Source organism: Mesocricetus auratus, unplaced genomic scaffold (assembly GCF_017639785.1).
Source record: "Mesocricetus auratus isolate SY011 unplaced genomic scaffold, BCM_Maur_2.0 Super-Scaffold_100025, whole genome shotgun sequence".
NCBI lineage: Eukaryota > Metazoa > Chordata > Mammalia > Rodentia > Cricetidae > Mesocricetus > Mesocricetus auratus.
The window spans coordinates 1435827-1566733 of NW_024429206.1; the positions used below are offsets into that span (position 1 = coordinate 1435827).

Genomic DNA, 130907 nt, shown 5'->3' on the forward strand with positions numbered 1-130907 from the left:
AAGAATTCCTGTCAAAGGAACAGAAATGTGTGTTATATTCTTTCACTTAGAAGAACTAGAGAAGGTTGTATTGCACCACTGGGGTGGCCCTTGTGTCGTCTTGTGGAGCTCAACTATATATGTTTCTCCCTCCCATTCCCTTGGCCTCTTAGAAGGACATGAATGGTCACAGAGCTCCCACTTCCGTCCTGCTCTGATTCTCTGTGATTCCCATACTCACATGCTTTCCTTTCTGAGAGATGTTAATACTTCATCAGTGTGAACAGAAACACTCAGGAACACATCACATTATACTCTCTTTGTCATGGGATTTTGGTGATATCCTCAGAAATCTAATTTGCAGGTACATGGCTGTTCCCATTCATGGAAAAGAACTTGTAGACTCAGAATGCAATGCATTAGGGATGACTGGAGATGGAGGGTGGTCAAAGTACTCCACAAACACTGCATTCAAAAGAGAACAAAGCCCGCACCAGGTCCCTGTCCTTGGCCTTGGCCTTACTCTTGCTACTTAGTGAAATTTGGCTTTACTAAAAGTATGAATAATGTCTGCCATCATGGATATTGTCTTCTAGCTTTTTGTTCATATGTATTTCCTCAAAGGGGCATTACAGCTTCTCATGCACACCTACAAACACGGCATGAGAAGTGGCTTTGTGTATTGATTTGTCTATTCAAATATCCTATGTTTTTTTCAGTACTGAAAATAGACTGTGGTCCTAAACCCAGAATGTTCCTTGCTACTGTATTTGGTAATGAACATTTGTTGTTGTACAGTGTTCATAATATGAACATTATCATTAAGTTGGTAAATGAAAGTATAGTATGGAATACTGTATTTATTTTTTGAATACTATTTTAAATTGTTTCTCAAGTCATATCTCTTAACTATTTTCTCTTCTAAATGGTAATAGCTAATAGCCCGAAGAACAGTAAAAACGTCATAGGTTAAAATAATCATATTCTTTCAGTGAAGAATTTTAAAAATTTAGCCTCAATGAAAAGTAGTTGTGACCTTTATTATTTGGTCACTATTTGTCATGGCAAAGTATACAGTCACAGTGAAAATGTCATCCCTGCTGGGTATGTTACTCCGTTGATAGACTGCTGGCCTATCATATACAAGGCCTGAGGTTCAGTTACCGGTATAGCACAACTTAAGCAATATAGTAATATATCCCCATAATCTTAGTGCCCCAAGAAGTATAAACCTGAGAATCTGAAGTTCAAGGTCATGCTTGGGTACAACCTGAGATTAGGCCACTTGGTCTACATGAAACATTGACTCTTAAAAACAAAACATTGACAAAAAGACTGCATACTGTCGTGCCCCTGCCATGAGCAAGTTTAATATATCAGGCGAAAGCCTGGAGATTGAGCTGAAAACCAAGATGTCTGGTCATTTTGCTTTGTAGAGAGGGAGCAGCCTTATGTATAGGCTTACAGCATAGTGGAAAACCCCAGGTGGAAGAGATAATGTTTTCCTCCTGCTAGATGTTGATGTCAGTGGGGCAAGGCCAGGGCAGGAAGCGAGGTTGGAAAACAGGATGCACTTGGACTGGAAAAAAGATGCACCTGTGGGCTGACCAGCAACTCACAGAGACCCTGAGGGGGCTGGGGCCCAACATCTCCCATATATATATACATATATATACATACATATGCCTGTCTCAGGTGACTAGGATGTTAATGCCAACATTACACATCAATGGAGAAATCACCCAGACTGCATGACCCTCCTAACTTAGGTTGGCTGATGTCCCATTAGTCTCACCTGTCATTGGCTGCCTAAATTTTCTGTAGGCTAAACCATAGTCAAGATGAGGGATTCTCAGTCGTTCTTAAGTAACAAATCAAGCCTTGGCTTGTCTAATGACGAGGTTCCTTAGCCAAATGAAGCATATGATAATAAATCCTATGGCTAAAAGGCCCAGAGATGAGGACCTGGCCCATACTTTGATCAAACGGCCTGCCATATGTGACTCCCCAAGGAACCTAATAATTTGATTGGACAATTAATAAGTATTAAGTTTGGCAGGGGTAACACAAATGTGTGCCAAGGTAGGCAAACAAGAATAAGGATGCATTTAAAATTTCTAACTGGACAAACTCATTTAAGGAGCTCTAAGTGCTGAGAGCCTCTGTTACTTCCGCTGTTGTTTTATCCACTGTGCTGGCTGTAGTTACAGACTGTGAGATGGCAGTCCCAGGTACAATGGCTGCTGTAGCAGCAACAGCAAAGCAACAATCACCCCAGCAGTGATGCCAAAGTCTCCTTTTTGCTCTACTAGGGCAAGTTACATTTCTCCAGAGAAATACACTGGCGTAGCACAATTCCAGGAACATGAACCACAAAGGCTGATATTTCACAACTCCAACAGATTTTTAAGAGACCGTGTCCTGTTCGAATACTGAAAAGGGACTTTTGTCACTCATCACAGTCCATAGCAGCATCCAATTGTTTTAAATGGGTCCTTTTTTTCCCCAAAAGGAAAAACTGGCAAAAGGAATTCTGTGTTTCAAGGTGTGTCCAGGGCAAACTACTAGTCACCCAGTTGTTTGTGGGCTCTGGGATGAAAACTCACAGGTCCAGGAGTTGATGCAGCAGGCCTATTGAGAAACTGGGAATGTCAAACCACTGTTTCCTTTCTTTCTCTGGCTGTAGATTCGATGACATCTAGGGTCAGGAACACTGCAGTGTTCAGGGGATCTCTCTTGAACTGGCTTGGGGAGGCTCCCATGGTCTCAGGACCGGTTTTTCTCAGTTCTATACATCTCACCAAATGTTCTGGCAGCCAAAGAGCTTTATTATTTTCCTGAAAGAAAACACAAACACTCCCTCGACACCAAATTAGGGCAGAATCAGATCTTCTCCACTGTCTAGTGTATGGTTGTCTCCATGTGACCTGAACAAAAGTCGCTCAAGTTCCTTTATGCCAGAATCTGTCTGCAGCAGATTGTTCACTGGCATCTACATTTAAAAAATTAAGATGAGTGCATGATTTAATGCACCGTGTGGAGACTGGGGACATTACATCCCCCACCCCGTTTTTTATCTTTTGACACAAGTATATTGGCCTTTCCCTTTTGTGTAGTGGCCGTCAAGAAACATGAATACCTATCAACTGCCATGTGTACATATTTTAACTTGCCAAATTCTGTAATATGAGTAACAACTATTTGTCATCATTTTTAAATTAGTTACAGATATATATTTTGGGTACAACTCATTGTCTGACAATTTTGATGAGCAGTCTCTCTAGTTAAACCAAATTGTTTTCTTAGACTCCTGCTATTCTGATAATAAAAGTTAGGAGACTGCAGAGCTCTCTCTACCTGAGATAAAGTAACAAATTTTGTTAATCTATCTGTTGACTTGTCCCTTTATCCAGTGGGCTGGGAAGCTTTGAATGAGCCCTCGTGTCACCCAGAAGACATGGTAATTTTCTTAGATGAATTGTATTCTGAATTTGCTCAAACAATATTCTAACCAGATCATTGCCACTTTCTATGCATTGAACGTCTCTATTACTTGAAGACCTTTGAAAACTTACACAAATTAAATGAATCATTTACTAGAAGTTGGAAAACCATTGTGACAGCTTGTAATTCAACTATCTGAGCTGAGGCCAGAGTTATTTGCCCCATGTATTTTTTTCTCATCTATAACATAAGCTGCTCTTCCATTAGCAGAACCATCAAGTAAAACCTAACATAGCATTTTTTATAGGACTGCCCTTTACGATTTGGGGAATACAAAAGGGTGTGTTAGTGTGAACTGTCACAGTCTATGAACTGGAAACTGATTATCAATTCTCCTTGGAAATTGAGCAAGACATTTTCCCATGAATCACTGTTCTGAAACAACCAATCAACTTGTTGCTTGGTATAAGGAACATGTATCATAATTGGTTCTCTGCCAAAATATCTCCTAGATTCCATATGGCATTTTTGTATTATTTGCCTCAAAATAAGGATTTAACACTTTGACTGGGGAGACAGAATAAGCTTCTCATGGTTTTGTAACATCTGTTGATGCTGGACTACACTCTAACAGTAGAAGAACGTGTCTACCCTCCCTAATTAACTGTCTTGGGGAATTGGGACTACTATCTCCTTTTAGAATCTCATTTAGAGGTTTTAAATCACCAGTACATGCCCTTAAAAAGGACATAACCATTGAATATTTCCCAAAAACTTCTGAAAATCACTCATAGATTGCAAACCTTTTTTATTTTTGAGGCTTAAATTTTTAGGCTATAACATATGTCCCAAATAACTTTTGAAAATTACTTGAAGTTTGTGAGTACTCCTTTTTTAATCCAATCGGCATAGCTCTCGCTACCTGACAAGGCCTCATTTGTATCTTAGCTGATATGCTCTAATTTGTATCTACACTGACTCCTCTGTAGGTGGGGTCTAACAGGGAAGCAGTTTTTCGGAGGCTTCTTCTCCAAAACTTCTTTTTTGTCTAGATTTCTTTTTACAACCATAAAAATTTAGGAAAATTCCTCCTCTGGTAAACTCTCTAGAATCATCCATACAGATTTCTTTGTCTCTCAGGCCATGCTGTAGGCTTCTGTTATTTTTCCACTGACAGGTTCTGAGGACTCAAATAGTCAACCTTTCCTGTCAAGACATTGACTGGCTGGATGCTCTTTTTGGCTATATCCAAAGAAATTTAGGTAGCTTCTTAACTATATCTAAAGCAAGTTAAATATCCTTTTAATCATATCCAAGGCAATTTAAGCAGTTCTTTTTGTCAACATTCACACATTCACAATCGCATTTCACGTGTACCAGTGTGGCCCGAAACCTACACACAGAACATACATGCATCTTTTTGTCATCTTTTTTCCCTAGGTCATGATTAGTTTGTTGAAATAAAACTTCCTTAATTGAAATCTCTTGTGACAGAACAGCTCCAGCCAAACCTTGACTTAAAACAAAAGGTTGAAAAAGGGCCTCATGGCCTTCACCATCTTTCCATTTCCAATTGTAACTATTCTGTTGTAGTTAGGCAATTTGAGAGGAGTTGTAAGGGGTAACAATAACATAAGGACCTTCGTCAAAAGTTTGCAAACTTATCTTATATGCTCTATGAATAAGTTGTATAACTGCCTTGGAAGGAGAGGAATGATTATGTCTCCAAAGACTTGGTCCAGTCTACCAAAAGACTCCAGTGGGAGCATGGCTGGAGGAAAAGACCAAAAAGGATTTGTCTAGCCTTAAAGTAACTTTTTGAGGATTAACACCAGTTTTTAATCAATGACAAAAAAAACCCTACCAGAGTGGGCAAACCTCGTTGTGCAGTACCCATGACTGTCATACTTTCGTTGACCTCTCCCAAATCCTGCAGCAGGTGCCATTTTCCTGATTTTTTTCTTTATAAGAAAAATAGGTGTATTCCAAGGGGAGGTGGAAGGATCAATATCTCCATCCTCCAATTGCTCTTGCACCAGCTGATGAGCAGCTTCCAATTTTATTTTAGACAGGGGCCATTGGTCTACCCACATGGGTTGCTTTGGTTTCAATGTGATTGAAATAGGCTGTATGGGTGCAAGTTTAGTCACAACAGCCCCAGCTAAAAATGTCCCAGTCCTGTCCAATCTTCCGACTTACTAGTAACAGAATTTCTTGAGGCACTGGCTGAGTGGTAATAACTGGTTGAGTGGTTAAAAAGTCCTGTGTGTCCTTCATCATCTCTCCATTTGAGAAGTTCTGAGCTGCACTCAGGAGCTGCAGCCATACCCACTCCTTGCAATGTGGCCCGGAGCAATGGTAGCCAATCACTAAGAGTACAGTTTAAGGCTAAACATGTGAAGTTCTTTACTAACTGTTCCTCCTGGGCATTTTAAAATGCTTTTTCAAGGTTAGCCATCTGTCCTTTATTTTAGCACTATCACTCAATTAGGGCAACCTTCACTAATCTCCAAAAGAGAAAGGCGGCAATAGAAAACTTTCTGGTCCCTCTTTCAGAAGAGCCTTTTGGAGCTTGTTTTTAACTTGTTCCCAGCCAGGGATATTAAGCCCTCTCAAGTGTAAAGACCATGGACTTGTCTTTTCCAAAGTTAAAAGAAAATATTTAACTGTCTCTTGCTCAATGCTGGTACCTTGTCTCTTTAACAATTCTACAAACTGTTCTATCAATACAGTCTTAGAAGCTGAGGTACCCATTTTCCAATACACACTCACAAATCCTTACCTGCTGGCCAGCCTCCAAGGACAATCTCTTGGGTTCTCCTTTCTTTCCTGACCTTGGTGTCAGATGAAAGCCTGGAGATTTAACTTGGTACCCCTTTCAATTCACCTTCATTAACCTTTGAGGGTGATCTCTCGGGGTTTTCTTTCTTTCTGGATCTCGGTGGGACCTCCACTTGTGGTGCCTGAGCCATGGCCGAGTCTAATATATCAGGCGAGATCCTGGAGATGTAACTGAAAGAAAGATAAGACATCCAGTCATTTGTGCTAAGAGTTCTCTCCTCTGTAGAGAGGGAACAGTCTTATATACAGACTTACAGCACAGTGGGAAAACCCCAGGTGGAAGGGACCATGTTTTCACAACTAGATGGTGATGTCAGGGCAGCAAGGCCGGGGCAGTAAGTCAGGACTAGAAAACAGGATGTACCTGTTGGCTGACCAGCAACTCAGAGATACCCTGAGGGGGCTGGGGCCCAACACAGGATGTTAAAAAATAAATTCAAAATAAAAAGCTTCCATCATTTCCACTCATAGATCAGTGTCTTACTTTGCTATCACTGGAGAAACTTGTCCTGCAACAGATGGGAATAAAAACAGAGAGCCAGAATTGAAAACTGTAAAGAATATCAGAGACCTTGGAAAACTCAGTCCTAAATGTGATGTCCAAACACTCATGCGCAGGGAGCCCTGTAGAAGAGGAGGCTGAAATATAGTAAGAGTCAGTCAGGATGGAGGACAACAAGGAAACACTGCCTCCCGAATACTTCAGGAAGACTGGACACATGAACTCACAGACACTGGCAACACACAGAGGCCAGCTTAGGACGAAGCCAGATGGGGTCCCAACTAGAGATGGAAAGTGGATTCAAAACCAGCCCTAAACTAACAGCTATGTTCAAGGGATAAATAACCATGCACACAGGAAAAATTCTCCAAAAGAGTATCACTGGGTATATGGTTCACTTTTTTTTCTTTTTCAAGACACAGGGTTCCTAGGCATCCTGGAACTATCTCTGTAGACCAGGCTTCCTATTTGATGTGATGCAACATAATCAAGGTTAACTTGACCAGAGACCAAATTTATAGGCTACTCTTTAAATATTCTAAAAGACTAGACTTTAGCATGGTAAGCAATCACAAGTACTCTAGTATATGTAATTATCACAGAACTCTAGGGCTTGGAGTTACAGAGATTACTTTTGATTGAATGAATAGAAATATTTCTATTGTGAAGGTTTGTGTAGTCATAGTATCTCCATTAAGCCCTAAAACTGTTTTTAATCTAAAAATATATATCTTGATAAAAACAGATGAGCACAAAGCACATGTCATTTTGTCAGTTATGTCATGAGCCTCAGAACTCTGACATCACAGAGTCAGTCACTTTGACTACTACAGACTCCTCAGACTTCAGTAGTTGGTCTGCCAACTGCTGTATCTGTGTTTGGTGTTTAGTGCCAGGAAGAAAAGAGAATTTCAGGCCATTGAAAGACTCTCCCTTCCAGGCCCTGCTGAAAAGGTATTTTCCTACTCTCCACTTTTGATCCTTAGGATGGACTGGTGATATCAGATGTCCTCTCTTAATTCCTCCAGATGCTGTGAACTAATTCTTACACTTCAGCTCTAGTTTTATGAAAAACTATTTAGGAAATCATGTTCAGTGCTGTTCCCTAAATAGGAAAGACATTTTATCTCAGGGGAGGAATGTTCTGAACTACATGGGAAGAAAATGTTCCTCGATCTCCTAAAATGGCTGTTGGAGTTATGGGGAGATTTATGTTTGGCTAAGTCTAGTTTTCTTAACTATTTTGACCACAGAGTATTGCTGGATAGTGGTCACATTCATCCAAAGTTCTACAAACTATCTTGTTTTCAGGAATCATTTGATCTATCCAAAATTATTCGCCATGCTTCAGCAACTATTTTCCAAAATTTGAGCAATACTATGTTAGGAATGACTTTACAAGCATCTTAATTCACTTGAATTTTTATGTAACAAAATTGAAGCTACTTGTTTACACCATTTCCGAAATTATTCTGTGAGGGGGACAGCCATTGTTTTTTATCCCTCTTTTTCCCTTTTGCTTCAGTACTTGCTCTGTATATGTAGTATATTTATGTGAGTTTTTCTTGAGGAATGGAAAATAGAAAATTAGCTAAATATGTAAGTACATTCTCCAAACATATGATGGTGTGTATACAAACGTAAGCATGTAGCATGAATCATAACTGATCTTAATAACAAAATTCTAAAGTCAAATATTGGGTTAAATGCTGAAAGATCAGAGAGACAAAGGAGCAAGCCACAGTCACCTCTTACCTCATCTGAGGATGGTGATTTCCTCACTGAAGATGTAGTTCTTCCCATTCTTTCCATTCCACTTGAGTCAACAATCACAGGTTGACTACATATGATTCTTCAAATCTAACATCCCTATAATGACAGCTGTGTGACTTTAACTGGATAGATCACTATGATTTATAGTATCTTTGTGATGAGAACGGAGCTGATGGGTTTCAGAATCATAATGTCAGTGACATATACATGATATCTTTCACAACTGACATATTCATAGTTTAGAAGAATTAGGGATTTGGGATCCTTGATGAAAATTCTGCATTTCATGGTTTTTGACACCAGTATTTTTATCAATCTACAGATATTGTAGTCTTTGCCTTCATTTTCTCAGTGGCTTGTATTTTGCTACTCCATTGGCCAATTCTAAAGAGTTAAATATCTTTGATTTGCTGTAGTTTTAGACACAATTACTGTACACTACTTGTAATATGGCCGTTTCTCTTCTCTCAATGTGTTTGTTCATTCTTTTCCCTCCAAGCTATATTATTCTGTTCTTATAAATGTCCTCATCCATTCTATATCTTTAAAAACTGCTACTCAGTGGAGTCCTTCTATAAGAAGTGAGACTTCATGATTAATTTCATGTAACTCCTCAACTTTTGTGTTGGGTTATTTTGTTGACTATTGACTATCTGTTTGCTTAGAGTTTGGCCTGTGCCAGGAAAAGTTTCTCCAGTGCAATGGAGACTCTCAGTGAAAAAGTTGCACATGGGGAGGAGAATATTCAATATCTGGTGTTCAATGGACCAGTGGAACTCAGAAGAGGTTGTAGCAGTAGGAAGTGTCATCTCCATTTGTACAGAGACTTCTTGGTTGTGACTAATAGTCGGTAAGTATTCTCATGTTTTACTGATTATCAAAGATTATATTATGTCTATCCATTCCTGTGAAACAAAACAAAAGGGGTTTACCTTTCTGTGCTTAAAAATGGCTTTGCTCCTTATCCATCCAACAATCTCTTGAGGACCTATACTGTGCTGTGCTCCTGTAGAGAAACCAGTCAAGACTCTGCCACAGCATCAGTGATTAGGAGAAAATGTCAGTAATCCCATTACTTTAGAAAGTTATGATCATAGTCAAGTAAATCTGTTATTAAGAGGAAGACACCAGTAGGCATCCTATGAGCAGGGGTTTCCTAAAATGCCATATCCCTTTTATATCTTTCCAATGTAGTTGTACTTATTGGTAACAAGTTTATGTAATTTATACCCTCAATCCTAATATAACCATACAGTACCAACAAAAAGGGTGATTGTCCAAAAAAGAGAAGGCTACACACATGAGATTTACTTTTCTGAGTGGTGTACCCAAACAGAAACTTCACAAGGCAGATGGCAAGGCAGAGAGACCCCACAGTTCTGAGCTATACTTGAGTATTAGATTGCCAGGCTCCAAAAAGTGTCTATGTTACCTTGGGCTATTAACCATTATGACATTTCTTGATCTACAAAGTGGGGCAGATAGAGGTCACATGATATTATTTAGATATTAAATATTTTCAAAGGTACTTCAGAAGAGGCAAGTGTCCAATAAGTACTTAAGAACAGAGTGTGTGTCCTTTGCAATAACACAGTTTACTTAGTATATTTTAAGAAATATTTTATTAAAATAAGTGTTTTTAATGAGGTTTTCCTATGAAAAATTCCCAAGCACTGTTTCAACTACACAGTATAATTTATATGTAGCACTCGACATCCTGAATATACAGGCCATGAATGTTTGTAAGCATGGAGAAGATGCATTCAGAACCTACCCTAGGAAGGCTTTTATCAGCCTATGCTTTGTTAAGGTGCATTTGTCCATTTGCTGAGCTGTGTTTGCAGTAACAGAGATGGGAGAGTCCTACTTTGTCTGGAGAAGGAAGATTTAGGTCTTTCTGTTAACCCCACAGTTCCTTTGCTTCAGAAGCAAACTAATAAATCTTCTTTAATTCTCTTTTAGGTGTAAGATAAACTTTAAGATAAAATACATCATCCCGCTGAGTGCCCTGTGGATGGGGGAGTGTGTGGTCACTGACTTTGTAGGCCCCAGTCGGGCCAGGAAATCCATTCTCCTGGGATGGCCCATGGAGAATTTCGTGGCCACCTTTCGGTAAGACCCATAGCTTGGTCTTCTGCTGGCATGAGCTGACTGTGGAATGACACTGTCGACTTCATATTGTCCAACATAAATGGAAAATGTCAACGGAAATTCTTTTTACTAAAACCTTTAAGGACAGAAATCAGTTTTATCTGGTTACAAACACACTGTCAGGTCTTTCTAACCTGATGCTTTGGCACTCACTTACCTACTATTTACTCCCGAGAATTACCACCATAAAAAAGTCTAAATGGATCAATAGTTGGTAATGCTAGTGTCAATCGTATGATACGTATCCAAGGTTCGTCAGTCATGATCTCAAGCTCCTCTGTATCAGTGATGAGAGGGGTCTAAGGTATTGTGGAAAGAATTCGCGTGAGCAGGTAATTCTCCTCTTTGCCATCTTCTTATTCCAATCATAATCTGATTTTATCTGGGTATTAAAACTACCTAAATATGTGTTTTAATACTATCGAGTAGGCAAGCAGTTTTGAAAATTTCCTTTTATACCCCAAAATGAACATTGATTTGTTATATAAGAAGATAATTACAATATAAAATCTGTCATCCCTAAGTGTCTGTATAGCAGGTCTTCTGTCTTAGTGTCTACAGACAGCTTGGGAGTGCAGGTGTCATTACACCATCAGGGTCAGAGGTGACTTGTCTGACATACGTTGTTACCTAGTTCACACTCTCAGGTTGGCATTAAATATGGAAGATCTCCGTGTATTGAGAAGCTCTCCAGGAGAACCGTTGCAATCAATCGGATTCTGTGACCAAACCTGCTGCTTGGACAATGACACAGCAGCGCTTGCTCTCATTTCCACAAGAGAAGTTCATCCTATGCATTCGATACCCACCCTTTCTCATTCTCTCTTCTGCTCAGACCTCAGCCCTCATCTGAGTTCAGTCACCTAGCACACATGTCTCCATGTTTTGTAACCTTATGAAATGCTGCTTCAGTTGTTTACCTGAAGAAAGTATTTACAGAGCTTTTTAGTGAGATGTTCATAAATGTGATGTAACCTGCATCTTTTTCATATCATAATCATCTACTAGCTATTTAATTTCTGATTCTTTTTTAGTTTTGACAATTCATAAAGCAGTTTACATTAAAAGAGTTTGAAGTGTCTGAGAGAGAGTTTAAGAACTTTTCTTAAATTGTGAACATCATCTTTCTATATGCTACGTTGGGTTCTATAAAATTATAACTGAGTTTTTGGCATTGTAACCATACCTGTCATCCATTGCATTTCATATTGCTATTATTTCACTTGCAACACTTGGTATAGTTAGATGTAGTAGCCATGTACATGTACATGTACATTTTGGGAGTTAAAGGGATGGTCTAACACATCAGATGAACTAGGTCTACTCTATAACACTGGTGGAAATTGGGGAAACAGCTGGTAATTTAAGCAAAAAATTGTGATAGCCTTGGGAAAAAAGAAGCCTGGGGGTTACTTAGAAAATTAAACAAACTTCCTGCATGACTTGACAGCTCCACCTCCATGTAACCCTTTGAAAATGACTTTTCACTGCCACACAAAAGTACGTTAATTAACTCACAGCTCCGGACATTGGTGGGCACACACCTTCAGTCCAAGCACTCAAGAAGCAGAGGCAGGTGGATCTTGTGAGTTCGATGCCAGCCTGGTCTGCAGAGTGAGTTTCAGGACAGCCTCCAAAACAATACAGAGAAACCCTGTCTGGAAAAAAAATTAACTCACATCATGAATCACAACTTCCAAAACGAGGCAAGAAATTAAATATTCAGTCACTGAATGCATAAAGGAAATGTGGAGTGGAGTGTAGGAGAAGAATGGGAGTTGTGAACTAATTTAGAGATAATTTATGACAAGGAAGGTGTTCCTAGCATAATCCTGTTAGCTACCACTATTGGAAGTGAACATAGATGGTCACTTTTTTTTGTTTGTTTTTGTTTTTACGAGACATTGTTTCTCTGTATTGTTTTGGAGGCTATCGGTCCAGCCAGGCCTCGAACTCACAGAGATCCGCCTGCCTCTACCTCCGAGTGCTGAGATTAAAGGTGTGCGCCACCACCGCCTGGCCATAGATTGTTACTCTTAATCAATTATATTCTGTATGGAATTTAACTCACTTGTAAGAAAGTTAGGTACAAGTTTATTCTCAAAATACTTCATTATTATGGGAACTTAGAGAGTAGATCAGTATTTATTCATGGCATACAAATGGACTCTGGGAGCCCATTCTACATGGAGGGATGCTCTCTCAGCCTGGACACAAGGGGGAGGACCTAGGCCCTGCCCGGGATTATATGACAGTCTCTGAAAATCCCTCATGGAAGGCCTTACCCTCCGCTCCCTGGGGAGCTGAAGGGAGATGGAATGGGATGGTGGGTTGGGAGGAAAGGAGGAACCAGGGCAAGAGGGGAGGGAAAGGGAACTTACAGTAATATGTGTAAAAAGTTAAATAAATAATAAATAAATACATTTTATGACCAGTACTAAGATCCGTAATAAAGTAGCCTACAGGTGATCAGGAATACAGCATACAGCATGTAAATTGATCTTGGTGTGAGTATCAGTATGTGAAGAATGAATATACCATAAATTATTTAACATAATGTTTCTGCAATTTGCCTAACGAAGTAAAATAATGTGTCTGGTGTTTTTCTAAAATATATTATTTTTAAGTCAAGTCCTCCATCCATATTTAAAGTTCCTGTAGTATGATGTAACTTAATACAAACAATATGTTTTTGTATTTGAAAAACTACTCCACCAGTGAGACTGCTTTGAGACAGTCACCCCTTTAACTGTGGGAACCTGAAACATAGAGAATCTGCCTTACTGCCTGGGGTTACATAGCTTTAATCACACTGTGGCTTGCCATCACTGCAAGGTCACCAATAAAGGACAAGTTCTAACAGAAGCCCTAACATGAGGAGACTTCTTATGTCTTTGTCCATACTGGTAACTTAGGGACACTAATATTTTGGTCATGATACATAACCTTAAAATCTAACAATTAATACTTCACTTACATTAAGTTCTTACTTTTTATATTACAGTTCCTCAGCCAAAAAGAGAGAGTGGTGGACTGTGCTTCAGAGGTAACTTGTAACTACAGCTTTTACATCTTACTTCGTGATGAAAGAATGAGTTTCACTGGTGTCCAACACCTAGGCTCTTCACTGTTTTCTTTTTATATCATTAAGAATTTCAAGATTTTTAGTGTATGATTGAAAATTTTACCTCCCTACCTCTTCCCAGATCCAGCCTTTTCTCTATTGATCAAACATTGTGTCCTATTTCATAATAATACATTTTGGTCATGTTTTCTCCTCCATTTTCTCCCAGATTCTCCCTAGATACTCAGCTTAATGTCCTTTTTCTCCCCATCTCTCTTTCAAAACTGTATGGTTTGTTTAACCAAAAACCAAGAAACAATCACTTTAGCCAAAATAGATACTCACACCCTACTACATCAACAAAATCAAAACAAACAAATGGCAATTAAGGCAAATTTGACAAAACGAAGTAAAATGAAACAAAATCCACAAAATTACTGTTGAGTGTGTTTTGTATTGGCCAATTATTCCCTGCCATGGGGCCTGCCAGGTTTATATGAAAGAATAGTATAGTTATATCATGTGGTAGGTTTATTTCATTCTTTTTGAGCTACTTGCACACCAATTTCCATAGTAGGCAAATAGATTTGCATTCCCATCAGGAGTGAATGAGTGTCCCCACTTTCCAACATTTGCATCCGCAATTGCCATCATTTGAAGTTATTATATAAGCTCTCTTGATTGAAGTAAAATGGAACTTAAAATATATTTAATTTTATTTTTTTAGTTGGCTAATGATGTTAAAATTTAAAAAGTGCTTTTCTTTGTATGACATCTTTTGAGAGCTCTTTTTGTCTTATACCCCAATTTTTGTTTGGTCATTTCCTTTTGTTTATTTTATCTTATATTTTAGTTCTTTATAGTCTAGACACTGGCCATGTGACAACTGATGAAGACATTTCCCACTCTGTAGGCTGCCTCTTTGCCCAAATCATCCTGACTTTCACTGTGCAGAAACTTCTCGGTTTCATGAGTCTCAATTATGAGTCTCTGGTTTTTATGTCTGCGCTATTGGCACTCTGTTCAGAAAGTGCTTTCCTGTGTCAATGAGTTTGCATGTATTTCCTAATTTTCTCACATATAAGATGCAGGCTGTTGGGGAATTTTGTGTAGGCTGAGAGATAAGGACCAAATTTCATTTGTCTACATATAGCAACTCAGTTCAACTGCACTATTTATTAAAGATGGTGTATCTTCTCCAATGTGTATGTATGGCTGGCTTCTTTGTCAAAAATCACCTCACTGGAGACCTTGGCAATCTTTGGGACCTCATGTACTAGATCAGTATTTATCCCTGGCATCCAAATGGACTTCAGGTATCCATTCCACATGGAGGGATGCTCTCTTAACCTGGACACATCGGGGAGGGCCTAGGCCCTGCCCTGTTCAATATGACAGACTTTGGAGATCCCCCATGACGGGCCTCACCCTCCCTGGAGAGTAGTGTGGGGATTGGATGGGAAGTTGGGGGAGTTGTCAGGGGGCAGAGGAGGAGGGGAGGGAGAAGGAGCTGGTATTGACAAGTGAAGCAAGCTTATTTCTAATTTAAAGAAGAAAATCACCTCACTATAGGACTGTGGGGTCACATGAAGACATCAGTTCTATTCATTTAATGAGTGACTGTTTTTATGACAGTATGATATTGTATGTATAATTGCACTGCAGCATAACTTGGGATCTGTTGTGATGATACCATCAGTATGTTTGTTGTTGGTTTTGATGATGCTTAATATTTGGTTTTGTTCTGGATATCCTCAGTGATTTGTATTCCACATGAAATTCAAGAATGACTTTTAATTTCTGTGAAATTTTTTTCTTGGCATTTTGAAGGCAAATGCATTGCAAACATGATGCATAGCCATTTTTACAATGTAATCCTTCCAATCCATTAATATGGGAGGTCGTTCTTTATGCCAATATTCTCATTTATTTTTTTCAGTGTTTTTAAGTTTACATTCACAAATGTATGAGTTCTTTGGCCAGGTCTATTCAAAGTTTAGTTTAATTTTATGTGATTATTGATAATGCAATTGTGTTCTTCATTTATTTTCTTGTGTTTGTCATTTGTATATAAAAAGGATATTGACTGTTGTGTTTGGTGCCCTGCTACTTTTCTGAATATTTATCAGCTTTAGGAATATTTGTGTGCTCTAGGTTTTTCTGCGTAGAATTGTATCATCTGGAAATAAATATGTCTTGATTTCTTCCTTTCTTGTTTGCATCTCCCTCACTTCCTTCACTGGTTTTATTACCCTAACTAATACTGTAAAAAATATATTGAGGAAAAGTGAGACGACTGAACTTGTCTTGATCCCAATTTTAGCACAAACGTGGGGAGTTTCTTCTCTTTCTAGAATTACTTTGACTGTGGTTTCCGTGTATATTGACTTTATTATGTTGAAATATATTCCATCAATCCCTGTTCGCTCTAAGACATTTATCATGAATAGATGCTGTATATTATCAAAGGTGTTTTATGAATCAAATGGGGTGATCATTTGCTGTCCTTTAGTCCATGTATGTATTGGATTATGTTTTTAACTTACATATGTGACTCTTTCTTCCATCTCTGGGATGATATTGGCTTGAACATAATGCAAAATCTGTCTGTGTTGTTGAATTTGGTTTGCAATTATTTTATTAATAACTTTAGCAAGTATGTTCATCAGAGACATTGGTCTTCATTTTCTTTGTTATTATTTCATTTTGCATCAGGATTAGACCATCTCTAAATATCTTCTTACTAATGTTTTCTGGATGTTTTGGGAGTTTGTCAATTTTCCAATTTGGAGGAACTGCTGGCTACCACTTTCATGCAATCATTCTCCAAATTTTCTGTTGGATAAAGCTGTATTCTGGAACAAAATATTAATTCATTATCAATACAAGTTACTTAACTATGCACACTCAAAGGAAATACTGCTTTTTGGTTTTGAACCCTGAATGTTCTTGAGCCCTCTAATTGTGGAACTAATGTTTTCAGAGCAAAACCTGATACTAAATTGTCACATATTGTCACAGTTTAGAGCAACCCAGTATCTCCTAGAACATGCCCTATTTTGCAAAAATTCCTACTGAGTCTAACTTTAAAATTAAAATTTTGATACTATATCCTTTATTGCCATGAAAATAAGCAACAAGACAAATTCACTTTTTTGTGTGTTTTTTATTGATTTGACCAGATCCATTGATGAACATAAGCAGAAAGACAGTGGAAAGAGTATCACACTTGAGATACTCACAGAGGACATCCCAAGCTGGAACACTGTATGTTCACAAAAGACCAATATTTTCATTGCGCGAAGCTGACTGGGGGAGTGAAAGGGCAAGGGAGGGGAAACAGGAGGAAATTTAAAGATAAGGTTGATAACTGACAACAGGATGGCATCAAAGACAGAGATTGAACATTTATGTAGCACTGCCTGAAAAAATATTTCATGCATACAATTATGTCTTTGCCTATGTAAAAGAGTACTAGTTACTATCAAGCAGGATTGATCCATATTAGCTACAGTAACTACACTATGCTTAATAAATAATGTGCCTGGTGACTTCAATAGAGAGAAGTGTAGTTATAAAATACTTTTGCAGATATTTCTCATTGTAATTATGTGTTTATCTCAACTGCCATCACTTCTAAAGACACCGATTATTTATTTCTTCCATCTTTTAAATAGTTATTTAAAAATTCATGTGAGCATAGTTATAAACATATATAGAAGTTTAAAAAAACTACAATGAATGACAAACACTCCACCTTACTCACCTGTTTGTTAATACTAGTGTGTGTGTGTGTGTGTGTGTGTGTGCGTCTGTGCATGTGTGTGATATGTTAAGTGCACAGTGGCTCTCTTATCTTACATGCTAATGCATCTCTCAAGGGTAAGAAAATTAGTTTTATAGATATAGTTCATCTGTGTTGTGAATTTTTGTGTGTGCCTGTATGTTTGTGTGTGTAGTATGTGAGCAGTTTTGAAAATAAACACAGGCTTTCACATATGCTAGAATGTGGCCCATCTACTGAGGTACACCTCTATTATGAAATTCAATTTCCCATATAAATTCCTTTGCCATCCACTGCTTCAGGACTATTCTATTTCCAGAGAAAAGTCTGCTGGTGGGTGAGGTATTGCACTTATCTGTTATGTAAGAGTCGGTAATCTGGAGGTCTTCGTTTCTATGAGGCCATCAGGAGTTATTGAGTTAGAGGGATAATTACCGTAAAGGGACTCATTACTTCTAGATTTTTGTATGAAAATACATGGAATTGAGGTTGTAAATTTTAACAGCATTATGTAGTAACTAATAAATCCATGGTGAACAATATATGGTAAATACTCTATGCACTTAGTTCTGTACAAACTCTAAACTGGACAAATAGCAATGAAGGAGACAATGGGGGAATTAAAAGAATATCCTGTCCAATAGTGAGGAGAATGTTCTCACCTGAGTTTGTACCAGAAAGCTGGGGAGGCAGGGGTGTGCAGACCTTCCTGAAGGAAAACACTTTCCTTCCTGCTTGATTTCAATTGTGACTAATCTTTTATGCTTGTCATATATGTGTGTGTGCATGCGTGTGTACAGAAAACCACCTTGTTATCTTATAAAGACAATTTTATTTAGATGTGGTTGCACCAGTACCCTATCTTGCCAGGATAGTCATTATTGTGGATTACAGGGTTCACAGTGTGGTTAAACTGAAGATTGATATTGTCTTCCAGTATCAGGTATCCCAAACTCAAGTAGTATTAGATTTAGACAATAAGTATGAATTTCCAAGTCAATGCCAGCATCAATTCCCTTTCACTCTATGTCTGAAATATGCGGTATCTTCAGCCATAGGTATTTGCCTTTCATTTCTGAATAATCACCAAAAACATTGACAATAGCCTAATATTTCAGTGTGTCTGGGACCCCACTGTACAACGACTAAAATTGAAGTCGATTCTTTGGCGTAGGAGTTTATTTTTAGCCTGTTGTGTACAGCATGTTCATTGTCACCAAATTAATATCAGACAGCTACATTCTGAAAGGATTTCCCTTCAGCACTGTTCACTCTTTATAGAGAGGGTCATTACTGCTGTTTTCTTCTCTATGTGCTGTTTTCCAGAGGTTATGCCTGCAAATGCAGATCTGCCTGCTTTCAAAAACCTGTAAGCATAGTTAGCTTTCTTGTCCACTGAGTGTTGTGTGTAATAGCAATGTTCTGGACATATCTTTCTCTTTCTGTGGACAGTTTCTAATTATAAAGTGTAGTAGATATCGCCTACCATAGAACTTTAATGACAAACTTTCGCTCTGTATTCATACATTCATACATTCATCACCTCAATAGATTCCAAGCCAACCAAACTAAGTATGAAGCCAGGCGCACAGAAATCATCACCGCATACTGTTATTGTCTTAAATTCTGTGGTAGTTCATATGAGTTTATGAGAACTGAATACATGATATACAATGAAATAAATCAGTTTTATAAACACATTGTGTGAAAACAAGGAAATGTTTCCCCATCTCTTCAAATGAACCCTCCCATTGTGAAAGCTGACTCAGCTGAGCATCTGAGGCTGTGTCACTTCTGAATATATAATTCCATTGTTAAGTATTTATATATGTGTGTGCACGGATGTATGCATGCATGCTTGTGTATGTGTGTGTGTGTGTGTGGTGTATAATTCAGAAGACAGCCACAATTGGTGCCCTCTTTCTACCATGTATAATCTGGGATTCTATTTTGTGTTATGGGGCTTGAGGGAAAGCACTTTTGTTTTACCATCCCCCATATTCCAGTTCACCAGTGAACATCTTATTATATTTTGACTGATCTGAATCCCTAAAGAGACACATATTAGACTAAAATCCCTATTACTGCCTATAGGTTATATCAAGGAAAGGAAAACCATACTCATGTTTCTGTCATTCTATGTGTATCACTTTGCCATTAACTGAACTCAACTTGGTTACACGATGGATGTAGAAAATGTTTGGATAAATATATATCAAATAGATGTTTCATGAGTATTATTAATCAGTACAATTTTTCTCTGTTTTCTATAGTCATTCACTGTAACAGCAGCACGACTGGACACAGTGAATGATATCATCAAAAAGTTACGACCAATGCTGGGAATACCTGTAAGAGACTTGAAATGCCTTATTTATTCAACATCATTTTATGATCCATTAATATTTAAATAAGTGTAAAATCATTGCTGCCAGATACATGATTACTCTACGTATGAAAAAGTTCATCTTCCTCCAACTTTCAGAAGTAAAGTCAGTCGACATGTTACATTAGTCTAAATATGGTCATTGCTCTTGTATTCTCCAGTGAATTTGGTATCAAAAATCAGCATGTGATGTTCATTTGTACCATTATACCACAAAAAACAGTGTGTGTATTAAAATGAAAATGCATACACACACATTTATATATATATATATATGTTGCACATGAAAATGCATATGTAATGAATTATTTGTAAATGTGTGTATACACCCAGTGAACAATGAACGTGATATAAAGTAGCTATTACAAACCACTAAATATATTTTGGTGCCATTTTCCCATATTTTCTTTGTCATGTAGACATTTTTGATACTGATTTATTCCTTAAGGCACAGTCTCAAATTAATAATTAGAGCATGGCATGTTTGTTATACAATTTCAACCAGAATTTGTCTCTAGACTATATCCTCTGAATACTTGTACCAAGAATCTAAGAGATGAAACCTGAAATAACTGGAAAATAGAGAAACATACTTGGAAAATAATCCTGAATATAGGTCATGCATTCATTCCATTTTAGTGTGTGTGTTTGTATGTGAGTACATATACAAGTGTAAGACTGCACTTATTATATCATGAATAATATCATGAATATTATCATAATATCATGAAAGGTCATTATTTTCAATTTCGAATCAAAAGTAAACAAGTTATTAATAAGCCATAACTCTACTTAATGCATTTGTCTTTGGTATCTCATGTAGACTCTAACATAATTCAATAGATGATACATAATTTATATTTGCTTGCATCAAATGGATCCCAGAGCTGTAAGTTGTAAATCTGTTGTGGATCTTGTTTTCTGCTTCTGGGTCATTATCAAGGTTAGACACTTGTCCTTTCTGTCTGTAGAGTGGGAATTTTCTGAATGAAGGTCAAAAGCTGACTTATTGTTCTAGTGTTCTCCAGGCTTTGACTCCTGTACCTTGGTGGTTGATGTTCCCAGGCTTCTAAGTGTAGCGTTGCTCAGTCATCATAGACAGGTGGGCATGTGGCACTGGAGTAATTAGTTGTCCGGAGAAGAACATGTTATGACACACTCAACATTCTCCAAAGCCTATAGGGACGTAGATGACAGAGACACTTTTGTTGCTTGGAGACAGGGCATGCAGTGGCTTCTTATTCTCAATGTCACAAAAATGTGGCAGAAAGAATGCAAGTTGCATTGACAATTCTGTTCTACCAGAAAAAAGAAGGCAGCTCTACAGATTCTCGGAGGGAGCAAGGACCATGGGACGCACCACTGTTAATTTCCACCATCAGGCTCCTATTACATAGACCAGAATTCTTGCCTTCCTCAATATATTTCAGTTTTAGAGATGAAGAAGAAAGAAAGCATGACCTTCAACTGTGAACTGGGAAAACTACAGTATGACTTTTGGTTCTTCTGCTTTCCAGAATTCTGAGGAAGATTATCAACTGTGGTTCTCTTCTAGCCAGGAAGAAACACCAAGCCCACTCCTGGGTAAGCATCTCAGGGACCTAAGGAGACTTGACTGAGTTAAAACTTTGTAACCCTGGATTGTTAAAGTTTTCATTGATTTTCTTATGATTAAATACTCATAAAAAACATAATACTAAATGTTCTTTCATACATCTAAACGATGTTTACAATTCTTAGTGAGTTTTTCCCTCATCCAAGCATATGATGATATCTGTTTAAATTTATATCCATTTGAGAACCTCATACATGAACAGTATATTTACATCATTTCCATCCCTTCATCTGGACCCTTCATCTCTTCCTGCATCCTCCACACTACCCTTAAATTAAAATTGACTTTGGTTTTGTGTTTGTGCACACGTGTGTGTGTGTGTGTGTGTGTGTGTGTGTGTGTGTGTAGGACTGGGAGAAAAAAGTAAATTTAGCATATGGCTGTGTGTTTCACAGGAACCATCTTTTGCTTGGTTCATCCAAGGGAAAGTCTGATTCTCCCTCTGAGTAGTCATTGACCATCTTTAGCTCTCCGTCTAAGGGCAGGTGCTTGTGAGATTTACCCCATCTACAGTGGCAGTCAATTGGTGCTGCCACTCTTTAAGACTCATTTAGGCAGTTATATTGTTGAGATCCATGTGTGCAGCTTTCCTCTCATACACTGAAGACAGGATCTCCTAGAACAGCCCCTGGTTCTCTGGCTCTCACAAGCTTTCTTCCTACTCTCCCAGAAAGAGACCTGACCTTAGGTATAGAAATTGTATTGTAGACATACCAATTGGAGGTGTGGACCCTACAAACACTTAGTCTTTGACTGACTGGCAATGTATTGATGCATACTGTGAGAGCTCTGCATACAGCAATAGCTGGTCAATCTAAAAGTACAAGTTGTACCCAAGACAAGAACAGCAAAGAGCAGACAGAAACTGGAATTATATTTATTTTAATATGTTTATTAACTTTATAAAATGTCATCTTGACATCAAGACACAGAACATCATTGTGAACCATGTCTGGCTTGAGGTTTCCTCATAACCTGTCAACCATGGTGACTCTGGTTTAGTTAGGATATATATTGCTGTGATAAAACACCTTGACCAAAATCAACTTGGAGAAGAAAGGGTCTTTCATTTTCCTCTTTACTGTCCAGTGCTGAGAAGTCAGTGCAAGAACTCAAACAAGGTGTGGCCCTGGCACAGAAGCTGAGGCAGAGGCCATGGCGGGTTATTGTTCACTTTGTTTGGTCTACATTGCTTTACTCGGTCTTCTTGTTATAGCATGACAACATCAAGGACTATCAGCACAAGGGAGGCACCATCCATATTGGATGGGCCCTCCTACAACAATCTTGTGGGGAGCAGAGGAATCACTGAATGAGGGAAGTCCTGAGTGTGCATCTGGATAAGGCCATGACCATGTTGGGGATTCCAAAGACTTGGACACATGGGATATTCAGCAAAGCTGTATCTTCCTATGGATAGGATCAAGGGAAATGGTACAGATTTTCTTGAGTGTCTGATAGGAGTGTTTATGAAAGATTGGCCAGGGTGTGCAAGACCAGCAACTGCAGCTTCCTCCTGCAATGTGTTTACAGCTTCTTGAAAGTGGTCACCTACAGAGGCCTCCTGGGAGAATAGCTAACCCCCACCCCTGTGATGTACCTAATAAACATCCTGAGAGTCTGAGTTATGCAGGGTTAGAAACTTCCCTAATGTTACTGTATGTGTCTCTGTGTCAGTCTTTACTACATTCCCTCACAGCCCCTATTGAATGTTCCAGGAGCCAAACCATGCAGCTCACAGATAATCGCCATTTAGAAATTGAACCACAGATTTGCCTTTGGCATGACATATTAAGACTGTTTGTCAATTGAAATTCCTTCTTCCCAAATGACTCCAGCTTGTGTAAAGTAGACACAGCACCAATAATCACAGGCTTCTTCTGAAGGAAAACACAGTTCTCTTGTTTTCTTTAACCGTTATCCTGCCACACGTGTGCATGTTACTGCATCTGTCTCTAGAAGTTTCCTGGACTCTGATCATTGCTGCTGAAAAACATTATTGGTGTAGTTGTTGTCTAAAATGCATTGCATCTGTGTTATGAGGAAGGGAAAATCAAGAGATTCCAAGTTTCATCAGGGAGTAACAAGGAAGGAAGAAGGGAGACTTCCTGTAAAAAGTAAAAGCCATCTGTCATATAGGACATTTGAGAATATTTTTACAGGAAGTAATTAAAAGCATGAAATGATAAAGAAAGGATTATACATGGAAATTGTGACAAGACAGTGCATGGTCTTTTGTCTTGACAATGTGGCCTCTTGGGGCTTCTGTGTTTCTTGATTCCTGTTATTTTTCCCTGGTTGTTGTCTGGTGGAAACAATAGAAGGAAAGCATAAGGAAAATCACTCCACTGCACTAGAGAAGGCAGCTTCAGAACTTACCAAGGGAACTGAGCTGTCTCTGTGAATCTGTCAGGAATCATGGTGGAGAAAATATTGATCAGAGCTACTCTATTATTGAAGAGATAGGAACCAACAAGAAATTCATATTATCCTCTTTCAATATAACTCTTGACAACAGGAAACACATGACTAAATGTTTAATCTAGAGCTAGAAGGCTCTAGCAGATCTCCAGTGTTCATGTGTAGCAAGGCAAAGTGTTGGATTTTTATCCACTAAACCCTAAAAGGCCATGTTTGGACACCTGCTTCTCTAGAGTCCCTTCCCTGACGACTCCAGGGGCCAGAGGAGACCTGCAGCTCTTTTCCCTGTGTGCTTATGTCCTCCAAAAGGTCTGTTGATCCATCATCACTGTTAGCATTAATCTATATTTAGCATTTTCTCTACACAGGGCATGAGAACCCATATGCCATCAGAATGAGTGATCTTCGAAATTCTACCTATGTGGCAGTGGGGCCAAGAGATTACACTGATTATCTTGATATCAACAAGGCCATCCAGGAGCTGCAGTCCCCACATAAGCCAGGACTGTTCATCCTGAAGCCCAAGGACCCACCCAAAGACCAGAGCCGTGAGTCTCTTGCCTTCCTTCAAGGTTTTAACTTTACAGGATCTTTAGTTCTTCTGTTCCCATTTTCCACCAACAATGTGAATGTCAGGGAAAACAAAAGACCCCAGCAAGAGAAATCTCTTTCCCCAACAAATGTAAAGCCATCTGATCACATTTTTTAAAAAGGGAGTTAGAATAGCCTGCTTCCTAATGATACAATGTTGCATTTCTCCAGACAGATTTGGAAGGTGAAACTGGATTCCTACTAATTTGTGTGTTCCTTTTGATATATAGTGTCTCTGAATTTCTTTATTTCTTTTGTTTTGTTTGTTTGGTTTGATTTCCTGACCAGGTTTTCTCTTTCTAATGGAGATCCACCTGCCTCTGTCTCCTGAGTCCTAAGCCTAAAAATGTGTCAACAGTGTCCTAATATCTCCTGAATTGGGGTTTGGAGGTCATCTTCAATCTTTTTGAGGTCCCTGTCCTCAGCCTGCCCCAATGTGTAAAACTGATTGGTAAGTAACTGAGAAGGCAGTACCATAGCCCCTGCTGGAGAGGCCAGGTCAAGGCAGGTATACTGAGTCATGGCCTCATGAATTCAGTTAAGAAAAAGTGCTGTGTTCTCATCAATTTGCTGAGTAATCTCATGGAGTCTGTCAAAGTTAACTACATTATTAGAAAATGTCCCCATGCCTTCCAGGAAGCAGTGAATCATAATGTCCCTTCTGGTAGTCCCAGGCAGGGTTCTGGGAAGGGACAGCATCTAATCACCAGGGTCCTAGTATCTGCCAATTGAGTTAAGTCTGCATGCTGTGTGGCCACTGCCTGACTCTCTCAAGCTCCCATTTGTAAGAGTGGAGGACACAACGATGCAAATTTCGTGCCAGGATAATCCACTGATTTGAGTGAATTGGCGGAGCTCTCGTATGTGGGCAAAAGGGATGAAAGGAGAAATAGCCCAACCATTGTTTCCTGTTAGCAAGACACTGGAGGGAGTAATGAACGTGATCCTGGAGGACACTTTCGACTCTAGCACCCTGCCAGAGGGGGCAGAGGCAAGCAGAGTTCTTTTTGGGACCATATGTGGGAAGTCACTGGAGGGGCAAATCACTGTGTCACCTGCAACTAGGGAGAGGAAGTCCAGTGTAGAAGCAGGAAGAGGTGATAAAGGGATGGGGGCTGCAGGTTTGGGTGTTGAGGACAGAGTAGGAGGAAGTTGGAGGTGTAGAGGACAGGGCTGGCAGGGGTCCCTGAGGAGCAGGAACTTCAGGGGACTCAGGGCTGAAGGCTCAGGGACAGTATCTCCATGGGGAAGCACATCTGAGGGCTCTTTGAATCTGAGCAGCAGAACCTGAGCCATGGAGCACCGACTACAGAGGAAGGGAGGAGCAAGAACCCCATAATTCCTGTATGTAAGGGAGCTCAGCCCTCATTGTGCCTGGGACATATTTGCAAGAATTTTCTAAACTACAAAGGAGGTTGAAGTCAAGGGTGCCCTCTGTTGACCACTTTGAATTCATGGTCCATTGTATATTGTGGCACAATCACAAAACAAAAAGGAAACGATCTAGACAAATTTCACAGCAGACACCCGGGTGTGGTTGTGAATCGGACTTGCCCATCACCAACGCTACAGCTTAAACCAGAGGTTAAGTCAGCCCATCCTCTGCAGTAGCTGAGTTCAGATTGCTGGGTTAGGGATGACAAATTTAAAAATCCGACTTCCAGAAACCTGCCGCAGGTGATGCAATAAGGCAATCAGACGGAGTTAATAAACCCAGGTTTAATCTGAGCAATGCGTTCCTGGGTGGCCCCAGGGGAGCAGAAAACCAGGAAGCATGAGGTGAATCCAGACATGGAGGCTTTTAATGTCCTCTGGGGGTGGAGCCACAAATGGCAGGTTTTGAGGGGCAGAGTCTGGACTAAGGAGACTCCAGGGGAGGGGCCCCTGCTTGGCAGCCTGAGGACAGAGTTTGGGACTTGGATTCCCTACTGTGTGCTTTTTCAGGCAGGGATGTGACTCTGGTCAGAAAGAAAACCAAATAGGCACCGGTGTCTGTATAGCCACATCTAGACAGAAAGGAAAGCTTACAGGTCGATCAGATCAGTCTGAAGGGCGGGATAGAAGAGAGGACAGGAGGGTCTCCCAGCTCCATGTCTCTTTGGCACCAAATGAAGGGCTTCTCTGCCCTGCCACTGCAATCAACCCAGTTGAGCCGAACTGAAAAGTAAAAGGCAGGTTTATTTTACAGATTTGTCCCTCCTGGGGAGTTCAAGGCCTCCTGGTAGTAGATCCATAAAGTTGAGGGCTTTTGTAGGAGTGGTGTGAGGCCATGAAGTGCTTGTTAAGTTATTGGGGTATTGGCTTGGTCTGGGGTGCCATACCTGTGTCTTGGTTCCACTGGTCACTTTGGAATCCAGAATTAAGTGCCTCCTTTTTATCCATTGCTTTGTGTGGTCTTTTGTGAGTGCTCTGGTTTTTGTGAGCACAACGTTCTTGCTGGCAGGGTTCTCTGTAGAGAGAAGCCTTTTCCTTGCCAGCACCTTTGGTTTTTCCCCAGCCAGTCACCTGGGTTCTGCCACGTTGTAGTACCCAAATAACCAACAAGAAGCTGTATTAATTATGAAGCTGTTGGCCTTGCTTGTTTCTTACTGGCTAGCTCTGACTTAAGTATTTAATGCATCTAAGTATTTCTCTTACCGGACAGACATCTTACTTCTCTGGCAGGCTACATGATGACCCCCTGTGTTTCTCCTACCCAGAGAACTCCTGAACTCCTAGTCCCACCTATCTTGCTTCCCTATTGGCCAACAGTGCTTTATTGACATATACACAAGACTTCCCCATCAGATCTCTTTCTCCTTTTGCAGACTGCAAGCTCCAGCCAGCTTCAGGCTGGAAGGGGGAGGCAGAGGATTCTTCTTGTGCCTATTGACATGTAGAACCATTCTCTGGGATGTAATGACGTCTGTGCTTTCTCCCTTCTATCCTTTTTAAGATGATGGGATATTAACTGCAGAAATGGGGCTTGAATGTGTTTTGCACATGCAGTCACAACTATTGAGAGATCATATTTGCAACAGCTGTGCTGTGTGTAGAAAACATTGTTTCATTGCGGTCAGCTACTTCCTTTGTCTCTTACAGACTATCTGCTCTCCTATGTGCTCCAGGAGGGAGGACTATGTTACTAACATGCCACGTAGGACTATGCACTCCACAGACTTTTATTCTCCTCACATTGATTACATTGTAGATTGTATGTTAAATAATTCTCTACTGCCAAAGGAGAAACTGATGAGAACTGGGAATTGCACTAATCTCTTGTACAAATCATTTTAGGCATTGGCTTAATAAGATGTATACATACTAGGAAAAATGTGATAGTTTTTTTTTGCCAAAAGCCTCAAACTACCTAGTTATAGGTTATTGTCCCTGAAAATGGTGCCAGATATGTGTTCTATCTTGGGGCCTGAACCTTGATACTCTCAGAATATGGTTGGTAACCCATGGCATTTGGGCCTCTATTGCCTGCCTGGGGAAATCTTGTAGGACATTTATTATTGGAGCTCACAGGGTTACACTGATGTGAGACTGATAATTGCTCATAACCTCCTGTAGTGTACTTAGCAAAGGTGGAAGGAAACTTTCAGTCCATCACCAGGTTGACTTCTCCATTTCTGTGAGTCAAGCCTAAGTTATCTCCAATAATAGTGGTGTCAACTTCTGGAGCATAACCAATATCAATATCAATAGTCTGAGAGTATACGGAATTCACTGGCCAACAGTTCACAGAGAATATCCCATTTCTAGGACTATACTTGTATTTGTTAGTCTATGCAGTTGTGTCAGTATCTCCTGTTAATAGACAAATTTCACTTCTACTCTTTTTACATGTGTATATGTATATGTATATATTTAGGCAGCTTCTACAAGAGTTGGCTTCCAGATGGTTTTTTCAAAACAACAATTAATGTTAGTTATCCTCCCAGTATTCATGCCTTCTCATTCCCTCATCATTTAATATCTTTTCCCATGATTCCTCTTTCCTCCTTTATCACACTGTATTCTATTTCCTCTGCCTTGAAATTTCTCCCTATCACCCATTACTAATTTTCTGACTTCTAAGTCCATTCCAAGGGAAACACACTTATTTGGAGCTTTGAGTAACTGACTTAGTATTGGTTCCCAGAGTCAGGACTCTGCTGCCTAGTACCTTGAACAGTGAGCTGAGTTCATGTAAAGGGTAAATACAGAAAAGACAAGTGACCAGCAGTAGGATATTCTGTAAAATTTCACACATCTTCTATGCCATATCTCTTCTGTTCGCTTTAAAATTATTTGATATATGAAGCTTATTTAAGTAAGCATTATAGACCCATGTTGGGACATCAACAAAGTACTACAAATAATGACCTTCGTTCCTTTTAGATTCAGAGAAAACAGTTAGAAGAAGATGTTCTTTGATCAACTGGATTTTTCGGCGAGGCCCTGACTATGTTCGTCTGGACACACCAGGACCAAACACTGGATGTTTTGGAAGGACCCTCATGGACACTGGTGAAGATGGTGAACTGTCTGCTACAGTTCTGGTAAGCATCGTTTTGGGTTTTTTCTTCTGTGGCCAGATTGTTTTCAGAGAATACAACACCTTCAAATCCTGTCTCTAAGTGGAAGAACCAGTAGACACCCCATGACTAGGGAAGAGAATTCTGGGAAGATTTCTCTTTTAGTGAAAATAATACCCCATTTAGGTTTTATTGATAGATACAAGGCAAGCCTGAGAGGAAAACACATTCTTGTCTTTTCCACTGGTTGAAGCAAAGACACTGCCTTCTGGATGAAGACAGGGGCACAATGGACTTGACCTGTGAACTCTGCCTCACATCACCTGTCAGGTTCTCCCTTCAACTCCACACGAGTCTGAGCTCTCCTTCCTGACCAACTATTGCATTTAGAGTGTTTATTCTTTTAATATGAAATATTTGTCATGTTTTCAATTCCGTTTTCAGTAATTCAACATGAAAAATTTTCATGTGGTATTAATCCTTTTATCCTAGCAAAATGTATGAAAAACATGTCCCATATTTTGGTTTGATTTATTTCAAATAAGTTGCTATATATCACTGAAAATATTTATTGAGCATCTAGTATTTCTCCAACCACTGTACTCCATGTAGGGAAGATTATGCTACATGGGAACACATTTATCATATTAAGTAGAAGATTGTACTTCAGTAACTCTTAAATGTTTTATAAAATCTAGCAATAACCACAACTGCCATAATCCTACCTCTGAAAATTAAGAACAACTTTGTAAGGTTTTGTGCAGCACCCAAGATTTCTGAGTAAATCAGTGGCAGAATAAATTGCAGTCGCTGTGGGTTTGTGACTCTGACAGCATCTTTCTACATTGAGAGCCATAAATACTAAGACAGAAGAGAAGGACATGAAAGACTGGCATGAAGTACATGTCTTCACTAAAACATCCATAAACCCAGGTAGCTGCTAATCCAATGGAATCATGAGAACATACCATATTATGACTAAACTTTTTTAATCAAAACTGAAAATGGAGTCTAACCATGTGCATAATCCATACGTCCAGTGAGGTGGTCACTACACTTATGTGCTATCTTTTAACCGCCTGGTGGTCCATGGGACTACACAAGACACAGTTCTTTGAAATGAATGAAAGAACTAGGATATTAGAGAGATAAATTACTTGATCAAAATATCAAACATTATAAAGAACAAAGCCCTGAGCCACTATTTGCTGTGTTGTTACTTTGAAAATATTCAGTGACCCTACTTGCTTCTCACAAATACAAATCAAATGTCAAAAAAACCTTGCTACATGATTTAAATAAGACACATTACACAATAAATTTCTAAAATCATACACTGAATGTAGTAAATTTCTTTGAAGTCAGCAGGTAGCATCATGTATACTCAGGGGTCTACAGCAAGCTACTAGTTAATAATTCACTATCTAGAATGGAGATAAGATTCACATCTTGAAGTCATACATATGTAGTTCTTTCATCTTCATATTCCTGACATTTCTTTGCTCGATGGTGTTTGTCTGGTTGTTTTAGAAATTATTAGAATCTATTTCAATAAAAACTGAGGTAAGTCTAGTGTCTGAGAGGGTATTTGTACTAAAATAACATATTTTTCGTTCAACAGTGACTATGAAACAACCTCTTGATGCAAGACCATTGAACGCCACACTGTCCTGCACAAGGGACAACTGCAGCAGGCTGTCTGAGGCCCCATCTGGACCAACTCGTTTAGCTAGCTGTCCATAATTTTTTCCCTCATTAGAGACTAGAATCCCTGTAACCACATATAACCTCTTTCTTCATTTATTGTCACAGTATTCTTCTGACAACTGTTTTTCAAAATAGTGACAGGATTTGTTACGACTTTGTTTGCATCCTGTCCGTACGGAAATAGCAGAATTCTTCAACAAAGGAATCAAAACACCGAGCATAAACTAAAAGAAGCATCTGAGTTGACACCTCCTTCAATCTATTCACAGCTGAGAAAAATCTGTCTCCCAAATATCTCCTCTGTTTTACTATTTTATATTATTTGAGTTCTATTTAGTATACTATATGAATTAGATTCATTTGCTTATGTTGTATTACATGTATTCTTTATTGTAATAATAAATGTTCCATAATTTGATTTTGAAAAGGTCGTGTTTTGTTCATGACTCACATGCTTCTTTGTTGGATGCTCAGCAGGGAATTTTAACCAGTCTTAGCTGTAGAAGTCATCAATGTGCAGTCATCTACCACCAACATTAGGATTCAGTAACATGTCTGCCACCCGAAGCGTCTAGGTATTTGTTCTCTGTGTATGGTAATTTACTCTTGCTTTCTTCACATGGTAGAAGAGTTTTCAGTAACAAGAGCAGTCGATGTTTACTAATGGCTCATTTGTCGAAGATTGCTATGCCAGGTTCCAATCTAAAGTTAATTTAGGAGTTACCTTGAAAAACCTCAATACACCCCTACTTTTTTGAGAAGGTCTCCTCAGTGGAAAATCCCCCAAGGTCCCTTCCCCTGGACAAGGAACAAGGTCTAATTAAAAAGAACATCTGGTTCAGAGAGCTAATGAAGGAAACCGGCAGGCTGTAGAGATAAGTGTAAATCTGACCTTGTGGTTTCTCGAGGGAGGATGAGTTATGCCCGCACTTCTGACAATCCCCTATTGCTTGCCCAGATCTGCACCTGCAGTAGCTCCACTCCTTACAATACCCCTATTACTTTGCTTGCCAAAATTATGTATATAAAAAGAAAGCTGTCCTAGGGCCTGGGCACGTTCAGTTAGCAGAGCTGCTGAATCGCCCACAGACGCCTGTGTAAAAAAAATAAAAAATAAAAACATCTTGCAGTTGCATCCAACTGTCTGGTTATTGAGCTCGGGATATCACCGGGGTATTCAGCCTGAAGCCCGCTTACTTCAGGTCTTTCAACCTATGAGATGCAATACATTAAGAACTACAAAAGGAGCAGCTGCCCCCTTCTACTCCATCACGTTGAGCCACGTCCGGCCCTGGCCTTGGGCTTCCTCTGCTGCCCCTGGCCTCCAGCCTCCTGCCTCCGACCATGGGTCCAACGCAAAGTGAGCGAGCTACGGGCCTTCCTGAAGATGTGTACGCAGGATCTGAGCGTCCTGCACACCTAGGAAGTGCGTTTTTTGAGAGTGGGTGGAGGGCATAGTGGGTAAAGTACAACCTGCTTCTCATAAAGTTAATTCAGAAGACAAAGTCAAGGAAGAAAAAAGAGAGGATAAGACACAGGAAAACATAAAGACAGATGAACCATCAAGTGAGGAGAGTGGTGTAGAAATTGACAATGATGGTGTTATTGAGCCAGACGCTGGTGCCCCTCAAGAAATGGGAGACGAAATGCAGAGATAACTGAGGAGATGATGGATCAGACAAATGAAAAGAATGGGCCTGCCATTGACGCCCTAAATGATGGTGAGCTGCAGAAAGCCATTGACTTGTTCACTGACGCCGTCAAGCTAAATCCTCGATTGGCTATTCTGTATGCCAAGAGAGCCAGTGTTTTCGTCAGATTACAGAAGCCAAATGCTGACATTCGAGACTGTGACAGAGCCATTGAAGTAAACCCAGACTCAGCTCAGCCATACAAGGGGCGAGGGAAAACACACAGACTCCTGGGTCACTGGGAAGAAGCAGCTCGTGATCTTGCCCTTGCCGGTAAACCGGATTATGACGAGGATGCCAGTGCAATGCAGAAAGAAGTTCAGCCTCGGGCACAAAAAATTGCTGATCATCGGAGAAAGTATGAGCGTAAACGTGAAGAGCGAGAGATAAAAGAAATAGAAAGGGTGAGGAAGGCTCGAGAGGAGCAAGAGAGAGCCCAAAGGGAAGAAGAAGCCAGAAGCCAGTTTGGAATTCAGTATGGCTCTTTTCCAGGTGGTTTTCCTGGGGGAATGCCTGGCATGGGAGGAGGCATACCTTGAATGGCAGGAATGCCTGGACTCAATGAAATCCTCAGTGACCGAGAGGTTCTTGCAGCCATGTAGGATCCAAAAGTCATGGTGGCTTTCCAGGATGTGGCCCAGAACCCAGCAAATATGTCAAAATATCAGAGCAACCCAAAGGTTATGAATCTCATCAGTAAATTGTCAGCCAAGTTTGGTGGTCAAGCATAATATCATAACAATGCTGAATGAAGAGCAGCTTAGCTCACTTACTGGAAGTTGCAATAATACTAACCAGTGTACCTCTGATCTCATCTGGAGAGCTGGGGTGCTTCGAAGAGAATCCCTTTCTGCATCAAATGCGGCTGAAGCATTTTACCCTGGCTTGCTATTAGGGTCTTCATTCAGATAATATTTTCCTATTAGGAATTACAAACTTAAAACACTTTTCAACCTTAAACATATTTTTTTAAATATAGGGGGTGTTAATTCCTACATTTTCCTTACTAATCTTTTTGGAGTTTTCCTTTGATTTACTGGGCAAGGAAGGTGAATATGGTCGACTTACTGTTTTCATGAATGGAAATAAAGATTTGTTAGTGGGAAGCAAATAAAACCCATTTAAGTTGATTGAGTTGGATATATAGTTACTGAAGCATCTTGGTTTGTCTTTTCTTAGCATTTTATTTCAAAATTATCTATTTCAGTGATTTTATTGGGACCACCAGTATTAGGATCTGACCCATGGGACTGAAGTGTTGGACAGAGCAGCAGCAAGTCCAAGGTTTTGTTTGACCTTGTGCAAGCTGCATTTAAATCTTACACTGTGCTACAGGGGCGATTTTTATTATTTTTTAAAGCATTACAGTGCTTAGTTCTGCAATTGTTTACTGTTTGAAGTAAATGTTCCATGTCATTCCTGTATAGAGGAAAAATGCTTTCTATGTTTATGAAATATTACCTTTCCTATTAGAAATATCTGTCTGCCTGTCCTCCTCTTAATCTTCTTGAACTAAAGATAGTGACTTTTCCCTAACATCCTCATTTCTATCATTCACAACATAATTGTGGAAGCATATTTATTGCCAGTTTAATTTCATATGGAGCACATAGAGTAATTGTAGGGCCATACCTGTAATAGCTGTGGTGTCTTACTTGGCTATGGGGTTGCTTGATTAAATATTAAACTTTTACACTTGTGAACTCCTATTATATCAGAAGTCATCGGAAAAAAGAATTCCCTTTGGTTTTAGGTACGCTTATGGAATTGAGAAACAATTTAGATTTTAGAGTTCATGTTGAAGTATACATATTTTTATTTTGAAGAATTTGTTTACATATGATGAAAGATTCATTTGTCCTATTTAGCTCTTAAACACTTCGATGTAGTTAATGCTGGTTTTCTCTCATTCCTTCTGCTGCAAGAATAAAGAAAACGATAAATCCCGAGTGCATATTTAAATCAGCATATATCTGAAATCATATGCTCATGTGGATGTAGCTGCTTCATACAGCAGACACTGATGCATCTTGTTACATGTTAGAAAGAGCTGTATTGGAGCAGAGCACGCGTGTAAGTCTTTGACAAACATCACATATTCTTAAATTTGAACTTCGCACAGTGTTCTTTTTATCCAAGTGTGTTCTCCTTTGGTAGTTTCCATGGTGTGCTTCTCTTGGACTCTAGCTATATATGCCCTAATTATATTCTAATATCGCAAATATTACCATAAATGGGTGAAATTGCTCTTCTGAAAAATGTCCTTTGCTTTTAGACTTCTGAGTTCCACAGGGAAAAAACAAATACAGTCTTCTTTTTTTTTCATAAAGACTCAGTATCATTTCTACACCAGAAATTATGGTTTTTTTGTCTTCACTAAAGAAACTATAAGGAAAATACTATAATAAGGTAAAAGGGTTTTCTGCTTAAAGATATGTGGTTAATATCCTAAAATGATAAAATAAAATATGGTTTCAAACTGAAAAAAACTACAAGAGATAAGGGGAGAAGACCTTTATGCAGGGTTGGTTGTTATACACACCTTCAATCCCAGAATTTAGCAGGCAGAGGCATGAGGAGCATTGTCCCGCGCTACCGTCTCGCCAGCAAGAACGACGCAGAACACTCGGATCCTTCTGCAGTAAAGCTTTAATGCATCTTGAGAGATAGATGATCAGCTTCTTAGAGGGAGACCCCAAGCTAAGAAACCCAGCCCCTTATATAAGCCTAGGAGCTCCGAGTGAGACGTGTAGAGCCGGGATTGGTGGTTTGCACATCACCCCAGATGACGCCACGGGAGAGGCACAGCTTAAACGGTTAACTCCAACTGACAGCAGATGTCAGCGCCATCTTCTAACGGTTAACTCCAACTGACAGCAGATGAGAGCGCCATCTTCTAACGGCAATAGCGATAGCGAGGGCGGCTCCTCACAGAGCATGAGTTGAAGGTCAGCCTAGTCTACAAAGCAAGTTCCAGGACAACCAAGACTACACAGAGAAATCCTGACTTGACTACAATACATAACTGAATGAATGAATAAATGTATAAATAAATAAATAAACTTTAATTATGGAAGGCTCCTATTTGTTATGTGTGATACTGTTACCCAAACCTGAGCAAGCACATCATTTCTTCAGCTTTAGATACTATTTGAATGCATTGAAAACATAGTCTGAAAGAACTAAACAAGACAGAAGATTGGGGGGGATAATTTAATTATTGGAAATGGGTCAACAAGACCAACCATGAAAAAGGTTATTCAGAGTTGATACACTGTACAATTCTGTGTTAAAGAAATAAAATCCTTCAAATTCTGTAGAATTCTGGGCCTTGGGTGTGTTAGGAGTCAGAGGATCCTAGAGACATTGCCATATATAAACTTAAATATTCAGAAAGTTTTGTTAAAAATACTATATGAAATGTAAGATAATAAAACACACTTCTCATTAGTGCATCTAAGCATCATATTTCTCCTTATACCATCTGAAGTAGTAAAGTAAGTACAATATTGGCAACTTATGGATAAGGGTGGATTATTCTTTAGGATAAACATTACAATCCACCTGAAATTCCAAACTTATAAATGCTGAGAAAAAATGCACATTGCAGTACCAAAGAAAAAATAATACAGCACTTTTAAATTGATGCTTAAATAACTTATTTCCACATGATTGGTTGAATTTACTTTGGTCTTCTCCATAAAACATGGTGGTGGTGGATATAATGGGTCACTTCTCCATGAGTCAGTGATGTTCACATAACGTCATCATATCCCAGAGGAAAGGATTCCGCCTTTGTTTTAGCATATTTTATGAAAATTTCATGTATGCATTTCACAGTCATGTAAAGTTATGCAATTTTAATCAAGTTTATTAAAGTACCTTTACAGTATCCTTCATACATAATCTGTAAGTGTTTCAGTAAATTTGAAGTTTCTATAGATTATTTGATAACAATTACAAACTCTGATTTCTTTTTTAGTATTTGTGCAGTTAAGTATTAAACATCATAGAACAATCTCTACACCTTCATTTTTGTCTTACTAGGCTTCTACTGTTGTGATAAAACACTATGACCAAAACCAACTTGGGGATTAAAAGCTTTATTGTGGCTTAGAGTTGCAGTCCAGCAGGAAGAGAATTTAAGGCAGGAACTCAAAGGCACATGAACACTTCTACACACACACACACACACACACACACACACACACACACACACACACACACGGAAGGCATCAGATGTGTTGGGCACAATCTAAAAAGGAAACACTGTTTCTTAGTGGAGATAAAGTAGAAACATAGAGGGTAGAAATGTGCCTCCAGGAGATTCCAAGAATTACTCGCTTTCAGGAATTCTCATTTCATTTGTTTGTTTGTTTTTCGAGACAGAGTTTCTCTGTGTAGCTATGGAGCCTATTGTGGGACTCTTTCTGTAGACCAGACTGACCACAAACTCACAGAGATCCACCTGTCTCTCCCTCCCGAGTGCCAACACCTGGCAGGAATTTTCATTTCTGATATGTCCTCCAACTCATTCCATTTATCTGACAGCTTATTGGATGGCAGATGCTTTCTTAGTGTTAGTGTTACTAGTTTTATTATTATTTGATTACATCAGTAGATACAAATGAAAAAATAGGAGATATTTCATTTTTCAGAAAATGTTACCTTTACTCCACTTATGTAAAATTTTCTATTCTAAATCTTATTCTTTAAAAATATGGCCACATCCCAGGCAGTGGTGGAGCACATCTTTAATCCCAGAACTTGGGAGACAGAGGCAGGAAGATCTCTGTGAGTTTGAAGCCAGCATACTCTACAGATCAAGTTCCAGTACAACCAGGGTTTTCACACAGAAAAACACCATCTCAAAAAAAAAACAAAAACAAAAACAGCCGGGCGGTGGTGGCACACGCCTTTAATCCCAGCACTCGGGAGGCAGAGGTAGGCGGATCTCTGTGAGTTCGAGGCTGGGCTGGACCGATAGCCTCCAAAACAATACAGAGAAACCCTGTCTCAAAAAACAAAAACAAAAAATCCATACCCTAAAACCAAAATGTAGCAATATACAGAATTTTTTTCTTTATGTCTGTCTAGATATATAGTTTATATATTGACTTATCAAACATCTTTCCCATCAATCATGATCAACAAGGAGAATACAAATCATCAATCCTGTTGGTTAACATTTTCACCAGTGGAGAGTGAATTCATATAATAATTTAATAATTAAGTATAAAATAGATGTCTTTTATGTGTTTACTAGTATCACCCAAATAACCAGACTCTGTTGCAAAGTTCCTTTTAAACACATTGCTATTTTAATTCTTTTTCTCTGATCGTACTCAGTAGGATGTATATTAAAAGTTGCATGCACCTTTTCTGCACCATTTACAATATCACCCAATTTCCTCAATATCAAACAAAGTGATGATTTTTCTACAAAATACACTAGGTAGGACAAGATGTTTCAATTTTCTGAGACAGGGTTTCTCTGTATAGTTTTGGAGCCTGACCTAGAACTCACTTTGTAGACCAGGCTGGCCTCAAACACACAGAGAACCATCTGCCTCTGCCTCCAGAGGGCTGGGATTGAAGGTGTGTACCACCCCTTCCAGCTGCAATTTTTAATACTTAGCTGTTTCTATTCGTATTTTAGAGATAGGAGTCCAACTAATGTAATTTTCAAGCCAAATGCAATGTGTAATATGTACTAAAGTTTATCTTTCCAAGAATATGATAGTAAAAGAGTGTTCTCTAAGATTAGTCATAAAAGTAACCCAAAATTATTCCTCCTAAATGACATAGTAACAGCACAGCTGCAGAACATATGAACTCAGAACAAGAGGAACTAATAATCTTGGCTATAGTCTCGTATGTTTGAGGAGTCGGTGTCTATAGGAACTTTGGAGGTTATAATTGTTGTGATTCCCGAATTCTCAGCCTCATTGGACAAATATGCTCTTTACAAAGGATTAGAAAGTTATTTTTCTTTGCCTTGCATGTTAATAGTTCATAGATTTTATGTAAATCTGTAAATAGTCGTATGACAATACTTCTAGTAAGAAAAAACACAGTCTACCAATTCCAGAGAGGGAGCCCATAACAGACAAAAGTATCTGTATCACACAAGTCTATGTGATGAAGAAATGAGTTGTATTGGAGTTTTACCTCTGCAGTATTACAGGAACACTGTGGGGGGTGGTGTTACTCGCAGGCACAGAAATGACTCAAGAACGCTCATATCACCAAAGCCCACTCTAGCACTGGCAACAGCTCACATATTCATTCTTAGCTCTGTGAACATATAGACAGATGCAAACACTACATTAATAAAAATAATAAATGACAATTTTAAAGATGACACTGTTCTCCATAGACCTATGTGTATGAATATATTGTACCTAGTAGGCATAGTGGTGACAATTGTGAGCACAAAGTCAAGAGTCTGGGGCAGGAGGACTGTGAGTTTGAGGTGAGCCCAGACTACACAGTGAGACCCTATCTCAACATACAAACAAATAATAAACCAAGAATTCTAAGCACATTGTATCCCTAACTATGTGCACACACATTGAATACTTGAGTTTGTGTGTATGGTATGTATGTTGTATGCAAAAAGTATGTGGATAGTTATGTGCATGCTTTTATGAGTATCCATATTGTATACATAATTTACACAAACATATCTAGCTGATATACATGCATATATATAAGTAGAATTATGAACTGTAATCCCAGCTCTCAGACACCAGGCAAGGAAGAAGCAGAGCTTTCCAAGGAGAGTGGCCAGCTTGCTGTGTCCGCTCTTGTCTGCTTGCCATGCTGAGTTCCTCTTATGTTTCATTGAAAGGCATCAGTTATTCACAACAGAGACATTATACTTGCCTTATTAGAAACTATGTAAAATCTAACTATCAAGTAGAAGAAACAAGAGAAATAAGATTTGCTTAATCATATAGAGATAAATATCAAAACCACTTTCTAGGCTTTTTTTCTCTTAGGGTTTTTGAGACAAGGTTTCTCTGTGTAACAGCCTGGCTGCCCTTGCACTCGCTTTGTAGACCAGGCTATCCTCGAACTCAGAGATCTACCTGCCTCTGCCTCTCAGGATTAAAGGCATGCACCACCGCTGCTCAGTCAAGGTTTTTTACTATGCCTACATATTATTCCACTATTTTAATATTAATCCTATTTTTAAAACCTTTTTATTACCTAAATAATACAGTCTTAAATATATTTAGGTCATGAGGAATCATTCTCCATAACTGTTATGGCCACTACCATCCCTATTTAAGACAGCTTCTGATTGACTACAAGTAGAGTTGTTAATTTCTAAATCTACTAGTTTATGTTTCTGTGTAGGCTTTGAGGGCACAGAGGTCACAAGAGTGAGCAGCATAGGAAGAAGATGGCTTGGGTTGACTGACTGCATGTGTCCTAAAAGCTCTAGCTAAATGGGTGAAAAGTCATGTCCAAGGAAACAGGAGGCAAAAAGGCAGAACACAAAGAGAAAGGTGTTCCAGACTGCATGCTGCTACTCATTGCTAAGCAAAAGATCAGCTCTCATCCACCGCATGACACACAGCTGTCGAATATTTCCACTTAGCAAGGTGAATTCATGGACCTCGGGCAGCAGTGACATCTGTGGAGATGACACAGATCTGAAAGTATTTGCAGCAAATACAGCTCAGTTTATACCTGAAACCCCTACAAGGCATTCTGCATCTGAGCTTTTTTATACAGAGACCTATGACAAAGGGTGTTCCAAAAATGCAATTCATTTTGAGTCCATTGTTCTCTGTAATTATTTTGGATAACTCCAAAGTATCCTTAGAAGGAAGACTAAAACACTTTTACAGTGACTCTAATAGGTGGTTTTGAAGAGGATAGCACTCTTTAAAAGGAACACATTTTATTATCATTTGGTCCACAGATAAGTTTTACAAGAAAAGTAGTAAATAGGGAGGAAAATACGTTTTCCTTCTACCTATCTTAGGTTCCTTGTTGGGGACTCCAGAGCACATGGAGATTAACAAAAGACAGGCATGAAGACTTACCTAGAATGAACTTTCACAGCACCACACCCTTCCAAAGGAAGGGAAGCCCCCAGCAAGTGCTCAGACCTGAGGATTTGTGCTAGAGTTGATGGAAAGTGGAACATTATGGGTTGTGTGACAAAATTTATGAGCCGAGCAGATGAATGGCAAATAGTGCTTGGGCTCCTGTCCCATGTGTGCCTTCATCAGTCTTCAGATTTGAGGTTGCTCCTCCCTCCATGGAGGGACACCTGGTGCTTCTGACCTACCTTTCCTCTTTAGCTGCTTGCTCTGACCTTGCTAACAAGTCCTTTCCTTCACTGGCACTGGAGCTGTATTGGGATTCCAGACTCTACTAAAGACTGCTGAGACATCCAGGCTCATGGACTGAGCAACTCCTGGGTTCTTGCACTTCACAATCACAGTCAGAAATACCATTTATGTACACAGAGAAATTCATTCTGTGATTCATTCTGTAAATTCTTTTACCTTATAGAGCCCTGACCAATACACCAAACATGCACAGAAGAACAGGGTATGCTGGTCTTCTCAATAACCTCATCTCCATTATAAATTGTAAGCATTTCCACAGATCTGATGGCATGGATAGGGATGGATTATGGCACTTGGGAGCCAAAGAATACGAGTGTTACAGCTCGGATGGAAAGGTATTCTGTCACTAAGGAGTCAAGGAATACCACAGGTCACAGTAAGCTTAGCAGCTTACAGCCTTGCTTTAGGGAAAGGCTTCTCTACTGTATCAGCTCTGCTCCCACAGGAGAGGGCTTTCCTGGCAAAGTTGTGACAGTTCAGCTCCAGTCCCATGGAGAGCCGAGTGTAACAACTTTGCTTGGCCAGGGAAGCTTTCCCCCAGCAAAAAGTGTTACCGCTCTGTCTTCTCTGCTCCCCCCAAAGAAGGTCTCACCCAAACCTCATAATCTATTGGAAGGGAAGAATCCAGGAGAGTGACTGCCCTCTTAGATACCAGGTGAATGTGAGTAACCTGGAAAACTCTATGCCTGCCCTCTAGTGGAGCCTACAAAACACTGCAGAGAAGGTTCTGTTTATTCCTACAGCTCAGACCCTGCATGGGAGTAATTTGTCAACTCCTAATCTGTTTATTACCAGAGAAATCTTCTCACAGGAAACTGATGAACACCACAGTAGTGTGCTGTGCTGCATGCTGATGTGCTGAAGGGTAGGAACTTATCTCTAAAGCTGATGTTCCTGAAGGAAAGTAAAGTGGTGGAGGACACACTGTCCTTCACAATTGACCTCCCCCTTCAAGGTTTGGGGATACCATGGGAGTATTTGTGGGGCGAACTAACCTAAGTAATGAGATACCCAGACCATTCTAGAGATCTCGGAAGGGAAGAAGGGGACATGATGCCCATAGGAGTAAGTATCAAGCATGTTGTTTTCTAGAGAGAAGTTCCTGTTGACTTAGCCAGAATGATAACTCTGAGTTATTATTTCCCTGGCTGTGCCTAGGGCCAAATGAACAGTAACCCAAAGAGGACAGAGATCCAGGTACAGGGGACCCTCTTGACTCCACCTGCTTCTTCGAGTCTGGGCTACTACCTCATCTGGGACACAGTGAAGTGATGTTGCATCTTTATTGCAAAGTCCTTTTGCTGGGTAACGAGTTCCTTCTGCTTCAGCAGGGACTGAAGATTTTCCTCCAGTCTTTGAGGTTCCTGTTCATTTCAAGATTGTATTCTTAGGACAGGGTTTTCTGCACCCATGTACACATGTGTGCATGCATTTGCCCACACATTTACAAACACACACACACACCTGAACACACACAGGTGTATGGATTCACACATACAAACACACTGCATTGTATCTGCACGTTTAGTTTCTAAATACACTAATATAAGAAGAGATCCCATGAGATACTATGGAGAAGAGAGTTAGCTCTCATCAGCCCTCATGCTCTACCCATATTCCAACCCAGAGGCAGGAAAACACAGGATGCTCTGAGCACAGGGGTGAGGTGATGTAGAGAGGCTTGTGTGCTTTTTGTAGGAAAAGGTGACCAGTCAAAGAAACATACCCTGAGCAGAACCAGAGAAGCACACTTTGGCCCTGCAACCAGAACCAAAGAAATGTACCCTGACCCTGAAACCAGTGCCAAAGGAACACACTTTGTCCCTGGAATCTGAGTCAATGAAAGAACTGCACCCTGGCCCTAAAATTGGAGCCAAAAGGCTAAAAGGGACCAGAGAAAGAAACACACTTTGGCTCTGAAACCAGAGTCAAATCTGACCCTAATCCTTTGCAGAAAGCTAACCAATCTATGAGCAGAGCTCTAGCCAATCTGAGCTCAGCACTAAAGTCTGAACAATCCCCACCCTGGAAGCCCTGTATAACCCCCGTGTCTGTTCAGCTTTTGTCTGGAGAAGGCCATGGTGAGGGACTCTGTCCCTTGAAGGGGTGGATCAGAAATGGAGTCATAAGCAGGTTTGTGGCCTTAGGCTCCTATGCCCTGAGCCTTTGGATGTGTGGTGTGTTCTTCCCTTCACCATTCCAGGTTTCCTGAGGGCTGGAGTAGGGACACTGCATTACCCACAGTGTCTGAGACCTGTAAGGCAGGCAGGGCACAGACTGACTACTGCACTCAAGGAGTTGAAACCCCAGCTTCATCTGGGAAGCTTCCCAGGCAAGTTCTGTGTCAATGACAGAGCCCTCTGGCCAGCAGAGGACACAACAGTGCTAGGCAACCCCAAGAGCGCCATTGGCCAATAGAGGGAAGGCTTCAATTTGTGCACATCTGGCCAGAGGGCTCTGTTCAGCAACCTGATTTTCCACAGCCACCCTGGCCTTGCCTCTCACTCTGCAACAACTGCCTTTGAAGTTGCCTGGTATCTGTCACGTGCTGTGTGACAATGATGTGCTTGGACAACCAGACCTCCCAGTGCCAACTGGATGTCACCTGCCTGGCCTACCTGAGCTGCATTTTGTTACTGCTGGACATGGCCTATGCTATGAAGCCACCGTGCACACTGGCAGCCAGTGGTTGACTCTGAGGCCATGCACTCAGAGTGATGCCCTGGTACCGGCTTCAGAGATGGCCTCTTTCCTAACCAGCAATGTGCTGTTGCTGTTGCTACTGTTGTTGCTGCTGCTGCTGATGCAGCACTATTTGAGTTCAAGCCCCTATGTGCTCATCCTGGTGGTTAGCACCCCCAACAGCTGTCCCTGCACAACACACAGTGTCTTCAGAACTTCTCTGCTAGAACTTTGACACCTTACTCTGTGTGACAATCCCAGGGGTGCTCAGTCACTGCCCACATCCTCCTGGTCTCTGTCTCCACAAAATGTCCCGTCCTGCCAAATGTGTGGCCAGTGGCAATGCCTGGGTGTCCCTGTGGCCTCTGTGACCCTCACTGCGGAATGGGCACTTCAGAAATGCCCACACAGCTGCCCTGGCAACCTGAGGCAGGGCTCCCCAGAGAGCTCAATGTCACAGGAATATATTGTCCTGACTTTTCAGTTGAGATTTGCATATTGAGAGTGATTTTGTAGAGGTGGAAACCTGAGATTGTCACCTCTGGGGACCTGGGAGCTGATGGACAGGACCCACAGAGTCATTCTTTTCTCTGAGATCATCAAACATCTGCCTGCAAGAAACATCCCCGCCACTGTAAGGCTAGGATGGCTGAGGCCACACAGTAAGCAGCTGCAGGGAGGCCTGGCAGTCCCTGACCTCGATGCTCAAAGGCTCCACAGGCTCCTTTGCAGCAGGAAGGCTCATGAGTCAATTGCATCAATCCAAACCTAGGGGAGCACCACAGTTGCTAAGAATCATTCCTACCCCATGTTGTTGTGACCTTTCCAATTCCATTCCCCTGCACTGCATCCCTGCCTCAGACGGTGTCTCACTATGTTGGTCTCATGACTCCCGGGCTCAGGACCCTCCAGCCTCAGCCTCCTCTATTGGACACTGTGGCTCAGTAGTCAAGCTGTCTCCACCTCCGTGTGCTGGAGTTACAGCTGGGAACCACTTTGAGCTGGGCATGGAACTCAAACATTTGTGCCTGCCAGGCAAGAACACTAACAGCTGAGCTACATGGCTATCCCATTTTAACTTCTCAAGACAGGGCCTTATGTAGTCCAGGGTAGCTTCAAGCTTCCCAGGACACTAAGGATTACCCAGAACTCTAGGTTTGAGACAAGGTCTCACTGTGCAGGGCTGGCTGACCTGCGAATCTATATGTAGACCGGGCTGCCCTGACTCTGTCGTGTCTATACTAAGATTAAAGACATGTGCCACTACCACTGGCTCAGTGTGGTTTCTTTAAAATTTTCTATTTATTGTGTGTGTAGAGGTCAGAGGTCAACTTGCTGGAGTTGGGTCTTTCCTATGTGTCCCAGAGATGAAACTGTGGCTACCAGGCTTGGCAATAGGCACCTTTGCGTCTTCCAGTGCCCTAATTGGATATTGAGAGTCGCCACAAAAGCTCACCTATTAACAACAAGTACCACAGTGGATGGGAAGAAGTTGAAGGCTGTTCTGAGACCACAATCATTCTCTTTTTATTGGCTCCCACAAGATGGTCAATCCCAGTACAGCTTGGAAAGGGACAGAGCCATGGCCTTAGACTGAAGCCTCTGGAATCTTGAGACAGAGTCAGCCCCAGGCTATAATGCCACCATGTAAGGGTGAGAGTCTGGGTTTAGACCCCAGAAACCAGGTGAAGAACCCAGCATGGCATTCCGTGCTCATGCTCCCAGCACTGTGGAGTTAGAGACCAGAGGATCCTGGGGCTCAGTGGCCTGGCAGGCTAGGAGGTCGGTGTAGTCATGGTCTTTTCAGAGGATCAGTATAGAGGGATGAATATTTGAAAATGAATCAATCAGAATTTCTTAAGGCTGATTTAAAGCTACAAGGACAATGGCTGGGGACCCCTTAGTTACTAGGCTCCAAGAAAGCCAGGGCTCTATAGAAAGAACCTGTGCAAAACATACAAAAAAACAAAACAGAAGAGCTGATGATGTCCAAAGTGGAAGGTATAGAAAAAGAAAGTACATCAAATTATCTCAAATACTGCCTCACCTGCACTTCCTTCAGTATGTGTGCACAGGGCACAGAGGACTTGTAAACAGACCAGACCAGCACACAAACATTTGATCAGACAAATCAAAAATGCTGTGAGAATTTAAATGACCAAAAAACAGGGCAGTGTGGTAGGTCTGGCTCTCATTCTGCAAACCTGAGGACCTGAGTTTGAATCTTCACCTTCTACATAAAAACAAGCCCATAAGAGTCTCTAACCCTAGCAAGGGATGAGGCCCACAAAAAGATCCTGAGAACTGGTAGTTCAGTGAGACTGTCACAAACGAAAGACACCTGATATTTCACTCTGGCATCCACATGCACATGCATGGTTGTACAGCCTGGCACAGTCACACCCTCATCCCACACATGCACACACATGGCTGGTGGAAGGTTGGCAGCAGACGGATCCCTGGAACTCTCTGTCTAGTCCAGTCTAATCCTTGAACTTCAGACTCTGTGGGAGAGCTTGTTTGCAGACAAGGCCTCCTCTCTCCTTCTGTGGTTCCTCTTGCTTCCCTCCCCCTCTCCTCATACCAACCCAAGGAAGTCAGTTGCATTCACAAGAACACAGGTAACAGAAGAGCTTACAGAAAAAATTCCAAAAGAGGGAATAGGACACAAAATGCTATCACCAACAAACAAATAAACAAACAAACAACCTTTCTGTCTTTATGGCAGCTATATTTTAACAGAATAATAATAACATGACTCCACTAGAAAGCTGGTTTTGAGTGCTTTTATCTTAAAACTTACAGACTGTAGGGACTAGGGAGATGGTTCAGGTGACGATATAATAGTGGAACCTGAGTCAGGTGCCCCAGTGCTGACATAAAACTCCACACACTTGTAGTTCCAGTGCTTCCTTTGGGAGCAGAGACTGGCTGCCTAAATCATACAGTTTTGGTTTCACTAAGAAACCCTGTCTGGAACAAAATAAGATGGACAGCAGTTAAGGAAGACATCTGATTTCAAACTCTGGCCACCACATGATGTGCACACACAAACACAGACACACATACACACACACATACACACACACACACACACACACATACACACACAGAACAAAAAAACTACTAGTCTCTGTTTCAAAGCATTATTATGTCTGGATAAAATTGAAAACAAAGGACAGGTAGGTCCCATATACTCCATAATTTATTCTAGCATATGATTTCCCATATTATTAATTATTTAAATGGAGTAGAATATGTCACAATTTATAAACCAAACTGGATAAATCATTATTTAGTAAAGATATGATATCAATGATACACCACAAACAACATAACACTGAAAGATTTCACTTCCTCAATTGATGTGTTTCTGTGCTCCAGGGCAATAAAGATATGTCAATGTATTTTGTTCTCAATATCTTAGGGTAGAATAATTTACTAATATTTTCAGTTCATTTTCTTCTACTTAAGAGGGAAAAAGTTACAGATACCCCACATACCCTAATAAAACCACAAAAATGTGAAAAATAAATGCTGTGTACATATAGATGGATTATAACAACACTTTTGAGGCAGAATCTGTAGTAATTGTAGACCTCAAACACCCTATTGTACATAAAGATGGTCTTGTCCTCCTGATTCTCCTATCTTCTGATCTGCCAGTGCTGGGATTACAGATGTTTGTAATAATGCCAGTTTATGTGGTGCTGAAGAGAAAACCCAAAACATTGAACATGATAAAAAGAAACAAAGCTATACCCCAATCCCTCATGAAAATATTATCATCCATATCTGAAGATAAAATTTTCTGGACGCCAGCCTGGTCAAGTCTTTCCAGAAGGACTTCATCTCAGGAGGAAGCCCTGTTGTCAGTGGGGCTGAATGACATCATGGCACCAGGGACTGGAGAATATGAGCTTCAAACATGTTTTCCATTTTGTGCTTTTTTAAACATGAAGGACTGCAAATGTGACGCTCCAAGGAAGAATAATTTTGAGAAACCTCCAGGGGATATTAGAAACTGAGTTGAAGGAGCTGTGGGAATGGGGGTGGCCATCAGAGTCAACGACAAAATTGTGATTTATATGAATGGATACAAATACATAGGATATGTATACACCTGCTGGCTCTGAAAATTTGAACTCTACGCAGAGTTAGACTTTGTAGATACTTCCATGATGCTTGTCCTGCTCTTTATGTTCCTGGTCCTGCAGTATTCCACCAATGTCTACTCCTTTGACCGTTCTTACTGTGCTTCAAGGACAAAACCCAGTGTGTACAAGGATGGGGAAATGGTGGTTGCTGCATTTTTTCCACTTTTTACTATTGTTTTAGATTTCATGAGTGAGGAACCAAGCAATATGTCCTACTATGTTCAGTAAGTTCATTTGTTTTCATTCCTTCATTGTCTTCCTTACTTTTGACTAGATAATGCCTAGAAATACTATGTGTGCATACACTGGTGCTGTCTACATCCTGCATAGTGCTCTTTCTACTCCATAAATGGCCATGTCTGCCATTTATTTTTACTGTTTCTATTTACTAGGTTCTTTGCCTCAAAAGAACAAAAGAATTCTAGTTTCCTTAATTCTGGCTTCTCCTTTCTGAGACTCAATTCTCTCCTTATTACTTCCCCATTCCTGGCCCTCTTCAAACCTGTGTTGTCACTGAATAATATCCAACAGTATTGCCTAGAATTACAACACCAGTCTTTCGCATGGAATCTGCACAATGAGTATATGAAAAGTTTCCTTCCAAATAGCATAGGATCTTTATTTTTTGTTATTTCTGTTATCTTCTTTGACTTATTTGTATTTATACTGGCATTAAACCTCTGTTAAATGTATAGTTGGCAAAGATTTTCTTACTCGGTGTGCTTTTTTGTTGATTACTGTGCAGAAGACTTTTAGCTTCATGAATACCCAAATTATCAATTTTTGGCCTTAATACTTGAACAAACATAGTCATTCCCTACAACTATATTATGGAGGGCACTACCTATGTTCTCTTCTAACAGTTTTGGTGTTTCATTTAGGGCTTTGATCCACTTGAATTAGTTTTTTGTGAAGGTTATAGATAAAGGGTTAATTTCATTCTTCTGCTTGTGGACATCCAGTCTTCCCAGAACCATTAGTTGAAGATGCTTCTTTTCTTTGTAATGTGTATTTTTGGCATCTTAGTCAAATATTAAATTGCTGGGGTTACATGTTCTCAAGTTTGGAATTTGATTTAGTTCTAATGCTCTACATGCATGCTCTGTGTCGGTACTGTGTTGTTTTATTACTATTGCTCTCTAATATATATTAAGATCTAGAATTGTAACCGCTCCAGTATTGTTATTTTTTCTAGGGTTTGCTTTGCATTTCATTTAAATTTTACGATATATTTTTATTTGTTCCTGATAAAACTAAGATGGGGTCTTGACTAGGATTGCATTGAATCTATAAAGGGCTTTTGGTAGAAGGGTCATTCTATCCGTCCATGAGCACAGGTATCTTTGCATTTACTAGTGTCTTTTCTTCTTTGGAACTTTAAAGTTTCATTAAAGAAATACTTCATTTCCTTGGTTAGATTTATTCCTAGATAGTTTATTTTGAGGCTATTATGGATGGGCATGTATTAATTATATCCTTTTTTGTATATTTCTGTTGGTATGTCAAAAAGCTATTGATTATACAAGTTGATTCTGCATCCTCCCACATTACTGAATGTGACAATCATTTCTTATCTGATAGAATTTTTGGATATCTAATATACAGAATCATGTCATCTATAAATAATGATAATTTGACTTTTTCTTTGTTTAATTGTACTCCCCTAATTTCTTTCTCTTGCCTCATTGTTCTAGCTAGAATTTAAAGCCCAATGTTAAAAACGAATGGAGGTGGTGGATAGCCCTGACTAATTTCTGAGTGGGATTACTCAGTCTTATCTCCATATATGTTGGCAATGCTGACGGGAGGTTTTATCATATATATCTCTTTTATGTTGAGTCATGTTCCCTCTAGCCCTACACTTTTTTGGGACCTCGAACTTGAAGTCATGATGGATTTTGTCAAAGGCTTTTTATGTATCTGTGTTGATAATCATGTGATTTTTGTCTGTAAGTTCATTATGTGTTTTATTTCATTTATTGACTTGAGATATGTGTTGAACTATCCCTAAATTTCAAGGATAAAGTCAACTTGGTCATGGTTGATGGTCTTTTTGTTGGATTTTGTTTGCAAGTGTTTTGTTGACTATTTTTTAGTCTATGTTCATTAGGGATATTGGTCTATGATGTCTTTCCCTGGTTTTTTGTGTTAGAGTGATACTTGCTTTTTAGAAGGCTGGGAGTGCTCATTGTGTTTCTTTTTTTTTAATGGTTTAAGAAGGACTGACTTAAGAAGGATCTGAAAGATTAAAAATCTGGTAGAATATGTGGTGAAACCATCTGGCCCTGGACTTTTTCAACTGAAGACTTTTCATTGTCATTTTAATCCTTTCATTTGTTGTAGTTCTATTTAGATTTTGGATTTCTGCTTGGTTTAATCTTTGTGATCTGGTGTAATCTGGAAAGTCATCTTAATTTAAAATTCCAGTTAACAAAAAACAGGTGCTAAAAATTTCCCTCGTGATAGTATCAATTTCTTAGGTGCATGTTGTAAAGTTTCCCTTTTCATTTCTGATTTTACTAATTTGGTTCCTCTCTTTTTTATTTTCGTTAGTTAGAACATGGGTCTGTAAATTTTGTTTATCTTCTCAAAGAACAAGTTACTTGATTCACTGATTCTTTGTGTTATTTTGCTTGTTTGAATATTTCTTTTTTATTGACTTCTACTCTGATTCTTACTATTTCTTGCCCTTGACTGGTTTTAGATTTGGTTTAGGTTGCATTTTCCTTTTCTATTTTTTTCAAAATTTGAGTGGTATCATTAAGCCATTTATTTATATGCTTTCTAATTTCTAATGTGCATGCATAGAGCTTTAAATTTTCTCATAACAATGGTTTCAATGTGTCCAGAGGTTTGTGCTGTGCTTTCATTTTCCTTTACTTCCAGGAAGTTTTTTCATTTTACTCTTAATTTCTTCATTGACTAATTTATCATTCAGCAATAATTTGTTTAATCACCATAAGTTTAAATATTTACTAGATAGATTTTTCTGTCAATTTTGTTTTATTGATACAAGATAGAAGAAATGATTTCAATCCTTTTGAATCTGTAAAGATTTGTTTTGTGTTCCAGGATGTGGTATATTTTATGAAAGGTTCAAGGTGCCACTGAGTAGAATGTGTATTCTTTTTTGCTGTTTTGTTAGAATATTCTGTAAATATCTGTTAAGGATATTTGATATATGATGTCAGATAATTCTAATGCTTCTCTATTTTTTCCAGTTGACCTACCTATTAAAGAAAGTGGGGATGCCCAAGGCTTGGGAGAATATATGTTTAGGATACTAAAATCTTCTGGTTAACTGATGCCTCTTCTGATTAGTTTTAGTTTGAAATCTATTTTGTCAGATACTAGCTTAGCAATGCCTGTTTCCTTCTGTGTCTCATTTGATTGAAGTAATTCTGTCCAACAATTTACTCTAAGATGGTGACTACATTTAAAAATGAGATGTGTCTCTTGGCAACCAAAGATAGATGAGATGGACTTTGTTTCTTGATCTATCAGGTCAATCTGTGTGTTTTAATTAGAGAATTGAAGTTATTGGTATTTGATGTTATTGTTTTTCTAGAAAATTTTTTCATTCAATATATTCTGATTATGGCTTTGCCTCCCCACCTCCTCCCATGTCCTTCCTACTTTCCCACCCACCCAAACCACACTCTTGCTTTTTCTCTTTCATTAGAAAACAAACAGGCATTTAAAATAATAGTATAAGATTTAAAAACAGGACAAAGCAAACAGAAAAAAAAGCCAAAGTCAAAGAACAAGAACCACAGACATATATACACACACATTAACCCACAAAGAAATTCCATGAAAACAAAATTAGAAATCATTATATGTGTGTGTCTGCGTATATATATATATGTGTGTGTTTGTGTGTGTGTGTGTGTGTGTGTGTGTATATAGACATATATATGTATGAAGCTGTGTAGATAGATAGACATGGAAAGAGAGGGAGGTCTTTAAGGGAGGAAATGCCTAGGCAAATCACTACAAAACAATAAAATCTCCAAAATTCATTTCTCTTGGCCACCTATTTCTGGTCATGAGTTTGTATACCCAATTAGACTCCATCGGGGAAAAAACTGATTTTTCCTTTGCAAGTTGTTGTCAACTTAGGCTAGCTTTTGGATTAGGGAATGGAGCTTGTTGTGTCTACTTCACCTTTCCGTGCTGAGACCTCGACTGGCTTAGACATGTGCAGGTCCCATGCATGCTGCCTCGCTCTGTGAATTCAAATGTGTGTCTATCCTGGTGTGCCTAGAAGTCCTTGTTCTCTGGTGTCCTCCGTCCCTTATAGCTTTTATGATCATTCTACCTCATCTTCCATAGGGTTCCCTGAGCTCTGTGGAGAGGGATTTGATGGAGACGTCCCATTTATGACTGAGTGTTCAAAGACCTCTAATATCTGCACATTTTCTAATTGTAGATATCTGTATCTATTCCCTTCTCCCATGGAAGAAAGCTTCTATGATGATGGCTGATCAAGACACTGATCTAAGATTACAGTATGTCATCAGGAGTCATTTTATTGCTATGTTCTTTAAGTAGAACAGTAGTGTTTGGATTCCACTTAGGATCCTGCGCTGTATAATCTTGGGTTCTTGGCCACCAAAGCAGCATTGGATATTAGTTAATTACTCTCACAACTTTTGGGGCACTGTTGTATTAGTGTAGCTTACAGGCAGGTCACCATTGTAGATCACAGAGTTTGTAGCTAGTTTGGGGTTTAACTTTCTCCTCTGCAAGTGTGCAATAACACTAGTCAGTAGAGGTGAAGGCTCTAAATAGGCACCAGTTCAAATTCTCCTAGGTTGTGTCTAGAGATTGGAAATGACTTGGGTGAAATGAAGTAATATGAAAAGGGGGACAAGGATGGTATACAGGATATAGATTCTTTTTGTATGTCTAGATTGTGAGGGCAGATCTGGATGGGTGGAAAGTTTCATATGGTGTGGTATACTCCTGTGGGTTCATACATAGCTGTTGAGAATCCTGGCCCAAACCTCTTTTATGGTGCAGGCAGGAAAGGCCAGACTGTGCTGGTACACTGGTTGTGGGACCTAGTCTAGATCTGGTGGGTTGTGGGGAAGGAATGGAGGGCCAGGTGTATTTACCAGGCTAGACCCTGAAGTAAGACATGGAAAGTCTGGGTACATAGTGAGGTGATGTAGGCAGTGCAGAAAGGACCTGTGGGTGGTTGCAGGTAGAGCAAGTACTGGAAGAAGCCCAGAGCTTTTCTGTATTTGAACTGGGATTCTGCTTAGGGGTGGGGGCATGTGTCCACTTCTCCATTCAGCTCTTAAGATCCCATCAGGACACAGGCCCTGTGCATTCTGCTCCAGTCTCTGTGAGTTCATATGTGCACCAGCCCGACTATGTCTAGGAGACCTTGAAATCTTAGTGTCCTCCATCACCTCTGGCTCTTACACTCTTGAGTCCTGAGGGATGAGATTTGATGGAGACATCTCTTTTAGAACAAGGACAAGTGTTTCAAGGTCTCTAACTCTCTATCTACTGTCTGGCTGTGGGTCTCTGTGTATGTTCCTATTTGTTGCAGGAGGAAGCTTCTCTGATGATGGCTGAGCAAGGAACAGATATATGAATATAACAGAATGTTATTAGGAGTCATTTTATTGCTGGTTTTCATCTATGTTCCTGAACTATCTAATCTCAGGTTATTGGTCACCCAAGCAGCATTGGATAATATCTCATAGTGTGGACCTTAACTCAAACCACGGTTGCACCAGAATATCTTGAAAGCAGGTCATAACTGCATATGAAATTGTTTGCAGTTGCATTGGTATTTACCTTTCTCCTCTAATAGCATGCAAAATACCCTCAAGTCCCATGAATAATAAATAGTCCATAGAGGTAAATTTGTCTTTCTGGATCTGAGTTACCTCACTGAGGATGTCTTCTCCATCTTCAATGACTTGTGTAGAATCCTGTCTTCAGAAATAGTGCCTTTCTACCAATTTGTGGATACAAAAAAATAGCCTTGGCATTAGCTTAGGTTGTTTGGGGGTTGTGCTGGGACCCCTATGAACAACAACACAATTAGATATAACCTATCCTGGCACTGGTTGTTGCATTTAGTGACAAGAGATGTCCATTTTGGGCTCTGTATTACTATCATTCGGCAATTTTATTTAGAACACTTTCATAAATGTATATATTATAGGAAGCTTCTACTGTATTGTTTTCTTATGACCCTTCACAGTTTTGGCTGGACCTCCCCAAATTTTCTCCCTCACCCTTCTTCCCTCTCCTGGCACTGTTTGAACACCCCATTATAGGACATACTCAACCACTCATAACTATCTATTCTATTTCACCTTCCCAGGGAGATCCATCCCTTTCCCCATCCAATCCCTTACTTTCAACCTAACCCTTGTGTAATACATATTGTAACTCGATTATCAATGATTTATCAGCTAACATCCACACATGAGCAAATGCATACCATATTTGTCTTTCTGGCTCTGAGTTACCTTACTCAGGATGTTTTTTTTCTAGTTCTATTTATTTATGTGAAAATTTCATGAATTTGTGTCTACTTTCATGTCATCTGTGCATATATGGTTTTATGTATGTATATAAAATCTAGGACTTACCAATAGAAAAAATATGTGATATTTGTCTTTTTAAGACTGACTTAATTCACTTAAAAGGATTTTGTCCAGTTAAACCCATTTTCTTGCAAGTGACATAAATGCATTCTTTACAGCTGAATAGAATTCTGTTGTACATGTGTAGCACTTTTTCTTTACTCATAGCTCTGTTAATGGACACTGTGGTTGATTTTATAACTTAGCTTCTGTGAATAGTGCTGAATATGGCTAATAAGAGAGATGTGCTTCTCCTGGAGGTGGTATTTCAGGAGACTCCTCTCTCATAGCTCAGCGTTTGGATGCAGCTTCTGCCTTCTCTCTTGCTGCCAAGGAGCTAAATTCCTGAGGTTGTATTCGTTTCTCTCTCAGTGCCCTGTTTTGCTGTTTACTGCCATTCTTTTACTTCTTTGTGGAACTTTGAAGTCTTTTGATGGGGGATGTCCTTCTGTATATATGTTTCTCTTATTGGTTGATGAATGAAACACTATTTGGCCAATAGAGGCTGGAAGATAGGGAGGTCCAAGAGGCGAGGAGAATTCTAGCAAAGGAAGGTAGAGGGAGATTGAGACAAGACCCTATGAAGCTGCCAAGAGGAATAACAGGTCCAGTAAGCCAAGACCACGTGGAAATATACAGATCAATAGAAATGGGTTAATAGTTAAGATAGAGCTAGTCAATAAGAATCCCTAGCCATCAGTTAACAGTTTCATAATTAATACAGCATCTCTGTGCTTATTTGGGGCTGAGAAGGGCTGTGGGACCTTGTGAGACAAGAAAACGCCCAGAACAGCTCTTCCTCTATTCTCCTCAGAAATAAAAGTTCTGGGTGCGTTTTTAAACATCTTTGCTTTGTTGAGATGAATACGGGAACTTTTGAATTGTAACCTTGAAATTTTTATGTTAAAATAATGTCTTTATTTAAAATTGTTTTATTCATTTTACATATCAACCACATTTCCCACTCCCTCCTCTCCTGCTGCCCCCCTCCTACTTCCCCCAACCCACCTCCCATTCACTCCTTAGAAAGGGAAAGGCCTCCCATGGAGAGTGAAAAAAGCCAGACACATTGAGGAAGGACCAAATCCCTCCCCATTGTATCAATGCTGAGCAAGACATCCCACCATTGGGAATGGGCTAAAAACAGCCAGATCATACACCAGGGATAGATTCTGGTCCCACTGCCAGGAGCACCACAAACACACCAAGCTACAAAACTGTTACCCACATACAGAGGGCCTAGTTTGGTCCCATGCACACTCGCCAGCTGTCCATCTAGAGTACCTGAGCTCCCACAGACTCCTGTCAAATGTCTTTGTGGGTTTCTCCAATGTGATCTTGACCAACTGCCCCCTTGCTCATATAATCCCTCCTCCTTAACTTTGACAAAACTCCTGGAGCTTTCTAGATGCTGAGATTAAAGGCATGTACCAGGATGCCTAGTTCTCAAACTTTAATTGATTTAGAAAATGATGTTAATAACGTATTAAAAGCAATTGTCAGTCCTAATTTAAATATCCATATCTTCCTAAAAAGTTTCTGATGTTACCTCCGTCCTTCATACCTCCATTATTCAGAGATGAATAGGCTTTTCAGTTTCTCCAAATTTTTGTTTTGACTTGACCTACTACTGTAAAGCTTTAAAGTGTATTATATATGTTATCAACTTAAAGTCTATTATCTTGTGTTGTTTTGTCTCTTTTAAAACACATGTAGAATATTTCTTTTCCATTGCTGTGATAAAATACCATAACAAAATTGTTGGGCCCCAACATCCACGGACCTCTGTATATTGTTTGTCACATGATAGCCACAGATGCATCTTGTTCTCTAGTCAGGGCTTACAGCCCCGGGCTTGCCCACCTGACATCAATATCTAGCATGAGGAAAACATGGGCTACAGAACCTGGGGTTTCTCCACTGTGCTGTAAGTCTGTATATAAGGCTGCCCACTACTTACGGCACACAGACAGCAGGCAGAGACACAGATGCACATGCATTCTCCTAGCAGTAAAGATGGCAGAAGCATTCTCTTAGGACAAACATAGGACATCTTGTCTTTCATCTTCTGATACCTAGGACTTGTTCATGGTGTGGACACCACACGAAAGCAAGTTAAGGGCAAGTGTTTTTTTTTTACTTACAATTCCAGAGAGTTGCTATTCATCAGGTCAGGTAGGGCATGACAGTAGGGAGAGAAATCACAATGGCAGGAGCAGGAATTTCGCTGGTCACATTGTATTTTCCCTCAGGAAACAAGACATTGGAGAGGAAATGATGACGAGACGTAAAGCCAAAGGCCTCTCCCATGTGACCCACTTGCTCCAATGAGGGTTAGCCTTTTGAAAGATCCACAGCCTCCGTTAATGTCATCAAATGAGGACAGAGTCCAGATAAGAGTATGTGGGAGATACCTGACATAAAACCACAGCACCCCTAAATATGTGTGTGTCTTCTGTTCAGGTTAAATTCAAAGAACTACCAGCTTGTTCTCGCGATGGTTTTTGCCATTGAGGAGATCAACCAAAACCCACACCTTTTACCCAATGTGTCTCTGGGATATGACATCTATAATGTCCTGTTCAATGAATGGTGGACTTTGGATAGATGCATCACATGGCAATCAGGCCCAAAGAAGTATGTTCCTAATTACACCTGTAGGAGAGAAATGAAGTATGTTGCAGTACTCACAGGAGTATCATCGATAATATCTTCCCATATAGCGACACTGCTGGGACTCTACAAATATCCACAGGTGAGAATGAGTGGAGTGAAGAGACATAAAAACACTCGTAAGTTCAGTGCCATTCCAGGAGGCAAAAGATGATGAAAAAATTGTGCTCATGCATCTGACAAAGGTTATAATCCCAAACAGTAATTATTCAGTGACTTGATGACATATCCACATTTTCTTTGTCTACCACAGAGAAAAGATAAAAGCAGGAACAGAGAGTGATTACCTGGAACTCTGTATAATCAAGAATTTTCTAGAAAGTTCTCAGAAATTAGAATGGCAGAATTTTAATGGTACTATGGTCTAGAGAGTTAGATTTTGAAAGGAAGTATTTAATTCAAAGCATGAGATTGGATCTCTATCACTCAAATAAAACCTAGCCATGGCATTATACATCTTTAACGTCAGTTCTGGTAAAGCAGAGAGCCCCTCATAGGCAAACAGTGAGCTGCAGGTTCAATTAGAGATCTATGCTCAAAAGAAAAGAAAAAACTGAAGAATGACAGAGTAAGGATTCCAGAATTAACCGTGGACCCCATGTGCCCACATATACAGATGTGATGATCAAATACTCTTCATCACTCTAGCTGCTTCAAAAACTGTGTCATGATTGGGAGTGTGCACTAGGCTCCATTCTCTTAATTCTGCTTCTCTCTTCTTTACCTTTTAGCTGGCTATTGGGTCTTTTGATCTTCACCTGAACAATCATGACCAGTTTCCTGATCTCTATCAGACGGCCTCCAAGGATATGTCTCTGGCCAATGGCATTGTCTCCTTATTGAATTATTTCCACTGGAATTGGGTGGGGTTGATTGTGTCTGAAGGACAAAAAGGTGTTGAGATCATCGCAGACTTGGGGGCAGAAATGGACAAAAACAGAATATGTGTAGAATTTGTAGAAATGCTCCCAGTCAGCAAAGTATCCTTTTTAGCAAACATACAGTTGAATCCTACACGGCTTCTGAAGTCATCAGCAAATGTGATCATTGCCTATGGTGACAGTGACTTTCTGAGAGGTTTACTGTTTTATTTAAAACATAGTTTAGTAACCATGAAAGTCTGGATCATGAACTCAGAATGGGATATTTTCCTCCATTCAAAACATTTCATTTTGCAGTCATTCCATGGGAGTCTCATTTTCACACATCACCACAAGGAAATCTCTGGTTTCAGAAATTTTATCCAATCAGTTCACCCTTCCAAATACCCAGAAGATTTTTACCTTACGAGGTTCTGGTTCTACTTTTTTAACTGCTCATTTGCTGATGATGACTGTAATACACTGGAGAACTGTGCGCCTAACGTTTCCTTGCATGAATCACCTAAAAACTCTTTTGATATGGTCATGACTGAGTACCCTTATAACACATATAATGCTGTGTATGCTGTGGCCCACAGCCTTCATGAGATGCTTCTTCATCAAGTAGAAGAAAAGCAAATAAGAAAGTCACAAGACCTGATATTTCCAGCCTGGCAGGTAATGTGTCTCCCCCAGGATTGCTCACAACTTCAGCAATGCGATTTTTCTAAATTTATTCTTTAGGAGGCCACATTACTAGTATTAGGATCTCTAAGAGCACAAAATAAACTACTTGTAACACTGAAAAGCAGGCAAGTCAAGATGTATACAGACATGGTTCAAAGAACAAAGTATCTGTGGAAAGAAGGAAATTTGTTCTAAATCTACATTAGTGTTTTGTGTTGCCAGATCAAGGATTTCTATAGGAAAAACGCATAATATATCTAGTCTTATGAGTCCCATGTGGAGTCCCAGTGGAGGCTGGGAGGCCAGAGCTGACTGTAGAGGATACAGTGCCTAGAGACATGGAATCACACAACATAGAGAAAGAGTCTACAGAGAAAAGCTGGAGGGAAGGACCAACTGAGAATATTACACTTAAGTATGTAGAGTCCCATCCATGGACAAGAGGCTTCAGAAGAAAGGGAAGGGACTGAGCTAAATGGAGATGGAATACTTCATGGGACTACCACAACATGCAGCAAGGCCTGTGGAGTCAGACTGGGCAGCAGAGAAAAATAAGGGTAGGATGCCCAGGCATATGTAATTCCACAGCATTCAATAAAGACTACAGACGAAGTTAGGGGTGGAGCTGGCCCAGGGTAAGGTGCTCAGACACGGACAGATAATCTAATTTCAACAGAAACAATAAGTTAAGAAAAGGTAATAGAAGGATACAAATAAGAGAGGGGGAAGCCAAAACATCCTTCCTGGTAGATAATAATATTCTATACATAAGAGACCCTAAAGACTCCATCAGAAACTCTTAGACATGAAAAACACTTTTAGCAAATTGTCAAGACAAAAAATTATCACAAAAATAATCACTCTTCCTGTATACCAATGTTGAATGTACAATCAAAAAATGATGAAATAGTCCCATTGAAAACAGCCACAAAGAAATTAAATATCTGAGAATAAACCTTACCAAAGAAATGAAACTTCTCTACAATGAAAACTTTAATACACTGAAGAAAGTAATTGAGGAAGGCCCCAAAAAGTGCAATGACCTCCCATGAAAATAGATCATATCAATTGATATTGTATAAGTGGTCATCCTATAGAGCAATTAACATATTAAATGTAATTTCAATCAAAATTACAACACCATCACGAAATGTAAGCAGGCATAATGAAAACACCAGTTGATCTGTCAACCTGAACAGTGGAAATTCACAAACTCCCTCAACGAGGTGAAGACCTTCAGGCAGTAAGTGCATACTGAGTGAGGGAGAATAAGTTTTCCTCAGAGATGTGTACCCTGATAGGTTGTCTTATCCCAAGCGATCAGCACTTGTACATACAAAAACACTAAAGGGACTCAGTATGGTGTCAGTGTGTGTGTGTGTGTGTGTGTGTGTGTGCATGTGTACAAAGGTCATAAGATTAAGAGGGAGGTGGGTGTCATGGGAGGACTTGAGATGAAAATGGAGAATAGAAATTATGTAAATGCAGTTTACTTTACTTAGGTATGAAATTCTCTAGAAAATAATTTTTAAAACAGCATATTCTTCACAGGGATATACAAATTCTTAGGAATGTGCGTCTTTTGGGTATATGCCTAAGAGTGGAATTGCTGGATCTTGTGGCTGACTGATTCCCATTATCCGGAAGAACTGCCGTACTGAATACCAAAGTGGCTGTATGCGTTTGTACTCCCCCCAGCAGTGGAGAAGTGTTCCCCTTTCTCCACATCCTCTCCAGCATAAACTGTTATTGGTTTTTTTTTTATTTTAGCCATTCTGACAGGAGTAAGATGGCGTCTCAGAGGTGTTTTGATTTGCATTTCCCTGATGGCTAAGGATGTTGAGCACTTTCTTATGTGTCTTTCAGTCACGTTAGACTCCTCTATTGGGAATTCTCTATTTAGGTCTGTACCCCATTTTTGAATTGGACAATTGGTGTTTTGGTGACTAACTTCTTGAGTTCTTTGCATATTTTGGAAGGCAGCCCTCTGTCAGATGAGGGGTTGGTGAATATCTTTTCCTATTCTGTGGGCTGCTGTTTTGTCTGTTGACAGTGTCCTTGCCTTACAAAAGCCTGTCAGCTCCAGGAGTTCCCATTCATTAATTGTCAATCTCAGCTTCTTGGCTACTGGTGATATGTTCAGGAAGCAGTCTCCTGTATCATTCCTTCTAGGATACCACCTACCTTCTCTTCTAAAAGGATCAGTGTGGCTCTTTGTGACATTGATTCTTTGCATTGTTTTCATAACTTCTCCTTTACTGTTTTCAGCCCTCAATGTGATCATTTCTGGGTGTCTTCTCCTTCAGAGTGAGTGTGCATCTTTTTGTTCTAGAGCTTTTAGTTGTGCTGTTAATTCTCTAGTGTGACTTTTATCCAGTTTCTTTATGTGGGCATTTAGTGCTATGAACTTTCCTCTTAGCACTGCTTTCAAATTGTCCCATCAGTTTGGGTATGTTGTGTCCACATTCTCATTGAATTCTAAGAAATATTTCATTTCTTTTTTTATTTTTTCCTTGACCCAGGAATGGTGCAATTGGGCATTGTTCAATTTCCATGAGTTTGTAGGGTTTCTGCAATTTGTGTTGTTGTTTAAGTCTAACTTTAAACCACGGTACTCTGATAAGATACTCCGGGTTATTCCAATTTTTTTGTACCTGTTGCCAAGTATGTGATCAATTTTAGAGAATGTTCCAAGTGGGGCTGAGAAGAAGGCATATTCTTTTTGTGTTTGGATGAAATGTTCTATAGATATCTGTTAAACAAAATTGGGTCATAACTTCTATTAGTTCCTATGCTTCTTTTCTAAGTTTCTGTCTGGTGGTCCTGTCTAGTGGTGAGAGTGGGATGTTGAAGTTTCCCATTATAAATGTGTGAGGTTTTATGTGTGATTTGAATTTTAATAATGTTTCTTTTACCAACATGGATGCCTTTGTATTTGGGGCATAGATGTTCAGAATTGAGACTTCATACTGGTGGATTGCTACTGTGATGAATATGAAGTGACCTCCTTTATCTCTTTTGATCAATTTTAGTGTAAAGTCTAATTTGGTAGATATTAGGATTGCTACCCCCGCTTGTTACTTGGGTCCATTTGTTTGGAAAATCTTTTCCCAACCCTTAACTCTGAGGTACAATTTATCTTTCAGGTTGTGATGGGTTTCTTCTATGCAGCAGAAGGATGGATTCTGTCTTCGTATCCATTCTGTTAGTCTGTGTCTCTTCATAGGTGAGTTAATACCATTAATATTAAGAGATATTAATGAACATTGATTGTTCCTTTTTAAATTGTTGGTGGTGGTGAAATCATGTGTGGATTTCCACCCTTTTTTCTTTTGGCTATTGGTAAGGTGGGACCGTAGTTAACTCCATTGGGTTGGTGTTTTCCTTCCAGAACATTCTGTAGAACTGCATTTGTAGATGTTTAATATTTAAATCTGGTTTTGTCATGGAATATACTTTTTCTCCATCTATATTAATAGAAAGCTTTGCTGGGCATAGTGGTCTGGGCTGGCATCCCTGGTCTGTTAGTATTGGTAGAATATCTATCCAGGACCTTCTGGCTTTCAGAGTTTCCATGGAGAAGTCAGGTGTAATTCTGATAGGCTTGCCTGTGTGTATTATTTGACATTTTTCCTTAGCTGCTCTTAATATTCTTTCTTTATTCTGTGTGTCTGGGGCTTTGATTATTATGTGGAGAGGGGACTTTCTTTTTTGGTCCAGTCTATTTGGTGTTCTGTAAGCTTCTTGTACTTTCATAGGAATTTCCTTCGTTAGGTTGGCAATGTTTTCTTCTATGATTTTGTTGAATATCTTTTCTGCACCTTTGATTTGTGTTTCTTTGCTTTCTTCTATACTTATTATTCTTTTTTGTTTTGTTTTATTTTGTTTTTGTTTTGTTTTATTTTTTATTTTTTATAATTTTAATTTTAAATAGCTTGTTTTACATGTCAACCCCAGTTCCTCTCCCTCCCCTCCTCCCACACCCCCATGCTCCCCATCATCCCACCCTATTGCCAATTCCTTCCACATAGGGGATATCTAGAGTCTGTCATTTCACTCAAGGTAGGGTCCAGGCACTCCCCTAAGAGTCCAGGCTGAGAGAGCATCCCTCTTTGTGTTATGGACACACAATGTATGTTAGTATTTGAGGGATAAACACTGATCCACTGCTTAGGGCCCCTTTGGTTGCCCAGGCCTCCTCACTGACTCTCACATTCAGGGGGTCTGGATCAGTCCCATGCTGGCCTCCTAGCTGTCATTCTGGGGTCCAAGAGCTCTCCCCTGTTCGGATCAGCTGTCTCTGCTGGTTTTGCCAACCCATTATTTGCCAATTTGCTCTTCGCTCCTCTCTCTCTGTCGCTGGGTTCCTTGGGTTCAGTTCAGTATTTAACTGTGGGTGTTTGACTCTGCTTCCATCAGTCACTGGATGAAGGCTCCAGGATGGTTATAGACATCAAGTTCATTATCAGGAATGGGCATTCGGGGTTGTCTTTACACTATTGCTTAGCTTGCCAATTGGTGTCATCCCTTTAGATCACTAGAGGTCACAATGGTCCCTGATCTATCTTCTAACCTATGATTCCCTCTTCCCCCTATCCTATCCCCCCAGGCAACCTTCCTGTTCCCCCGTGACCTACTCTCTCTTCCTCTTCTCCCTCTCTCTATTTCCTAGATCCCCTTCCCCCCACCCCTCACCGTGTTCCCCATCTGTTCAGAGGATCTTGCCTCATTTCTCTTCTCTTGGATACCACGCATATCTTTTATGTTCTTTCCTGTTTCCCAGACTCTCTGTCATTGGAAGTGCAGACGGACACTCTCCTGATCCATGTCTAAAATCCATATATGAGTGAGTACATACCATATTTGTCTTTTTGTGACTGGGTTACCTCACTCAGGATGGTTTCTTCCAGTGCTATCCATTGACCTGTGAATTTCAAGATTCCATTGTTTTGTTTTGTGCTGAGTAATACTCCATTGTGTAAATGTACCACATTTTCTCTATCCACTCTTCAGTTGAGGGGCATCTAGGTTGCTTCCAGGTTCTGGCTATTACAAATAATGCTGCTATGAACATAGTGGAGCAGATGCCCTTGTTGTTTGGATTTGCCTCATTTGGATATATGCTTAAGAGTGGAATTGCTGGCTCTTGTGGTAGATTGATTCCCATTTTCCTGAGGCATCTCCATACTGATTTCCAAAGTGGCTGTAGGAGTTGGCACTCCCACCAGCAGTGGAGGAGTGTTCCCCTCTCTCCACATCCTCTCCAGCATAAATTGTCTTTGGTGTTTTTGATTTTAGCCATTCTGACAGGAGTAAGATGATACCTCAAAGTTGTTTTTATTTGCATTTCCCTGATGGCTAAGGATGTTGAACACTTTCTTAAGTATCTCTTGGCCATTTTAGCCTCCTCTATTGAGAATTCTCTATTTAGTTCTGTACCCCATCTTTTAATTGAATCCTTTGGTGTTTTGGAGACTTGCTTCTTGAGTTCTTTGTAAATTTTGGAGATTAGGCCTCTGTTAGATGTGGGGTCAGTGAATATCTTTGCCCATTCTGTGGACTGCCTTTCTGGCTTGTTGATTGTGTCCTTTGCCTTACAGAAGCTTTTTAGTTTCTGGAGGTCCCATTTGTTAATTGTTGATCTCAGTGTCTGTGCCACTGCTGTTATGTTCAGGAAGTGGTCTCCTGTACCAATTCTTTGAAGAGTATCTCCCCATTTCTCTTCTAAAAGTTTCAGTGTGGCTGGATTTATGTTGAGATCTTTGATCCATTTGGACTTAAGTTTTGTACAAGGTGATAAACATGGATCTATCTGCAGTCTTCTGCATACCAGCACCCAGTTATGCCAGCACCATTTGTTTTTGGTTTTTTTAGATTTTCTTTTTTATTAATTTTTCATTTAATTTTAAATAGCTTATTTTACATGTCAATCCCAGTTCCCTCTCCCTCCCCTCCTCCCGCACTCCCCATCCCCCCCCACAGGCTCCCACCCTATTCCCAATTCCTTCCACATAGGGGATATCTAGAGTCTGTCATTTCACTCAGGGTAGGGTCCAGGCACTCCCCTAAGAGTCCAGGCTGAGAGAGCATCCCTCTTTGTGCTATGGGCACACAATGACTTTATTCCAGGGATAGACACTGATCCACTGTTCAGGGCCCCATAGGTTGCCCAGGCCTTCTCACTGACACTCACATTCGGGGGGTCCAGATCGGTCCCATGCTGGCCTTCCCGCTGTCGTTCTGGGGTCCAAGAGCTCTCCCCTGTTCAGATCAGCTGTCTCTGCTGGTTTTGCCAGCCCATTCTTTGCCAAATTGCTCATCACTCCTCTCTCTCTGTCACTGGGCTCCTTGGGTTCAGTTCAGTGCTTAATTGCGTGTGTTTGCCTCTGCTTCCATCAGTCACTGGATGAAGGCTCCAAGATGGTTATAGACATCAAGTTCATTATCAGGAGTGGGCATTCTAGGTGGTCTCTCCACTATTGCTTAGCTTGCCAATTGGTGTCATCCCTTTAGATCACTAGAGGTCACTCTGGTGCCTGATCTGTCTTCTAACCTATGATTCCCTCTTCCCCCTATTCTACCCCCACCCACTCAAACTTCCTGTTCCCCCATGACCTACTCTCTCCTCCTCTTCTCCCCCTCTCTTCTTCACAGCTCCCACTCCCACCGACCCCTTGCCCTGTTCCCCATCCATTCAGAGGATCTTGTCTCAATCCTCTTCTCTTGGGGACTATGGATATATGCATATCTTTTATGTTCTTTCCTGTTTCCCAGACTCTCTATCAGTGGAAGTGCAGACTGGCACTATCCTAATCCATGTCTAAAATCCATATATGAGTGAGTACATACCATGTTTGTCTTTTTGCGACTGGGTCACCTCACTCAGGATGGTTTCTTCCAGTGCTATCCATTTACCTGCCAATTTCAATATTCCATTGTTTTTTTGCTGAGTAATACTCCATTGTATAAATGTACCATATTTTCTCTAACCACTCTTCAGTTGAGGGGCATCTAGGTTGCTTCCAGGTTCTGGCTATTACAAATAATGCTGCTATGAACATAGTGGAGCAGATGCCCTTGTTGTATGAATTTGCCTCCTTTGGATATATGCCTAAGAGTGGAATTGCTGGGTCTTGTGGTAGATTGATTCCCATTTTCCTGAGGCATCTCCATACTGCTTTCCAAAGTGGCTGTAATCCCAAAGTATCTGGCACTCCCACCAACAGTGGAGGAGTGTTCCGCTCTCTCCACATTCTCTCCAGCATAAATTGTTTTCGGTGTTTTTGATTTTAGCCATTATGACAGGAGTAAGATGGTATCTCAGAGTTGTTTTGATTTGCATTTCCCTGATGGCTAAAGATGTTGAGAACGTTCTTAAGTGTCTCTTGGCCATTTTAGCCTCCTCTATTGAGAATTCTCTATTTAGTTCTGTACCCCAACTTTTAATTAGATCCTTTGGTGTTTTGGAGACTTGCTTCTTAAGTTCTTTGTAAATTTTGGAGATTAGGCCTCTGTCAGATGTGGGGTTAGTGAATCTCTTTTCCCATTCTGTGGACTGCCTTTTTGTCTTGTTGACTGTGTCCTTTGCCTTACAGAAGCTTTTTAGTTTCAGAAGGTCCCATTTGTTAATTGTTGATCTCAGTGTTTGTGCCACTGCTGTTATGTTCAGGAAGCTGTCTCCTGTACCAATTCTTTGAAGAGTATCTCCCCATTTCTCTTCTAAAAGTTTCAGTGTGGCTGGATTTATGTTGAGATCTTTGATCCATTTGGACTTAAGTTTTGTACAAGGCGATAAACATGGATCTATCTGCAGTCTTCTGCATACCAGTACCCAGTTATGCCAGCACCATTTGTTGAAGATGCTTTCTTTTTTCCATTGTATAGTTTTAGCTTCTTTGTCAAAAATCAAGTGTTCATAGGTGTGTGGGTTAAAATCAGGGTTTTCAATTCGGTTCCATTGGTCAACCTGCCTATTTTTGTGCCAATACCAAGCTGTTTTCAGGACTATAGCTCTAAAATAGAGATTGAAGTCAGGTATGGTGTCGCGTCCTAAAGTTCCTTTATTGTATAGGGTTGTTTTGGCTATCCTGGGCCTTTTGTTTTTCCATATAAAGTTGATTAATGTTCTTTCCAGGTCTGTAAAGAATTGTGCTGGAATTTTGACAGGGATTGCATTGAATCTGTAGACTGCTTTTGGCAAGATTGCCATTTTTATTATGTTGATTCTACCATTCCAAGAGCATGGGAGATCTTTCCATTTTCTGGTATCCTCTTTGATTTCTTTCTTTAAAGACTCAAAGTACTTGATATACAGGTCTTTCACTTCCTTGGTTAATATTACCCCCAGATATTTGATGCTGTTTATGGCTATTGTAAAGGCTGAGGTTTCTCTGATTTCTTTCTCAGTCACTTCATCTTCTGTATATAATAGGGCCACTGATTTTTTTGAGTTCACCTTGTATCCTGCCACTTTGCTGAAGGTGTTTATCAGCTCTAGGAGTTCCCTTGCGGAATTTTTTGGGTCATTTATATAAACTATCATATCATCTGGAAATAGTGAAAGCTTGACTTCTTTTTCTATTTGTATCCCCTTGATCTCCTTTTTTTGTCTTATTGCTGTAGCTAGAACTTCACGTACAATATTGAAGAGATATGGAGAGAGTGGACAGCCTTGTCTTGTTCCTGATTTTAGAAGAATTGTGTTGAGTTTCTCTCCATTCACTTTAATGTTAGCTGTTGGTTTACTGCATATTGCTTTAATTATATTCAGGTATGTTCCTGTTATCCCCAATTTCTCTAGGACCTTTATCATGCAGGGATGCTGGATTTTGTCAAAGGCTTTTTCAGCATCTAGTGAGATGATCATGTGGTTTTTCTTTCGAAGTTTGTTTACATGGTGGATTACATTGATAGATTTTTCTAGTGTTGAACAATTCCTGCATCCATGGGATGAAGCCTACTTGATCATGGTGGATGATTTTTCTGGTGAGTCCTTGAATCCGGTTTCCCGGTATTTTATTGAGTATTTTTGCATTGATGTTCATGAGGGAAATTGATCTATAGTTCTCTTTCTTAGTTGTGTCTTTGTGTAGCTTGGGTATCAAGGTAATTGTAGCCTCGTAAAAAGAGTTTGGCAGTAAGCCTCCTGCTTCTATTGTGTGGAATACTTTGAGGAGTATTGGAACTAGCTCTTCTTTGAATTTCTGGTAGAATTCTGCACTGAAGCCACCTGGGCCTGGGCTTTTTTTGTTTGGGAGACTTTTGATGACTGCTTCTATTTCATTAAGTGTTATAGGTCTGTTTAGATTGTTTATCTGTTCTTGATTTACTTTTGGCAAGTGATATCTATCCAGGAAATTGTCCATTTCCTTTAAATTTTCAAATTTTGTAGAGTACAGATTTTCAAAGTATGCCCTGATGATTCTCTGGATTTCCTCAGAGTCTGTTGTTATGTCCCCTTATTCATTTCTGATTTTGTTAATTAGCATGCTCTCTCTCTGTCTTTTGGTTAGTTTGGACAGAGGTTTGTCTATTTTGTTGATTTTCTCAAAGAACCAACTCTTTGTTTCATTGATTCTTCTCAATGTTTTCCTGGTTTCTACTTGATTGATTTCAGCCTTCAATGATTATTTCCTGGTGTCTGCTCCTCCTGAGTGAGTTTACTTCTTTTTGTTCTAGAACGTTCAGCTGTGCTATTAATTCTCTAGTATGACAGTTCTCCAGTTTCTTCATGTGGGCACTTAGTGCTATGAACTTTCCTCTCAGCACTGCTTTCAATGTGTCCCATAAGTTTGCGTATGTTGTGTCTTAATTCTCATTGAATTCCAGGAAGCCTTTAATTTCTTTTTTTTTCTTCCTTTACCAAGGGATGTTGCAATTGTTCATTGTTCCATTTCCATGAGTTTGAAGGGTTTCTGATATTTGTGTTATTGTTGAATTCTAATTTTAATGCATGGTGGTCTGATAAGATACAGGGGGTTATTCCAATATTTTTGTATCTGTGGAGACTTGCTATGTTTCCTATTATGTGGTCAATTTTAGAGAAGGTTCCATGTGGTGCCGAGAAGAAGGTATATCCCTTTGTGTTTGGGTGGAATGTTCTATAGATGTCTGTGGAACCCAGTTGGGTCATAACTTCTATTAGTTCTTTTGTTACTTTGTTAAGTTTCTGTCTGGGGGTCCTGTCTAGTGGGGAGAGCAGAGTATTGAAGTCTCCTACTATTAGTGTGTGAGATTTTATGTGCAATTTGAGCTTTAGTAATGTTTCTGTCACAAATGTAGTTGCCTTTGTATTTGGGGTGTAGATGTTTAAAATTGAGACTTCATCTTGATGGACTTTTCCTTTGATGAATATGAAATGTCCTTCTTCGTCTCTTTTAATTGATTTTAATTTGAAGTCTAGTTTGTTAGATATTAGGATTGCTACACCCACTTGTTTCTTGGGTCCGTTTGATTGGAAAATCTTTTCCCAACCCTTTACCATGAGATACCGTCTGTCTTTGATGTTGAGATGTGTTTCTTGTATGCAGCAGAAGGATGGGTTCTGTCTCCCTATCCATTCTGATAGTCTGTGTCTTTTTATAGGCAAGTTGAAGCCATTGACATTGAGGGATATCAATGATCATTGATTGATGATTCTTGTTTGTGCTTGATTTATTGGTAGTGAAGTTATTTTGTGTAGTTTCTCCTCCCTTTTTCTTTTGGTGTTTTGTAAAGTGGAATTATATATTGCCTGTGTCTTTGTGAGTGTAGTTATCTTCCTTGGATCTAGGTTTTCCTTCTAGCACTTTCTGTAGAGCTGGGTTCATGGATACATATTGTTTAAATCTGGCTTTGTCATGGAATATTTTGTTTTCTCCATCTATGGTAATTGAAATCTTTGCTGGATATAGTAGTCTGGGCTGGCTTCCTCGTTCCCTTAGCGTTTTTAGGACATCTGTCCAGAATATTCTGGCTTTCATCATTTCCATTGAGAAGTCAGGTGTAATTCAGATAGGTCTGCCTTTATATGTTACTTGGCCTTTTTCTTTAGTTGCTCTGAATATTTTCTCTTTATTCTGTAGGTTTCATATTTTGATTATTATATGGCAAGGTGACTTCTTTTTTCTGGTCCAGCCTATTTGGTATTCTGTAAAATTCTTGTATTTTCATAGGCATATCCTTCTTTAGGTTAGGGAAGTTTTCTTCTATGATTTTGTTGAATATGTTTTTGTGCCTTTGAGCTGTATTTCTTTGACTACTTCTATACCTATTATCCTCAGGATTGGCTTCTTCACGGTGTCCCATATTTCCTGGATATTTTGTGTTAGGGATTTGTTGGTTTTGAGGTTTTCTTTGGTTGACGACTGTATATCCTCCAATGAGTCTTCAACACCTGAGATTCTCTCTTCTATCACTTGTTTTCTATTGGTGATACTTGCATCTGTAGTTCCTGATCATTTACCCAGCTTTTCCATTTCCAGCATCCCCTCATTCTGTGTTTTCTTTCTTGTTTCTATTTCAGCTTTCAATCCTTCAACTGTTTGACTTGTTTCCTTCATTTGTTTGGTTGTTTTTTCTTGGTACTATTTAGATTCTTTGAGAGATTTGTTTATTTCTTGAATTTTTCCCCCATTTCATGGATTTTTTGTTTGTTTTTCCTCTATTTCTTTAAGGGATTTCCTCGTTTCTTCTTTGACGGTCTCTATCATCTTCATAAAATGAGTTTTAAGGTCTGTCTCCTCTGCTTCATCTATGTAGTGCTTTTCAGGTCTTGCTGGCATTGGTTCCCTAGATTCTGGTGGAGTCATGTTGGTCTTTTGATTGCTGAGTGAGCTCTTATTCTGTCTTCTTCCCATCACTCCTTCCAGTGTGTGCTGGTGGGGCCTTTCTGTCTCAACTGGGCAGTGATGAGCATAACTTCATGCAGAACTTCTGTAGGTAATAACAGCTGCAATAAATTCATGAATGCAACAACAGAGTCTTATACAAAATTCTCATCCTCTGAATCAACCTTCTTTGGGTCTTCTCTTCCACAATACACCCTGAACCTTAGTGTGAGTGATTTATATGTTCTGTCCAGGACCAAGCACTCGGTATTAATTACCTTTATGTTGCTATATAAAGCACCATGGCTAGGGAAAATTATAGAAGTGAAGGCCCTTCTTGCACTTTTTCATTCTAGATCTATGTAAGAGTTATTAATAATGATGATGCCAGCGATTTGATATTAATTAGGCTGTCTTAACTTTCCCTTATCAAATGAATTAGTCCATTACTTTTTAAATTAACCTTGGGCATGTTTTAGGACAAAGGTAGAGGCAACATTTTTCCCAAAATATCACAGGAATGACCTCTAACCCAGTTACTGCAATAGTTCCTCCTGCAACCTCTGAAGTGCCCAACATTACCAATTTTTCCAGCACCACTGTCTTCCACGCTCTTACTAGGAAGGTCCTTTCATCTTTGCCTACTGCATTTGATTTTTTTATTCCAAAGTTCCAAAAACTACAACATTCCTCCATAAAAAAAACATGAAAAGTTTCTTCACATCAACACTTCCTGCCTGATAACAACTTCTGTGTTAGTTACTTTTTGATTGCTATGCTAAAACACTGTAACCAAGGCAACTTACAGAAAACAGAGTTTATTTCAGCTTATAGTTCCAGAGGTTCACAGTCCACTATTTTGAGGCTAGCATGGCAGCAACAAATAGGTCTGGTTACCAAGTAGAGTATCAAGCTGAGAGTAGCTGACACCCTCTATCTCACTCAGAGCTAGGAAACTGGAAGTGGTATGGGTCATTAAACTCTGAAAGAAAATACCCAGTAGCATAATTCCTCCAACAAGGCAGTATCTCCTAACCTCCCCAAAGAGTAACAGCAATTGGGGACCAAGTACTCAAATGTCTGTGCTTATGAGAGACATTTCATCGTTCAAATCACTTTGTGCTTCAGTCACTTGTTATTAGTACTTTGACCAGTTGAGAACCTCTGCTCATTCCAAGAAATGTCTCTAACGACTGCTAAAAGCAGCACTGATCTATCAGTGTCAGCGTAAGAATTTTGAAAGCAGTTTGACACCACATCAACTCAGCAAAATAACAAAAGTTCAGTACCTTTAGGGTCAATGTCCTCTTCAGCCATAAGTAGCAGCTATGAATTTCCTCCTATGTGCTTCAATTTCACCATAACATTCATGTGCTGTTACACCAGTGAGTTTATCTCGACAGGAAGGTCATTATTATAATCAAGGGTATTGCAACTAGTTAGGGCCAATGATGATTTGGCTTCCCCAACAGCATCCACGGCATCCACCACTGAAGGCTAGCCTAGAGTAAGGACGTCCAGCTCAATTCTACTTTGGTGTCTTCAACAATAGTATCTCAGTTATGGACAAGTAGGAACAATGGCAGCAACCTGTATTTTGGGGGGTATTCTGGGCCTCCCTGGAAAACAACTCCTAAAAAGTTCTCTATACCCAATACTGGGATTTTGGCTTAACAATCTTTGGCTTCTGAGGGCAGCAGTATTCAATCATGAGTGGTGCCTCCACTCAAATGCAGAGATAGCAGAGTTGTACCACAATGCCAAGTTTTACGCAGAATAGGGATCAAACCCAGGATTTCACTCATGCTAGGCAACTCAATCAACTGAGATATATCCATGCCCCCAAAACTACTTAAGGGTCTAGGTGATGTTAAAACTACTCTTGACTCTTTACATAAAGACTCTCATCTAACACACCAAGGTATTCAAAGCTTTATTTCAGACACTCTCTGGACAATGTACAGGTTACATTTTGACAATTTAAATCAAATGAGACTCACTTGGGAAGATGTAATCTAAGTTGAAAATTATATCCATCAGATTGGTCCATGAGCAAGTCTGTGGGAATTTTATTGACCAATGATTGTTGTGGGAGGGCCCAGCCCACTGTGGACAGTGTGACCCCTGGTCAGGTTGTCCTAGGTTGTATAAGAATGAAAGCTGAGCAAGCCATGTAAAATAAGTCAATAAGCGCATTCCTCCACGGTCTCCTTTTCATTTCCCACCTCCAGGTTCCAACCTTGAGTTCTTGATTTGGCTTCCTTCAGTGATGGCCTGTAACATGTAAACTTTTGTCACAGCAATAGAAAGAAAAGCAGGATGGGTTAATTCTGAAAATAAATAGATATGGCTAACTTTTGTTAGATAAACTGGCAATTGCCAGGTTTTCTTTCATTTACCAATCATTTTGTTGCTTGTGATTGAGAACTACTGTCTGTTGAACAGATGAATGTTTTCAGAAATGTTATAAAATGTTAGTTTTCATGGGTTGCAATTTGTCCTACATTCTTGAAACTTATGTTAAATTTGTTTTATGGACCAAGGATTTAAACAATATGAGACGTTCCCTAAAACTTGGGTTATTTGTCTTCACTCCGGTACCAACTTCATAAGATAATGCAACTTTTTTAGCTGCACCCGTTTCTGAAGAACATGCAGTTTACTAATCCTGCTGGAGAACAAGTGAATTTGGATGACAAAATAAAATTGAATGCAGACTATGACATTCTCAACTACTGGAACTTTCCAGAAGGACTTGGACTTAAGGTGAAAGTTGGACGGTTTTCCCCATATGGTCCACGTGGTCAACAATTATCTTTATCTGAGGACATGATAGAATGGGCCACAGAAATTACAGAGGTGAGTTGGGTATTATTGTAACTCTATGAATTACACATGCTAGAACAAATTTTGCTCAGGATCCCCTAAATAAAAAGCTATCTGCAGTGAACACCTTCTTGCAAAGGAAACAGTAACTTCTTCTCATAGAGTCTCGTTTCTGGGAAGACTCCACACCCAAGAAAGTCAGTGTTATTTCTGTAGAAATTTTATGTCATATTTCTTACTGTGTTACTGACCTTTTGCTTTATGTGTGCGTGTCTCTTATGGGTTTTGTTTGTTTTCATTTTGTTTGCTTGTTTTTTAAACACTGTGAAAGAACTCAGCCTGGACATGGGGGAGGGCCCAGACCCTGCCCAGGGTGATTTAACAGACATTGAAAACCCCCATGGAAGGCCTTGACCTACCTTGGGGGAAGAGGAGGGATAGAGTGGGGTGTTGGGGATGATGGAGGGAGGGGGGAAAGGGAGGGAGTGGGAGCTGGAAGAAACGTGTAAAAAGTTAAATAAAATTTTTTTAAAAGAAAGGAAAGGGCATGGAGTTGAATGAGTGGGGAGTTGGGGTAGAGGAAACACATCTTCAAAATGCTTCATTGACAAAGCTTTTGAATGTTTCATATTATATTACATATTTTTGTGTATTTTTCTTTTGCCTGAGAATTTTGTGATATTTTTAATATACTGACATGTAAAATTTTTCCACATAAACTTTTAAAATATTATAGAGTATTAAAAATAATATAAATAGATAAAATGTTATGTGTTGTTTTTTGTGGGCCCATATAAAATTTAGGATAGTACTATTTCTGCATAGAATGAAATAGGGATTTCAGTTGGTGTTGTACTGAATCCATAAGCAGTTATCGGGAATATGGTCATTCCCACAATATTATTACTACGACTCATTGAGCATGGAATGTCCTAACATCTTTATGGGGGAAGTCAATTACAATAACAAATACAGTAATTGTACAGAAATATCAATGCTAACTTACTGTAGACGATACCTATGTATTTTTCTTTTGTTTTCCTAACATGGTTCAGAGACAGCACCACTAGGATACTGGGGAAAATATATTTCACAGGTTTTTGGAGATAAGGATGTGATAATTACTTAAATAGAAAAATGAGGATGGAATTGTGGAAATGAGAGAAGAGAGAGTAAATTATGAATGAGAAGCACAGTGCATGGTGTAGGGCATGAATGACACTAGAGAAAATATTCCACAGGAGTTCACCAAGGCTGTGACAGGAGTGTTTTCTGCTCAGGAAATTGTCTCCAGGATGACCAGGGAGAATCTCAGCTAAAACTCCTCTGCCTCATTTCTTCTGCTCACCCACTGCTTGCATCTCTGTACATTGGGCTGACATGTTCCAGCCTGTTGTTTTCAGTGTCCATGTCCAACAGTGCCTCACTGGCTGCTACTTTTGTCCTTGACCAGTGCAAGCAAGATGCTGAAACAGTGCCTGCTTGACTGTTCCTGTTGGAAACAAAAATTCCATACTGCCTTATTTCTTTTTCTGATAAAGGTAGAGTCTTTTTTATTTTTACTGTGACTCCTGTCGTTCACTGAATCTCACAGAGGCAGCTTTTAATCCATTATATTATCCAGAAATCCCTGAACTATATATGTGATTTTACAGTTTTATACTTCCATTTTAAGGAAGAGAATTTTCTTACATACTCTACATAACTGGAGCATGTTGGTTGACCAGTATGAGTCTACATGCTCACACATTGCATGTCAAAATATGCACATCCTCTATGGTGGGTTTTCATTACTAACATATCTCTAGATTGAGTTTGGTGGTTTCTGAGATCCATTTAACTGTTACTTTTGACTCTCAGATAAGGCACCATAGTGTGCATTGTGGCAGTAGAAACCACTCATCTCTTAGCAGCCAGGTAACCAAACTAGAGGTAAGATTAGTCAATTGTCCCAATATGCCTTCCAATTGCCAGCCTCCAACTACTAACTTCCTCACCTTTTAAAAGAGAAGAGGATGGAGACAAGATCCTCTGAATGGATGGGGAACAGGGCGAGGGGGGGGTAGTGGGACCTGGGAAGAGTAGAGGGGGTAAAGAGGAAGGGAGTTGGTCATGGGGGAACAGGAAGTTGAGGGGGTGGGGGTAAAATAGGGGGAAGAGGGAATCATAGGATCGAAGACAGATCAGGCACCAGAGTGACCTCGAGTGATCTAAAGGTATGACATCAATTGGCAAGCTAAGCAATAGTGGAAGGACCACCTCGAATGCCCATTCCTGATAATGAACTTGATGTCTATAACTATCCGGGAGCCTTCATCCTGGGACTGATGGAAGCAGAGGCAAACACACAACTAAGCACTGAACTGAACCCAAGGAACCCAGTGACAGAGAGAGAGGAGTGATGAGCAAATTGGCAAGGAATGGGCTGGCAAAACCAGCAGAGACGGCTGATCTGAACAGGGGAGTGCTCTTGGACCCCAGACCGACAGTGGGGAGGCCAGAATGGGACTGATCTGGACCCCCCAAATGTGAGTGTCAGTGAGAAGGCCTGGGCAACCTATGGGGCTCTGAGCTGTGGATCAGTGTCTATCCCTGGTATACAATCTGTCTTCATGTGCCTATGGCACAAAGAGAGATGCTCTCTCAGCCTGGACTCTTAGGGGAGTGCCTTGACCCTACCAAGAGTGAAATGATAGACTCTAGACATCCCCTATGTGGAGGGATTTGGCAATAGGGTGGGAGGGAGGGTGGAAGGGGAGTGCGGGAGGAGGGGAGGGAGAGGGAACTGGGATTGACATGTGAAACAAGCTATTTAAAATTAAAATAAAAAATGATTAAAAAAAAAAATATATTGTTTTTATTTTTCATTATGGCAATCTGCATGTTGAGTGCAGGTGCCCATGGAAGCCAAAAGCGGCTGTTGGGTTTCCTGAAGCTGGAGGTCCAGGCAGGTTTGAGCCGTGTAATATGGGAGCCAAATTCAGAACCTCTGCAAGAGCACTCCATGCTGTCAATACTGAGCCATTTCTCCAGCCCAAGTTATCTCCACTGAAAGGCTTCACCATGTCTCAGAAACACCACATGTTGAAGGTCATCACCACTAAGGGGGCATGTGATGTCCACGCTATAGCGACATCTAATCAGTTGATTATTTACGGATACAAAAACTGGATTCATTAATGTTCCAGCTTGATGAACAGCATACTTAATAAAGTAGTAGGCAAACATCTGATGGTAACTTGCCCACATCTGATTTTCCTCAGACTCCCCAGTCTGTATGCAGTGAAAGCTGTGGTCCTGGGTACAGAAAATCCCTCCCAGAAGGAAAGGCGGCTTGTTGTTTTGTCTGCACTCCATGCCCAGAGAATGAGATTTCCAATGAGACAGGTAAGTGTGAGTTTCATGGAGAAATTCTCGACTTCTAATTAATGTCTTTTTTTTGAGGCTTCTGGACATCTGCACTCAGATTGTCACATTTGCACAGCAAACACTTCACACACTAAGCCATCCCCCTCGTCTGAGATGTTTGTTAACAAGAGAAAGAAAATTAAGTAAAGTGTAGTCGTGCACACCTTCTGCACCCAGGAGGCAGAGGCGGGATGATCTCTGTGAGTTTACAACCAGACTGTTCTACATAGCAAGTTCCAAGACAGCCAGGACTACACAGGGAGAACTGTTTCAAAAGTAATTTTAATAACGAATAAATTCCTTCACACTGATGTTTTAGAATGCTATCAGGGGGATAAGAGGGCTGCAGCCTACATTCATCAGTGATGCCCTGTGTGTCTTCTGAGGTGGAGTGCAACACACAGGGTGTGACTAGCCCGTTTCACACTCACATTCTCACACTCTTTTTAACCTGGTTAAACAAAAGGTGCTTAGCTGACCTGGTTTGAACCTGAAAATACTTGAAATTCCCCTCTGTTTCTTTATGAACTGGAACGAGGTGGTTGGGGGCAAATGTTTCCCTATGGGGTATGTCTGATCTGTATGAAGGGGTGACAGATATTCAAAGATCGGTTCTGGGAGAGGGAACAAGAACAAACATGATCTGCCAGCTGCATTCCTGGAGCCCTCACACTCAACCCCTAGCTTAACACATAGGCTGTCCTAGACCCCACACCACCCAGAAGGGATTAATCCATTTTCAGAGGAAGCATCTTTCACCTCATTCTGTAAGTTGAAATTCCCCACAGTACAAAACTCTTAACAGGTTTATGCCAGAGGTGCACCCCAGAACCAAGACAGTCACATGAGTGACCACTCACTGACCTTTCCGGAAATAAGAAAAGGCAGGTGTTTCCGACCACAGAGAAGCTCAAACAATAGGACATATCTCAGCCAGCATCTCATACTGCTTATTGAAAATCTGCAGAGTAACAGAGGCCTCTTCTTCTAAATGAACCTGATTGATAGGTTTCAGGTGTCTTGTCTTTTGAGACTGTAGTCTGGAGTGGGTTAGCCTCTACTCCAATAGAGTGAGCTCTCCTGCAGCAATATTGTCACAATATGGGTCCTAGGTCCTAGGTCCTCTTTTGATGACCATTTCACTATGAAAGATCTCTGGGTTGCACCAGGCTGGAGTTTTCTTGTTGAATCCTGGAGCTTTCATGTAGCTATCCCTGTTAACATACATCTAGCCAATGCTGTTTCAGTTTCATCTGGTTGGAAAGTACGAGAGGACTCTCTGCCTCTTTTTCACTATATTCCCTCTTTCTTGAGGTTCTTTACATCATTAACAATGAAATAAAAGACACTCATCAATCACTGAATACTAATAGTTGATAAACATTATGGAAATTACAAGATTAATGATTAATGGAATCTAGTATTGCAAAGATAAGTAGAAATTGCAAACTATTACATAGTCCCAACTCATTTAGTATTGAAATTCCAAGTGATGCAGAGATCCACAGCTAAGCACTGAACTGAACTCCCGGAATGCAGTTGTAAAGATGGAGGAAGTGAGCAAAGGGATCAAGATTGTGTTGGGAAAACCCACAGAAACAACTGAACTGAGCAAGTTGGAGCTCATGAACACAAGTCTGAAAGCATGGGAACCAACAAGGACTGAACCAGGACACTGAAAGTAGGTGTCAGTTGAGAGGCCTAGACAGTCTCTCGGGCCTCCGACAGGGGAACCATATTATCCTAGTGCACAAACGGATTTTGGGAGTCCATTCCCCATGGAGCGATATTCTCTCAGCCTAGACACACAAGGGAGGGCCTAGGACCTGCCCCAAATGATGTGACAGACTTTGATGATCACCTATGAAAGGACTCACCCTCCCTGAGGAGTGAGTGGGGGTGAGATTGATGAGTCTGTAGAGGGCATGGGAGAATGGGAGGCAGAGGGAACTGGGATTGATATGTAAAATAGGATTGTTTCTAAATTAAATAAAATTTATTTTAAAAGTTTCATTTAAAACTGGCAAAAAATGAATATTAAATAGGATGTCTGTTCCACTATGTTCATAGCAGCATTATTTGTAATAGCCAGAACTTGGAAGCAACCTAGATGCCCCTCAACTGAAGAGTAGATAGAGAAAATGTGGTACATTTACACAATGGAGTACTATTCAGCAGAAAAAAACACTGGAATCCTGAAATTTTCAGGCAAATGGATGGCACTAGAAGAAACCATCCTGAGCGAGGTAACCCAGTCACAAAAGCAAAAACATGGCATGTACTCTCTCATATATGGATTTTAGACATAGATCTGTGGAGTGCCAGCCTACAATCAATCCCATGGCCAGAGAGTCTGGGAAACAGAACCTTCATTCAGTGGCTGATGGAAGAAGAGGCAGACTCCCACGGATAAGCACTGAGCTGAACTCAAGAAATCCAGTGACAGAGAGGGAGGACTGATGAGCAAAGGGGTTAAGACTGGGCTGGTTTAACCCCCAGAAACAGCTGACCTGACAAGGGTTAGCTCTTGAATCCCAGACTGATGCCTGGGAATCCAGCATGGGACTGATCAAGACTCCCTGAATGTGGGTGTCAGTGAGGAGGCCTAGGTAATCTATTGAGCCTTGGGTAGTAGATCAGTATTTATCCTGGCTATACAAATGGACTTTGGACTCCCATCCAATGAGAGACGCACTCTCATCCTGAACTCTTGTGGGAGGGTCCAGGCCCTGCCCTGGATGAAATGACAGACTATGGACACCGCAATGGAGGGGAAATGAGAGGATATGAAGGGGTTGTTGGAGGGTACGGGAGGAGGGGAGGCAAACGGAGAGGGAACTGGAATTGACATGTGAAGTAACCTTGTTTCTAATTTAAATTTAAAAATGAAAAAAATATATTAAAAAGTTTCATCTAAAAGTAGAAAAAATTAAAAATGGAATACAAAAAAGAAAAGTAGAGGAGATTATTAACAAGAGGCATCTTCAGGAAAACAGAAGATAATGAAAAAATGAGAATACTAAAAAATAAATTTCAGGGCTAGAAAGATGAATCAGTGGTTAAGAGCACTGGCTGCTCTTCCAAAGGACCCAGGTGCAGTTCCCAGCTAACATGTGGAGTCTCACAATTGGAAACTCTAGTTCATTGGGGATCTGACTCCCTTTTCTGACTCTTCCGGATACTGGACACACGTGGTGCACAAACACACATCCAGCAAAACACACAGACAACATAAAATAAAACAAATTAAAATTTAAAAATTTTAAACTAAATATTAAACAGTTTAGAAGTTTCATACCCATAAGGAGAAAAACTGAAAAAAGATTAATACTGCAAATGAGTCACTGAAATTTTAATAAAATGAAATATGATATAAATAATTTCACATTCACATATTTAAATTCTAGGTGAATTGACAAGCAGAAAGGAAATAAAAATTAACAAATGCCCCAACAATACACGATTAAATTATCAAGAACCCACTACCTAGGGACTGGAGCAATATCTCAGCGGCTAATAATACTTGCTGCTCTTGCAGACCTGAGTTAAGTTCTCAGCATCCACATCCAGTTGGTCACAATCATCCATAACTCCAAGTCCAGGGGACCAAAGGCCACCTTCAATCATGCACTCAAGCCCACACACACACACACACACACACACACTTACACATAAGTAAAGTGGGTCCTGGGAATCCAAACTCAAGCCATCAGGATTGAGCAGCAAGGCCTTTACCCAATTAATCATCTTCCCCACCCTAGGCAATATTTCATGTGAAGGCAATATTGTGACCGAATTGAAGCTGTATAGTGGAAGTAAGTAGGGAAGTTTCTGAAAAGGGGGAAAATGACATCAGAATCTTCAAAGCAACACACAAGTTTCTTTATATCACCATGAAGGCAATGGGCAATAGTCACATTAACCCCACCTTGCATACTTTCATTTGATATCTGAAATAGCAAAGGAGGGCTACTAGGCTCACCTAGTCAAATGAGCGAGTGAAGTGGACATCAGAAAGATAATGACCATGAAATAACACTCATGTTTTCACCAGATGTGGATCAGTGTATGAAGTGTCTAGATCATCAATATGTCAACACAGAGCGAAACCACTGCCTCCAAAAGTCTATGACCTTCCTGGATTATGACGACCCCCTGGGGATAGGTCTGTCATGCATGGCCTTGTGTTTCTCTGCACTATCAGCTCTGGTTCTTGGGATCTTTGTGAAGAAGCAAGACACTCCCATTGTAAAGGCAAATAACCGCACTCTCAGCTACATCCTGCTCCTCACCCTTCACTTCTGCTTTCTCTGCCCTTTTCTCTTCATTGGCCATCCCAACACAGCCACTTGCATCCTACAGCAGACCACATTTGGAGTGCTGTTCACTGTAGCTGTCTCCACTGTCTTGGCCAAAACTATTACTGTGGTTCTGGCTTATAAGGTCACTGCTCCCGGAAGAAGAATCAGGTGGTTGTTGGTAACACGGGCTCCTAACTTCATTGTTCCCATCTGCACCTTGATCCAAATTGTCCTGTGTGGAGTCTGGCTGGGGAACTCTCCCCCCTTTGTTGACACTGACGCACACTCTGAACAGGAACACATTATTTTCCTGTGCAACAACGGCTCTGTCACTGCTTTCTACTGCATGCTGGGATATCTGGGAGCTCTGGCCTTGGGAAGCTTCACTGTGGCTTTCCTGGCCAGGAACCTGCCTGACACCTTCAATGAAGCCAAGTTCCTGACCTTCAGCATGCTGGTGTTCTGCAGTGTCTGGGTCACCTTCCTGCCTGTCTACCACAGCACCAAAGGGAAGGTCATGGTGGCTGTGGAGGTCTTCTCCATCTTGGCCTCCAGTGCAGGGCTTCTAGGGTGCATCTTTGCCCCCAAGTGCTACATCATTTTGTTAAGACCACAAAGGAACTCTATTCAGGGTCTCAGGGACAAAATACATTGTAGGTACAAGTCTTAATACATTTTTAATTAATTTTCAACTTTTACATGAAGGAAATTTCATTATTACATTCTCATATGTGAATTTTGTTCTTATCTGTCCCCCGCACAAACTGATGCCCTATCCCCTCTACTTCCTCCTGTTTCTTCCTTATCTTAAAACACTCCTCGTTTCTACATTCACACATGTGTTTCTTTACCCCTTCCCTTTTCCACCTCTCTTACTTTCTCCCCTCTCTCAGCTACATTCTTCTTTCAGGTTGAGGAGAGAGACAGAAAATGCCAGCCCTCTTTGGTATTTATACTGTGGGTTAAGTCACCAAATTTAAAATTTTCCAGTTCCAAAATTTTCCTGCCAAATGTCATGACTTTTATTCTTCCTTAATGCCACTGTGAATATGTTCCACATTTACTTTATCTGTTCATCTGCTGATGGTATTCTTCATGCTTCCTTTTCTCAACTACCATGCAAGTACAGTAACAATCATATATGTGCAAATATCTTTTTAGGTGTCTTCTGGGTTTATATACCTAGCAGTGCTGTTAGATTGATTGGTAATCTTCATTTAATTTTGTTAGTAACTTCTACATTCTTTTGGCAGTGGTTAAAAAAGCCGTACTAAACATGGAACACGGCTCACAAAGGAAAAAAAAGATGAGGTGTGGGGTCAACTTTCTAAGGTTTTAGACTTTAGAGTCTAGCAAGAAGATCAGCAAACTTGTAGTGCTAACTTTCCCCATAGTCTAAGCTGCTGCTGAAATTCACCAACACTGCCACCTCTCTAAAATCCACAAGAGACAGAAACTAGCAGATGTACAGACTACAAAACAAAATAAAAACAAACATAAAAAGGAAGTCAATATAATTTCTCTAAGAGAGCATAACTCAACTGATCAACTCAACATTCTGAAATAGATAAACTATCAGGTGAACATTTCAGAATTATTCTTGGAAAAAAAGTCAGTGACCTCTAAGAGGATACACTCAGGTTAATTCAATGCATATCATCAATACCTCCAGAGAAACTCATTAATACAGAGGAAAAAGGCTGCAAGACAGATGAAAAATTGGTCCTCATATGATATTAGTGGGTGAATTCAATACCAAACTCTCATGAATAGGTCATCCAAACTAAAAGTCAACAAAGATGCTCCAGAGTTAAACTATATCATAAGTCAGGTGGACTTAGAATTTACCTACAGAATATTCCATCTGATCAATATTAGCCATCATATTTGGCTATATACATTCTTATTCATATTTCTTTTTGTCTTACTGGTCTTTTTGTGTTATGTGTGCATGTCTCTCGTGGGTTTTGTTTGTTTTCCTTTTGTTTGCTTGTTTTTAAAAAGTGAGAAAGAACTCAGGCTGGACATGGGGGAGGGCATAGTCCCTGCCTGGGATGATATAACAGACTTTGAAAATCCCCCATGGAAGGCCTTACCCTCCCTGTGGAGCAGAAGGGTGATGGAGTGGGGTGTTGAGGGGGATTGGGAGGAGGGGAGAAGGGAAGGCTGAGGGAGCTGGAAGTAACATGTGTAAAAAGTTAAATAAAAAATTTTTAAAGGAAAGAGCATGGAGTTGAATGAATGTGGAGTTGGAGGCGATATGACAGGAGACACATCTTCAAAAATACTTCAAATGACAAAGATTTTGATTATTTGCATATTATATTACATATTTATTCTGTATTTTTTGCTTGAGAATTTTTGTGATATTTTGATATGCTGATATTTTAAAATTTTCCACATAAACTTTTAAAATATTATTATGTATTAAAAATAATATAAATACATAAAATATGTTATTTTTGTGGGCCCATTTAAAATCTAGGATAGTACTATTTCTGCATAGAATGAAATAGGGATTTCAGTTGGTATTGCACTGAATTCATAAGTAGTTTTCAGGAATATGGTCATTTCCACAATATTAATTCTACAAATCCTTGAGCATGGGATGTCCTAACATCTTTATAGGGGAAGTCAATTACAATAACAAATACAGTAAATTGACAGGAATATTGATGCCAACTTGCTGTAGATGACACCTATGTATTTTTCTTTTTTTTTCCTAACATGGTTTAGAGATAGCACCACTAGGGTATTGGGGAAGATATACTCTACAGGTTTTTAGAGCTAAGGGTGTGATAATTACTTTAACAAAATGAGGATGGAATTGTGGAAATGAGAGAAGAGAGAAAAGTATGAATGAGAAGCGCAGTGCATGGTGTAGGGCATGAATGACACTAGAGAAAATATTTCACAGGAGTTCACCAAGTCTGTGACAGGGTGTTTTCTGCTCAGGCAATTGACTCCAGGATGACCAGGGAGAATCTCAGCTAAAATTCCTGTGCCTCATTTCTTCTGCTCACCCACTGCCTGCAACTCTGTACATTGGGCTGACATGTTCCAGCCTGCTGTTTTCTAGTGACCATGTCCAACAGTGCCTCACTGGCTGCTACTTTTGTCCTTGACCAGTGCAAGCAAGATGCTGAAACAGTGCCTGCTTGACTGTTCCTGTTGGAAACAAAAGTTCCATACTGGCTTATTTCTTTTACTGCTAAAGGTAGAGTCATTTTAGTTTTTACTGTGACCCCTGTCTTTCACTGAATCTCACAGAGGCAGCTTTTAATCCATTATAATATCCAGAACTCCTTGAACCATATATGTGCTTTTAAATTTTTATACTTCCATTTTAGGGAAGAGAATTTTCTTACATACTGTATGTAACTACAACATGTTGATTGACCAGTATGCACCTAAATGCTCACACATTTCCTGTCAAAATATTCACACCCTCTGTTGTGGGTTTTCATTACTGACATATCTCTAGATTGAGTTTGGTGGTTTCTGAGATCCATTTAACTGTTACTTTTGAGTCTCAGATAAGGCACCATAATGTGGTTCGTGGCAGTAGAAACCACTCGTCTCTTAGCAGCCAGGTAGCAAAACTAGAGGTAGGATTAGTCAATTGTCCCAATATGCCTTCCAATGGCCAGCCTCCAATCACCAACTTCCTCACCTTTTAAAAAATATTTTGTTTTTATTTTTCATTTTTTGTAATCTGCATGTTGAGTGCAGGAGCCCACGGAGGCCAAAAGCGGCTGTTGGGTTTCCTGAAGCTGACGGTCCAGGCAGTTTTGAGCCATGTAAGGTGGGAGCTAAGTTCAGAACCTCTGCAAGAGCACTCCATGCTGTCAGTACGGAGCCATTTCTCCAGCCCAAGTTTTCTCCACTGAAAGGCTTCACCATGTCTCAGAAACACCACATGTTGAAGGTCATCACCACTAAGGGGGCATGTGATGTCCACGCTACAGCGACGCCTAATCAGTTGATTATTTACGGATACAAAAACTGGATTCATTAAAGATCCAACTCTATGAACAGCATACTTAATAAAGTAGTAGGCAAACATCTGATGGTAACTTGGCCACATTTGATTTTCCTCAGACTCCCCAGTCTGTATGCAGTGAAAGCTGTGGTCCTGGGTACAGAAAATCCCTCCCAGAAGGAAAGGCGGTTTGCTGTTTTGTCTGCACTCAATGCCCAGAGAATGAGATTTCCAATGAGACAGGTATGGAGAAATTCTCGACTCGTCTGAGATGTTTGCTAATAAGAGAAAGAAAATTAAGTAAGTAAAGTGTAGTCGTGCACACCTTCTGCACCCAGGAGGCAGAGGCAGGCTGATCTCTGTGAGTTTACAACCAGACTGTTCTACATAGCAAGTTCCAGTACAGCCAGGGTTACAGAGGGAGAACTGTTTAAAAAGTAATTTTAATAATGAATAAATTCCTTCACATTGATGTTTTAGAATGCTATCATGGGGATAAGAGGGCTGCAGCCTACATTCATCAGTGATGCCCTGTATGTCTTCTGAGGTGGTGTGAAACACACAGGATGTGACTAGCCCATTTCACACTCACATTCTCACACTCTTTTTAACCTGGTTACACAAAAGGTGGTTAGCTGACCTGATTTGAACCTGAAAGTACTCTCTGTTTCTTTATGTACTGGAAAGAGCTGGTCGGGGGCAAATGTTCCCCTATGGGGTATGTTTGATCATGAGCAAGGGGTGACAGAGCTTCAAAGATCAGTGCTGGGAGAGGGAAGAAGAACAAACATGATCTGCCAACCGCATTCCTGGAGCCCTCACACTTGAACCCTAGCTTAACACATAGGCAGTCCTCGACCCCACACCACCCAGAAGAGATTAGTCCATTTTTCAGAGGAAGCACCTTTCACCTCATTCTGTAAGTTGAAATTCCCCACAGTACAGAACTCTTAACAGGTTTACGCCAGAGGTGCACCCCAGAACCAAGACTCTCACATGAGTGACCACTCACTGACCTTTCCAGAAATTCCAGAAATTCCCAGGTATTTCCGACTACGGAGAACCTCAAACAATAGGACATATCTCAGCCAGCATCTCATACTGCTTATTTAGAATCTGCAGAGTAACACAGAGGCCTCTTCTTCTAAATGAACCTGATTGATAGGTTTCAGGTTTCTTGTCTTTTGAGACTGTAGTCTAGAGTGGGTAGCCTCTACTCCAATAGAGTGAGCTCTCCTGCAGCAATATTATCACAATATGGGTGCTAGGTCCTAGGTCCTCTTTTGATGACCATTTCACTATGAAAAATCCCTGGGTTGCACCAGGCTGGAGCTTTCTTGTTGAATCCTGGGGCTTTCATGTAGCTATCCCTGTTAATATACATCCAGTCAATGCTGCTTCAGTTTCATCTAGTTGGAAAGTATGAGAGGACTCTCTGCCTCTTTTTCACTATATTCCCTCTTTCCTGATATTCTTTACACTTTTAAAAATGAAATAAAAGACACTCATCAATTACTGAATACTAATAGTTGATAAACATTATGGAAATAACAATATTAATGATTAATGGAATCTAGTATTGCAAAGATAAGTAGAAATGGCAAACTATGATATATTCCCAATTCATTTAGTATTGAAATTCCAAGTGATGCATGGTGGAACATAATGAAGACTCAGGGAATCAGAAGGCAAAGGTAGAAGAATGGTTTCAGACCAAGAGTTCAAAACCAGCATGGGCAACACAGTGAGACATGTCTTTGAAACTGTTTTAAATGGTTTCATATACAAGCCATTGGGCAACAGCAATATCAACAGATATACTAACTCAGAAAGTTGACTTTTCATGGAGACATGATAACTGACTTCCTTTACATTTTGTTCCATGGTCTATGTTGGAGTTGGCTGAATACTTGTAAATCTAATATTTAATATCTTTTCAACAAGCCATAGGCTAAAGAATAGAGAATAGTGTTAGAGAGATGGCTCAGGAAGTAAAATAAAATAAACATGAGGACTTAAGTAGATTCCAAACAATCACATAAAAAGCCAGGTGTGGTGATGACCTATGCCTGAAAATCCAACACTGGAAAGGCAGAAATAGGCAAATCCCTGGCACTCCTTGACCAGCCAGCCTAGCCTAATCAGCAAGCCTCAGAGAGATCATATTTTAAAATAAAATAAATGATTCATGAGAAATGCATCTGAGGCTGACCTCTGAATGCTACATGGACACACACAAGCATGCATACACATCCATGAACACACATACACCCGCACAAACACAAATATGCATGTACACATATACACAGTCACACATGCACAATTAAAAATAGAAACAAAACATACATTATAAAGACTCCAGGATTAAAAATATCACTGCTTAAACATGGTACACTGAAGATAAAATTATAGATTTCTATGAGCTAAATAGTGTGTAGCCATGGCATATATGCTTTTACTGTGTTTAATAAAGAAAAGCTGAAGTTCTACAAATCATTATAGATCTATAATGAAACTTTGATTTGTAGAACTTAAGAGCCATTACAGTTTAAAAGAGAAATCTGGCACTAGGGGTGTGCCCAGAGATACACAACTAATGATGAAACCAACTAATAATCTAAGCAATAGTTGGAGAGGCTACCTTAAATGTCCTTCCCCTATAATGAGATTGATGACTACCTTAAATGCCATCCTAGAGCCTTTATCCAGTAGCTGATGGAAGCTGAAGCAGAGATTCACAACTAAGCACTGAACTGAACTCCTGGAATTCAGTTGTAAAGATGGAGGAAAGATGAGCAAAGGGGTCAAGATTGTGCTGGGGAAATCCAGAGAAACAACTGACCTAAGCAAGTGGGAGCTCATGGACCCCAGTCTGAAAGCTGGGGAGCCAGCATAGGACTGAACCAGGCCTCCTGAAAGTGGGTGTTAGTGGAGAGGCCTGAGCAGTCTATGGGGCCTCTGGCAGTGGAACCAGTATTATCCTAATGCACAAATGGACTTTGGGAGTCCATTCCCCATGGAGTGATACTCTCTCACCCTAGTTTCACAGGGGACTACCTAGGATCTGCCCCAAATGATGTGACAGACTTTGATGACCCCTATAGAAGGCCTCACCCTCCCTGAGGAATGGTTGGGAAGAGATTGATGGGTCGGTAGAGGGGATGGGAGGATGGGAGGCAGAGGGAACTGGGATTGATATGTAAAATGGGATTGTTTCCAAATTAAATAAAAATTTATTTTAAAAGTTTCATATAAAAGTGGAAAAATACAAAAATTGAATACAACAAAAGTAAAGTAGAAGAGATTAACAAAGGAACATCTTAAGGAAAAGAGAAGATAATAAAAAATGAGAATACTAAAAATTAAATTTCAGGGCTGGAAAGATGAATCAGTGGTTAAGAGCACTGGCTGCGCTTCCAAAGGACCAAGGTGCAGTTCCCAGCTCCCATGTGGAAACTCTAGTTCATGGGGGATCTGACTCCCTTTTCTTACTCTTGCGGATACTGCGCACATGTGGTGCACAAACACACATCCAGCAAAACACACAGACAACTTAAAATAAAACAAATTAAAACTTAAAATTGTTAAACTAAAATTTAGAATTGTTTAGAAGTTTGATAACCATAGGATAAAAACTTAAAAAATATTAATACTGCAAATGGAGTCATTGAAGTTTTAATAAAATGAAATATGATATAAATAATTTCACATTCACATACTTGAAATTCTAGGTGAATTGACAATCATAAAGGAAATAAAAATTAACAACTGCCCCAACAATACACGATTAAATTATCAGGAGCCCACTACCTAGGAAATGGAGCAATGTCTCAGCGGTTAAGAACACTTGCTGCTCTTGCATACATGAGTTCAGTTCTCAGCACACACATCCAGTTGGTCACAACCATCCATAACTCCAATTCCAGGGGACCGAAGGCCACCTTCAATCATGCGCACAAGCCCACACACATGCACACTTACACATAATTAAAATTTTTTAGTCTTCCCTAATAAAAATTGATCTACACAAAAAGAATCCAATGTCTATAAATGAAGTGAATTTTTCCCACATTTTTTGTTAACACCTTTAAACAGTCTGCTTTTTGTTGTTTGTTGTTATTTTCCAGAAACGATCTCATGAGGACCAGGCTGTTCCCCTTGCCAAATAGCTGTATCTGGCCTTAACTCCTATTCCTCCTGACTCCACCTCCCAATGACAAGGACTACAGATGTGTGCCACCATGTGACAAACTGTTAGAATGCAGTACTTACTTATTAAACCCCTTCAGACAGAATAAAAGCAACCAGGGAAGTCAGTTCACCTTTGAACTCCATATCTGAGAACACTGTTACTAGGAGAGAGCTTCAGAGGCCCCTTCTTACATCACTAAATTAATTTTTCAAAATTGTGTGTGTGTGTGTGTGTGTGTGTGTGTGTGTGTGTGTGGTGTGTCCATGTGAGCGGGTGCGCGTGTGTCATGGGGCACAGATGGAACTGGAGAGACAGCCAATACCCTTCCACTTTGCTTGAGACCACATTTCTCCACAGATGCATTAGCCAGGCTACATGGCCCCATGAGCTCCTGGGAAGTACTGTCTGTCTCTCATCTTACTGTAGGGGTACACTGAGATTAGAGATGCTTGTGCTGCTGAATTCAGCTTTTACGTGGGTCCTGGGAATCCAAACTCAAGCCATCAGGCTTGAGCAGCAAGGCTTTACCCCATGAATCAGCTTTCCCAGCCCAGGCAATATTTCATATGAAGGCAATATTGTGACTAAATTCAAGCTGTGTAGTGGAAGTAAGTAGGGAAGTTTCTGGAAAGGGGGTAAATGATACCAGAATCTTCAAAGCAACACACAATTGAATAAGCAGGAGAAAATGTGACTTTCTTCATGTCACCATAAAGGCAATGGGCAATAGTCACATTAACCCCACACTGCATACTTTCATTTGTTGTCTGAAGTAGCAAAGGAGGGCTACTAGGCTCACCTAGTCAAATGAGTGAGTGAAGTGGACAACAGAAAGATAATGACCATGAAATAACACTCATGTTTTCACCAGATGTGGATCAGTGTATGAAGTGTCTAGATCATCAATATGTCAACACAGAGCGAAACCACTGCCTCCAAAAGTCTATGACCTTCCTGGATTATGACGACCCCCTGGGGATAGGGCTGTCATGCACGGCCTTGTGTTTCTCTGCACTGTCAGCTCTGGTTCTTGGGATCTTTGTGAAGAAGCAAGACACTCCCATTGTAAAGGCAAATAACCGCACTCTCAGCTACATCCTGCTCCTCACCCTTCACTTCTGCTTTCTCTGCCCTTTTCTCTTCATTGGCCATCCCAACACAGCCACTTGCATCCTACAGCAGACCACATTTGGAGTGCTGTTCACTGTAGCTGTCTCCACTGTCTTGGCCAAAACTATTACTGTGGTTCTGGCTTATAAGGTCACTGCTCCCGGAAGAAGAATCAGGTGGTTGTTGGTAACACGGGCACCTAACTTCATTGTTCCCATCTGCACCTTCATCCAAATTGTCCTGTGTGGGGTCTGGCTGGGGAACTCTCCCCCCTTCGTTGACACTGACACACACTCTGAACAGGAACACATTATCGTCCTGTGCAACAACGGCTCTGTCACTGCTTTCTACTGCATGCTGGGATATCTGAGAGCTCTGGCCTTGGGAAGCTTCACTGTGGCTTTCCTTGCCAGGAACCTGCCTGACACCTTCAATGAAGCCAAGTTCCTGACCTTCAGCATGCTGGTGTTCTGCAGTGTCTGGGTCACCTTCCTTCCTGTCTACCACAGCACCAAAGGGAAGGTCATGGTGGCTGTGGAGGTCTTCTCCATCTTGGCCTCCAGTGCAGGGCTTCTAGGGTGCATCTTTGCCCCCAAGTGCTACATCATCTTGTTAAGACCACAAAAGAACTCTATTCAGGGTCTCAGGGACAAAATACATTATAGGCCCAAGTCTTAATACATTTTTAATTAATTTTCAACTTTGTACATAAAGGATATTTCATTATTACATTTTCATGTGTATTTTGTTCTTATCCATCCTCTTCACAATCTGATACCCTATCCCCTCTACCTCCTCCTGTTTCTTCCTTATCTTAAAACACTCCTCGTTTCTACGTTCATACATGTGTTTCTTTACCCCTTCCCTTTTCCACCTCCCTTACTTTCTCCCCTCTCTCAGCTACTTTCTTCTTTCAGGTTGAGGAGAGAGACAGAAAAAGCCAGCCCCTTGTGGTATTTATAAATGACCATGGATTAAGTCACCAAATTAAAAAATTTCCAGTTCCAAAAATTTCCTTTTAAATGTCATGACCTTTATTCTTCCTTAAGGCTGAACTAATGCCACTGTGAATATGTTCCACATTTACTTTATCTGTTCACCTGCTGCTTCCTTTTCTCAGCTACCATGCAAGTACAGTAACAATCATGGATGTGCAAATATCTCTTTAGGTGTCTTCTGGGTTTATATAACTAGCAGTGGTATGTTAGATTGATTGGTAATCTATATTTAATTTTGATAGTAACTTCTACACTCTTTTGACAGTGGTTTAAAAAGTCCTAGTAAACATGGAACACTACTCACAAAGGAAAAAAGATAGGGTGTGGGGTCAACTTTTAAAGTTTTAGACTTTAGAGTCTAGCAAGGAGATTGGCAAATTTGTAGTGCTTTCTTTCCCCATAGTCTAAGCTGCTGCTGAAATTCATCAACACAGCCACCTCTCTAAAATCTACAAGAGACATCTTGCTTTGGGGAAGAGATTGTGCTTTTCTTTCCACAGGAAACAAAAGGCTGTGAATTTGTTCAAGGTTTATAAAGATAAGATTTGATCATGGAAGAGCCCCCTGAAAGCCTGGTTACAGACATAAAGAAATATGACAGATGCATATTTTACCTTCTCGAACAAACAAACAAATCTTTGGTTGGTTTGTGTGCATGCACAGTCCTTGCTTGTGTAAATGCAGATATGTGTGTTACGTTTAAAAGTTTGTGTTTTCAAAGCAAGGGGGCCAGACACCAATGAAAATGGGTGGCCCAGGTGATCCAGCCTCTCAGAAAATCTCTGTTGCAGTTTCCTCATTCAGAACAGCTTCAAGGCTGCTGGCTGAGATGATCCAATGTCACAATTCCACCTGGAACTTGACCATTATCCTAATTTTTCAGGGTCCCCCAAAGATGCCTGCACCCCCAGACAACAGAAAGCAGCCCAGAGAACACAACACCAAAATTACCAAGAGGTGGGGTGGGTGTTTGGGGCATTTGTTGGGTTATAGATGCTTGTCATCATTTAGGAGGTTGGTTACAAATTGTTACTGGTCATGGTCAGGAAGAAAGTTAAATAAAGGACATTAGATCCGGGGATCTCTTTCTGAAGGGAAAGGCATGTACAGACATGATAGAATAAAATGTGGATTTTGAGACTACTTTTGAACAAACACTGTCTCAAATATTTTACATTGGTATGTAGTTTTATATATTGATGTAATTTTAAGATTATTTTTGTTCTACAAAATTACATTTCTACTCTTGTTTGGGGTATTGTTCTTACACGGCTCCTTTAAAAATGTAATGTATAAATAAGAAATGCAGGTTAGTGGTTTTTCATCTATAATTATCAAGGTTAAACCAATATAGATAGATATTCTTCAAATACTTCAAAGACCTATAGAATATGGCATTTAAGATGTTTAATAACCTGAGGCTTTTCTTAACAGTGAGACATGTCTGCTCCTGGAAAAACCAATTTACTTCAGAGAAGATGATGGGAGTCAAAGAAATTCCTTATGAAGTTTGCTTTCATTGTGGCAAGGTTAGCCATTGGGCAAAGAAAACGTTCTTGCCCTGACTGCTGACAATATAGTATTCAAACAGGACACAAAGGACAAAGACTATTGAACTTTGCCAAGATAAGGCAGGTTAGTCCTTCAAATTTCAATAAAAGTCTGGAAGTACAAACTGGACAAGCAGAAAACAAAGGAAAATTTGTGAAGGTAAGACTTAAAAATTCCTGCTTCATAGAAAAGCCTGCCAGATATCCTAGGCCTGTAGGGTGAAGATGGATGCACCAACATTGCAAAAGAATCTTGGGTGACTGTCCAGACAGCCAGATGTCTGTCATTTCTATATGTTTAGAAGCAAGTTGTACTGCACTTCCTGTTTATTCAGGTAATATTTTATCCTTATAGGGTCTTTGATAGAATTGAAAACAGTTATAGTTTTCCTTAGTTATGATAGAGGATAAATTAGTACGAAATTTTGGACTCATCAAGAGAAGATAGATAATGAAGTATTTTCTCAAAATTTGCCAAATACAAATGGAATGAACATTGTATATGTAATTCTTACCTGATAACTATCCTTACCTTACACTTTCATTTGTTAAAGTGAATACCTTTCCTTCCTATTTCGATAGTACCTGATAATTGTTCTTATTGTATATAGCTTTACTATGTTAGAGTTAAAACCTTCCCTTTTTATTTAGACAAAAAGGGAGAAATGTTGTAGAAGAATCTTTTTGTACATTGTTAATATGTGTCACTAAACAGTCAATAGCTAGGCAGGGTTTTCAGGACATGGAGAACACTGGGAAGAGGAAGGGCAGAGTCATGAGGAGATGCCAGAGATGCAGAGCAAGCAGCATGAGTTTCACAAAATGAAGATGACTGAGCCACATAAAAGAATGTAGATTAAAAGACACAGGCTAATTCAAGTTATAAGAACTAGTTAGACACAAACCTAAGCTATCAGTCAAGCTTTCATAAGTCTTTGTGTTATGATTTGTGATCTGGCTGGCAGAAAAGAGAAAGACTCACATCAAACCTATGATCTTCATCCTTTAGCATCCATAGTACTGTGATTTCTGGCTTGTGACCATACCCCATTTCATCCCTCAAGTTCTCTTGGAGCTGTTTCTCTTCAATATCCCTCTTCCTTCCTTCCTTCCTTCTCAAATGACCCTGCCTAAACTTTTACAGGTTTCTCATCCATGCACTATCTACATTTTTCTCTTTCTCCTTTCCTTTTTTCTTTATTCTTCTTTTCTTCTCTTTCCACATTGACTCCTGTTCCGTTCCTTCTGTTACCTTGTCTTTCAGGCTCTTTCACAAGTCTCTGTGCAGTCTCTGCCTATGTTGGTTGACTTTAGAAGCTACATTTCTCTTTCTTTCTGCCATGTATATCAAGAAAACAAAATTCATGTCTCATCTCAACATCCTGCTCTGTATCCAGAGCTGGCCCTCATTCTTTCACATTTCCCCATCTTTATTTTGAGCTGTTCCTATCTCTCAGATTTTTTGTCCACTTTTCTCTTCTGGGTACCTGTTCATCGACACTCCCTCCCATTGCTTGATTTGATACTGGGTCCCAGGCTTGTGTGTTTTTCTAGTCTGTTGGCTTCTTCCTCCCTAGTGTTAGATGATAATCATGAGTTGCCATGCTAGGCTCTGCTCTTTGTCTCCAAAGCATTTATTTTTGGATATCCCTTGAGATGGCCCTCTTCATTGTCTCTGCTTGTCTCTCTTACATGGCACTTAGTCCCTCTGGCATACTCCCAAGGACAGTATGATCTGACCAGGAATGGAACCCGTGGCTTTGATTTCTGAGTTTAATGACACTGGTCACCTAGCCTCCGTCTTGGAGGAGGTTGTTTTCCCATAGCACATCTAAAAACAGTGACCTCACACTGACCCATAGGTCTCCACTGTCCAGAGAGTATAAAGACCCCAGGGTTGGGCTGAAGGCTGCTTTTATCAAGGGACTACAAGGACATGTTTGGGTTTCTGCTGTACCTTCTGACTTGGATCAGGAATGGTGTGTAACCTCAGACAGAGGAGCTGTATCTAAGCACAATAACTTTTTTCCTGTAAAGCAGAGCTCTCAGCTAATACCAACATCCTGAGGAGTTACTCTGGAGAACATGGAAGGTGTTGACTGAGGGGCAGGGAATATCTTTACACCATGATGCCATGTGGTTAGGAATGGACATAAATCCTAACAAGGCAGGGAGGAATCCTGTCAGCAGAGTAATGGAGAGGAAGAACTGGGAAGGGAACCAAAGCTCTCAGCCAGAGAATTCATCTCTGTTGAAGTTTTATTGGTCTTTGGAGCCAGGGCTCCCCACAGCCCCCAGGCTACAGCCTGATGGTGACTCTGAACAGATGCAGAGTCTAGTGCTCCTCCAGGCTCCGTCCAGTTGCTCAAAGGGATAAAGGGATAGGAGGGACATACAGGAAACAGATCATCAGTCCTCTTCCTATCTTGGGGAGGGCCTCCCTGTCTCCCAAGGTCACCAACCCAGCATCTGAACAACCACAATGCTGAAAGCAACCCCTCAATGTCAGTTGTAGGTGGCCTGGGTGTGCCCATTAGTCAGTTGACCACCTGCCAGGCTCTGTGAGCCATTGGCAATGGCTGGCCCAGACCTTTGAGCCATTCATTCTGTTCTTCAATTGAAGACCTCTAGGAACTGGCCATTCATCACTGGAGTCTTATTCTTCTGCATCACTATGAAGGTCCTTTGCCATCTGTGAAAACAGATGGTTCCAGAGCTCAGAACAGAGAAAAGAGCACTGAGCCAAGGAGGGACATTGGGGGCTGACCATGCCAGACCTCCATACCTGAACCTTCCTCGAGAAATTGCAGACCATGCCCAGGATGAGACAGAACCAGTGCACATGAAGAATCTGCAGTATCACCAGGAGCACATTAAAGTAATAGTAGCCGAAGAAGGGGCCTGAGTTCTTAATGGAGTCAAACAGAGTGGAGTAGATGACCCTAAGGCAGGAAGCAAGAAGGAGTTTCACCAATCTGTGTGGCTCCACATTCTAGGAACTTGCATGGACCATCTCTGCTCCTGAAACTCCCTAGTGCCACATCCTGAGATGATATCTTTCTTGACCTGCTTACACTAAGTCAGTGGAACACACAATTTGCCAACTGGCATTTCTGTACCACAAACCCCAAGGCAGTACCTAGTGTCCTACTGTCTCTGCTAGGTGACATTTTCTGTTTACTGATCTGTCTCTAGATATACAATGACTCTCTACATCAACCTGAGACCAACATACTCGTCTCTCAGAGCCACCAGATGGCAGTCAAGAGACAATGTGCCTGAACCCACTTTCCTGCACCACCACCATCTGGCCCAAGCTCTGCCCATACCAAGTATTTGCAGGGTCACAGCTTTGTTTCCAACACACAACCTTTACCATCAAATCCAACCCTGCTGTTGTTTTATATGCAAAAAAGAAAAAATCCAAACACACCCTTGATCAGTCTTTGTCCCTGGCTACTTCACCCCCCCTTGAGACTCTTATGACTTCTAGGAGCCCAAATGCCCACCCCTCTTGTGCCCTAATGTCTCCTCTTCCTATGCACTCATCTCCCTTCCTCCTCCTCTCCTTCCTCCTTCCTGCGTCCTCCCCTACTCCTACGGCTCCATCTTCTTCACCAAGTCCCGCTTCCTTCTTTCCTTCCATCTTTCTCTTCCTGCTTCCTCATCCTTTTTCACCACCTTTCCTTCCATCTTCTCCATTTTCTTTCTTTCTTTCCCCTTCCTTCTCTCTCTTCCCTTTGACTCCCTCTCCTCTAGGAGATCTTTACCACTGAACTTCACAACAACTCTAGCCTTCCCCTCTCATAACTTTTCCATCAGTCTCCAACAAAAGTTAGAGAACTCTAGGAATTGGCTTTTATCCACACCTTAGCCACAGATGACACTGCCCAGCCTCCTGAAGCAAATCCGTACCACAAGCTGGCAGTTCCAGCGTTTACACCCCATCCTTTCCAGAAAGCCCAGCCGGTCATGCCATCTACTTCCCTTATGTCTACAAAGGAGCACAAGCCCCTCAAAACCAGCACGAAGCAGCTGGGCTCCTGATGCCTCCTGAAGTTTCTCCTAGCCCTGTGGTGTCTCTTTCTGGTTTTCTCTCACCTGCTCTGATCCACCTGCCCCAGGTTCCCACCATCTGCCCTCAGCCCTCCATGGCTCCCACCTCCCTTCAGATAACATCCCATAGGGTCCTTCATGACTTCCCCTGGTGACCTACCTGCATTCACCTTATCCTTCTCTGTGATTCAACCACATGAACTCATTTCCTTTCTCCCAACACTGGAACACAGTCTAGCCTTGGAGCCTTTGCATATGCTGTTCCCTCCACCTGGACCATCTTCCTCTATGGTCAGTATGGTTCTTGAACCCCATTCATTCTCTATGTACAACAGCTGTCATGGAAATATCCCTGAAGAGGGGCTCATCTCATCCAGGGCCAGCTACCTACAAGCCTGCTTCCTGTACACTAGCTTGATTTTCTCTCAAGTTCTATCACTACCTTGTGCCTTGTGGTCTGTTTGCTTGCCTGTGTATCCTTTTTCTCACCCCCACCTATCTGAACGATTCAGGCATCCGCATGTCTCTCTCTGGTATCTCTTCACCTCCGGACATATTCCAGAGGATCAGCAAATCTCAAAAGACATTTACTAGACAATTTTAGTGATCAGGCCCTTAGACAGCCTCCTCCTCTCTCTTCCTGTCCAGGGAGTGCACTGCACTACTGCTGCACTCAGTCTCTGCTCCTCTAACCTCTACACCTTTGCATTTGCCCTGCTCTGGTTCTGCCTCCTGGGAAAATCTCAGCCAGCTCCTCCAGTTTCCTGAGGTGCAGCACCAAGAGGGTGGCCTGCATGGATCCTGGACACACCCTCCCATCTCCTTAACCCTCAGGACTTGCTGGGTGTGGAAGTATTTGAGGCGACTGTAGAAGAAGACTAAGGAGAAGATGATGAAGAGAGCATTGCAAACTCGCCGAAAGTGGCTATAGTTGAGCCTGGGAAGAGCAGCAAAGAGAAACAGCCTTAGGACCAAGAATCCATGGAAAGCGGTAGATCAGATGAGGGGGGTCCTCAGCTTGGGGACAGGAAGCTATGGGGTGAGGCCAAGTGAACTGTGGAAAGGACATATCTCCAGCACAACCTAAGAACGGCAAAGAATGTGAGATGAGCAGAGACAAGACAGAGACAGAACAGCCCATCTCCAGGGAGACTGAGGCATGGTGCCTATAGTCCCTGAAAGCCTAGGAGGGGCAGAGTCTTATATACAAATGAGTCAGACAGGGATGGGGATTTCCTTTCCCAGAGAGACCAAGACTGAACAGACGTTATATCAAAAGGAAACTAAAGAGGGAAGAGCGTGAGGGGAGCATTAGAGGAAGTCATATCAGATAGCCCAATTATAGCAGGACCTCCTCTGATCCCATTTCTACCATGTAGTCAGAGAAGACATGCAGCAGCAATACGACAACCCAATGCACAGAAAGTTGGAGCTGTAGAAGAAGGCTATCAGCCCCATGGCCACAAAGTGGTGCACCACCTGCTTCTTGAAGTCCTGCTGAAGGCAGGGGGTCACCACTGGGACAAGTCTCCAAGACCAGAGGGCCACATACCTGGAAGAAAGCCTCTTCAGGAGATCCATAAGGCTGCTGGACCCCATACCTTCTGACAGGTAACAAGGGCATCTCAGGGTACAATGTCAAGACCAATTCATCCCATTTCGGCCCCTCCCCACAGATTAGGAAGCATCTCTCCCATGGGGCCCACACACCCAGATGGATATGTCGTTCATAACTCACCTTGCATTTAATGTCAAAGGGAAAAGTGATTAGCAGTGAAATGTAGAAGCCCGGCTCCAGGAGGTACCACCAGTACAGGGCCACATTCAAGATCTACAGCAGGGTTTGGACAAATTAACTATGACATGTGGAGGCTCCTAACTGGAAAAGACAGGGATGGGGATCGCTCAGGTTGCCCAAAACCTGGACAGGTGAGTAACAGGAAGTGAGCAAAGCATGAACTCCCCATCGCTGGAGGTCACACAGAGCAGTGGTCTGGGGGAGGTCCTGGTCTTATTTTCCTCCCTTTACAGAAGAATCAGAAACAGAATTGGGAGTGCAGTGTCCTCACATTACAAAGGCAGAGAACAGGATCTCATGCACAGAGAAGCCCCAAGAGGTGGGCCTTAGCAGTCCAGAAAGTTGAAGCAAAGCTTCAAGTCCCAGGAGACCAGAAAAGACTAAGCATCATAGCCAAAGGAGTTTAGGGGACAGGGAAGGGGGTTCTTATCCCTTGGAAGTTGGAAAGGACTCATCTGCCTGGGACACTGAAGAATGATCAGGCCTCAAGTTCCAGGGAGGTTGGGAGAGTCAGGGCCTCAAGTACCAAGAATGCTAGAAAGAATGGGCCCTCAGCACCCAGGAATGATGTGAAAGGCCAGACCTTATCACTCTGTTAGGAAGGAGGGGAGGAGCCTCATCATCCAAGCTGCTAAGTAGGGCTGGGCCTCATCATACATGCAGGTAGTGGGGTTGGGCCTCTTTTTCCTGTGACCACAAGAGCTAAGATTCTCCACAGCCCACTTGCCACTCACCTGTTGTGGGTAATCTTCCAAGCACAATGCCAGTGTCCAAAACCATGGCTCCTATGAAAAACAAAGGATCTCAAGCTCTCCAAAGAAAAAAGCCAGACTCCTCACCTGGATCTGAACACCCCAATACAAGAGCTTCCACAGCATTCCATATACCGACTTCAACTGCCCTTTTATATTTCTCAAGCAAGGGTCTCACTACATAGCTCACGTTGACCTCAAATTCATGATCCTTCTGCCCACAACTCCTGACTGCTAAGTCAGACAGTGGTTTTTACTGTGAAGTTGACATAGCTGTCAAAGATTTCCACTTAGCAAGGTGAACTCATTGACACTGGGCAGCAGGGATGTCTGTGGAGATGACACAGTCTGAAAGTGTTTGCAGCAAATACAGCTCAGTATACACACGAAACCCCTACAAGGCATTCTGCATCTGAGCTGTTTTATACCAGAGATCTGAAGCAAAGGGTGTTGCAAAAATACAATTCATTTTGAGTCCAATGTTCTCTGTAATTTTTTTGGATACATACAAATTATCCTTAGAAGGAAGACTAAAGCACCTTTAAAATGACTCTACTAGGTGTTTTTGAAGAGGAGAGCACTTCTTTAAAAAGAACACTTTTTTGTTATCATTTGGTCCACAAATAAGAGTTTTACAAGAAAAGTAATAAATAGGGAGGAAAAATACTTTTTCCTTCTACCTATCTTAGGTTCCTTGTTGTGGACTCCACAACACATGGAGATTAACAAAAGACAGGCATGAAGACATACCTAGAATGAACTTTCACAGCACCACACCCTTCCTAAGGAAGGGAAGCCCCCAGCAAGTGCTCAGACCTGAGGATTTGTGCTAGAGTTGATGGAAAGTGGAACATTATGGGTTGTGTGACAAAATTTATGAGCTGAGCAGATGAATGGCAAATAGTGCTTGGGCTCGTGTCCCATGTGTGCCTTCATCAGTCTTCAGATTTGAGGCTGCTCCTCCCTCCATGGAGGGACACTTGGGGCTTCTGACCTGCCTTTCCTCTTTAGCTGCTTGCTCTGACCTTGCTAACGAGTCCTTTCCTTCACTGGAATTGGAGCCAACTGTTTTGGCATTACAGACTCTAATAAAGACTGCTGAGACATCCAGGCTCATGGACGGAGCAACTCCTGGATTCTTGGACTTCACCATCATCGCCAGAAATACCATGTGTGTATACAAAGAAATTCATTCTATGATTCATGCTGTGAGTTTTTTTACCTCATACAGCCCTGACCAATATACCAGACATGTACAAAAGAACTTTCAGGGTTAGGCTGGTCTTTTCAATACCTTCATCTGAGTTGTAAACTGTAAGCATTTCCACAAATCTTATGGCATGGATAGGGATGGATTATGGCACTCGGGAACCAAAGAACACTGAGTGTTACAGCTCAGATGGAAAGGTATTCTGTCACTAGGAAGCCAAAGAATACCACAGTTCAGAGTAAGCAAAGCAGCATACAGCCTTGCTTTGGAGAAAGGCTTCCCTAGTGTATCAGCTCTGCTCCTGCAGGAGCAGGCTTCCATGGCAAAGTTGTTAGAGTTCACCTCCAGTGCACTAGAGAGCCGAGTGTAAACAACTTTGCTTTCCCAAGGAAGGTTTCCACAGCAATAAAAAAAATGTTACATCCCTGCTCACTCTGCTCTGCCCAGGGTCATCTCTGCTCCCACCAAAGAAGGTCTCACCCAACCTCATACATTTATTGGGAGGAAACAATCCAGGAGAGTGACTGCCCTCTTAGACACTAGGTGAATGTGAGTAACCTGGAAAACTCTATGTCTGCCCTCTAGTGGAGCCTACAAAACACTGCAGAGAAGGTTCTGTTTATTCCTACAGCTCAGACCCTGCATGGAAGTAATTTGTCAACTCCTAATCTGTGTATGACCAGAGAAATCTTCTCACAGGAAACTGATGAACACCGCAAAGAACTGTAATCAGCAGGAGTATGATGCATGCTGATCAGCTGAAGGGTAGGAACTTATCTATGAAGCTGATGTTCCTGAAGGAAAGTAAAGTGGTGGAGGACGCACTGTCCTTCACAATTGGTCCTCCCATTCGAGGTTTGGGGATACCATGGGAATATTTGTGGGGAGACCTAACCTAAGTGATGAGATACTCAGACAATGCTAGAGATCTCAGAAGGGAAGAAGGGGACATGATACCCATAATAGTGAAAATCAGCATGTTGTTTCCTTAGGAGAAGTTCCTGTTGACTTAGTCTGCTTGGTATGCTGAGGTATTCTTTCCCTGGCTGTGCCTAGGAACCTTGGAAAATTAAACGGAAACCCAAAGGGGACAGAGATCCAGGTACAAGGGACCCTCTTGACTCCACCTGCTTTCTCCATGGAAACTCTGAAAGCCTGAAAGTCCTGGATACATATTCTACCAACACTAAGAGACTAGGGATGCCAGCCCAGACCACTATAGCCAGGAAAGCTTTCAATCGCTATAGATGGAGAAAACAGATATGTCATGACAAAACCAGATTTAAACAATCTGTATCAAAAACCCAGCCTTACAGAATGTTCTGGAAGGAAAAAACCCAACCCAAGTGAGTTGACTACAACCAGAAAAACATAGGCAATAGATAATTCCACTTTACCAACAGCCAAAACAAAAGAGGTGGAAATCCACATATAATTTCAACAACAACAACTATTCCAAAAAAACAAGAATGAGCAATCAATGGTCATTAATATCCCTCAATATTAATGGTCTTAACACTCCCATAAAGAGAAACAGGTTAACAGAATGGATTCGAAGACAGAACCCATCCTTCTGCTGCATACAAGAAACACACCTCAGCCTCAAAGACAAGACATTACCTCAGAGTTAAGAGTTGGGAAAAGATTTTGCAATCAAATGGACAAAAGAGACAAGCGGGGGTAGCAATCCTAACAAATAACAAATTAGATTTTAAAACAAAATCAATCAAAACAGATGAAATGGGGCACTTCATACTCATCACAGGAAAAATCTACCAAGATTAAGTTTCAATTTTGAACATCTATGCCCTGCATACAAAGGCACCCATGTTCATAAAAGAAACGTTACTAAAATTCAAATCACATATAAAGCCCCATACACTTATAGTGGGAGACTTCAACACCACACTCTCACCTCTAGACAGGACTAACAGACAGAAACTTAACAAAGAAACAAAGGAACAATAGAAGTTATGACCCAATTGGGATTAACAGACATCTATAGAAAATTCCAACCAAATAAAAAAGAATATGTCTTCTTCATTCACCACATGAACCTTCACAAAAATCAACCACATACTTGGCAACATATCAATTCTCAACAGGTACAAAAAAATTGGAATAACTCCATGCAGCTTATCTGACCACCATACGTTAAAATTAGAATTCAACAGCAACACAAATTTCAGAAACCGTACATACTCATGGAAGTTGAATAATGCACAATTGCACCATTCCTGAGTCAATGAAAAAATAAAAAAGAAATTAAAGACTTCCTAGAATTCAATGAGAATGATGACACAACATACACAAACTTATGGGACACTTTGAAAGCAGTGCTACGAAGGAAGTTCCTAGCCCTAAGTGCCCACATGAAGAAACTGGAGAATAGTTACACTAGAGAATTAACAGCACAACTGAAAGTTCTAGAACACAAAGGAGCATATTAACCCAGAAGGAGTAGACACCAAGAAATAATCCAATTAAGGGCTGAAATCAATACAGCAGAGACTCGGAAAACAATACAAGAATCAATGTAACAAAGAGTTGGTTCTTTGAGAAAATCAACAAGATAGACAAACCTTTATGCAAACGTACCAAACAACAGAGTGTGAACATGTAAATTAACAAAATCAGAAATGAAAAGAGGGATATAACAATGGACACTGAGGATATTCAAAGAATAATCAGGGCATACTTTGAAAACCTGTACTCCACATAATTTGAAAATCTAAAGGAAATTAACAATTTGCTGGAAAGATATCACTTGCCAAAATTAAATCAGGAACAGATTCCCATTTTAAATAGACCTATAACCTCTACGGAAATACAAACAGTTATCAAAATTCTCCCAACCAAAAAAAGGTCAGGGTCAGATGGCCTCAGTGCAGAATTCTACTAGAAATTCAAAGAACAGCTTATACCAATCCTTCTCAAAGTATTCTACACAGTAGAAGCAGAAAGGTCTTTGCCAAACTCTTTCTACGAGGCTTCAATAACCTTGATCCCCAAGCCACACAAAGACACAACTAAGAAAGAGAACTTCAGACCAATATCCCTCATGAACATTGATGCAAAAATACTCAATAAAATACTAGCAAATCGGATCCAAGAACACATCAAAACAATCATTCACCACGATCAAGTAGGTTTCAATCCAGGGATGCAGGAATGGTTCAACATACGAAAATCCATCAACGTAATCCACCACATAAACAAGCTGAAAAACAAAAATCACATGATCATCTCACTTGATGCTGAAAAAGCCTTTGACAAAATCCAACACCCCTTCATGATAAAGGTCTTGGAGAGATCTGGGATAACAGGGACATACTTAAACATAATAAAAGCTATATACAGTAAACCAACAGCCAACATCAAACTAAATGGACAGAAACTCAACTCAATTCCTCTAAAATCAGGAACAAAACAAGGCTGTCCACTCTCTCCATACCTTTTCAACATGGTACTTGAAGTTCTAGCTATTGCCATACGACAACAAAGGGGGATCAAGGGGATACAAATTGGGAAGGAAGAGGTCAAACTTTCACTGTTTGCAGACGATATGATAGTTTACATCAATGACCCAAAGAACTCTACCAGGGAACTCTTACAGCTGATTAACACCTTCAGCAAAGTGGCAGGCTACAAGATCAACTCAAGAAAATCAGTAGCCCTACTATATACAGATGATAAAAGGGCTGAAAGAGAAATCAGAGAAACATCACCCTTTACAATTGCCACGAACAACATAAAATACCTTGGGGTAACGCTAACCAAACAAGTGAAAGACCTGTATCGTAAGAACTTTGAATCTTTAAAGAAAGAAATTAAAGAAGCCCTCAGAAAATGGAAAGATCTCCCATGCTCTTGGATAGGTAGGATCAATGTAGTAAAAATGGCAATCCTGCCAAAAGCAATCTACAGATTCAATGCAATCCCCATTAAAATCCCAGCACAATTCTTCACAGACCTTGAAAGAACAATAATCAATTTTGTATGGAAAAACAAAAGACCCAGGATAGCCAAAACAACCCTGTTCAACAAGGCAACATCCGGAGGCATCACCATCCCTGACCTCAAGCTCTATTATAGAGCTATAGTCCTGAAAACAGCTTGGTATTGGCACAAAAATAGACAGGTAGACCAATGGAATCGAATTGAAAATCCGGGTATTAACCCACACACGTACGAACATCTGATCTTTGACAAAGAAGCTAAAAATATACAATGGAATAAAGAAAGCATCTTCAACAAATGGTGCTGGCATAATTGGAGACTGGCATGTAGAAGAATGCGGATCGATCCATGTTTATCGCCATGCACAAAACTTAAGTCCAAATGGATCAAAGACCTCAACATAAATCCAGCCACACTGAACCTCTTAGAAGAGAAAGTGGGTGGTACCCTTGAACGAATTGGTACAGGAGACAGCTTCCTGAATATAACACCAGTAGCACAGACAGTGAGATCAACAATTAATAAATGGGACCTACTGAAACTGAGAAGCTTCTGTAAAGCAAAGGACACAGTCAGCAAGACAAAAAGAAAGCCAACAGATTGGGAAAAAATATTCACTAATCCCACATCTGACAGAGGGTTGATCTCCAAAATTTACAAAGAACTCAAGAAGCAAGTCTCCAAAACACCAAAGGACCCTATTAAAAAGTGGGCTGCAGAACTAAATAGAGAGTTTTCAATAGAGGAGTCTAAAATGGCTGAGAGGCACTTGAGAAAGTGCTCAACATCCTTAGCCATCCGGGAAATGCAAATCAAAACAACTCTCAGATACCATCTCACTCCTGTCAGAATGGCTAAAATCAAAAACACCAATGACAATTTATGCTGGAGAGGATGTGGTGAAAGGGGGACACTCCTCCATTGCTGGTGGGAGTGCCAACTGGTTCAGCCACTTTGGAAATCAGTGTGGAGATTCCTCAGAAAAATGGGAATAAACCTACCACAAGACCCAGCAACTCCACTCTTAGGCATATATCCAAAAGATGCCCATTCATACAACAAAGATGTCTGTTCCACTATGTTCATAGCAGCTTTATTTGTAATTGCCAGAACTTGGAAGCAACCTAGATGTCCCTCACCTGAAGAGTGGATAGAGAAAATGTGGTACATCTACACAATGGAGTACTATTCAGCAGAAAAAAATAATGGAATCATGAGATTCGCAGGCAAATGGATGACACTAGAAGAAACCATCCTGAGTGAGGTAACCCAGTCACAAAAGCAAAAACATGGCATGTACTCTCTCATATATGGATTTTAGACATAGATCTGGGGAGTGCCAGCCTTCAATCCTATGGCCAGAGAGTCTGGGAAACAGAAACTTTATTTAGTGGCTGATCGAAGAAGAGGCAGACTCCCTTGGTTAAGTACTGAGCTGAACTCAAGAAAGCCAGTAACAGAGAGGGAGGACTGATGATCAAAGGGATTAAGACTGGGCTGGTTTAACCCCCAGAAACAGCTGGCCAAAGGTTAACTCTTGAATCCCAGGCATCAGCCTGGGAATCCAGCATGGGACTGATCAAGACCCCCCTGAATCTGGGTGTCAGTGAGGAGGCCTAGGGAATCTATTGAGCCTTGGGCAGCAGATCAGTACCCATCCCAAGTATACACACGGACTTTGGACTCCCATAGAACAATGTGAGGTGCACTCTCACCCGAACTCTTGGGGAAGGGTCTAGGCCCTGCCCTATATGAAATGACAGACTATGCACACCCTCATGGAGGGCCTCACCCTCCCTGGGGAAATGAGGGTATAACGGGGGGGGGGGGAGGGCTCGGGAGGAGGGGAGGGAATGGGAGAGGGACCTGGAACTGACTTGTGAAGCAACCTTGTTTCTTATCCAAATTTAAACTGGAAAATAAAATTTTAAAAAAAAAGACTCCCAATTCCCCCATCGCCTGCCAATATTAGTTTTCTTCAAATCTGTAAAGTATACATTCTAACAGGAATGGAGGGATAGTCATTGTGATTCTGACCGATATTTCACAAATGAGTAATGACATTCAGTATATTTTCCTATGCCTCTTCTTTTGGATGCCTTCTTTAAAGAAATGTTAGTACAAGGCCCTTGTCCATTTAGTGCCTGTGTTATTAATTCCCTGATGTTAGTGTCTAGATTTTTAGTTTCCTTGGAGATGAATAGCATCTCAGGTACATATCATTCGCATATATTCTACTGTCGCACTGGCTGTCTTCTCACTCCATTATCGTTTGATAGGCAGAAGGTTTATACTTTGATTTATTCTTGCTTATTCTTTTTTTTGTTTTGCCACATATGCTTTTGGTATCAAATTCAGAAAGTCTGAGTTGTTATCAATGAACTTCCTCCTGTTTCTAGGAGTTCTAGAGCTTTTTCTCTGGAGGTTTTACAGTTTCACGTCTTCATATTTAACTCCACATTGTATTTTGTGGCTGGTGTGAGGTAAGGTTACAGTTCTCTTCTACTGGATGTGGATATTCATTTTCTTCTAGTACCATTTGTTAAAGCAAAATTCTATTTCCATTATATATTCTTGGAACTCTTGCTGGAAAAATCAGCTCAATGTGTATCTGTGGATTTATCACTAAAATCTGTCGGGGTTTTGAACATTAGATAGAATTAGCATTTCTATCTAAGTCTTATGAGACTAACCTATGATTTTTTTCCTTATTTTCTCATTGTGAGTACTGCAGTTATGGATTTTTCATATGCTGAATGAGCTCTTAGCCCCAGGATCAGTTAAATTTGCCCCTGGTATATTATGATTTTAATGTGGTGCTAGATTCTACTGACCAGCATCGGGCTGAAGTTCTTAGCATTGCACTCATCAGTGACATTGGTTTGGTATTGTTATGTTACCTTATTTGGACTTTGTATTTAAGGTGATGCTGACCTCATAAAATAAATTTGAAAGTGTTCTCTAAAAACAAAAAATACTTGCAAATCGGATCCAAGAACATATCAGAAAACTCATCCACCATGATCAAGTAGGCTTCATCTCAGGCATAAAGGGTTTCTTCAACATTTAATATCCATCAATGTAATCCACCATATAAACAAGCTGAGAAAGAAAAAATCACATGATCATCTCATTGGATGCAGATAAAGCCTTTGACAAAATCCAACACCACTTCATGATAAAGGTCTTAGAGATATCTGGGATAAGAGTAACTAACCTCAACATAATAAAAGCTGTATACAGCAAACCAACAGCCAAAATCAAACTAAATGGACAGAATCTCAACGTAATTCCACTGAGGTCAGGAACACGACAAGGCTGTCCAGTCTCTGCATGTCTCCTCAATATTGTATTTGAAGTTCCAGATATAGAAATATGACAACAAAAGGAGATCAAGGGAATACAAATTGGAAAGGAAGAGGTCAAACTTTCAATATAAGCAGACGATAAGGTAGTTTACATAAGTGACTCAAAAAACTCTACCAGGGAACTCCTGCAGCTGATAAATACTTTCAGCAAAGTAGCAGGATACAAGATCAACTCAAAAAATCAGTAGCCCTACTATATAAAAATTATAAAAGGGCTGAGAAAGAAATCAGAGAAACATCACCCTTTACAATACCCACAAAGAACTTAAAATACCTTGGAATAATACTAACCAAACAAGTGAAAGACCTGTATCAGAAGAACTTTGAATCTTTAAAGAAAGAAATTAAAGAAGACACCAGAAGGTGGAAAGATCTCCCATGCTCTTGGATAGATAGGATCAATGTAGTAAAAATGGCAATCCTGCCAAAAGCAATCTACAGATTCAATGCAATCCCCATTAAAATACCAGCACAATTCTTCACAAACCTTGAAAGAACAATAATCAATTTTGTATGGAAAAACAAAAGAACCAGGATAGCCAAAACAACCCTGTTCAGCAAGGCAACGTCTGGAGGCATCACCATCCCTGACTTCAAGCTACATTATACAGCTATAGTCCTCAAAACAGCTTGGTATTGGCACAAAAATAGACAGGTAGACCAATGGAATCGAATTGAAAACCCTGATATTAACCCACACATGTATGAATATCTGATCCTTGACAAAGAAGCTAAAAATATACAATGGAAAAAAGAAAGCATCTTCAACAAATGGTGCTGGCATAACTGGAGGCTGGCATATAGAAGAATGCAGATTGATCCATGTTTATCGCCATGCACAAAACTTCAGTCAAAATGAATCAAAGACCTCAACATAAATCCAGCCACACTGAACCTCTTAGAAGAGAAAGTGGGTAGTACCCTTGAAGGAATTGGTACAGGAGACAGCTTCCTGAACATAACACCAGTAGCACAGACAATGAGATCACCAATTAATATATGGGACCTCCTGAAACTGAGAAGCTACTGTAAGGCAAAGGACACAGTAAGCAAGACACAAAGAAAGCCAACAGAATAGGAAAAGATCTTCACTAACCCCACATCTGACAGAGGGCTGATCTCCAAAATTTACAAAGAACTCAAGAAGCAAGTATCCAAAACACCAAAGTATCCAATTAAAAAGTGGGCTGCAGAACTAAATAGAGAATTTTCAATAGAGGAGTCTAAAATGGCTGAGAGGCACTTGAGAAAGTGCTCAACATCCTTAGCCATCCGGGAAATGCAAATCAAAACAACTCTGAGTTATCATCTTGCTCCTGTCAGAATGGCTCAAAACAAAAACACCAAGGACAATTAATGCTGAAGAGGTTGTGGTGAAAGGGGAACACTCCTCCACTGCTGGTGGGAGTGCCAACTTGTACAGCCACTTTGGAAATCAGTATGGAGATTCCTCAGTATAATGAGAATAAACCTACCACAAGACCCAACAACCCCACTCTTAGGCATCTACCCAAAAGATTCACATTCATACAGCAAGGACATCTGTTCCACTATGTTCATAGCAGCATTATTTGTAATAACCAGAACTTGGAAGCAACCTAGATGCCCCTCAACTGAAGAGTGGATAGATAAAATGTGGTACATTTACACAATGGAATAATATTCAGCAGAAAAAAAGCAATGGAATCCTGAAATTTGCAGGCAAATGGATGGCACTAGAAGAAACCATCCTGAGCGAGGTAACCCAGTCACAAAAAGATAAACATGGCATATACTCTCTCATATATGGATTTTAGACATGGATCTGGGGAGTGCCAGCCTACAATCCCATGGCCAGAGAGTCTGGGAAACAGAACCTTCATTCAGTGGCTGATGGAAGAAGAGGCAGACTCCCACGGATAAGCACTGAGCTGAACTCAAGAAATCCAGTGACAGAGAGGGAGGACTGATGAGCAAAGGGGTTAAGACTGGGCTGGTTTAACCCCCAAAAACAGCTGACCTGACAAGGGTTAGCTCTTGAATCCCAGATTGATGCCTGGGAATCCAGCATGGGTCTGATCAAAACCCCCTGAATGTGGGTGTCAGTGAGGAGGCCTAGGTAATCTAATGAGCCTTGGGTAGTAGATCAGTATTCATCCTGGGTATATAAATGGACTTTGGGTACCCATCCAACAATAAGAGATTCACTCTCAACCTGAACACTTGGTGGAGGGTCTAGGCCCTGCAATTGATTTAAATGAGAGACTATGGACACCCTCATGGAGGGCCTAACCCTACCTGGGGAAATGAGAGGATATTGCATTGGTTGGTGGGTGGGCATGGGAGGATGGGGAGGGAAAGGGAGAGGGACCTGGAAGTGACATGTGAAGCAACCTTGTTTCTAATTTAAATTTAAAAATAAAAATAAATTATGAAGTTGTTGGCCATTTAATTGGTTTCGTATCAGCTAGCTCTGACTTAATAAATAACCCATAACTGCTAATCTGAGCATTTCCACTGTCTTCTCTTACCAGAGAAAATGTCCGGACCTCTTACTCCTCTGGTGTCCCACATTATCACTGAATGTGCCTCTGTTTCCCAGAATCTTCCTTGACCTCTAGTACCACCTATCTTGCTTCCCTATTGGCCAACAGTGCTTTATTAAATCAACCAATAAGACAACATATATACAGAAGGACTTCCCCCATCAAACAATGCAAAAATATTCAACAAAATACAGGCAAATCGATTCCAGGAACACATCAGAAAAATCATCCACCATGATCAAGTAGGCTTCATCCCAGGGATGCAGGGATGGGTGAATATTCAAAAATACATCACTGTGATTGATCCACCATATAAACAAACTGAAAAAGAAAAACCACATGATCACCTCCGTCCATGCAGAAAAGGCTTTTCACAAAATCCAGCACCCCTTCATGATAAAGATCTTGGATAGATCAGCAATAATAATAAGAACATATCTAAATATAATAAAAGCTGTATACAGCAAACCAACAGCCAACATTAAGCTAAAACGAGAGAAACTCAACCCAATTCCTCTAAAATCAAGAACAAGACAAGGCCTCCCATTCTTTCCATATCTCTTCAATATTGTACTTGATGCTCTAGCTAGAGCAATAAGACAACAAAAGGAGATCAAGGGGATACACATTGAAAAGGAAGAAGTCAAACTTTCACTATTTGCACATGATATGACAGTTTACATAAGTGACCCAAAGAGTTCTACCAGGGAACTCCTACAGCTGAAAAACACCTTCGGCAATGTGGCAGGATACACAACTAACTAAAAAAACAGTATCCCTTCTATATACAGAACATAAATTGGTTGAGAAAGAAATCAGAGAAACATCACACTTTACAATAACCACAAACAACATAAAATATCATGGAGTAACGCTAACCAAACAAGTGAAAGAACTGTATAGTAAGAATTTTGAGACTTTAAAGAAAGAAATTAAAGAAGATGCCAGAAAATGGAAAGATCTCCCGTGCTCTTGGATAGGTAGTATAAACATAATAAAAATGTCAATTTTTCCAAAAGCCATCTACAGGTTCAATGCAACTCCCACCAAAATCGCAACACAATTCATAACAGATATTGAAAGATCAATTCTCAACTTTATATGGAAAAACAAAAAACCTAGGATACCCTGTACAATAAAGCAACTTCTGGAGGCATCACCATCCCTGGCTTCAAGACATATTATAGAACCATAGTCCTGAAAACTGCTTGGTATTGACACAAAAGTAGATAGGTAGACAAATGGAATTGAATTGAAACCCCTGATACTAACCCACACAACTATGAACATCTGATCTTTGACAAAGAAGCTAAAGGTACACAATGGAAAAGAGAAAGCATCTTCAACAAATGGTGCTGTCATAACCGGATGCAGACATGTAGAAGATTGCAGATAGATCTATATCTATCACCATGCACAAAACTGGAATCCAAATGAATCAAAGACCTCAGCATAAATCCAGTCACACTGAACCTCTTACAAGAGAAAGTGGGAGGTACCCTTGAACAAATTGGTACAGGAGAGTGCTTCCTGAACATAACAACAGTAGCACACACATTGAGATCAACATTAATAAATGGGATCTCCTGAAACTGAGAAAAAAACTCACAGGCTGTTTGGTAGTCACACCTGCCATCTGGCCTTCAGGTCTAGAGTAAACGCACATGGACCCAAGAATATTGTTATTTTGATAAGAGATGTACACCATCAAGGCCAAAACATCCTGTAGTCACCAAACTAATGTCTTATGGACAGTAAGACAGATTTGAGCTCTCTGAACTTAAGGCAAGATGGAATGGACTCCTTTTCATGGGTCCTGACACAATTAATTAATTAGAGGTTAGAGGGAGATGCAGTTGTCTTGAAACAGAGTACACAGGACAAGCAAGACTTCATTAACAGGGGACAGTCACATGCATCAGGCACAGGAAACTAATGGCACATCTGCTGTAATGCCTTTATCACCCCAGTTCTTTTGATGGGCCTGTACTCCTGTGTGCTGTGGAGATGCAGGCAACTGACTTCCTATGGCATTGTCAGGATGCGTTTGTGTTCTGCACTTACTACTTTGGACTTAGGAAGACACCAGATCTCTACACTGGAGTCAGCCTTCAAGGCTCACAAACAGCAGCAGCACCACCACAAGCAACAGTGGGTGTCAGACTCCCAGTTACCACAGGTGCCATCTTGTTCCAAAACTGCTTGTTCCTGCCCCTTCCCTCAGTGCTCATTGCTAATTTGCATAGGAAATACACGTGAATCATGCACACACGTGCACACTTGCATGCATGCAAGGAGATCTGGCTCCCTGTCCTGGTTGTACTGTAATAGAAGGGCTGTAGGACTTAGGGTCAGTCCAACTAACAGAACGCATTGTGAAAGTAACTGGACTGAGTGTGAACAACAAGTTGAAGAATTGGCTCAGTGGTAAAGGGCTCTTTCTGATCTCATGGAGGACCAGGTTTCAACTCCCAGAACCCTCAAGATAACTCTGGCTCCAGGGGATCTGATTCACTCTTCTGGCCTCCAAAGGAGTTATACTGAACATGACACACTGATATTTACTGGAAATATTCATGTACATAAAACAAAGAAAAAAATCTTAAAAAGAGGAAGGGAGGGAGGAAAAAAGGGACAAAGGAATGAAGGGAGGGAAAAACCCAAAAAGCACTATTGGTCATTTGTAAACAAATCTAAGACTTGTGCTCATTGAGACAGACTTCTGACTGCAGCTGCTGACAACTGGCCACAAAGACTGATGACAGAAACCCTTCTACTCTGTAGTGAGAAAAATCTCTGATTTAGAAAACATTTGATCAGACAAGTCAACAATGCTGACTACAGAAACCCTTTCATTCTGCAGTGAGAAAAATCTCTGATTTAGAAAACATTTGATCAGACAAGTCAACAATGCTATGAGCATTTAAATGACCAAAAACCAGGGCAGTGTGGTAGGTCTGGCTCTCATTCTGCAAACCTGAGAACCTGAGTTTGAATCTCCAGCATCCACATAAAAACAAATCCATGAGAGCCTCTAACCCTAGCATGGGATGAGGCCCACCAAAAGGTCCTGAGAACTGGTAGTTCAGTGAGACTGTCACAAACGAAAGATACCTGATATTACACTCTGTCATCAACATGCACATGCATGGTTGTACAGTGTGGCACAGTCACACCTATATCCCACACATGCGCACACATGGCTGGTGGAAGGTTGGCAGCAGATGGACCCCTGGAACTCTCTGTCTAGTCCAGACTAATCCTTGAACTTCAGACTCTATGGGAGAGCTTGTTTGCAGACAAGGCCTCCTCTCTCCTTCTGTGGTTCCCCTTGCTTCCCTCCCCCTCTCCTCACACCAACCCAATGAAGTCAGCTGCATTCACAAGAACACAGGTAACAGAAGAGCTTACAGAAGCAAATTCCAAAAGAGGGAATAGGACACAAAATGCCATCACCAACAAACAAACAAAAAACTCAGGAACTAGCAATCACTGGTCATTAATATCCATTAATATAAAAGGTCTCAATTCACCTATGAAAAGGCACAGGCACCTTCCAGACCCTACCCTCCAGCGTCCCCAGGTTCAGGTGAACTTTAGTCCTCCTGGAACCACCCTCCTGCCACAAATCACCCACTCCCTCAATCTTCCAGGGCTGCTCCTGGCATCCAAAGTACCCACCCACACAGGAAAAGCAGCAGTCCTTCCAGACCCCCACCCTCCAGCATCCCCAGGTTCAGGTGAGCTTGGATCCTCTTGGGACCACCCTCCTGCCACCCATCACCCACTCCCTCAATCTTCTGAGGACCCACTCCTGACATCCAGAGGATCTGCCACACAGTATAGGCATAAGACCTTCCAGACTCCACCCTCTGGAATCCCCAGCATCAGGTGATCTTGAGTCCTTCTGGGAATACTCCTCTACCCATCACCCACTCCCTCAATCTTCTGAGGACCCACTCCTGACATCCAGAGGATCTGCCACACAGTATAGGCATAAGACCTTCCAGACTCCACCCTCTGGCATCCCCAGCATCAGGTGATCTTGAGTCCTTCTGGGAATACTCCTCTACCCATCACCCACTCCCTCAATCTTCTGGGGACAGCTCCTGGCAAACAGAGTACCCTCCCACACAGGAAAGGCATCAGTCCTTCCAGACCCCACCCTCCAGCATCCCCAGGTTAAGGTGGGTTTGGATCACCCTAGGACCACCCACCCCACCGCCGCCTCCCATCACCCACTCGCTCAATCTTCCGGGGCACACTTCTGGCATCCAGAGGACTGGCCCACACAGGAAAGGCATCAGTCCATCCAGACCCCACCCTCCAGCATCCCCAGATCAGCTTCAGCAAAAAAGGAGACCAGTGGAAACAGAAAGACCCCACTTGCACCCACTGGAAGAAAAGATGGGAAGAAGACAGGATAAGAGCTCACTCAGTAATAGAAAGTCCAACATGACTTCACCAGACTATAGAGATCCAACGACATCAAGACCTGAAAAGCACAATATAGATGAAGCAGAAGAGACAGACCTTAAAAATTATTTATGAAAATGATAGAGACCCTCAAAGAGGAAATGAGGAAATCCCTTAAAGAAATAGAAGAAAAAACAAACAAAAAATGCATAAAATGGAGGAAAAGACGAACCAAAAAACTGTAAAAATAAACAAAGCTCTTATAGAATCTAAAGAGTACCAAGAGAAAACAACCAAACAAATGAACTAAACAACTCAAACAGTTGAAGGATTGAAAGCTGAAATAGAAAAAAATAAAGAAAACACAGAATGAAGGGATGCTGGAAATAGAAAAGCTGGGTAAACAATCAGGAACTACAGATGCAAGTATCACTGATACAATACAAGAGATAGAAGAGAGAATCTCCGGTGTTGAGGACTCATTAGAGGATATACAGTCATCAACCAAAGAAAATCTCAAAACCAACAAATCATTAACACAAAATATTCAGGAAATATAGGACACCGTGAAGAAGCCAAACCTGAGAATAATAGGTATAGAAGGCGGCGAAGAAATACAGCTCAAAGGTACAGAAAACATATTCAACAAAATCATAGAAGAAAATTTCCCTAACCTAAAGAAGGATATGCCTACAAAAATACGAGAATCTTACAGAACACCAAATAGGCTGGACCAGAAAAAGAAGTCACCTCACCAAATAATAATCAAAACATCAAACCTACAGAATAAAGAGAAAATATTAATAGCAACAAAAAAAACAAGCCAACTAACATATACAAGTAGACCTATCGGAATTACACCCAACTTCTCAATGGTGAAAGCCAGAAGATCCTGGACAGATGTCCTACAAACACTAAGGGAACAAGGATGCCAGCCCAGATTACTATATCCAGCCAAGCTTTCAATTACCATAGACGGATAAAACAAAATATCCCATGGCAAAGCCATATTTAAAAAATACATATCCATGAATCCAGCTCTAGAGAATGTGCTAGAAGAAAGACCTAGACCCATCGAAGATAACTACACTCACAAAGACATAGGCAATAGATAATCCCACTTTACCAAGAACCAAAAAAAGGGAGGAGAATCTACAATCAATAACACCACTAACAATAAATCAAGCACAAACAAGAATCATCAATCAATGGTCATTAATATCCCTCAATGTCAACGGTCTCAACTTGACCAAAAAATGACACAGACTAGCAGAATGGATACAAAGACAGAACCCAACCTTCTACTGCATACAGGGAACACATATCAACGTCAAAGGCAGAGGTTACCTCAGAGTAAAAGGTTGGGAAAAGATCTTCCAATCAAGCAGACCCAAGAAACAAGCTGGTGTACCAATCCTAATATCTAACAAATTAGACTTCAAATTAAAACCAATCAAAAAAGATGAAGAAGAACATTTCATATTCACCAAAGGAAAAGTCCATCAAGATGAAGTCTCAATTTTGAACATCTATGCCCCAAATGCAAAGGCAACCACATTCGTGAATAAAACATTACTAAAGCCCAAATCGCACATAAAATCTCACACACTAGTAGTAGGAGACTTCAACACTCTGCTCTCACCGCTAGACAGGACCTCCAGACAGAAACTTAACAAAGAAACAAAAGAACTAAAAGAAGTTATGACCCAACTGGGTTTAACAGACATCTATAGTATATTCCACACAAACACAAATGGATATATCTTCTTCTCGGCACCACATGGAACCTTCTCTAAAATCGACCACATAATAGGAAACATAGCAAACCTTCACAGATACAAAAATTTGGAATTTCTCCCTGTATCTTATCAGACCACCATGCGTTAAAATTAGAATTCAACAATAACACAAATCGTAGAAAACCTACAAACTCATGGAAATTGAACAATGCACAATTGCACCATCCCTGGGAAAAAGGAGAAATAGAAAAAGAAATTAAAGTCTTCCTGGAATTCAATGAGGATGAAGACAAAATGTATGCAAGCTTATGGGACACTTTGAAAGCAGTGCTGAGAGGAAAGTTCATAGCACTAAGTGCCCACTTGAAGAAACTGGAGAACAGTCACACTAGAGAATTAATAGCACAACTGAATGAGTTAGAACAAAAAGAAGCAAACTCCCCCAGGAGGAGTAGATGCCAAGAAATCATCAAATTGAGGGCTGAAATCAATCAAGTAGAAACCAGGAAAACATTGCAAAGAATCAATGAAACAAAGAGTTGGTTCTTTGAGAAGGTCAACAAGATAGACAAACCTTTGTCCAAACTAATCAAAAGACAGAGAGAAAGCATGCTAATTAACAAAATCAGAAATGAAAAAGGAGACATAACAACAGACACTGAGAAAATACAGAGAATCATCAGGGCATACTTTGAAAACCTATACTCCACAAAATTCGAAAATTTAAAGGAAATGGACAATTTCCTGGATAGATATCACTTGCCAAAACTAAATCAAGAACAGATAAACAATATAAACAGACCTAACACACTTAACAAAATAGAACCAGTCATCAAAATCTCCCAACCAAAAAAAGACCAGGGCCAGATGGTTTCAGTGCAGAATTTTACCAGAAATTCAAAGAAGAGCTAATTCCACACAATAGAAGCGGGAGGCCCACTGTGAAAGAAACTCTTTTTACGAGGCTACAATTACCTTGGTACCCGAGCCACACAAAGACACAACTAAGAAAGAGAACAATAGACCAATTTTCCTCATGAACATTGCTGCAAAAATACTCAATAAAATACTAGCAAATCAGATTCAAGAACACATCAGAAAAATCATCCACCATGATCCCAGGAATGCAGGGATGGTTCAACATTAGAAAATCTATCAATGTAATCCACCACATAAACAAACAATGGGGGAGGGTCTAGGCCCTGCCCTGGATGAAATGACTATGGACAACCCATGGAGGACCTCACCCTCCCTGGGGAAATGAGGGGATATTGGGGGGGTTGGTGAGAGGGCACGGGAGGAGGGGAAAGAATTGGAGAGGGACCTGGAATTGACATGTGAAACAACCTTGTTTCTAATTTAAATTTAAAAATTAAAAATATATTAAAAAATAAAAATCAAAGAAATAAAAAACAAATAAAAGAAAACCACATGATCTTCTCAGTAGATGCTGAAAAAGCCTTTAGCAAAATCCAGCACCCCATCATGATAAAAGTCCTAGAGAGATCAGGGATAACAGGAACATAATAAAAGGAATATACAGTAAACCAACAGCTAACATCAAACTAAATGGAGAGAAACTCACCGCAATTCCTCTGAAATCAGGAACAAGAAAAAGCAGTGCACTCTCTTCATACCTCTTCAATATTGTACTTGAAGTTCTAGCTAGTGCAATAAAACAACAAAAGGAGATCAAGGGGACACAAATGGGAAAAGAAGAAGTCAGGCTTTCACTATTTGCATATGATATGATAGCTTACATAAGTGACCCAAAAATTCTGCAAGGGAACGCCTAGAGCTGATAAATGCCTTCAGCAAAGTGGCAGGATACGAGGTTAACTCAAAAAAAATCAGTAGCCCTATTATATACAGATGATAAAGTGGCTGAGAAAGAAATCAGAGAAACATCACCTTTTACAATAGCCATAAACAGCATCAAATATCTGGGGATAACATTAACAAAAGAAGTGAAATATCTGTACATCAAAAACTGTGAGTCTCTAAAGAAAAAAAATCAAACAGGATATCAGAAAATGGAAAGATCTCCAATGCTCTTGGATTGGTAGGATCAACATAATAAAATGGAAATCTTGCCAAAGCAATCTACAGATTCAATGCAATCCCTATCAAAATTCTGGCACAATTCTTCACAGACCTTGCAAGATCAATAATCAACTTTATATGGAAAAACAAAAGACCCAGGATAGCCAAAATAACACTATACAATAAAGGAATTTCAGGAGGCATCACCATCCCTGACTTCAAGCTCTATTATAGAGCTATAGTCCTGAAAACAGCTTGGTATTGGCACAAAAATAGACAGGTAGACAAATGGAATCGAACTGAACACCCTGATTTTGACTCACACACCTATGAACACTTGATTTTTGACAAAGAAGCTAAAATTGTTCAATGGAAAAAGAAAAGCATCTTCAACAAATGGTGCTGGCATAACTGGACATGAGCATGCAGAAGACGGCAGATAGATCCATGTCTATTGCCTTGCACACCACTTAAGACCAAATGGATCAAAGACCTCAACATAAATCCAACCACACTGAAACTCTTAAAAGAGAAAGTGGGAGATACTCTTCAACCAGTTGGTACAGGAGACTGCTTCCTCAACATAACACCAGTAGAACAGACACTGAGATCTACAATTAACAAATGGGACCTCCTGAAACTAAGAAGCTTCTGTAAGGCAAAGGACACAGTCAACAAAATAAAAAGGCAGCCCACAGAATGGGAAAAGATCTTCACTAACCCCACATCTGACAGAGAGCTGATCTCCAAAATTTACAAAGACCTCAAGAAGCAAGTCTCCAAAACACCAAATGAGGCAATTATAAAGTGGGGTACAGAACTAAATAGAGAATTCTCAATAGGTGAGTCTAAAATGGTGGAGAGACACTTAAGAAAGTGCTCAACATCCTTAGCCATCTGGGAAATGCAAATCAAAACAACTCTGAGATACCATCTTATTCCTGTCAGAATGGCTAAAATCAAAAACAGCAAAGACAATTTATGCTGGAGAGGATGTGGACAGAGGGGAACACCCAATTTGGAAATCAGTATGGAGATTCCCCTGGAAAATGGGAATCAATCTAGCAAAAGACCCAGCAATTCCACTCTTAGACAAATATCCAAAAGATGCAAATTTATACAATAAGGACGTGCGTTCCACTATGTACATAACAGCATTGTTTGTAATACCCCGATCCTTGAAGCAACCTAGATGCCCCTCAACTGAAGAGTGGATAGAGAAAATGTAGTACATATACAGAATGGAGTACTACTCAGCTGAAAAAAAAATGGAATCTTGAAATTCCCAGACAAATGGATGGCACTAGAAGTAACCATCCTGAGTGAGGTAACTCAGTCACAAAATGAGAAACATGGTATGTACTCACTCATATATGGATTTTAGACATAGATCAGGATAGTTCCAGTCTGCAATGCCACTGACAGAGAGTCTGGGAAACAGGAAAGAACCTAAGGGAGATATGCATGGTTCCCCAGAGAAGAGGTATGAGGCAAGATCTCCTGAACAGATTGTGAACATGGTGGGAGGTGTGTGGGGGGGAGTGGGAGCTGAGAAAAGAGAGGGGAAGAAGAGGAGAGAATAGGTCATGGGGGAACAGGAATGTTGAGTAGGGGGAGAATAGGGGGAGAATAGGATGAGTAATACTATAATAGAGTGACTCACTGTAGGAATGAACCCCACAAAGCTATCCGCCCATCAGGGTGGGGTCAAGGTAGAGATAAAAGGAAGTGAAAGGAAAAGGGGCTTCCCTTTTTTTTCCTGGAAGCCAGCCACGCTTCTAACTCCTGGTCTGTGCGCCTCTCTCTCTCTCTCTCTCTCTCTCTCTCTCTCTCTCTCTCTCTCTCTCTCTCTCTCTCTGGTAAATAAATATATTGTTTTCCCTATATAGCATTGAATATCGTTATATCTGGTGCAGAAGTGGTTTGGTGGTTTGGAATTACAGCCCACGCCACAGTGGTGGGTAACCGCCTGAAATCGGCATCCCGAGGTGAGTGCTAATCGGCATTCCAGCTGCCGCCACAGCACCTGCATTGTGCATGCTTGCTCCCATTTCTCTCGAATTCCATTTCTCACGTCTTCTGCTGCCCAATCCGGATCCCGGGGTGGGACGCAGCAAAAGACTCGCCGCCGCACGTGTCATTCACCGCAGCTGCTGCAGCTGTGGCCTCCACTGCGTCCAGAGCTGCTGCAGTTCGCCCACTGTGCGTGCCGTTTGCCGCAGCTGCCACCGCCGCAGCAGCAGCCTCCGCTGTGTCCGGAGCTACTGCAGTTCGCCAGCTACGCGTGCCTGGAGCCGCAGCCTGGAGCCGCCGCATGTGCAGAAGGCTGCCAAGAGGACCGCATTCCCCGCTGCAGGCACCCCGGCCATCTGCTGACCGCCCCCCCCCGCCACCCGCCCGATTAGTTCTGCTTTGCACTGCCTCAGCAGCTACCAGAGCCACATTTATGGCTAAGATGGAATCTAGCCAGGAGGAATTTTCAAAATTAGCAGGGTCAATTCAATCTATGTCTGATAATAATGACTATCTAGCAGACCGAATGTGTTTTCTGGAAGGAAAAATAGATGCCTTTGGAGTTTTTAGGGAGGATGGTATGAAAAGCTTGGAATCACGTTTAACTGAAGAGTCCAAAGATTTAAAACAATCTTTAATGCAGAAAATCCAAGACCTTAATGAACAATCCGAGGACTTGGAACAATTTTTAGTGGAGGAAATCCAAGACCTCAATGAACAGTCCAAGGACTTGGAACAATTTTTAATGCAGGAAATCCAAGACCTAAAGGATGACATGGTTGCAAAATTTCAATCTCTTGAAGATAAATCCTCTGAAACATCAGATGTTGAGTCAACAGATGCTAGGCTACCAGGAAATAAATGAAATATGGCTACTAGTTATCCTAAGGTGGCCTTTCCAGTAACCATTGTAGAAAGGCTATCATCATGGAGGAACCAATCTGGTTCCACTACACATAAATGGGAACCTATTCCCATGAAAGAAGTGAAAGCTATAAAGCAAGCGATAATGACTTTTGGGGTCCACAGCCCTTATGTAAAACAGTTACTAAACACATGGGCTACTACCAATAAGATAACTCCCTCAGATTGGAATGATTTAATATCTGCAGTGCTGGACCAGTCTTCCCAAATACAGTGGAAAGCTTTGTGGAGACAGGAAGCCAAGGCCCTTGAACTTCAAGGTTTGAAGGATGGCTTTGAAGCTTCCGAAAGTAAAATTATTGGGGAGAAACAATTTTCTGACCCGCAGGTCCAAGCTGGTTATGATGAGTGTACATTTGATTTATGCAAAGCAGCAGCACTAAATGCTTTGGATAAGGTTTGTGAACCAGGGGAATGAGTGGAATCATATTCAAAAGTGATACAGGGTCCGAGAGAAAGATTCTCTGAATTCTTACAAAGATTATCCAGAGCAGTAGATTTACAAATAACTGATCCTAATATTAGGCGACTTCTTACAGAATCGTAGGCTTATGAGAGTGCAAACCCACATTACAAACAGATACTGTGGCCATTAAAGGTAAGATCAGCACCACTGGAGGAATGGGTCTTATATACAACTAATGTTGAGTATGACAATCCAGAGGCAGGAACTTGGATAGGAGAAGCCATTTCTAAAGGATTTAGGAGGAATCAGGATGAAATATGGCCTACCCAAGAGGAGATACCAAATTGGGTTGGAGAAGCAATCTTTAGAAGTTTCAAAGGATATCAAAACTTTAGATGTTTTAATTGTGGTAAAATAGGGCATCTGAGTAGGAACTGTAGACAACGCATTCCTAGGAATAATGCTTCTACCAGGAATGTGTCAAACAGAAGGCCTCAGCCTCCTGGTCTCTGCAGGAGGTGTGGAAAGGGCCAACACTGGACTGACAAATGCTGGTCCACAAGAGATAGACAAGGTACATCTTTAAAGCCGGGAAACGGGGATCAGGGGCTCAAGCAAGCCCCCAGAAAGTAACATTATCTGGTCATTCCCAGTGACAGTGGAGGACAGCCTCTCCCAGGACAATTAGAAGATCCACTGCCCATTGTAAATAATACGGTACTGGATAATACATTGGCTCCAGAGGATGAATCAATTATATCAGGAGGAGATACAAAACATATATTTTGGCAAACTTCTATACAATATCATAGACCCAAGTTATCAGTTAAGGTAAATAATATGGTGATTAATGGCATTTTAGACACCAGAAGTGACGTCACTATCATTAATCAGAAGTCCTGGCCCCACAATTGGGCTTTAAAAGAGGTTAACGTTCAATTCTTAGGGATTGGAACCCTATCTGAAGTTAAACAGAGCGTTAGATGGATTAACTTTATTGGGCCAGAAGGACAGAGAGGAAGGTTAAAGCTATATGTTGCAGATATTGCTATAAACCTCTGGGGTTGTGATCTATCACAGCAATAGAATACACAGATTAACATTCCTCCTGTATCAGCTAGGAATTATAGACAAGCTCTTAGTGGTAGAAAGAATATAGTAAGGCAGTACAGAAAACAGATGCTAAATGTACAGGCTGTACAGAAGCAGGATGCTAGTGCCAAACCAACAGAGCAACCAAAAGCTCTACCCTTAAAATGGCTGACAGATGAAAATGTCTGGGTGGGTCAATGGCCTATGACATCTGAGAAGTTAGAGGCTTTGGAGAAGTTAGTTCAGGAACAGCTAGATGCCGGACATATTGAGGAGTCAACTAGTGCCTGGAATTCACCTGTTTTTGTTGTCAAGAAGAAGTCTGGTAAGTGGAGAATGGTTACTGATCTTAGAGCCATCAACAAGGTAATTCAGCCTATGGGGTCTCTACAACCTGGGATGCCATTACCTTCTCTAATTCCTAGGGAATTAATTCAAAGTTATAGACTTAAAAGTTTGCTTCTTCACCATACTGTTACAAGAAAACGGCAGAGAAAAGTTTGCCTTCATGGTACCTACCTATAATAATTCCCATTCGGTACAGAGATTCCAGTGGAAGGTACTACCTCAAGGTATGTTAAACAGCCCAACTTTGTGTCAATATTTTGTGAATAAACCTCTAGAAATAGTTCATAAAAAATTTCCACATTCGTTAATATATCATTATATGGATGACATATTATTGTCTGATTCAAATAAGGATACTTTGGAAAAGATGTTTTTAGCAGTGAAGGAAATTTTGCCTGGGGATTACAAATTGCCCAAGAAAAAAATACAAAGAGGAGATTCTATTAACTATTTAGGTTATAAAATAGATGCTCAGAAAATTAGAGCTCAGAAAGTACAGATCAGAAGAGATCGTTACCAGACTCTTAATGATCTTCAAAAACTATTAGGAGAAATCTCTCAATTACAGACAATTACCAGTATAGAAGGGCATGGTTTAAAACACCTGAAAATGGCTTTAAAAGGAGATAAAGACCTAAACAGCCCATGAGTACTATCAGCTGAGGCTGAAAAAGAATTAGAATGGGTAAAAAGAGAATGTTAGAAGCACATGTGGACCGTGTGGATCCAAATCTGGACTGTATTCTGGTTATTTTACCATCTAGAGAATACCCCTCAGGAATCTTAATGCAGAGGGAAGACATCATTCTAGAATGGGTATTTCTGCCACATAAACAGAATAAAAAACTGAAAACATATATAGAAAAGATCTCCGATTTGATATTAAAAGGTAAGTTAAGGCTTCGTCAACTGACTGGGAAAGACCCAGCTGAAATTATTGTACCTTTAACGAATGAGGAAATTCCTCCTTATGGAAGGATAATGAGTATTGGCAAATAGCTTGCAGTGACTTTTTTGGAAGTATTAGTAATAACTATCCCAAAACAGAGAGAATCAAATTCATAAAGAAAACAATTTGGATTCTTCCACATATCGTGAGACAAACACCTATTTCTGGAGTTCTTACCTTCTACACAGATGCAAACAAATCAGGTAAGGCAGGGTATAAATCAGGAAATATAAGTAAAGTAGTTTAAAGCCCTTACAACTCCGTACAAAAGGCAGAGTTATATGCCATTCTCATGGTACTTAAAGACTTTACAGAGCCTCTCAATATAGTCACGGATTCTCAGTATGCAGAAAGAGTTGTCTTGCACATTGAGACTGCAGAATTTGTTCCTTATAATACAGAATTAACCTCATTGTTTTTACAATTGCAGGAAATCATCATAAACAGGACTCATCCTATATATATAACTCACATCAGATCCCATACAGGTCTGCCAGGTCCTCTGGCACAAGGCAATGATAAAATTGATTGTTTGTTAGTAGGTAATGTGTTGGAAGCTTCAGAATTTCATAAGAAACACCATGTTAACAGCAAAGGCTTAAAGAAGGATTTTTCTATCACCTGGCAACAAGCCAAAGAAATAGTAGAAAATTGCCCCAGTTGCTCATTCTACAATCAAACTCCATTGCCAGCAGGTTGTAATCCTAAAGGTATTCACAGAAATGGATGTATTTCACTTCCCAAAATTTGGCAGTTTAAAATACGTACACCATACCATAGACACGTTCTCAGGATTCCAATGGGCTACCGCCCTCAGCTCTGAAAAGGCTGACTCTGTTATTACACACCTCTTAGAGGTGATGGCTGTTATGGGTACACCTAAAACGATAAAAACTGAAAATGCTCCAGCATATGTCTCCAGTAAATTGGAACAATTTTTCAAATATTATAATATAAAACATGTAACTGGTATACCTTACAATCCCACAGGACAAGCAGTGATTGAAAGATCTAACCGAACCTTAAAAGAGATGCTTCATAAACAGCCAGGGAGAACAAAGACCCCTAAACACAGGTTACATAATGCTTTACTAACCTTGAATTTTCTTAATGCTGATGAAAAAGGACAAACTGCAGCAGAAAGACACTGGACTACAGAGAAGACTTCTGAACTGAACCAACCGGTGTATTTTAAGGATGTTATGACCTCAATCTGGAAACCACAATAGGTGTTACATTGGGAAAGGGGTTATGCTTTTGTTTCCACAGGAGAAGAAAAGCTTTGGGTCCCATCTAAATTAAGATTCGATAAGAACAGAAAATGTCTCAGGAGGAAGAAGGATGATGGCTCATGTACAAGGTCTGCTATGTATAAGGAGACCTCATTAAAGGAAAGAGAAGTATTCTGTTTGTGTCTTTATAGGATGATTAGTTCTGAACAGTGAAAAAATACTAGGTATATGGATACCTAAAGAATAAAGGATAGCTACTCAGAGGACCATCAAACATGCAATAATACAATGTGTTATCAATGTCTAAATCTCTCTATTTTGTTATTGTAATTTCTATTTCTTCCACTTCTTAATATGCCTGAGTCCCAATTCATCTAATTAATGCTGGATTTGGAGTTGGATTGACTCTTCTGCTTTAAACCCAAGCATATTGTTAAAATGCAATTCAGACTTTCTGTATTATATCAAAGAGCCATTGATATGACAGAAACAACAACAACAAAAAAAGATATATATATGGGGACTGTCATCTATGTATATTTGATTCTTTCTAAAACTCTAATCTCCTTCATGTGTATTATCTTCCTTAGGGTCGCCTTTCCCAGTATTCATACACATAAAAGTTAAGAATTTCTGTGCTAATATTAATATTTCAGTTTTCCAGAGACAAAGGGATTTCTTGACAGCGATCTTCAACTGCTTCAGAAAGAGAATGTGGATTCACTTCCCCGACTCCACCTGATTCGACTGGATACATCTAAGCTGCCCCACATCATCGACCCCACCTGACAAGCACCATCCTGAAACCAGCTTGGAACTACATCAATTGACACATCGTCAGGCCAAGGAACTGATACAGTGCATCTTCTACAATCTGATCAGAGCTTCAGACAAGAGCTTCAATCAAAATCAGAAATCTAATCTGAAACTTCAGTCAAGCCTCTCCTGCAAAACAGAGACTAACAGACCTACTTAAGACTCTTGTTACACTAACAATTTCTTCGCACAGATCCCCATGATTGTCATTGTCCCACTTCAGCAGGAAGTAAATTTGAGAATTCCACGTCCCTTCTCCCTACTATTGACATTAGAGGATAGTTTACACCTGTTAGTGTTAATTTGCAATTATTTTAGGGTTGGGATTGGAAGGAAGTGTTCAGACATAGGCATCCCTTTCAGATAAGTTTAGAATTTAGGTGGAATGGATATGTTTAGTTTAGGAAAAGTAGATTATAACTTAATTATCACCCTCTACGTATATATGTTGTATATGTTTGAGTTTGTATCAAATTTAAATCTTCTATTTAGACTAAAAGGGGAATTGTAGGAGTGAACCCCACAAAGCTATCTGCCCATCAGGGCGGGGTCAAGGTAGAGATAAAAGGAAGTGAAAGGAAAAGGGACTTCCCTTTTTTTCCTGGAAGCCACCCACGCTTCTAACTCCTGGTCTGTGCGACTCTCTCACTCTCTCTGGTAAATAAATATATTGTTTTCCCTATATAGCATCGAATATCGTTATAAGTCACAGCTTAGAAGAGAGATCTGACACGAGTGAGACCTCTAGAGATCTAAAAGGATGACACCAACTGGCAAGCTAAGCAATAGTGGAGAGACTACCTTAAATGCCCATTCCTGATAATGAACTTGATATCTACTTTATATGCCATCCTAGGACCTTCATCTAGTGATTGATGTAAGCAGAGGCAAACACCCACAGTTAAACACTGAACTGAACCCATAGAACCCAGTGACAGAGAGAGAGGAGCTATGAGCAAATTGGTAAAGAATGGGCTGGCAAAACCAGCAGACACAGCTGATCTGAACAAGGGGGCGTTCTTGGACACCAGACCGACAGCTGGGAGGACAGCATGTGACTGATCCAGAACTCCTGAGTGTGAGAGTGAGTGAGGAGGCCTGGGCAACCTATGGATCCCAGGCAGTAGATCAGTATTTATCCTTGGCATACAAACGGACTTCATGTGTCCATAACACAAAGAGGAATGATCTCTCAGCCTGGACTCTTAGGGGACTACCTGACCCTGCCCTGAGTGAAATTACAGACTGTGGTTATCCCCTACGTGGAAGGAAGTAGGGATAGGGTGGGAGGCTGGTGGGGGGAGAAGGAAGGGGGATGCAGGAGAAGAGGAGGGAGAGGGAACTGGGATTGACAAGTGAAGCAAGTTATTTACAAATAAAAATAATAAAATAAAATAAAGACACGGGCTAATACATTGCATTTAAAACTGGAATCCAACCTTTTGCTGTATAGAAGAAACACATATCAATCTCATAAGTAGATATTACCTTACTATAAAGGGTTCTAAAAAAATTATCCAATCAAATGAACCTAAGAAGCAAGCTGGTGCAGATTTCCTAATATCTAACAAAATAGATTTCAAACTAAAATCAGTCAATAAATAAACAAGAGTATTTCATATTCACCACATAAAAAAGGCCATCAGGGGAAATCCCATTTCTCAACATCTATGCACCAAACACAAGGGCTGCTGAATCTATAAAAGAAAGATTACTAAAGCTTAAATCGAGAATCAAGCCCCACACACTAATAGTGGTAGGCTTCAACACCCATTCTCACGACTGGACACATATGCCAGACAAAAACTGAACAGAAAAATGAGGGAACTAACAGATGTTATAACTCAAATGAACTTAATTAACAGACATTTGCAGAACAGTTCACCCAAACAAGAAAGAATATACATTCTTTTCAGCATCTCATGGAACCTTTTCAAAAATAGGTCACATACTTGATAACAATGCAAACCTCAACAAATATTAAAAAATTGAATAAGTCCTGTATCCTATTAGATCACCACATCTTAAAATTCAAAGGCAACATTAATTTGAGAAAGCCCACAAACACATGGAAATCAAACAATGGTCAACTAACCATCACTGGATCTAGAAAGAAAAAAGGAAAAAATAAAAGACTTACTAAAATATAATGAAAATGTCCTCACAACATACCCAAACTTATGGGACACAATGAAAGCAGTGCTAAGAGGAAAGTTCACAGCAATAAATGACTATAAAAAGAAGCTAGAAAAATCCCACACTAACGAATTAACAGAACAACTGAAAGCTCTAGAACAAAATTAAGCTAACTCACACAAAAGGAGCAGGAAGCAAGAAACAGTCAAATTGATGCCTGATAACAATAAAATAAAACCAAAGAAAACAACACAAAAAATCAATGAGACAAAGAGTTAGTTATTTGAGAAATTCAACAAAATAGACAAACATTTATCCAAATGAACCAAAAGACAGAGAAAGAATACCAAATTAACAAAATCAGAAACGAAAGGGAGACATAGCAACAGACACTGAGAAAATCCAGAGAATCATCAGGTTTACTTCAAAAACACTATACTCCACAAAATTGGAAAACTTTAAAGAGATGGGCAATTTCTGGTTAAGTACCACATAACAAAATTAATGGAAGAACAGATAAAAAACTTAAATACACCTATAACTCCTAAGGATATAGAAACAGTTATCAATAGTCTCCCAAACAAATAAATAAAGTCCAGGCATAGATGGTTTGAGCACACAATTCTACCAGATATTCAAAGAAATCTAATACTCATACTCCTAGAATTATCCCACACAATAGAAACAGAAGGAACATTACATTGCCAATTTGTTTCCTTTTTATTTAAATTAGAAACAAGCTTCTTTTACATGTCAATCACACTTCCCCTTCTCTCCCCTCCTCCCCTATTCCCAACAAACCCATTATCCAGCCAAATTCTTTTTACACAGCTACAGTTACACTGATACCCAAACCACATAAAGACTCAACTAAGAAAGAGAATTTTACACATGGACTTTGGAATCCGATCCAACAATGTGAGATGCACTCTCACCCTGAACACTTGGGGGAGGGTCTGGGCCCTGCCCTGGATGAAATGACAGACTGTGGACACCCCCATGGAGGGCCTCATCCTCCCTGGGGAAATGAGGGGATATTGGGGGGGTTGGGGGGAGGGCACAGGAGAAGGGGAGGGAAACTGAGAGGGACCTGAAACTGACTTGTGAAGCAACCTTGTTTCTAATCTAAATTTAAACTTAAAATAAATAATAAAAAAGAAAGAGAATTATAGATGAATTTTCCTCATGAGCATACATGCAAAACTACTCAATAAAATACTGGCAAACCAAATCCAAGATGCATCAGAAAAATCATCCACCACGACCAAGTAGGAAACACCCCAGAGATGCAGGGATGGTTCAACACATGAAAATCCATCAATGTAATCCACCATTTAAACAAACATAAAGGAAAAAAACATGATCATCTCATTAGATGCTAAAAAAGCCTGAAACAAAATTCAACACACCGTCATGATAGATGTCTTGGAGAGAATACAAGGAGCATACCTAAACATAAAAGGCAATATACAGTAACCCAACAAACAGCATCAAACTAAATGGAGAGAAACTCAAATCAATCCTACTGAAATCAAGAATAAAACAAGACTGTCCACTCTCTACATATGTAGTAAATATAGTGTTCATAGTTCTAACTAGAGCAATAAGACAACAAAAGGATATGAAGGAAATACAAACTAGTAAAGAAGAAATCAAACTCTTGCTATTTGTTGATGATATAATAGTTTACATAAGTAACCCCAAAAATTCTACAATAGAACTCCTACAACTGATAAACGGGCTGATAAAAATATCAGAGAAACACCACCATTTGCAATAGTCACAAATTAGCATAAAATATCTTTGGATAATTCTAACAAAACAATTTGAAAACCTGTGTGACAAGAACTTAAATCTTTAAGAAATAAATTGAAGAAGATATCAGAAAATGAAAGATCTCCCATAATCTTGGATGGGTAGGATCAACATAGTAAAAATGGCAATCCTACTAAAAGTAATCTACAGATTCAATGCAATTCCCATCAAAATTCCAGCAAATTCTTCACAGACCTTGAAAGAATAATACTCAAATTCATATGAAAAAACAAAAAATCCAGAATACCCAAAACAACCCTGTTCAATAAAGGATCATTTAGGAGCATCACCATCCCAGATTTCAAGCTCTACTATAGAGCTATAGTAATGAAAACAGATTGGTATTGTCATAAAAACAGACAAGTGGACCAATGGAATCAAATCAAAGACCCTGATATCAACCCATACAACTACGAACACCTAGTTTTTGACAAAGAAGCTAAAAATACAAAATGGAAAGAAGAAAGTATATCCAACCAATGGTGCTGGCATAACTGGCTGTCGACATGTGGAAAAAATCAAATAGATCCATATCTATTGCTATGCACAAAACTGAAGTCCAAATGGATCAAAGACATCAATATAAAATCATTCACACTGAAACTCATAGAAAAGAAAGTGTGAAATACACTTGAAAGC

The 130907-nt window shown here is 40.4% G+C and overlaps 3 protein-coding genes and 2 pseudogenes across 3 annotated transcripts; 4 read left to right on the forward strand and 1 right to left on the reverse strand.

Annotated features, from left to right (window-relative positions):
* The first annotated feature begins 7596 nt into the window (after positions 1 to 7596).
* On the forward strand, positions 7597 to 31163 carry LOC121134058 (rho GTPase-activating protein 20-like). Its single transcript, XM_040731644.1, has 10 exons — positions 7597 to 7720; positions 9205 to 9389; positions 10502 to 10651; positions 13695 to 13736; positions 16937 to 17021; positions 19812 to 19889; positions 21442 to 21508; positions 24329 to 24508; positions 28917 to 29077; positions 30675 to 31163. The coding sequence occupies exons 2-10, from the start codon at positions 9241 to 9243 to the stop codon at positions 30675 to 30677; spliced, it is 915 nt and encodes a 304-aa protein (XP_040587578.1). The 5' UTR covers positions 7597 to 7720; positions 9205 to 9240; the 3' UTR covers positions 30678 to 31163.
* An 816-nt stretch (positions 31164 to 31979) lies between these two features.
* On the forward strand, positions 31980 to 33241 carry LOC121134050 (annotated as a pseudogene).
* Positions 33242 to 47683: 14442 nt separating this feature from the next.
* LOC101827201 (vomeronasal type-2 receptor 116-like) lies at positions 47684 to 81508 on the forward strand. Its single transcript, XM_040731523.1, has 6 exons — positions 47684 to 47886; positions 56740 to 57031; positions 57681 to 58487; positions 72935 to 73162; positions 76393 to 76516; positions 80592 to 81508. Exons 1-6 carry the CDS (start codon positions 47684 to 47686, stop codon positions 81506 to 81508), a joined length of 2571 nt encoding a protein of 856 aa, XP_040587457.1.
* Positions 81509 to 83922: 2414 nt separating this feature from the next.
* LOC121134051 (vomeronasal type-2 receptor 116-like) lies at positions 83923 to 90800 on the forward strand. The gene is made up of 4 exons (XM_040731628.1): positions 83923 to 83988; positions 84940 to 85063; positions 85510 to 85512; positions 89884 to 90800. Exons 1-4 carry the CDS (start codon positions 83923 to 83925, stop codon positions 90798 to 90800), a joined length of 1110 nt encoding a protein of 369 aa, XP_040587562.1.
* A 4375-nt stretch (positions 90801 to 95175) lies between these two features.
* Positions 95176 to 100429, reverse strand: LOC106022436 (annotated as a pseudogene).
* Positions 100430 to 130907: the final 30478 nt, after the last annotated feature.

Bases quoted from the DNA above. Each gene is read 5' to 3' on its own strand.
- LOC121134051 (XM_040731628.1), top strand. From the start codon at position 83,923: ATGTCCAACAGTGCCTCACTGGCTGCTACTTTTGTCCTTGACCAGTGC. The intron at 83,989-84,939 runs GTGCCTGCTTGA...GATTTTCCTCAG, and splicing joins GCAAGCAAGATGCTGAAACA to ACTCCCCAGTCTGTATGCAG.
- LOC101827201 (XM_040731523.1), top strand. From the start codon at position 47,684: ATGATGCTTGTCCTGCTCTTTATGTTCCTGGTCCTGCAGTATTCCACC. The intron at 47,887-56,739 runs GTAAGTTCATTT...TCTTCTGTTCAG, and splicing joins AATATGTCCTACTATGTTCA to GTTAAATTCAAAGAACTACC. The intron at 73,163-76,392 runs GTGAGTTGGGTA...GATTTTCCTCAG, and splicing joins GGGCCACAGAAATTACAGAG to ACTCCCCAGTCTGTATGCAG.
- LOC121134058 (XM_040731644.1), top strand. From the start codon at position 9,241: ATGGAGACTCTCAGTGAAAAAGTTGCACATGGGGAGGAGAATATTCAA. The intron at 19,890-21,441 runs GTAAGAGACTTG...TCTGCTTTCCAG, and splicing joins GACCAATGCTGGGAATACCT to AATTCTGAGGAAGATTATCA. The intron at 24,509-28,916 runs GTGAGTCTCTTG...CGTTCCTTTTAG, and splicing joins CCCACCCAAAGACCAGAGCC to ATTCAGAGAAAACAGTTAGA.